At 38.1% G+C, this 141047-nt stretch overlaps 11 protein-coding genes, 1 non-coding gene and 1 pseudogene across 22 annotated transcripts in view; 8 read left to right on the forward strand and 5 right to left on the reverse strand.

Annotated features, from left to right (window-relative positions):
* Positions 1-374: 374 nt before the first annotated feature.
* LOC145466857 (U4 spliceosomal RNA) lies at positions 375-512 on the reverse strand. Its single transcript, XR_014041988.1, has one exon. It is a non-coding gene; the product is annotated as a U4 spliceosomal RNA (small nuclear RNA).
* Positions 513-2013: 1501 nt separating this feature from the next.
* On the reverse strand, positions 2014-10368 carry LOC145465813 (cyclin-D1-binding protein 1 homolog). Its single transcript, XM_081449572.1, has 12 exons — positions 10223-10368; positions 10001-10072; positions 9081-9160; positions 8370-8451; positions 7952-8048; positions 6807-6880; positions 6252-6328; positions 5392-5508; positions 4809-4930; positions 3905-3965; positions 3759-3805; positions 2014-3616 (listed from the first exon to the last, which is right to left on the reverse strand). Exons 1-12 carry the CDS (start codon positions 10296-10298, stop codon positions 3496-3498), a joined length of 1026 nt encoding a protein of 341 aa, XP_081305698.1. The 5' UTR covers positions 10299-10368; the 3' UTR covers positions 2014-3495.
* Positions 10369-10403: 35 nt separating this feature from the next.
* LOC145465815 (protein AKTIP homolog) lies at positions 10404-17085 on the forward strand. The gene is made up of 9 exons (XM_081449573.1): positions 10404-10613; positions 10962-11212; positions 12348-12412; positions 12952-13052; positions 13366-13454; positions 13747-13845; positions 14643-14747; positions 15531-15591; positions 16179-17085. The coding sequence occupies exons 1-9, from the start codon at positions 10581-10583 to the stop codon at positions 16275-16277; spliced, it is 903 nt and encodes a 300-aa protein (XP_081305699.1). The 5' UTR covers positions 10404-10580; the 3' UTR covers positions 16278-17085.
* A 30-nt stretch (positions 17086-17115) lies between these two features.
* Positions 17116-19474, reverse strand: LOC145465816 (UPF0598 protein CG30010-like). Of its 4 annotated transcripts, none has more exons than XR_014041709.1 (4): positions 19206-19474; positions 18786-18834; positions 17531-18210; positions 17116-17396 (listed from the first exon to the last, which is right to left on the reverse strand). XR_014041709.1 is itself a non-coding variant. In XM_081449574.1 (3 exons), exons 1-3 carry the CDS (start codon positions 19350-19352, stop codon positions 17726-17728), a joined length of 681 nt encoding a protein of 226 aa, XP_081305700.1. In that variant the 5' UTR covers positions 19353-19474; the 3' UTR covers positions 17116-17725. The 4 variants fall into 4 exon arrangements, 1 of the variants encoding a protein (XP_081305700.1); XR_014041708.1 differs by having other exon boundaries at positions 17116-17400; XR_014041707.1 differs by having other exon boundaries at positions 17116-17460.
* A 75-nt stretch (positions 19475-19549) lies between these two features.
* Positions 19550-36632, forward strand: LOC145465811 (katanin p80 WD40 repeat-containing subunit B1-like). 2 transcript variants are annotated; one of them, XM_081449567.1, is made up of 23 exons: positions 19550-19763; positions 21232-21362; positions 22691-22808; positions 23200-23300; positions 23632-23673; positions 24123-24206; positions 24845-24960; positions 25268-25339; positions 25465-25615; positions 26107-26160; positions 26521-26583; positions 26933-26985; positions 27524-27580; positions 28028-28143; positions 28936-29001; positions 29085-29152; positions 30824-30922; positions 31299-31407; positions 31800-31885; positions 32057-32133; positions 32547-32621; positions 33320-33439; positions 34628-36632. In XM_081449567.1, the coding sequence occupies exons 1-23, from the start codon at positions 19730-19732 to the stop codon at positions 34758-34760; spliced, it is 2025 nt and encodes a 674-aa protein (XP_081305693.1). In that variant the 5' UTR covers positions 19550-19729; the 3' UTR covers positions 34761-36632. The 2 variants fall into 2 exon arrangements, with proteins under 2 accessions (XP_081305693.1, XP_081305694.1); XM_081449568.1 differs by lacking the exon at positions 26521-26583.
* Positions 36633-37703: 1071 nt separating this feature from the next.
* Positions 37704-47398, reverse strand: LOC145465818 (core-binding factor subunit beta-like). 2 transcript variants are annotated; one of them, XM_081449576.1, is made up of 6 exons: positions 47181-47398; positions 47001-47087; positions 46764-46865; positions 44822-44938; positions 41732-41842; positions 37704-40683 (listed from the first exon to the last, which is right to left on the reverse strand). In XM_081449576.1, the coding sequence occupies exons 1-6, from the start codon at positions 47256-47258 to the stop codon at positions 40642-40644; spliced, it is 537 nt and encodes a 178-aa protein (XP_081305702.1). In that variant the 5' UTR covers positions 47259-47398; the 3' UTR covers positions 37704-40641. The 2 variants fall into 2 exon arrangements, with proteins under 2 accessions (XP_081305702.1, XP_081305703.1); XM_081449577.1 differs by having other exon boundaries at positions 37705-40683; positions 41703-41842; positions 47181-47395.
* A 364-nt stretch (positions 47399-47762) lies between these two features.
* On the forward strand, positions 47763-54007 carry LOC145465812 (divergent protein kinase domain 1C-like). Of its 3 annotated transcripts, none has more exons than XM_081449569.1 (4): positions 47763-48295; positions 49249-49447; positions 50594-51234; positions 52329-54007. In XM_081449569.1, the coding sequence occupies exons 1-4, from the start codon at positions 48125-48127 to the stop codon at positions 52527-52529; spliced, it is 1212 nt and encodes a 403-aa protein (XP_081305695.1). In that variant the 5' UTR covers positions 47763-48124; the 3' UTR covers positions 52530-54007. The 3 variants fall into 3 exon arrangements, with proteins under 3 accessions (XP_081305695.1, XP_081305696.1, XP_081305697.1); XM_081449570.1 differs by having other exon boundaries at positions 49249-49435; XM_081449571.1 differs by having other exon boundaries at positions 51810-52422.
* A 63-nt stretch (positions 54008-54070) lies between these two features.
* Positions 54071-62357, reverse strand: LOC145465810 (DNA replication factor Cdt1-like). The gene is made up of 10 exons (XM_081449566.1): positions 62112-62357; positions 60401-61832; positions 59711-59915; positions 58931-59140; positions 58272-58497; positions 56917-57105; positions 56296-56478; positions 55783-55895; positions 55481-55569; positions 54071-54868 (listed from the first exon to the last, which is right to left on the reverse strand). The coding sequence occupies exons 2-10, from the start codon at positions 61197-61199 to the stop codon at positions 54717-54719; spliced, it is 2166 nt and encodes a 721-aa protein (XP_081305692.1). The 5' UTR covers positions 61200-61832; positions 62112-62357; the 3' UTR covers positions 54071-54716.
* Positions 62358-62382: 25 nt separating this feature from the next.
* Positions 62383-69025, forward strand: LOC145465817 (cytochrome b-245 light chain-like). Its single transcript, XM_081449575.1, has 5 exons — positions 62383-62735; positions 63109-63178; positions 64223-64300; positions 65936-66019; positions 66983-69025. Exons 1-5 carry the CDS (start codon positions 62678-62680, stop codon positions 67233-67235), a joined length of 543 nt encoding a protein of 180 aa, XP_081305701.1. The 5' UTR covers positions 62383-62677; the 3' UTR covers positions 67236-69025.
* Positions 69026-73103: 4078 nt separating this feature from the next.
* On the forward strand, positions 73104-99725 carry LOC145466603 (uncharacterized). 3 transcript variants are annotated; one of them, XM_081450310.1, is made up of 33 exons: positions 73104-73328; positions 75073-75208; positions 76947-77107; positions 78660-78710; positions 79432-79599; positions 81110-81202; positions 81647-81721; positions 82838-82892; positions 83410-83506; positions 83970-84030; positions 84275-84372; positions 85031-85100; positions 85916-85985; positions 86105-86169; positions 86287-86349; positions 86815-86885; positions 87510-88465; positions 89409-89623; positions 90124-90232; positions 90846-90902; positions 91019-91130; positions 91634-91724; positions 92299-92385; positions 92824-92976; positions 93705-93834; positions 94168-94200; positions 94676-94779; positions 95269-95352; positions 95787-95929; positions 96406-96439; positions 96644-96742; positions 97208-97306; positions 98191-99725. In XM_081450310.1, the coding sequence occupies exons 2-33, from the start codon at positions 75157-75159 to the stop codon at positions 98536-98538; spliced, it is 4104 nt and encodes a 1367-aa protein (XP_081306436.1). In that variant the 5' UTR covers positions 73104-73328; positions 75073-75156; the 3' UTR covers positions 98539-99725. The 3 variants fall into 3 exon arrangements, with proteins under 3 accessions (XP_081306436.1, XP_081306435.1, XP_081306437.1); XM_081450309.1 differs by lacking the exons at positions 73104-73328; positions 75073-75208 and having other exon boundaries at positions 76317-77107; XM_081450311.1 differs by lacking the exons at positions 73104-73328; positions 75073-75208 and having other exon boundaries at positions 76317-77107; positions 87510-88402.
* A 1372-nt stretch (positions 99726-101097) lies between these two features.
* LOC145466604 (uncharacterized) lies at positions 101098-111345 on the forward strand. Its single transcript, XM_081450312.1, has 9 exons — positions 101098-101566; positions 103475-103783; positions 104930-105339; positions 105858-105944; positions 106822-107280; positions 107830-107922; positions 108046-108174; positions 108429-108570; positions 109124-111345. The coding sequence occupies exons 1-9, from the start codon at positions 101512-101514 to the stop codon at positions 109150-109152; spliced, it is 1713 nt and encodes a 570-aa protein (XP_081306438.1). The 5' UTR covers positions 101098-101511; the 3' UTR covers positions 109153-111345.
* Positions 111346-113341: 1996 nt separating this feature from the next.
* On the forward strand, positions 113342-116212 carry LOC145465568 (receptor-interacting serine/threonine-protein kinase 1-like). The gene is made up of 2 exons (XM_081449343.1): positions 113342-114737; positions 115456-116212. The coding sequence occupies exons 1-2, from the start codon at positions 114713-114715 to the stop codon at positions 115788-115790; spliced, it is 360 nt and encodes a 119-aa protein (XP_081305469.1). The 5' UTR covers positions 113342-114712; the 3' UTR covers positions 115791-116212.
* Positions 116193-141047, forward strand: part of LOC145466288 (uncharacterized) — a 31480-nt pseudogene continuing 6625 nt past the window's right edge. Inside the window, exons 1-17 of the transcript XR_014041864.1 lie at positions 116193-116358; positions 117415-117498; positions 118489-118986; positions 119593-119667; positions 120136-120204; positions 120536-120615; positions 127728-127767; positions 128948-129272; positions 129732-129802; positions 130437-130526; positions 131561-132058; positions 132847-132900; positions 133186-133239; positions 134041-134120; positions 136313-136416; positions 139310-139598; positions 140839-140915. The product of XR_014041864.1 is annotated as an uncharacterized LOC145466288 (transcript). The remainder of the gene's footprint in view (positions 116359-117414; positions 117499-118488; positions 118987-119592; positions 119668-120135; positions 120205-120535; positions 120616-127727; positions 127768-128947; positions 129273-129731; positions 129803-130436; positions 130527-131560; positions 132059-132846; positions 132901-133185; positions 133240-134040; positions 134121-136312; positions 136417-139309; positions 139599-140838; positions 140916-141047) is intronic.

Genomic DNA, 141047 nt, shown 5'->3' on the forward strand with positions numbered 1-141047 from the left:
AACAAATCGGACTCCCGCGCGGTCGTCCGATTTTGTTATCACTCTTATGATAACAGACCGATTTGGACTCCACTCAGTCCTGTTACCATTACTAAGTATGTCAAGCAGTGTCTCAACTAGAATTCTCTCTATAAAGCCCGGCCGAAAGGAAACTAAGACCTTTGGAGCTACTTCAAAGTTGAATACTGAACTGTAAATATTTCGGAAACGATAATAAAATTTCGGACAGTTTTATTTTCAGGAACTTTTTTGTCCGAATTTTAAAATCGTCCGAATTTTATTTCCAAGTAATGTAGTACACTTAAAGTTTAATAAAGCAAACAATAACTGGCTCTTATTTTGAGATTAAGCTCTTTTCTGAATTCTTGTGTGGGCCTTGTCTAGGCCATCAAAAATTGCAAAGCCGACTGTATTTCAAGTCGTCTTGCGGGGTATTGGGAAAAGTTTTCAATCAGCAATAACCGCGCCTCGGATGAACCTCACAGGCTACGGTAATGCCACTGCGCAAAGCTAACTAGTATTGACAAGGATACACTTCTATTCAAAGACCTCGTTTCCTTCCATGTGGGATGTGATAAACATTTCAATCCTACTCTTGGCCAGCGCGCATGTCTATCACCATTTTCCTTCTTCTTTATAGGGAAGATATTTGTTTACAAACATTTTATTTATGTTAAAGTCTCTGGTGGACAATCAAACATAGTTTAAGACTACGCTGGCTTAGGATTTAACGAAAGCAACTAAGAAAGTTATAATTCGCGACCCAACGTTTCAATCCTAGGTTAGTGCCTTCATCAGGGTTGAACTAAAGTTGTTACGCGAGTCCCTTTTACATGCTGACTGATAACGGCCTTTTGTTCTGACAAGGTGTAAATAGACGCCAGGTAAAAGACCGGCATCGTCACGGTAAGGAGCGAGAGCAGAGTCAATGTGCCAAGCTTCCAGACAAAGGCACTGATGATAACGCCGGTTAGTGGTACCGATTGTCAGTGGTTAGTTTGGCGAGCGTTTTCCGACATAGCGGAGTTTCTTTTTTGCAAAGGAAAACCGGTTTTTGGTGCTCTTTAGAGCGTCTACCAAATTAACTCCACCCAATTAACTCTGGCGATTGCAGCTTGCAATGTGTCTTAATGTAAAGAAAGATTTTACGGATTATGCGCCAGGAAGAGCTATCTGCTTTGTGTACTTGGATGAAGAACTTACAGACAAATGTGGCCGCGACAGATAATTTTTCTGAGTGTTTTAAGACGTAATTCAGACAAATTACGTCTCCGGATGGCTGTAAGTGTCAGTAGAAAGTCGGGCAAGGTAATTCGTGAAGACGAACTATCTGCTTTTGTACATCACGAGTAACGAACTGGGGCTTGGTGCGTCTGACTGTTCATTCCGCAGAAGCCGCGATAATCCGCCTGGACAGATCATGCTACTCTCATGATGACAATTAGTCGCAATTAGCCTTTCTCGAGGCTTTCTACATCAAGAACCTAGCTTTAATGAGGAGACCAAAGCCTCTAGAGAGTTACATCTTTTCTCTGATATGTTTGATTACATCATGTTATGTCATTGCTTGTGTATACGCCTAATTAGCCTTGATATATAAGCTTTCGAGGGGTCTTTCGACTTGTTTTAAACTATATGGCTATGACTCTGAAATAGAGCCGAAATAATGCAAAAACCTTTCTGCATTGTAATAAACCAAAACTTGGTTTTCAATGATGATAACAATCCTCGGACTAGTCTTGTTTTCGTTTATATTCAAAACTGTCTGATGGTGCTGGATCTCTCTATATGACCACCGTAGCCAGTTCTGGAAGCTGAAACATCGAGCGATAACCCGCTTTCGAATTCTGACGATGGACTAATGCTCGCACATCAGCATTTCCAATTTCGTTCAGGAGAAACTTTACTCTTGTCAAGCTCAAATTGATAGTCAGGTTAGTGTTTCACTTGCTAGGCTGATGCCAAGCATAACGAATAATTTGTTTAGAAACAAAGAACTGGTCACGTCAAAATACGAACGGTAGAGCGAATACGTTTTGGTGTTGAGCTATCTCTGTAAAATTGCTTCGTAGACCTGTTCAAAGATGAGAGCTTGGGGTGTATCTATGTCTTGGAAAAAACGTTCCATTGAAAATAGTGGTGATGTCCCTGATCAACCTACCACTGAGTTTGTATGAATTTAAAATTCAATCGAAAATGTCCCCATTTTTCCTTTGAGAAGATGGACTAAATAAAAAACCAAAATCGATCAGAAGGGCTTAAGCTTGTTCGCCAGAAGAAAGAGAAACGAGGTATTCGGCACGGGACCACGGCATTTGCCGGCAATTTTCAGTTGATGGTTCACATTGTCGGGAAACTTTCGCAAGAAATGTTTCATACCACATGCACTCTCAAAGTTCAGGAATTTTGGGTCGAATGGAAACCGCCCCATTTTTAAGCGCAACGCATTCAAGGTACACGCATGCGCGGTTTCTCTTTGTTAAGCCAATTTGCGACATTTTGCAAGACGGCACAAAGAAAAATCACAGTCTGAGGAAAATTCCCACCAAAGATACTTAAACCAAATGTGATTCAATTTGAGGTTACCACTTTAAAGATTTCGCGCTAAACGCCACTCACACACTTTTGAATCACGGGAGTTCCCACAAGGGAGCGGAGCGACCGCTCGTTCTTCATCTATGGCGGCACGATTAAAGGTAATTATTGGTCACGTTCTTTTAAATTTCTCCAGTCAGGCGAACATGCCCCAGTGGGGCAAGTTCGCCGCCAAATATTAAATCTGAATCTGAAACTCAGCTAGCCTCATTTCCAAGCGCTTGATCCTTCTAAACAGGTTCCTCTCAATATATGTCGACATATTTAATATGGCCACGACTACTGTGTTCCCTGCTCAAGTTATCCTTGCCTGAAAGCGGCAATGAATAAGGTAAAAGACAACTTCAACTTCTTTATTTTCTTTTCCATCATTTAAATTTATTACTATTTGTTACGATTCTTATTCGGCCTAAAAGATAGACACTGTAACAACTTCAGTGAGAAGATCCGGCATTCCGAACGCCAATGGGGAAATTTTTTGGGTGCTCGTAAACACTCGCACAACACTTGCATTGGACGGTACATTCCGGAGGCCGACGGGGAAATTTTTTGGGTGCTCGTAGACACTCGCACAACACTTGCATTGGACAGTAAATATCGGAAAAAATCGGTTCAGCCACATTCCATTACAAGGCACTTCTACACGCGTCGTTCGACGTTGATAAGAGTAATTTTGGCGGCGAAAATTGCTATTCTGCACCCTTTCAATCCTTGTGTTTGTATTTCTGTTTTGCGCACCTGGGTAATATTTAAGCCCTTTTTACGGCGCTTGGAGGTATATTTCGCCGAATCTTGTGGTGTCAGAATCTTGTGGTTAAAGATATAGCGAGCTTAAGAGGCACGATGCTTCTGCTACAGTCTAAAGATTGGATTCTTGAGTTAGTTGTAAATCCTTTAGCATCATGTATTCGTTTCTCCTTGTTCTTGTAGAATGGCCGTAAGTTTGGCCAAGTTATGATCTATTGCCTTGTCCAAAAAGTCGAGCCAGGTGGAGTCCGACACGAGCGTAAAATGGGAGTTCCTGCAAAACAAGGGCGGAGTATAATTATAAAAAAAACTGAAATGCTTTAATATAAAAGGTTTTTTGAAAACAAAAACAACAGCGAGCGTTGGCGCGTAAATAAATCCATTGAAATATCATTTTTTCGCGTCGATAAACATACCTTGCTTTATTCAGCATCTCTTTTAGCTGATGAGCTAGCTTGGACGCCTACAGTGCATTAAAAAGTGAACAGCGTAAGTAACTCGACAGAGATTTACAAACACCTCAATAATATTAGAAGCTACACAGGAAGCAAAATGGACTCACAGACTCAGAAACATTTTGATGGTTCATCGGACAGTAAAGACTCATAACTACATCGTCAACACTGCAAAGATGAGAGAAAATGCATTATCACTGAAAAACCGTACAGTTGAGCTTAATACCATTAATACACCAGGCATGAATGGCCGCCTTCCCAACGTAAAACGTTGAGGATCTCACTGCTAGTGTGTACGGCGAAAATGTTGTGTTACATTTCAAGAAGCCATCTAGACGGGTAGGCAACAGCTTCAGAATGTGTCAGAAATTTTAACAGTGTTTGAACTGATGGAAATCAGATGGCAAATAATTTTCTTAATATATGAATAGCAGAGTAAAGATGCAAGACAAAAGATTGCTTTGACAAAATTTGAGGAATGTGGCTGTGCTAGAAAGCGCCCAGTCGTGTTGTTAATTTTACAAACATTTGTCTTTAATTTTTTTCTCCGCGAACTTCTAAGCCGAGTTCGCACCACTAGCCCTCGCGGAAAAAAATCGAAGACAAATGTATGGAAAATTAAAAACGCGACAGGAAGCTACACCACTTCATCAATGTCAATGTAATTCTTTGTCTAGTATCTTAACTTTGCTATTCATAAATTTTACAGAATTCGACTATAAAGAAAATTATTTGCAATCGAACTCTGTAATTTCTGAGCGCGTTGCCTACCCATCAACAAGGCCTCCAGTTTCTTTGACAACCCATATCAAGCGCGCGAGATAAGTGTGTTTCGTTATTCTCGAAGACGACTTAGCTTGCATTTCAAACTGCAGGTAAGTAAAAGCCTCGATATCAGAATGCACACTTTCTTGTTTAGTTCATGAAAGCGTGATATCCATTTTACTTTTCTTTCAGCGCATCTCGTTTCTGACTAACAAATAATTCATTCTTGTCACATGGCATTCTCACCTTGGGCTCGTTCTGCAGACTTCGTCTGCCATTTGATCTAGTTGCTGGATATTTTCTACTGATGTCACTTGACCAGAAGTTCGGATTGCACCGGAAATTTTCTTCACACACGATCGACATGCCTGAAAATAAACGTCAGCAATTCTGAAGCAAGCAACATTTTACGGACAAGGACTAGAAGGATAGTAGAAAAGGCAAATGAGCAAAGGCAGGAGAGAATGAACAAGAGAACAAACGAAGGAACGGGAAATAAACGATCTGATCTAAATGAACGAAGGGACATAATAATTATTAATAAATGGGTCAATATATTACGAAAGTGGTTCTGAATATATATACCAGCAAAAATGCAGAATAAAACTGATCGACTGATCAATCAATCAATCAATCAAGCAAGCAAGCAAGCGAGCGATCGATCGATCGATCAATCAATCAGTCAGATCAATTAATTGATCAGACAGTCCATCCTTCTGTCTGTTCATCCGTCCATCTGTTTGTCCGTCTGTCCACCTGTCTGGTAAGTCTATCCTTGGGTTTGTTGGTTGGTTGGTTCATCAGAAGAATCTCAACCTTCAGCACTCACTTTTACCAGTCCTACACAGGGCGCGACTAACAGTTTGTCTTCACTTGACCAGCCCTGTTTACTTGACTCTCTATCATCATCATCATTATCACCTTGACATCCATTACATTTTTGTGCCTGCAATGACCAAGAAGACTAACTCTACCACTGGAAATTATTCAACAAAGTTCTTGTTCAATCCTTTAAATGTTACATTGATTTCCCTACCATTCAACCAAGCAAAATCTAAAGTAAGATTAAGATGGCATATGCCTTCTGTGAAATAATAAAATTCCATCATATGCAAAGAATCCAACTGTGACACTTCCTAGCCACATGCCATTCCATTCACCCTTCAAGCAGTGCTCTAAGAAAAACTAGAGAGCTCACATTCAACATGTACTGTGCTTAAACCAACTCTACCCAGAATCTGAATTAGCCAACCATGTTGTTATAGCAGTCCTGCAGTTAGCGATCAGATTAATTTTTAATATCTAACACTTTATTCTCCCCTGGTATCATTTTGAGATTTTTTACCCCTTAATGGTGTTTGCTTCTATGGTAAATCGTGGAAGATACAGGTGGTAAAAATGGGAGTGATTTTTACTATGTATTTATTGGAGCGGTCTGGGTTCAAGCCCTGGCTGGGCACATTGTGTTGTGTTCTTGGGCAAGACACTTTACTCTCACAGTGCCTCTCTCCACCTAGGTGTATAAATAGGTACCAGCGAGCTTAATACTGGGGGTAACCCTGTGATGGACCAGCGTCCCATGCGTGCTACCAAAACTGGGATAAGCTCTGGCCTGATTGGCCACTTAGCTCGTATGCAGCCTTTTTATTAAACTGAAGGCTTAAAGAACAAAGACCAAGGTGTGCTTACCTCATCAAGCTCAGTGAGTGCATCTTTGATCAGCTCTGAGCTAGACTGTAACACTGCTAACACTGCTTGTGTATTATCTAGAATTAATAATCATATGGTTAACCCATCTTCAACCAAAAGTCATCCCTGTTTTCCCTGATGCCATGTCTTGAAACAGGTTCATAACAGGTGGGGGGTGGGGGGAAGGACACTGAGAGAAATCTTTTGGCAAATTGTCACCAAGAAATTTGCAAGGTTATGGTTTTCTCAGTGAAAATGAATGAAAATTATTGTGACAAAATCTGTGAATGGAAGAAGGGAGGTTGGAGGTGTTATTGTGTTTGCTGTGTTCTAAACATTTTCAAACAAAGGAATTTCTCTGAAACGTCCCAAAACCAAAAGTTGTTCTCGGTTTCTGTTTCGGCAATTTTGGCTTGCCTTCATCAGGAATTGAGAAAAATATAAGGTCAAATGATGGAATGATGTTTTTTTTTTTGTTCTCTTTAACAAGTTCTCAGATTGTTTTGAAATATTTCATTTCTTTGTGGTAAGAGGACGCTAGCCATATACCCTTACCTTTTGGAAGATGCTGGAAACTGTCACAGTGTTCCCACAAAGTTCCTGTTGACTGCGTCTTCGCATTTGCAACACTACAACAAAATGAGATAATTTAAAATATTGAAAATAAATCGCAAAAATTTATCAATCAATATTCCTCCTGACAAAGGAGAAATATATTTCTTTCTTCAAATAGAGAGCTCAATATCCTGAATCTAACTCAAATCAATCCAAAAGTCAAAATACCAGTCAGACAAAGCAGAATGTAATGTGGAAAGTGAACTAATCAACATGACATGAGAATGGGACAAAGAAAAAATCTGAGTCCCCGACAGGAATCAAATCCATGACCTCCCAAACATGGGGTGGGCGCTCTATCCACTGAGCTACGAGAACTCATGGAGAGCAAGGTCATTTAACTGAGTTCATATGTGAGAGGCATCCTGCATACTGCTAGGATCAGCACTGTCGAAGTCATTGTGAGTGTGATAAATGAATAAGATGGTGAATTTTAAGCTCGGTAATGAAATGTGAAAAGTGAACTAAACAACATAACACGACCGTGGGACAAAGAAAAAATCTGAGTCCCCTACATAAGATAATAAGATACATAACACATAAGATAAAACCAATAATAAATTATTAGTCTCTTTATTGTTTCTACCCACTCACAAAAGCAAAAACATTGCAAGGCATGCTAGTCTTTTATACCTGCCAACCCTTGTTAAGTCATAGACCTGAGATCTCTATCCTGGGAGCCTCAGATTTTCCAAAGAAGAAACAACCATATCCAAATATGTCCAAAGATTTTCAAGAATGTTCCAATGATTTTTTCAGATGTTTTACACATTTCCTGGACTCAGAATCAGGATGTTTTTCTTCAAACATTATGCTGTGCCAGGGAAAGTGTATCATCATTTACATGGACTTTTCCTTGGTTTGGGTTTACATAATTTTTTTCAAACATGTGTCAGTAAGGCTTTTATTAATAGCTCAACTATTCCGCTAGGCTTGATAAATTGCAGGAGTGAGAGTTGGCAGGCACACCATTCTACAGTTAGTTCTTCATCACAGCCTTGAGCAAAATTTTCCTGGCACGTCCAGCCTTATCATTGAGTCAATAACATCCTCTATTATCCTAAATAGCAGAACACCTTCTTCACCTTGAACAGCCTTCCTTGATAAATGAAGAGGCAAGAACTTGGCAGTCATCAACCACAGTGAGAACTGATTCTTGAAGTTTCTTGTGAAGATTTTTACCTAAACACAACAATCACTACATTTCAAGCCATCATAACAGTTGCTGTCAGTTATCGTCCCTAAAATATCCATACCCTTGTCATGAAAGGTTCTCTGAGAACTTATAATCTTGCAAGGGAGGCCAATGCTTCAAAGGTCTGTTGCAAAATAGCCGAATCAAGCAAAATCTTCTGCAATTTTGTGTAACCTGAATATGTTATTAATAGGCCTGATTATTACTGCAGTAACATGCTTCTTCACATCGGATGTAATTTTGCTACAGTATATACATGTTGTTGCAACTTTTGAACTTCACGAGAGGACACCACATCTTCAACTTGCCTTGTGACAGAGGCAAAGAACGAAATATTGTCAACATGGCTATTACTGACGTCTCAAATCCGGTCAGCAGACACTGCAATTCCTGCAAAAAGAAAAAGAAGGAGAATGGTAAGTAGTCGCATGCAAAACAATGTCTCTCTTTGCTCAATCAAGTTCTATATTTCCCACTTTATAGACATCTGAGGCTGAACCTGAAAAATTTCATGCTTATGGACGTGTACATGTAGCTGACTGTTGAGATACAGGTTCCTTAAGGTTCTGGTAAGGAAATTAGGCATTGTCCATCATCGGAATTTCAAACCTTTTGATGTCATAATTTTGGAAGGTCCACATGTTGCTGTTGGAATTTCTGGATGATTCATGTCATTTGACATCATTTCATCTACCTTCCTGTCTGCCCTTTATTGCTGTGTTTTTGTTGGAATTTTACCCTAACAGGGCCACTATAATCAAAGAGACACTATAATTTGTGATCCCATCTCTCTAGAGCTATACATGTACATCAAAGGACCCTTAAGCAAGGGAATGAGAAGAGTTACTCCGGCACAAAAATGTCTTTCTCTCTCTCAGGCTTAAAACTTACCAAGTGTGATTTAAATGCATGAAGTTACCATGAAAACTCAATAATTCATTGTTTGAGTCAAGTTACATAGCAGGTAAGAAACATTCACCAGAATTCACTGTGCTCATCAAAAAAATAGTTTAACTTACATCCACAGATGGAGCTGGAGGCTTAGAAAAGGAGACTGTTAGTTTGGTGGCTTCTTTAGAAACTGCCCTGAATGTCATCCCTAAAGGAAATTGCAAGACTTATTCAATTACCAGTAACTTAAAGGCTATGAATTTACAACAAAAATTTATGCAAGAGTGTTTAAAATTACTTCAGATTCACTACGCAAAAAAGTTTTTTCGTAAACCCTGTTGAAAGAGAGGTCTCTTTGAGATATTCCAGCTAAATCTATTTATAATTCTCACACTTTCAGGCTTTGCGCCAATTGTTTTAACACTTACATGTAGCATTTTTCTACTTATTATAAATTCTACTTCCAACATTTTATACATTAATCGACTGAAGATGACATGAGAATCCATAAAAACATGTCTTTGAAGCTTAAAAGTTTTGTTGTTTTCTTTAAATTCCACCTAAATTATAATGAGTTAAGCCATAGAGAGGAAAGGGAAATAGTGGTCTCACTTGACAGGGCTGTCTTAAGGGCCATACCCCCCAACCTGACACTTCTAATGGCTGAGTATGCTTAATGACCTCTTGATTTTATTAGTAAAATTGCCTGTTGTTGATACAGTTTACTAATAAAGTAGCAAGTTTGTTATGGGTGTAAAGATCAAAGCAACAGCAGGTGACTCAAAACTTAATGACAGTCCTAGTTGACATGTGATGGCAGCAATAAATGACAACAAGAACAGTGATCATAATAACAATGATGATAACGATGATGATGATGATGATAATGATGATGATAATGATGATGATGATGATGATGATGATAATGATGATGACAAGGACAAAGATGATAATGATGAACCCCGCCACCACCATGAACAATATAATATTCAACAAAACTTAAGAATTTATGAGATCAAACATCCACAAATATGGTCAAATATACTACCTAATTTCATCCAAAAATCCTCCAAAGAAAAACTCAACTCCAAGTCCTCCATCACTTGTCCCAAGCTTCCCTCTGTGTTAGTGTACAAAAACAAAACTTAAGTTTCTTTGGAGGTCTGCCTCCGGACCTTTTCACAACTATTACATGCTAAGCTGATGTCAATCGATGATACTCCTGCAAGTATTGATAACGATGCGATTAGCTAAAAAAACATTAGCGAACCTTTGATTTTCTCTGCACACAGATCAAGAGTGTCTATGAGAGACTGCAAAACTTCCTCTGTACTGGTAGCCGCCATCTTGGAACTTCGATGACTGCCGGTCAAACGCGAACTTCAACGAAGACTTCCGACAATATGCCGAGAATGTTGCCACGTGACTTTACTTTTAAAACATGGCCGCCGCGTTCTCACGATAAATATTCATGATTTTACTCTGAAGGCTAAGGGTGACTGAGAAATTATCGAAGCATCTCTTGCACTTAATAGTAACTATTGATTACAGTTGAGATGTAGGAAAGTGTTGAAGTCGATGGCGATGACCAGTTGGCAATCATTTAGGTTTCAAGGTTTTGATCGACGATGTTGAACGTTACTCATCATCTTAGGAAGAAGGTAAAGCCGTAATTTAATTTAATCTCGATCGAAGAAATATAGCTTAAGAGTTTTTAAGATCTTGAGAAAGAGTTTTGTTTGCTATGTGAGCTTTTACGCATGCCTCACTTGTAACAGATACAGGTATACTGTTACGAATAGGTAAAGCGAAACCTCAAATTGTTGTCTGAGTAATTAAATGAAATAAGCTTATCCTCCTCAGCTAATAACCGGCCGGTAATGGTCGATCCACAATATTTTCAGATGCAGTTATGACTTCCTCGGTTGTACAAATGCTATTTACTTCAAAGCCATCTAAAAACATTCCTTCGTTGTTGATGATTTAATCTTATGTTCCTTCCATCTCAGCTCTTTTTAGGAGATCTAGATGAAACCCAAGCTGACAAGTCAAGCTCGAAAACTAACGGAATGCAGACTCAAGGGTTAGCCGATGAGAACTCGCCGAAAAACAAACGAAAATCGTTGCCAACTGTTCCTTCACCAGAGGAGGAGAAGTCAATGAATCTGTCAGTTGCAAGACAAAGATCGCCGGCCGCTAATCCTACACAGGTCAAAGCCTATGGACCTTATTTTCTCGAATACACGTTAATGGCGGAATAGTAAGTGTTTGTTGTCGCTATAGTACAGTGCGTGAGTTTACGGCGTTGTGATTGATAATTTGACTTCAATAGTTGTGAAATTGAAATCCCGAAGCTTGGCTCAATTGAGTCACACCTTTAATTTTGTTTAGATCAAACAGATCTCAACTTGCTGACATTTCATGGTTTTCATTTAATATCAATAATATTAAATTTACACGTACATGTACCTGACAGAACAAGAGGGTTAAAAGTATAGGTGTGCAATACACCAGCTGAGCAGGGTTCTCGTTTTAGTAAGAACAATACCTACTGAATGGCAGAGAATCAGGATCAGTATGATGCTGTAAACGGTCTCTCAGTTTTTTCTTTGTTGATATTTATCAAGCCAGCTGTACTGTAGCTGAATGTACAAAGCCTTGGTCGTCTCACACATTCCTGGGCATCTACAGTACTTAATTAATGATATCTTTTTGGGTCATGTCACTGAAACATTTCAGAACTATGCAAGGGAATCAGGGTTGTCAAAAGTAGCTGGTCAGCCTCATGATCAGACTCAGCTAACTGCTTGATTGGACTTTTTGTTTGATTCTAGCCTTGAGATAAAGATGGCAAAATCAACTACCAACTCCATCAATAACACTGCCTACTTCAAAACTGTGTGACAACCTTGGGATATTTTACATGGCCATAGTTAAACATGATGGCTTGGCAATCAAATAAGGAAGCCCGAGGATTTTGGAAATTTCATGTTGACAAAACTGCTAGCATTAGACTAAGATTGACATGCACACAGTTATGTATGAACTTGAAGTTGATACATAACTATATGAGTATGTGAAGCTAATGCTTTGAACATAAGCCCTTTGTTTGCCCTTTGCCAGCCTTTAACTGGGACAAATGACTCATGCTCAGAACATCAGTGATCACCTTCACTAACTTAATAGAACAGTTAAATTGCCTTAAGCAACTTAAAGTTGAAGGAGCCTGCTGACATAGCACAATAGAGTCTTTAGAAAATTATCACTTTACCCAGGTGGACCACCATCACACATTTCAGTAAAAGAACAATACTCCAGTTAAACCCTGACTTGATGAGATATTGTGACACATTGGTCACAGCTTTTTTCTTTTTCTTATCATCTTATCTCAACAGTAACCAGCTTAGAAGTCAAAGACTCCCCGGTGTCTATGTTTTACCAGCTGCCAAGTCTCCTCTAAGTAAGTATCCACTATGAAATTTTAAAAGAGAAACATTCACCAGTCACATCCTAGACAGCTGGAGAGATGTCTAAATTTATTGAATAACTATTTGACTAATGTCAAGCATGCATTGGGTATAAGATGGTAGAGGGGCCACACAGAGCTTTACATGTTATAATCGTCTCACATTGCATAAGGAGGAGTATGATAATGACTGTGAGGTATTATTAAAGACAGCAAGAAAATATCTGTAAATATTGCAAAGTTTATTTGGTCAAAAAAAGACTATAAGGCAATTTTTATTGGCCATATTTGTCAGGCACGGTAGTAGTGGGTGATATCTACTGGCTGCAGAACCAATCAAAACTCTGGAAACACATATTAAATTTTTATTATTATTATCTAATGCTCCAGCTTTTAATGAATTTAGCACAACCCAGTGGCGGACCATAATGGAAAATAAATCTTATTAACTATGTCTACACAGGTAATAACTATTGTCCGGCTCTCTGGCTGTATCTTTGTTAATTAAACTTGTTTTTCTAATAATTTTTCAGTCTGGTATGGAGTGATTTTTATCAGGATGGGCTCTTATCAAGATGGCATTTTCAAGTTTATCATGAAAATTCCAGAAAATTTTCCAGATGGAGATTGCCCTGTAAGTATTTGTTCTATGAACTTGGGAATGGAAAAGTTGGTACTACACGTAATAAAAGTAAACGTAATTACAAATATGACACAAGTTGAAGGGCATCAAGCACATCTGAAAGCTGTGTTGGTCAATGATCATCCCCTGGCTTCCAGTGAAACAAATAAGTCAAATGTTCCATTCATCCACTTTCTTTGGCTACCTTTAAATAAAAATTTACTCAGAAGAGTTAATTAAAAGTTCTGCCTAGTTGTGGGTGGTGATTAGTTATTCACCTGTGTTTTATGCCAACTAAAGCTAAATAAACATTGTTATTTTACAGAGTGTTATTTTTAAACCCCCTGTATTTCATCCCGTCGTAAATATGGAGACTGGAGAACTTGATGTGAAAAGAGCTTTTCCAAAGTGGAGGTAGAGTGGTATTTAATGGTTTTGATAATCATTGCTATCTATAATAATATTGATCATTTGTTTTCTTAAAATTTCAACATTCACATACCATCAGCAAAGAAATATTGAAATTTTTATATCTTTGTTAGCAAAAGAATACATGTACTCCTATGGCATTTGTTTGTTTTTTTCCAAAACAAATGCCATTTAATATTTGATTTATGTTTTCCAGCAGAAAATTGCCTGTGTAGCCAGAGCTTCAATTTGTAAAGTTTGTCTGTTTTGCTGCTTAAATATGTTTTTCCATTTTCAGGAGAAACATAAATCGCTTGTGTCAAGTGTTGCTGTATGCTAGGAGAATATTTTATAAAATTGATATGAAGAGTCCGCTCAACCCTGAAGCTGCCAACTTGTGAGTACTATCTGTAACCTTGTTGATAATAAAGATCTGTAGCAGCCATGTTGGTGGAACAAACAAGATAAGCTTAAGATCAACTATAATGAAAAAGCTTTTGCTTACATGTATGTCCGACCACCAACATTGCCATAATGACATCATATAGTGTGTGAAGCCTTGGAGCCAACTGGCTCATAGGTGCTGGAGCTTATCCCAGTTTCTGTAGCATGAAGCAACTAGGAGTATTTCTACTCCCCCTCGATGGGATGCTAGTCCATCGCAGGTCACTCCCCACAGTTTGTTAGGTTTCCTCAACAATTTCGCTGGTACCCATTTATACTCCTGGGTGGAGGGAGGCACTGGGAGAGTTAAGTGTCTTGCCCAAGAACATAACACTGTGTCCCCAGTGAGGGCTCGAACCCAGATGGCATGATCTACATGTACAGTGTAACAGTTGAACAGGTTTGTACGTATAATTGGAATGACTCCTCCTACTGGGGGCTGGTCCTGACCATCATACAAACAGCACTGCTCTTGAAAACCTCTTCTGACAGGGGTTATGTCACACCTTTCCAGCTGCAAAATAAGACATTGATGAATTCCTTATAGACAGCAGCAAGTACCTGAAATCATGTTTACTGTCACCTGGTCTGTTAACTGAACAGGTAATATTCGAATTCCCCGTCAGTAGTATTCAACAGATTTTGTTTGATACGTATTGCACTCTTCACTGAACTCAATCAACAAATAATAATAATAATAAAAAAAACTTTTGAAACTGTTAATGATGTTGTTGTTCTTTTCACCTAAAGGTATGAAAATGATAGAGATACTTTTAAACAAAAAGTGAACATGTCACTGAGAACCTGTCTGAATGAGTTACATCTACCTCTGGCAGATGATCCTCATGCAATTAGGTGAGAGACACAGATAGCATTTTTCACATTCTCAGATTTGGTGTTTTTACTGTACAAGAGGCAATGGCAGTGTGCAGTTAGTTTAATGAAAAAGAAAAGAAAACCAGCTAGATGTAGACTACTAGTAGTCCTTCTTTTGCTTAGTCCATCAAGCGAGACGATATTAAGTTAACAGCAAAGACAAAAATTATGGCTGTGCGAAATCCTGAGTGTAAGAAGCGCACAAAAGGAGTGACCACCGACAAAGCCAGAGAGTTTGACCTTTCACGGTTTCACGCGCTTCTTGCCCCAGGATTTTACACAATCGTTTTCTTCCTCACGGATTTCTTTTGCGTCACACATGATGGGCTAAGAGAAAGAGGGACTACTTGTAGTCTAGCTAGATGTCATTGCTTGAGTGAAGTTGAAGAACTGTTTGGTATGCAAGCCGTCCTTGGCACTTCACTCCATAAGCCTCAGTACAAGTTCTTCAAAGGTCACAACCCTGACATATCAGTCGTAATTCCTTCCAGGTATCTAGTCTACTGGATAATCTGAAATGCTTTGCAAACATATAAATTTCTAAATGAATTTAAATCAAGCTTTTTACTTCTCAAAAAGATGTCACCCCATTTTGAAGACTGTAAATATTGATTGTTTGATTAGTAACTCATTTAATCGTAATATTGAAAAGTATTTGTAGTGACTTTTATATACATAAGTCATTTGGCTAAATACTGTGGATGGATGAAAGGATGATTGAATGAACTAAATACTTTTTTCCTGTTTCACATTTACAAACAGATTTATTGAGCTTAGTCCAGATCAGCATGATGAAATAAAAAATCAAATTATTGACATTCAGGTAAAGTGACAAATTTAATCTTAATTTAAATTACCATAGTGTTTGGTTTTGTCCCCTAGCTCATCTACATTTGTGTAAGGAAGGATGGCCGGCTAAGAATACGCAAAATTGCATTGTATTTGATAAATATTACCAATATTATGGCCACAATCACTGTTCGCCTCCCTTGGTGGATAAATGGCTGTGCAATGCATGACTTACATTTAGTGATTAAACCCTGTTTATATAGTCACTTTTGTGACCACAGGAAGTTCCTTCTAGTCAAGAAGAAATTAAATTACTCAGCTTTTATGCCCACTAACATTCACGTTTAGGTTTGCTGAAAAAAAAATTGAGCTATAAATTACAGCTCTAACTGACACACTTTTGAAAAATGTGTAAGCCTCAATGAATGAAATAAATTGAACTTTGGATGTCTTTGTTAAGGTATTCTTTGACAATACTGGCACCAACATGATAAAAATCTCCTGCCTGATGGCTGCAAATAAAAATTATGTTTGTTTTTCATGAAGGCACAAGTGAAATAGGAGCTTCAATTCCCTGAAGTAGAGTTAAGTCATAATAGGTATTCTGCTTGGTCTCAACAGAGCAAACCCGAGAGCCTTCCAACAGCTAATGCACACAAGTCTGGTTTATCATGGATGAAGAAAGGTTCCAGTCAAATTTTCAGCAAGCAAGAAAGCTAGCATGGCAGTAGCAAAAAAATGACGCACATGTTCATACATCTACTGACAAAACCAGAGCGCTGCTTTGTTACAAATTTCATCTCTGGGCACTGCTCATGTCAATGGACCAGGGCTTGGGCACAAAGCAATAATATTGTGAAAATGGCCATCCTTCTGTTCTCATCAGAGATGACTAGAATCAAGACCTCGCGAGATATAAGTGATCATATTTTATGGATTAACAATACTGCTGATTAAGAACTAGTTATCAATGCACTTCTTTTAATGGCCAATTCCCTCTAAGAGACATGTCTACAGGGAATCATGGTAGTTGTATTTATCATCTTGGACTGGATGTTTGTTTTCATGAATACAACTACCATGATTCCTTGCAGTTGCATCTTACAGAGGGAATTCACCATTGTGAGCCAGGAGTCTCTCAAGCCAATGTGATCTTCAAATCTTTGCACACGTGTTCACAAACAAAATTGTATATTGCTCTAAATTAATCAACGTTGTACAAAATTACTTAATTATTACATTTTCTAGACTGAAACTGTGGTGTTGTTAAAATGAACATTATGGGCGAGACATGAAGTGAGTCTAAGTATTTGTTAGTAAAAGTTATTCTTATTTTTGAGACTTTTTAACAAAAATAATGGTACATGTAGAACTTACAAATCATAATTCCCAGGAGTCCTATGACTAGTATATCACTCATCATTGGTACACTGTACAGGTAGTTAAATATTAATCTATGTGACAATGTTGAACCTATCAATAAATACACTGCGACTGGCTTGTAGTAAGCCATAATTTCAAACAAGGATTGTGCTGTAAGTTAGACTTATTTCTAAGTTGCATTAAATCACTCACTCACTGACTCAACCCCTTCGTCCTCAGTGTGGCATAAGCGTAAAGGCCACAGTTAAATAGATCTTTGAAACCTCAAGGACTCTGCAAGACTTTTAAAATATCCAAAGATGTTTTGAGGTTTTGTATACCTTTCTCCTGTCAGACAAAGTCAAAAGCCCAATGCCTAAGTGTTCAGATAACTGCCTTTCTGGCATTCTCCCTCTTTATCAAACAAAGAATTTCCCTGAGTTCGATCTCTCTCTCTCTCTCTCTCTCTCTCTCTCTCTCTCTCTCTCTCTCTCTCTCTCTCTCTCTCTCTCTCTCTCTCTCTCTCTCTCTCTCTCTCTCTCTCTCTCTCTCTCTCTCTCTCTCTCTCTCTCTCTCTCTCTCTCTCTCTCTCTCTCTCTCTTTTGTTTTACTCAAGGTTACCTCTTCAGAAGAGAAATGGCATTGTCTGACCTTTCTTTGATTTGTTAATTTTTATATTTTATTAATGTTTATTTCACTTCATTGAGATTGAACTGTCACATCAAACATCCTGGCCACCTTAAAATGAATCATCATTAGAGATAAAGAAATTTACTGATTCATTTACAATAAAATACATTATAATATTAAGACTTTCTTTTCATCAGTTCTTCTACTTCAGATGACCTAAGACACTTCCACATTGAATTGTCCAGCTCGTAACAAACTCCTTTCCAATTGAAATGAGTTGGTGGATCATTCTCCTGGACTCCTTTTCTGTATTCAAAGTACGGACTCAATTCAATAGCTAGACTGGATTTAATCAGTGCAGCCCCACCCACTTTCTCTGGACCTGGGTGATAAATTCTTCCACTCTCTGGCAACATGCACACCTTTTCTGGTTGAAATGGAAAAGTTAAAGTGTCTCCGATTCCACTGAAAGTCAACAGTCCTGGTGACTTACTGGTGTTGTCAGAATCTTCAATAATTGTGGAGAAAACAACTGGCAAGTCATCACAGCGAATATAGTTCATTTCCCGACCACATGGGGAAATAAATGGGAAGTCCTCCTTGTACTTTGTGGTGTTATTTTGTTTCAATCTCTTGAAGAAGAACTTGAGAAACTGCTTGTCTGAAAATAACAATGAAAGTTAAAAACGTCCAGCACAGTATGAGGTTCTGATGGGGGATGGCATGGCAACTGCTGTTTTGGGACAATGTTCTGCAAATTTTTGCCAGGAATCAAAAACCTTCCCAGAATACAGGAGATGCAAAAAAAAAAAAAAAAAAAAAATTAAAGACATCTTTTCCTAGACAGAATGTTGTCACTCCTGCCAAGTGATGTCCAATATTTTGCATAACAGTACAGTCAGTCAACCATACAACAAAACTGACAACTGAGAAGATTAAATGCTGGCCTGAATTTGCTGCAATTTATTTGAAAAAACCAAGAGTGCTCACATTTTTGGGAGGACCATCCTTACTTAATTTTATTTAGGAAACAGGGTTCAGTAGCTAGAGCTCCTTGCCCCATTAACTGGTCACAAAGAATTCAATGTGAAATTCGGAATTTATTACAATATGCAATAACTTTGTTTGCAAGCTACACAATGAAAAATCACCGTCTCTCAATCTTAATGTACTTTTTCAGTTAGGAAGTTAAAAGGCTGGTCAAAGGATAAAGCAGGCTGGAACTGGAAGGCTTACCTTTGAAACATGTAATAAAGTTTTTCACTTTAGTATCATCGAGGAACAGCTAAAAAGAGGAAAGAAAGTAATCAAGGGACAAAAATGATTGAAAAATTTATTTGATGCCTTGCTGGTCATCAGAACAAACCTACATATGTATCTTATTCATGATCCACCCTACTGATCGTGATACACTACCACAAGCTTACACTGTCTGTAAGCTTATGAACACTGGGCCAGTGTGCAGGCCTGTGTGCAGGCCTGTGTGCAGGCCTGTGTGATCCCAGAAATTTAGGACATTTTTTTGTTTTGGAAGGAACGAAAGAAATTGCACAACAATTTTGTCAGTTGCGCAGCTTTGTCGATGAAGCTGAGAAAAAGGTTTACTTGATAAAATTAGGCAACCAGTAGAAAGAACTAGTGAAGTATATATAGTACCTGTCCTTGATGATCAATGTAATAAAAGTACTCTCGTACTTTGGGAGAAGGCGATTGACCCTGCACGTAAGACACAACATGGCGTGACAGATCTACATGTAAACGTGTACTTCCCACGTTACATGTACGTCTAAACAAAGCTAACATGTCGCCGAAGGTTCTTTACCGAGTAACCCTCCAGTTGCAGGAGGAATTTGGAAGATTATTACGTAATTCATGCAATTTTCTTCTGGTTTGTTTTGGTTCTCACTCGACCTCAAGGCGACCGCAAAGCAATGTGGGTTGTTTACACGCATGATTTTCATCGTGAAATTGCTGAGTCAAGAAGGCGGGCGCGGTTTTGTACAGTTCCGTTGAAATTGTCAAGGAAAGTTTTTGCTGTGTTTCGGAAATATTTCGACACTTTCCTGGGAAGAATTACCACCTAAACAAAGGCTTTGTTTAAATTAACATGTGAACGCATTGGTACGAAGCTATGGTTGCGGGAATTGTCGCTTGGAAGCTCTAAGCGAAGTTTTAAAATTATGGCGGCACAGCACAAACGATCATGGAAACTGCGTAAGTACATGACTTTACCGGTTTAATGTTTGAAATTGAGGTCAAGCCGTTGTTCAAACAGGAAAACACTGCGCATTATGCCAAACATTTTCTGTTTCCTATCTTCGTTCTAAAATCGTTGAATCCATATCGCCAGCGTCAAAATATTCGCTTTGCATCGCGACCATGTGTCATTCAGTACCTCCATCCGCTGGTTATAAGCTAATTTAGAACGTACACGAACGTTAGAAGGTAAAGACACATGGCTTGTTTTTAATTATTCTGTTTATTCCGGAGAAGTCCCGGTTTGTTCCATTTCGATAGTTACTACACTTTTGTCAGACATTAACGTTTAAACTTGTTTGGGGCGCGCCATGTTTTTGAGCAGCCATTTAGTCAAATAAAACTTGTCATCTGTCTAAATGGAGTATTTCGCTCTATTGTCACCTCCCGCATCTGTCTACTGAAAGCGTTGTCAGTGCGAGGGTTTGGCTGCCAAGAAAAACTGTGTCTGCTGGCAGCACTTACATGTACTACAATTAAATTTTGGGAGAAAGAATTTGATATTCTGATTTTCTTTAGGCTGAATGAATAGGAACTAATAAGCTTAAGCTTATAAGTTAAGCTATGCTGTCTGTATTTTGTTGTTTATGGGCTGTTCCTTATGAAAATACAATGTGACATTATCAAAACTTTAGTCAGAAACAGTATTTGGTTGGAAATCAGATCTGTTGCTGGTCAGGTCACGAAAGTATAATTCTATAATGACTATTTGGTAGCAAGGTGTTTTTATAAGGCTGTAATCTTCTTAAGGGATAAGAATTATTCACACAATGTGTACATTTCATAATTTTGTTTACTTTGAGTGAAGCAGTTTCATTAATAATTTAAATAACACTTGGCAGCTTTCAAAAACAGTTCAGGGATTACTCAAAAGTTTACCTGTTTGCCAGTATTTAAGTCCTTTTTGACCCAAATTACTCAAATACATGTAACTGGTGGGTTGAGTCCCACATAATACAAACTTTACTTTAAAAAAACCAGTGGTTAGTATTTGTGTTTTCTGACTACTTTCTCAAATCAAATACTTCAAAATTCTTGAGATTGTGTGGTGATTTCAATTCTACTGATCCCTTTTAATTTTCTTGATTGGCATTTAGACAGTTTGTGGTGCTTGACAGTCCTAATGAGTTAGATAATAATTCTGCTTAAACTGGTTTAATTGTAAGGTGACTATTATGAATATAAGGGGTGTGAGAAGTGTTATTTGAGTGCAGATAACCAAATTTTTTGTGAATAACTGTTACAATGTTTATACAAGTCATCAGCAAAATTAAATAGTGTTTTCTGTGGTACATGTTCAAGCTGCTGCATCTATGTCTGAAGTAGACTTTTTACAACACATGCAGCAGCAATAAATGTGGAGAATCTAAACTTTTACGCAAGGACTTTAAATGGTGAAATTCTTGTGTGTCTTTTCAAAATGCAGAGGAGTTTGTGGCACATGGCTCCAATGTTTCCTGTCTGTCACTTGGTCCATCTTCTGGACGAGTAATGGTGACGGGTGGAGAAGACAGGAAAGTCAACATGTGGGCTGTAGGAAAACCAAATGTTATCTTGGTAAGATTAATATTGTCCTCTTCAATGATGCCCTGCTTGCTTGTTAAATAGGAAATGGTGTGCTTATTGACTCAACTTGATGGGAACAAGAAAGTTTAGAAGAATGTGAGCATTTGTGTAACTCTGAGATACAGACCAGATTCTTGGTTAGGTGCATCTAGTTGCTGTTGCTTTTTTCTTTCATAAATTAAAGTTAGCAAAAGGCAATAGTGGGCTAATATATGGCATCTCCATACATGTAGCCCCATGAGAGAAAACGGCATGTGTTATATGATCAAAGTTTTGTTAAGACCAGTTGGTATATGATTCATCTGTTCTGCTTTATTTATAGTGTAGAGTTTTGAGTGTTAGAAAACAAGGAACAATATAAGTATTTTTTTCTGTGACCTTGTTTCCGTCCTTCTTATCTCTTCTGATCTCTTGAGCCATGTCCAGTACTTGCCATGAAATCCTGGGTCTCTATAGTTTGCTATATTCCAAACTTCTTAAAGTGTGGAGGTGTAGGATACCGTGACAAACTAGGGATTTTCATGACCTTTTCTGCCGCCTTTCCACTGTTGTCATTCTTAACTTAGTGGAAATGATGGGGAAAAGGTTGTGCAAATCCCTAGTTTGTCACAGGATTCTACACTTCCACACATAGAGCAGTGTTTTAGATAAGTGAGGGGTCTCAGGCCAAAAACCCTACAAGGTCAGCTAAATGACCTGACAAATTAATACAAAATTTATCATGATTTGGTTGGAGTAGTGGAAATTGACCCGTTGTACTTCCTTGTTGGCACCCTACCTTGAAAATGTATCTGGAACCCTGCAGAGAAGTGCAGAACTAAGTAAAGAATGACAACAGTGGAAAGGTTGGGGAAAAGGTAGTTAAAATTCCTAGTTTGACGTGGTATTCTACACTTCCAACATGTAGAGAAGTCCAGAACTAGGTAAAGCGTAGAGACCCAGATATAAGGGATGGAAACAAGGCAACAGAAGGAAAAAATACTAATATTGTTCCTTTCCTGGTTTGTCATCTGATGGCATTCCACACTTCCACTGATAGAGAAGTGTGTTATTGCATCAAAGCATGGAAACCAGGGATTTCATGGCCAGTACTGGACATTTATAGAGCTACTTGTAACTCTTGTCAGCTGTACACAGATGCATGCATCTGCTTGTGTTTGAATGGATCATTCAAATACAAGCAGATTATTATCCAGAATAGAATGAAACAAACTAAGACAACTCTGTCAGCCTACAGTTTTAATGTTTGGCCTGACTTGTTCAATTCCATGTAAGTACATGAAGGATTTTTAATGCGGAAACGTTTGTGCCATTTACAGACTTTGTCAGGCCATACAAGTCCAGTAGAATACGTCAAGTTTAATAGTGGAGAAGATCTAGTTATTGCAGGATCTCAGTCAGGAACACTCAAGATATGGGACCTAGAAGCGGCTAAAAGTAAGCTTAATTACAATTATGGTTATTATCAAGTAAACACTCATCTTAAACTGTGCTCTTCCAGGCACAGGCCAGGCTTAAGATTGTGTTAAATTCTAGAAAGAGAGGGCAGATTTTGAGTGTCGCATTTTACCTCTTTTCGGTAAGGACCAGATCTCCCATTATGAGTCATCATCTCCTTCCCCTTCTTGCTCATATGTGGCAAACTCCTTAGGAGCTTGCTAGTTGAAAATCCAGCTGACTTTTTGATCCTTTTTCTCATTCTTGTTAATAGTTCTGTTATCTCTGTTTGCATCATTGTTTTAGTTTTGGTCATTTCTATACTAGATTAACTTACTGTGCTCCTTTCCCTAAGGCTCATTTCATTAACATATTGAGTGTTCTGTTTCAGTTGTGAGAACCCTTACTGGACATAAGAGTAGTATACATGGTATAGATTTTCATCCTTATGGAGAATTTGTAGCTTCGGGCTCTTTAGACACTAATGTGAAGGTGAGTAACTTAGGGTAACTGTGATTAACACTTCTAAGCTGTAAATAATTTGAAAAAAAGCATTTAAAAATAAAACTACAATTACAATAATATTGCAATAGACCTTTCCCGCATTCCACTTCAGTGTGTACAAGCAATAGCACCAGAGCAAGGTTGGGGTGGACATTTTCATACATTTGGTGTATTTTTGTCCACCCTGACCTTGATTCGGCACCATTGTTTGTTGGAATGCGAGAAAGGTCTATTGCGGGTCTGACCATAGAAATTGTGCAGTCCCGCACCCTCACACCCTTTCAGAAGTCTTGATGAAAGTGATTTTGTTACCTTGCAGCTTTGGGATGTTAGAAGAAAAGGATGTATTGTCACATTAAAGGTACATATCAAGTAAAGCGTAATTTAAGTCATATAATGATGACAAGCAAGCATTCTGGGTAGCAAATAATTTTTAATCGTGAGTTTTTATATGTTTTCCAATGTACATAGTTTTGCCTTTTTAACTTCTTACCTTTTTTAAATTTTTAAATTTTTAAATCTTACAGGACCCCTTTGATAACAGTACTTTATAGTACTGATGGGTTAATCCTGTCTAAAGATTCGTTTATTATTATTATTATTATTATTAAAATCTTTGGACACTTTCCACGCAATCTAAAATTCTGGAACTTTTGAAATAAAGGGCAAATGGCATTGCTCATAATTAGCAGTCTTCAGTCCTCTGAGTCAATCGAAAAGTGTTCCAAGGAACCATGTCTTTGATAAAATGCTATCTAATAAATAGCTAAACATGGAAACCGAGTTAGCTGTTATGTAATTTTCTTTTAGGGCCACACAGATGGCATTAATTTTGTGAAATTTAGTCCTGATGGAAGGTGGATTGTGTCAGCTTCTGATGACAACACTGTTAAGGTGAGATGCTTGTCAAAATACCTTTAATTGCTTAGAGTTAACAATCTTATGTAAGTTTTTTCATGTATAAAAAAAGTCAGAGGGTAATGGCCAGGGCCGTCAGTAAGGTCCATAGCACCTCCTATGCCTGAGTTTGCTTGATGGGTCCTTGCTCTTACTAGTTATCTCTTCTCTTGTTGATTATAGCTCACCCACAAAGCAACACGTTAGTTACAGGATGGTGTGAAGAACACAGCAATGGGGGCGGGGCGGGGCGGTTTAAAACTTTATGACAGCTCTGGCAGCATGATTTTTCTTTTAAAAGAAATATACAGTCATGTAATACCTTATTTGATGCACAAATCTGTTTCATGTAATACATCAGAAACAGGAGACTGTGTTTTACCACATTTCCAAACACTGAGAAGATGTATACAGAAAACGTGATTAGCAGGGATGAACCTTTGAGGTGCTTGGAAATCTGGTCAAACATTGTCTTGTAAGTAATACAAGATCTGTGTTGTTTTTCAAATGCTCCCTATTGCTGCACAAATCTGTAACTTTATGTTCATTTACCAGATTTACATGTACATAGTTAATAAGATTGTTAACAATTAAATCTAGATGGAATTTAAATTTTATTTCATCTTGATTTCCAGTTATGGGACTTAACAAGTGGAAAGCTGCTTCATGATTTCAAACAACACACGGCTGCTGTTAACTGTGTGGAGTTTCATCCTAAAGAATTCCTTCTAGCAACTGCTAGCAATGACAGGTTTGTTGTTCATATTGTTTTGTTACCTGTAGAAGTACAGTGGACTGTGCAGTCATGTGTCATCACCTGACAGTCAGATAAAGATTGCTGATATCATGTGACATTGTCAGAGTGGTCCATTGATCACGCAATGATGGTGTGCTTCCTACACAAAGATGGGAACACTGAACTAAACATAAGCATACAAAGAACCCTGTGCTATAGTTCATCAAGAATACTTACCATGCTTAGATATATTTTCAGGTTAGGAGAGAAAATGATGAAGTATTGTTACATTACTGCAACCAATTTCTCTTTTATTTTTAAGGACAGTAAAATTTTGGGACTTAGAAACTTTTCAGCTTGTTTCAACTACAGATGCAGAAACTAGTGGTATTAGGTAAGTTAGTTGGCATTCTGAGAACTTGAAAACTTTGTTTGGATGTCTTTGTACTGTCTTTTGTTTTGTAAATTATGTACACTGTGGAAGAATTAACATAATACAATTATATTTTGTAATTACAGGTGTGTTGCATTCCATCCTGATGGGCATTCGCTGTTTAGTGGAGCACAAGATTCCATGCGAGTGTACGGCTGGGAGCCAGTTAGATGTTACGATAGTTTCTCCCTTGGGTGGGGAAAGGTTGCTGACATTGCAATTTCCTCAAGCCAATTAGTAAGTGATAAGTTGATAAACTTTTGGGAAAAAAAATTGATATTGTTGACGTGATTGATAACGGACTTGATCTTGATGTTGAGTTTCTACTTAGTCCATCGTAGGTCTAAATTACATCATCATCGTTTTCATCATCATTTTATTTGTTAATAAAATCTACATTTTACAGTTGGACTGGCCTGTGAAAAGCTATGGTAGTTTAGGTGGGCCAGTCTATCAGTACATTGGAACCCTGTTAATCTGGTCACCAATGGACTACAAAAATCTGACCGTATTAACAGAGTAGCCGTATTAAAGGGGTCTTTTAAATAAGAAAACAACCGACTGAGCCTTTTTTGGATCAGAATAAAGTCACCTTAATAATGAGGTGGCTGTAAGGCGGGGTACCGATGTATTTGCATCCAAGAAAACTTGTCCTTTAAAATTTCGGGTGAGTGTGTTTTCTCACTTTTGCACCAAGCTTATACATGTGCTGTGATGTATCCTTTCAGATTGGGGCTTCTTATCATCAGACAAATGTATCTGTATGGGTTGTTGATTTAGAGGTGAGTACATCAGTCTACTGTATTTTTTTCATGTCTGAATACATCACTTTGTTACTGACATAATGCCCAAAGGAATGTAAGGTACAGTAGCTTCACCACTGTCTCACTTTTACCAGCATCTCAGTGGTGTCCCAGCTGTGTTGAGATGTATATTTAAGGATGTTGATTGACTGAAATACTGAAAATTTCCTTTTCAAAATATTATTTTAGTGTGCCATTTACTTATGACTAGTCAGATGCAAAAAGAACTATAACACAGAAAAATTGTTTACACAATCTGATCAAAAACAAGACTGTTTGCAGTGAATATTGTTGCCTTCATTCATCATTTTTGATTGTGGATGATCCTGTTCTCTTCAGCATTTAGAAAACCTTATAACAAAGTACAATGATGAAACAGCTAATGTAGGAAATAACTTAGGGGTAGGTACTGGGTTTTTATATGTATGTTTTACACTGCTCAATTCTGAGGTCAGGATTAACATGGATATAAAATGTTTTTTTAAACTAATTTGTGCTTGGCTAACTCCACTTACTGATGTTTGTCTGCTGTATATCATGCTAGGGAGTCTGTCAATGGCTATTATGTGACTTGTGTCTACTTTCCCCAAGACTTTCCCTTTGAAGTACAAGTAGTTTTTCACCTGAACAAGAAGAAAAAAAATTGCCCAATTGAAAGCCCTCTGTCAGCAAGCTTCCTTTTGTTAATAAAATAGGTCACTAAAGGGCTGTACAAACTAACTTCTCGTTGCTGAATTTTTTTTCCACCCAGGGGGGAGTACCTGGTGAACAGAAGCCAGCCCAAGTTGTACCATCTACTAAAACGTAAGTGGCCCTCCACAGCCAGATATTTATTAGCCCGTGTATAGCATTTCTCCTTAGATAAAAGAGAACCATCGATAGAAAAATGGGAATGGAACACTAGGAGGATGCTCTCTCAATTTCTTATATTTCCTTGTTTTCCAAAGTAGTGAGCTTGTGCACAAGGTTGATATGAATTAATTTGATAAAATACATGTTAAACTCCAAGGGATGGAGTGGCAGAGATTTATTTTACATCACATAAAAGTCCAACATTCAACTTGAATTTAGTTTGGCCAAGGCTGTACAACAACAACAACCACCTTTATATTTGTATTCTTTATTGCCTATTACAAACAAACCAATGTACAAACCATTATTAAGTCCATTGACATGATGTACATAACTGAAGGCATAAGATCTAACACATACATACATACATACATACTTTACACATTGATTAAGTCTCAAGTGGTTGTTGTCATCTTGAGCAAAACTTGTGGCTTCTTTATCTCCTCCATAACTAGTAAAAAATAATATTTTCTGATTGTGATAATTACAGACCACCAAGGAAAGCCTTTAGTACAGAAAGACCCCAGACAACATCTTCAAAACCCAGGTTGGTAGCATTTAGTGTGCAAGACAGTTATTTGTTTTGTTTTTCCCCCTCTGATATTTGGTGAACATATATATCCTGCAGCTGGAAATCTTAAATTCAGTGCATCACTTTTTAGCTATTTGCTCGGTTAAGTGTGTGAGCTCAAGTCTTAATGGACAGGAGCATTTTGGGTTAATTTGAGAGAGGTCGGATAATTTATGAAAACTGTCATACATTTAACCAGCTGCCTCACCCTCTAATAATAGTTTAATAAAGTTATCATCTTTGATCTAAGATTCATATTATTTGACCAGTGTTAAGAATCCTTGCATGTCACCTAATTTAAATTATAAAGGAGACTGGCATCAGTCAAGACAGAGGACATAGGAACAGACATGGCTGTCATTTTTAATTCACTTAATTAATTAATGTTTGTAAATTTAACAGTCAGGGATTATATTCACACAGACCTAAAGCTGAACAGCCAGCTGAACCGGAAGAGTCGACCAACACAGAAGGAGAAGGTAATGGTGACAAACACTTAGCAGCCCCTGATGACATTTTTACAGCAAAGAAAAGATTAGGTAAGTGAATGATGCCTTGGAGCAGCGTCCAACAGAACATTGGGTGACATGTTAAAAAGACCACCTTTTTATAATGGCCATTCCAGTAGTACACCCAGTTTGATGCCAGATTGACTTCCACTGGATTCTAGAGATGCATCATAAGCCCTTTGATTCCAACCACACAGTCCAGGGTCAAATGTGAAAAGAATCCCAAATTTCATTCTGAAGATGTGGTTGTTGAAAACAAACAGCACCAAGTACTGTTCGATAACTTTCATTTGATGTTAGTTTGATGCCAGATTGACTTCCACTGGATTCTAGAGATGCATCATAAGCCCTTTGATTCCAACCACACAGTCCAGGGTCAAACGTGAAAAAAATCCCAAATTTCATTCTGAAGATGTGGTTGTTGAAAACAAACAGCACCAAGTACTGTTCGATAACTTTCATTTGAATAGTCCTGTACTTGGATTTCTTTATTCGTAGAAGAGCTGGATCTGTGGATGCACTCGAACCTCTGCTAACAGATACCTCTGTTGGTGGATGCCTCCCTTAATTAAGTGGGCCAACCCACATACGTACCAACACTATATTAAATTCTAACCTCCCATAAGTGCACATCTCTCTTAAACAGACACGTTATCTGGTCCCCCACCAAGGGTGTCTGCTTAAAAGAGATTCAACTGTGTGGCTGTAGAGGTCCGCCAGTGAGTCAGTCTTTCACTACATATTTCATGCAGCACTGACTGACTCTACAAAGGTTCTTGTAATTGTGCACTCTTAAATGGTACATTATGATGTCTTTTACAGATCGTACACCCCCAAGCCGGAAACATGAACCATTTCAACCTCCCTTAGAAGATCCTCTTTCAGCTGGTAAGAGGACTTTAAATGCCCTGTTTGATTGTTTCTGACAGTTTTTGTGGAATTTTCATTTGTTTATGGTTATTTGTTTGTAGGGCCTGTGAAGCAACCACCATTAGTCAAACCATCTCCTGTTGTTCCTGAACCTGTTAAGCCCACCAAGGTTTGACAAGTTATAATTTACTGGGCCTTTCAATAATTCTCAAACTCTGCTTTTGTGTTTTGTTGATGTCAATCGTCGTTATAGCAGACCTCGCAGGAAACATTGTTAACTTCATTGGGTTCAAAGGATCTCATGTCTGTGAGTTGTGAATGGTACATTTCAATCAATTTTTTTTATTTGTTTGTTTTTTCTAGGTTCATTAGTTGTCGTCATAAATTTGATTGACAGCAGCCAAAAATGCAATGGTTACCCAGTATTTATGATTTGAACTTCAGAGTACATGTGTTATTGAAAGGCACAGTAATTTCTAGCAAATAATTTATAATAAATAATATTATTATCTTGTGCATGTATCATTCCATAAATGTTTGCTGATTATGTTGTAGTGGCCAAGAGGACAGGTTTTCTATAGACTGCAAAACAGTTGTATTTTTTGCAAATGCAAGTGACGGTCAATATTCAAACAGAAGGTCTGAAGCGAGTGTAAAAACAGCAAAGGAGAATGGAGAGAGATGCTAAAAAATACGACTGTCCGCCACGCATATGTTAAATTCATTCAAAATTACCCGTTCTTCCAGCAACGGGAAATTCCCATTAGTTTAATTCTGACGCAACCTGTCATCAAATGTCACTCAGACCTCATCAAAAAGATATAGAGGCCGTATCAGTTTCACAGTAAAGACAGTAATTCTCACTGGAAAACGGATGATGTTGACTTGGATGCGCTTGCCAGTGATTTAGCAGTGGTCCACTCGTAAAAATTATCATTTTACTTTCAGTAAGAACGGCTAGCTCGCTAAATACATTGGCAATATTGCTTGAAATTTATAACTGAAGACGGGCAGGTCGGGTTTCTCAACGACCATTTGCATGCATGAATGACCCCAAGAGCAAGCAAATATACACGCAAACAAATTATTTCTGTATGTGTTTGTCTTGAGGCAATGGACTGAACAAGACTTAAACATCTTATAAACCTTATAATTTTGCAAGGTTATAAGTTTTATAGGATTAAGTACTGTTCAGTCTGTAGCCCCAAGAAAAACAGGAAAAATATGTGCAGAAATAATTTGTTTGTGTGTAGATTTGCTTACTCTCGGGGTCATTCATGCATGCGAATGGCCGTTGAAAACCCCAACAAAGGTCTTCATTTATAGATTTCAACATAGTTAAACAGTGATTTCAAGGAATATTTAATGCCAATGTATTTAGTGAGCTAGCCGTACGTACCGAAAGTAAAATGATAATTTTTACGAGTGGATTGCTAAGGTTTCACTTTTTCAGGTAAATTTTGCACACAGTCGGCAACGAGATGTCCACCAAAACTTAGGTTTTGTCTTGGTTATGTCTAGACGCTTTTGCGCTGAAGGTTGCGTGTGATTGATAACTGCTTAAAGATGCGGGTGGAGCTGCCATGGAATTTCTGTCACCTGAGTGACATTATACAACACCCGCTTAGAATGAATTCATAGTATGAAAAGCCGACAGTGGTTTTCTCGCCTCACACTCACACGCACTACGGGCGTATGAGGCTCATGCGCTTCACACGCAAGGATCGCGCTTACAGCACTTTGTGCCTTCCGAAAATGACTGTTTTGCAGTCTAGGTTTTCTAATGGCCTGCTCTTCCCCTGTAGTAAAGTACAATTGCATCTGTTTGTTTAAATTTCAGCCTTCTTCAGTAAGTGAAAACCAAGTCAATCAGCAAAACCAAATGATACCATCTGAGAGAGACAAACCAGCTGGACTGCAATTATCAGATTTTCTACCTGTGAGTGGGTTATGAGAAATGTTTTAAGTTTTCCAGTGTCTACCTGCATGCCTGCATGCTTGACTGACTGACGTTCTGATAGTCTTACTGACTGACTAATTGTCTTACTGCTTGACTGAGTGATTAACTGACTGCCTTACTGACTGCTAACTGACTAACTGACTGAGTGACTGATTCACTGACTGACTGTCCATCTGACTGTCTGTCTGTCTCTCTGACTGACTCATTTTGTCTGATTGACTGACCTACCAACTACAAATGCTGAAAACTATTTTCTCTGTTTCCATATTTAGAGTTACTGTAAATAGCTTTCAACCAATCAAAATGTATGATTGTATAATCATGTTTATTTTACATTATTTGTTTCATCTTCTAGGCCAGAACCCCTATGGCTAACAACCCGTCACAGCAAGATGCAAATAATGAATTTCAACCAAAAACCAAAGCCATGTCAGAAAGAGAAGCTGTCTCTACTCTCACAAAAAGTTTGTTTGATAATAAATGTTATACCAATAATCATAAAGTCCTCTGTTTTAGAATGTTAGCATAAGACCAATCTTTGTTGTAATAGCCAGTGCAAAGCATGTAGATTTTCCATTGCCAAATGTTTGACATAAATAGAAGAATTGGTTTATTATCAGCTCTTCCTTTTATCCCAGTGGGCCTGTAATTCCAGGAGTCCCGCTTTTACTTTGCCAGACACTGTCTTGTTCAACATGGGCTGCTTTGTCCAAGTAGTTAGCTCAGTCATCAGATTGAGAACTGCTCTTAGTACATTAATGGTTCCTAAACTGGAGGATATCAATACTTGAACATTTCCTTATTAAATGCTATTAATATTGCAAGTTGGTACATAACATAGATTTATGTTTTCTAGGTCACGAATCTTTAGCTGCAATTATGATGTCAAGACTTAAAAACCTCAGTGTTGTTGCACGATACTGGGGCGATGGGGACATTAAGGTAAAGTACAACATCCTTATACTAATATTATTTCATGAGGATGAATTGTGTATAAAATATGCCTTAACATTCACATCAGGATGTGAACATCAATGAGCACATATTTACTTGATCTCAGAAACTACAGAAATTATTGTTAACAATTTAATAATTACCCTTTGTTATTTAAAGACTGCAGTTCAAGTGTCAGTAGATATGAATGATCAAGCTGTATTGGTGGACCTGCTTAATGTTCTTTGCTTAAAACAGTGAGTAACGTAATAATACCCTTGCAATCAATATTTTATTTCACTGTTGAGCTTAGCAGGAAGGAAATCTCTTCATGTTGAGTATGTGCATAATGCTTTTGTACATGCTAATGAATCGTGTGGAGCAAGGATGGGCAATGCAATTAGTGGAATTACCTTAATCTGATGCCTGCACAACACAGTTAACCCTTTCAAGGTTCTTCCACAATTTTGTTTAAAAAAAACATAAAGTAGTTTGATACATGACAGAAAGAAGGATATTAGGGCTGTTGAAAGTCTTTTGAAATATAAACTTATATCAAAAGGATTGTAGATGGAAGGTCATTATGAGTTGCATTTTGATATGTGACACAAATAATGAATTTTGTGCCGTAAGTTTTACTAGATGTTGCTGTCTTTATTTCTGTTTGAAGGACGTTATGGAATCTGGATGTTTGTTCATTGTTGCTCCCTCACCTAAAAGATTTAATAAGTAGCAAATACGAAAGGTGAGTGTCTTGTGAGGGGAGCTGCAACACTGTCAACCTTGTGGCTTTCACCAGTAAGGAATAAATGTGCAAGCTTAATCACACCTGTCTGGTCAACACAAGCTTCCATGGTTAAAAATAATGAGGAGTCAAAATACAGGGTCAAAACAGGGTTTGTACGGGTCATGGAAATCCTGGAAAGTCATTTTCCAGGCCTGAAAAGTCCTGAAATTGAAGTGGAAAGTCATGGAAAAACAATAGACTTTCTGAGATTGAACAGGCAAAAAAAATTAAAAGTTGAAAAAACAGCAGACAAGTCAGAAAACCAGTTAATTCCAGTAAAAAAAAATAAACACTAGCACGCATTTTATGTGTCATAATGTGGGAAAATACCGTAAATAATAGATTGTTTTGACAGTACTTTAAGAGCAACTACTTAACATAGGTCATGGAAAACTCAGAGAGATCATGAAAAAGGTCATGGAAAGTCATGGAATTTCAAAAGCCTAAAAGTGTACGAACCTTGCAGAAGAGACAACTAGGCCTTAGTCTGTTGTTTGCACCAAGCAACCAAGTTTTTAAAATGCACTGTGCAGTACTACTTTTGTTGTCAATAGACATTGTATACACACTACTCCTTTGCATTAACCGCTATGGAAACTTCAAGTCTTGTTCTAGTTGGAGTAATTGATTCATAATCAAGGCTTTTATTTCTGCAGTTATGTTCAAGCTGGGGCTATGGCAATCAAACTGATTCTCAGAAACTTTGCTCCCGTCATAAAGAGCAACATGGCAGCACCTCCAGTATCTGTGGGAGTAGACCTAGTAAGAGAAGAGAGGTGAGATAAAAAATGTTCCTTAAGGAAATTTGTGAAACACAGTCAACCTTGCATTATTGTTACATTAGGGTTATAATGCTGTCTTGTTTTTAGTTTTTGTGTCTAGCATGATTGGATTATCATCATGTGCTGGGGCAGATACAGGATTTTAGAGAAGGCAGTTTGACATAAGGACCTGCAAGGGCAATCACCTGTAGAGCACCCTCCCCTGGAAAATTTTTCTGAAAATTGAGGTCCTCAAGAATAGGATTTCCGGCATTCTGAGGCCAAGTCAGCATATTATAATGTCTCATTTTTTTTAATTTATGGGGTTTGGTACCTGAACCCCCTAGAACTGCCCCAGATGTGATCACCTAAAGAAGTTTGAAAGCAGTAGAAAATTTCAGATCATGCCCAAAAGTGATCATGTTTGCATACATGAGATGTTCACTTAAGGTTCCATCTGTAGTGGTATGGCTGGGAAAGTTGGCTAATGGCTATTTTGCAAAGAGATTACTTATATATATGTGAGGGGGTTGCTTATAGAAGGTGGTTACACAGAGACATTTGACTGTACATCTAAGAGCAATGCACATCCCTCAGTCTTTGTCAAGAGCCACTGGATGCTAGAAATTTTGTAAAACCAGATATTCAAAAGTCTACAACTACCAAACTTACTACCATGGTAAACATAGACGAGGAACTGTTAAATTAGTCAGAGTAGAATAATATTGATATTACCACCCTGATATACAAAATCGGCAAAGTTTACAACACTCACCTGATATATATAATGCAAAGAAGTAATAATGACAATTTTTTATTTTAAAAGAAAAAGACTGATCAATTTTGGTAACTTATACCGAACAGCAAAATTGAGCACCGTGCTATCAGTATATGTAAGGGTATAACACAATCCAGTGATGCACGCTCATAGCATGATCAAAGTTATCTTCAATTTGTGAGAGATATTTATTTCCATTGGCAATTGTTATGAGACGATTGCTTCATGTTTTTAGCTGTACATCATTGAGTTATGATGCACTTACCGGTATGAAGTTTGAAAAACACTTAAGAAGCAAGAGTTGCTCACGGCTGCTCCTTGAGTGACTCTTGTGCTTCTTTCACGCTCTTTGAACTTTCCATGTGCATTTAACTCTATGATCCACACTAAAGTATGAGTCAATAAGTGAGTTATTTTCCTTGCAGGTATAACAAATGTCACAAGTGTTATTCCCACTTACAGTCCATACGTGAAGCTCTTTCCAGTAAAACCAGCATCTCTGGTAAAATGGGAAGTCTCTTCCGTGAGATGTCACTGGCATTTTCCAGCTTGGATTAGCAGTAAGGTATTATAGAAAAAGCAATTGGCAAATGTGAGAAACTTGTCTGCCAGTGGGATGTCTACTGTCATTCTTGTAATGTTTGTTTGCGAGGATAACAACAGCAATGGTGAACTTTGTGGCAGAATTTTGAACTGGATTTGACTTTGCTTGGGTAAGATAAAGAGACCTCATCAAAAAAGAGACAAGAGGAAGCAAGTTCCAAAGAACTTGTGATGTCTAAGTACTGTGAGGAAGGAACATCTGAATTGTACTTCAAAATAATGGAGCAGAACTGTTTTACCTGGAAGAGTAGCTTCTTTCTGCACTACTCTTGTAGGCGGGCAATGTTATGAAAAAAAAGTAGCATAACCTTCCGAGTCAGACCAGATGTTGATGACCGATCTTGGCACATTTTATCAGTTACAAAAATCAAGAATAATTTGTAGTACATCTTCTGAATTGCATACAGGTATATGATATGTGTACATTTTTGTAGTCACAATCCTCCAAGCAGTCAAGTTGCTACCTTATTGATAGGTAGCATGACATTTCATGTTTGTGCCAAGCTCAAGTGGCTGTCAGAATGCGTTTAAGGCTTAGTGCTTATACTGATTGGAAATCAAGAGGAAGAATTCAACTCTTCAGGTACTCTTGCCAGGTTTGCTACAAATGGTTCTTCTTACTTTGCTTGACCAGATGTTGGCAAAACTGCACATGAGTGAAGTTGTGAAGAACTGAAACATGGCTGGTTTTGTTGTATTTTGTATCTTTGGTGCTATTGGTTTAAATTGAGAATCAATTCATTTTTTTGATATATAACTTTGATAGAGTATAGAATCTAAATGTTTCTAACTTGAATTCAAGAATAGGAGCTACATGTACGTGTAGCATTTCAGATGATTAACTTTGATCCTCTGTTCTTCATTACAAAGTAACAACAAGACCAGTGAATTTGCACAATCACTCTTATCTGAATTACTAATACTTACAATTCAAACACGTGAACCATAAAATAACTAGCTTCTTTCAAAAAGGATGTTACAGAAACTTCAGGCTTCAATTACTGCCACTAGCTGTTAACGCTTTTCAAAACATGCTAAAGAGTTCAAAAGTTCCTGCAAACGAATATTCATTCTGAACAGACATCACTACAACCACATACTTCGCAAGAGCTTTGCTTCAAATTGTAATACTTTATTCCACAAATGTTAAGGTAGAACTTCTACGTGTACCTTGGTCTGATAGTGTTTTGGTTTGGGGAACAGTATTATCAAACAGTAAGACACATGTGAAGGTATTGCCCAACAGCACACAGAGGTGATGCACTATAGCTCACGCCAGTTTCTCATACTGACTTGAATCTTAGGATCATGTCAGCTGACTGGAGATTCACTTGGGAAGTGACAGGGTTAAAATTATTTACAGTAGGACACTCAAACCATGTACACTAGACTTTCAGTGACTGTAGAAAGAGGGCTCTTCATGTAATTCATTTTTACAGTGTAGTAAATTATGCTAAATAATTTTGTGAATATGAAGAACCCTCATTCTATAGTGACCACAAACATTAATAAAAACCGTCAAGAAGAAGAAAACTAGGTATCAGTGGGATCCAAATACCAAGTGAATTGCTTATTTAGTTTGAGTTTTGCTCAAGCAGCATTTTTAACAGATCACCTCCTAGCAGGAATCATATTAAACAAAGGTAGCATGATACTGCTGTGCCAGGAAGTTGTAAATAATGGTTCTTGATGATTAGTTAGTGTATTTATGATTGTCCAGCATGTGCAGCATGAATTGATCTTGATTGCCTTGTGAAACACGTACAAGATGTTTGTAACTTGTTTTAAAGTGATGGTACAGAAGTAAATAAAGTATGTTTATAGAGATGTTGTGTTGCCATTCTTCGTGAAGAATTTATAATTTTCACACATTAACTCATCCAGTAAAAGGCTTTAACAATAGATGTAACGATGTTATAATCATAGTGAAACTATGCAAAATTCCTGGCTATAAATTATATTGAATACTGTGAATGAGATCCTGGTTTCAGGTTAGTGTATTAACTATTGATTTATAATTTTTGAATTTTCCTTGATTCTCATTAAATTTCCCGAAGGGGAAAGTAATCTAATTTCCTGGAATTTGTTTTAATTTTCTTTTTTTTTTCTTCTTGTTAACCACACCAGCAAGTACCTCAACTGTGATACATACCTTGTTAAAACCATGCTCAATACTTTCCCCCTATATAGAAGATATTAATTATCACAGAACTATGACTGCAGGACAAACAAACAAAAAACTTAACATTCAAGGGAGGTTTGCTCACTGAACACCTGCAACTTTGCATCCACAACACTACAATTTTTAATCATTAGTTTGTAAGACAGTCAAAGTGGGTGGGAAAATATAGAGAAAATATTTGTACTGGGACTGAAAATCTACAGTCAGTTTTTACTCCAACAAGATTGTGGGAGATGATGGCCACAAATGCGCTATACTCAAAACGAGGGGAATTACAGGAATTCAGAGGTGGGAGTGGGGCGCACTTTTAGGAAGTTAAGTTACAGCAACAGTCTGTGAGTCTATTATTTTCAGTTTTTGTGTGCAGTCTATTGACAATATTGTGACTGTTTTATCTCTCTGTAATTGATAACAAAGGGTGAAAGTAAATCCAGGCGGACTGAAATCCACAGTCGTCAAAATGCTAGAACTAGAGACTAGGGAGAGTTGGTACTTGTTAAGCTGTGTTACTTCAATAAAGAGTGTGCTCAACTCGGAAGCAAGTGGTCGAGGTTCGAGCCCTGTCCAGGGACATTGTATTGTGTTCTTGGGCAAGGTACTTTACTCTCACAGTGCCTTTCTCCACCCAGGTGTATAAATGGGTACTGCAAATTAAATGCTGGGGGGGGGGGGGTAACCCTGTGATGGACTGGCATCCCATCCAAGGGGGGGGGGGGGAGTAGAAATACTCTTAGTCACTTCATGCTGCTGAAACTGGGATAAGCTTTGGCCTGATGAGCCACTTGGCTCGTATGCAGACTTTACCTTTTTTTACTTCAATAAAGGAAAAAAAACAAACAAACAAACAAATCCAGAGCTGTCAGCTAGAAAGGTAAGTGCCTAACATATTTTGCTACAGATTTGTTTTCTCAGACTATACAATTTTAGTTTCTGTCCAGTCGGTCTGGTGTCTGTCTGTATTTGTTCTGTGCCGAACACCAATAGCTGGAATGGACATAGAATTAAATAAGAAAACATCACTTAGAATTCTACACAAGTATGGGTAAAAAAAAAAATGATAAAAATAACTAAATAAACCCATGCACTACAACCTGTGTACGTTACTGAGAACTAATGTATGACACTCTTGTTACTCATAAATATATCCACAAGTACCACAAATTTGTTACATTGCTCTTTATTCACAGTAATGTACACTCAAAACAGGACATTAGCATTTACATTTTTATATAATTATTTACTTGATCACAAACTTGTTGGCAGCAAGCTTAGTGTTACAGAACCAGTTAATTACAATTCATTGGCCCTGTTGTTTTGTTAAAAACAAAATAACATCTGAAACTGCGCATGAAATGAGCAATGACACTGCATATTAAAAGCAGAGTAAATAATCACAGCCTTTACTCTTCACAACACTTTTTGCTCTTTAAAGGCTTTAAATAAATGTTAAATAAGCTAAATAAACTTTCCAATTCATATATTATTTGAAGGCTTTCTCCTTGGATTGGGTACCAAACACAAACAAGAGTAAAACCTCAACTTCATTTGGTACAGTGTTATTTTATCGCTTGAGTCCAGTACCCAGAGGAGAAGCCCATTTAAACCATAAATCCCATGGAAACTATACAGCATCACAGCAAAGCTGCAGAAACTTACTCTTGCACTTTCTTAGGCGATTTTACGCAGTTCCATTCTATCTGTAGTTTGGAGAGAGGCTGTAAAAATATTACATTAAAGACACAGAAAGTTTCAACTCAGTGTTAACATGTTCTCGTAGAGGTGTTTTATAGATCAAAACTGAATTGTAACTTAGAGGTGAACTGACCTAACAAATTGGTGGTTATCCAAGATTAACTGTGTGTGTCTCCAATTTGCCATTTAGGCGAGAAACCAAATAAAAACTCAAACTGATATTAGTTATGTGCACCAGTCACACTAACAAGATTGTTTTATACAGATTATGTTGAGTAATTGTGATAACACTTTGAAGAATATGGAAGGTTTTTTTAACACAAAAAAAGGTTTCTTCTGCCTTCCTCATTTCGACTTCAAAACTTTGTTCCAGTACTTGTCAGTATTCTTTTTCCCGGGTCCCATTTGTAACAGGATTCAACTAACACTCTCACCTACACTAAAGACACTCGGTTATTACAACAAACAGACACTTTGTGTGAGCAGACACCCAAAGCCCTCTTGAACACTTACAAACCTCTAACTCTCAACACGTTTGTACTTTCTTAAAAGTGACACTATCACAAGAATGACATCGAAAATTCAAAACCCCAAAACATATTTTCATTTATGGAAACCCAAAATAATTGTTGTTTTGTTTAAAATTACCATAAAAGTGAACTGATTCTATAATAGGGTGTTATCATGACTAATGCATGCTCAAACTTGGGGTGTCAAATTGAAACAGTCTGGCAGGTGTTTTCAAATTCTGTTGTCATGACTTGCAAACTCTTTGTTCAACAACTTGCTAAACATTTTCACCATCATGATGGTTTTCTAGGTGTACAAACAAAGGTACTTGGTCATAATAAATTTTGTACTGTTTTGACAAAAAATGTGGCATAATGGCTGTGTTAGTGTCCCTTTAAGGTCTGTCACTCATTTGTGGTCTTGTCCACATTAACACTCCAATTAACACACAAGGAAGGCTTGACTGTAATTGATATCACTGCGTGATTATAAAGGCAGCATTGAGTTACAGTAGGCAGAGCTTAAATGCAATGTATCTTAGTTCTTTTTGACGAGAAAGGACTTATGCATTAGTCCTTTCTTATCGAAAAGAACTAAAAAATTGTAGAAAAATATAAGAAATATGTCACCAAATAAACTGGTTCTTGGATTTCAATGTTTTTTTTCGAAAAGGGAGCTACTGGTATTGTTCTACTGTTTCATTTAGATGATAATTCCTTTGGCAATTACTAACCTCTGATTCTCTGATTTTTTTTCAGAGTATTTCAGCCCTGAAGTCAGTATGCAAACTATCCTTACCAATACACCATTACTGAGTTGTGTTATGCCTCTCTATCAAAGGAAGGCCTGGTCTACAACTATTCATATGAAAATGAGTTTAATTTGCATGTGAAAGCAATATTATTTCATATGAAAGGTGGGCACCGAGACAGGCTAAAGGTAATTCAGAAATGGCCCATTTCCACACATTGTTTTGAACTGCATATAGAAGTTGATCATTGTCAAGACAATTTTCCTTTGGTGATCAATTCCTCAATAGGCCACCTTCAATATATCAATATTCTAAGATGGATCTGAGGCTTTCGGGTCAAAATTGCAAATCTTTTAAGTTTCTTTTGTCTCACAATTCCCAAAAGAGACTTGCATACATAGAAAACAACACCAAATATAGAAGTTTGTGCTGAAAGCCTCGGAGCCATGTTAGAATATTGATATATTGAACATGGCCTGTTCTCATTGCCAGTGTGGTTGTGCTTGACTTTCTGTTGATAATCTTAGAAGTTAAAACTGATCACAGAGATAAAAGGGTTACCAGAATAAAATTTCAAGAAATTGCCCTATTTCTATCGAGAATCGCCACTTTTAACCTTTTTCCACAGGACTTGTCCTTTCATTATTAATAATATTTCTATATTTTAATGGTCAAGAGCCTTTCAGCCCTACTGTTTCTTGTTATTTCTGAGCCCCTGATGAGGAATGTGCTCTTAGTTTTGCCTGCAAAATAGTAAAAAAGGTAAAACTAAAAATGTAATGCTAATTTGGTACATGTACAATAAGTTTTCTAGTTTGTTCCAATGTCAATATACAAAGTTTTGTTATTATTATTACTATTACTATTACTATTACTATTATTAACAATTGGAAAATGACATCATCAATATTCTCACTAATTAAGGTCCTGGAGAGTATTGTATGAATTTTATAAGTGATGTATTTTCGACATAATAAGATGTCTTACTTCTTCTGGGTTTGTGATGTGATAAAAAGGTGAGTGTTCTAAGTTGAAAAGTTTAACAGTGGGCTCAAAATGGCTGAACATTCCAACAAAATTATTAATAATACAATGCAACTTTGATTTTGTAATTAATGGTTCAAAACTTCAACTTAAGAAAGCAATCATTCAACATCACTTCTGTTTCAATATTGATTAAATTCATTATTCATTCTTTCTACCCTCATGAGTCAGGTGATAGCAGATTTGGAGACAAAGTGGAAATTTGAGTCTTAATATAAAACAATATAAGGTTTGTTTCCAAAACTGATGTTTTACTAAAAGTTGCAAATTATTTTGACAGTTGTGGATCAGCCTTCTTTGTGCATGTTTCTCTAATTAGATGAACGCATGTAGGCTGTGACTTGATCGAAATGTCAAATATGCAAATTTGTGTCAATTCAAGAATTCATTAGTCTGTGAACACAGACAGATTTCTGGCTTTTGTTTCTCACCACCAATGTTTTTCGGCAGAAACAAAAGCTGGGAAATATCCATCTTTGTTCACAGGCTAAGAATTTGCCTGCTTTGAAATAAAATGGCAAAGCAGTTGAGCAACAACGCTGAATTTTTATTGCATTCATCAAATTTCCACTTTGTTCAGTTGAATTTTGCTGTCACTTCTTATGGCAATGGAGACAGGGTGACGGGAAAGTTAACAAAACCAAACCTAAAAATAGTTAAATTATACAACATCAAGTGAATAAACAAGAAGGTACAAACCATTCAAACAAGCATTTACCTATAGTTGATACGTTGATGGCTACTTGCCTCAGACTCTTTTCGTTGATGTTCTTCCCGCCATTGTCTTTGTCTTTCTTCAAATTCAGCTACTCTTCGCTTAGCTTGTTCTAATGTTTCTTTCATTACTTTGTCTTCAGACTAATGTTGCAGAAGAAAGTAACTTTATCAGGTCAAGTCTAAATTTACATTAAAAAAGCAATAAAGAACTGAAGAATTCTGAAAGTATAAAAAAACTAATTTACGAGAAAAAAAAGGACTGGATTCTGAATGATTTTTATCAAGAATTATTATATCTCTCAGTTACTAGCATGCTGTGATTGGTTAATTTAGCGGGCCTTATTCTACTGTATCCTATTAAAGTTGTTTTTGTTGCCAAAATGTTTTGTGATTTATAAAATAAAATTCAAAATTCAAAAAGTCTTTGTTTATCCTGATAACAAGCTGATCAGCTGAACCTAAGGGAGCAGCCAGTATAAACTGGTGATCAGCAACATAAAATATATTCATCTAAATATACATCCACATAATAACATCCACTAACCAGCAGTGCAATTACGTTCCTTGAGATTTACATCTAAGAAATACTATTGCCAAGTTCCTAAGTTTTATAACAAGTAAAAGTTCAAAACTTTCTTTTACTTTAATTGTGTATAATAAATATCTTACTACCTTCATCTTCTCAGTCCATACTGTAAGTTACGGATGTTTTTTTCCCCCCTTTGATTTATCGCCAATGGGCTTTGCACTTGGGCCACAAATCAAAGGAAAAAATTGAAGATCTGTAACTTACAGTAGGGACCTCAAACTCGGTTAGCAGGAGGTATGTATAGTCATGTAACACCACTCACATTGAGCCCTGTAAGAGTTCACCACTAACATAACAGAATGGAGAACCCCCCCCCTCCCCCTTTCTCCTATACCATCAAAAAAAGGTTATAGTTTCTTCTAATGGAACATTAGCACTTTGCTGGAAATTTTGAAATAAACCAATCTTTATTTGGCGCAAATAAACACAAGCTTTATTTGGCCCGTAATAGTAATTGATAATGTTAAAAATGTTTATAGTGTGACTTTCCATGAAAATTGATCAAGTGCACTTTACATCATAAAAATTAAAACAAATCCTTAAAGATGTAAATTTACATTAGAATGGCTGCCAAAAAAAATACAGAACCTGTTAAAATAGATAAATATTCAATAAAAAAGTTAATCTGATATCAATAAAAAGCTAACCTAAAGCTGCTTAAACTGCTGCTAACTGCTAACCTAAGCTGCTTAAACCGATTAAAAAGGTGAAAGCACCACTGTAAAAAGACTAAATTCACAAATACCAGCTATGATGACTTCATTAATGATCCAAAAATGTGTCACTGGATGTCTTCATTTATAACAAAATGTTAAAAGATTTTATGCCTTATCAGTCTAGACCAACAAATGAGCGTGACAGCAATTTTTAGTTCTTCTGCTTGCAACTCTAAAAGATTCCTTGATAGGTAAAACCACTGGCATCTCCTAGTAAACACCCTGAGCAAAACCAAATAATACCTTAAAAGAAATAATGAGCCCCTCGCACTCTTTGGACTAACTTTGAACCCATCATTCAGTTGGCATTTTATGCCACTTCTAGATCTTCAGTACCTTGCAACGGTTAAATTTCAAATTGCAGAATAGAATTATTGATCTTCTGTACCTTGCAACAGTTATATATATTTCAAATTGCAGAATAGAATTATTGAATGTTATCTTTAATCTTGTGTCAGATATTGAACTCTCAAATTTTAAGTGACTATACTCACTTTAAGGTAACTCTTTCTAGTGGTGTTAATGGCTTTCTCCTTTAGCAAGAGCTGAATATCACCAACTGAAAAATTCCCTGAGTACTTCATTATATATATTGTCAAGCAGGTCAGGCTACCCATTTTGAAATCATTGATACTTTCACAGATCTGTATAATTATCTGAAAGCAGCACCCTCCTATCGTTGCTTGTATTTTGTTTAATAGGACAAAAATATCTCTCTTCCTGCAGGGAGATCACTTGATATGTCAAAGTTCTATTATAGGACAAAGTCTTGGCAACTGTACATGGAATATATATTCAGTTGGTAAACAATGTAGCATAGTTAAACGTTTTGCTCCCTTTTGCAACCTCTCCTGATATTAATCATCCGAGCTTAAGTGACACGTCCACATGCAGTTAACAGATCATAATATGATCACTTCAAATGGCTTATAAGTGGGTCGGGGATTTTGATTTTTTATTATTTAATTAACACACCAGGAGTCAAACTCCTGGGACTCCAATTAATTATGTAACTCGCACAGTAGGTTGCAACAGTTAATTGTTTTTGAATAAGTACAGAAGCCAACAAAGCTATGATTTATGATTACTTTGAACAAAAAACTCTGACTGCTTTTCACCAATTGTTACCATCAAGAATAATAGCTAAACAAAACTTCAGGTCAACAAAAGCATTTTAAGTTTCTTATCTCTGTGTCATCTCTGTCAGGAAGTGAATAAATTTGTGGCCTTATTTTTGGTGACCTCTTTTCCTGTTTATCAACTCTTTTGATCTCTGCATGGGAGAACAGGAAGGCACGCAATGTGATAGTTATGAGAAAAAAGCTTGTGGAGTTAAAGAAATTTTAAGATTATTGCAAAAGAAAAATTTGATAACTAAATAAATTAACTGAGGTGTAAAAGTTTTGTAATTCAATAAATTTCCAATAATTTTAGGGCAAACAAACTGGCCTATTTTCTCTGGCCAATATTGTTGTGGGCATAAATAAAGAATTAAATGTGATTTGTGATATTTTACCCCAGGAGACCCTAAAGTCTAAATACATATATTGAATATATTTCAGCTAATAAGTTGAAAAAGTCAAGTGAATAGTGTGTATTAAAAGGAACCAAAGAAAAGCACCTGCTGCAATCCTTTCAAGTGATCAAAAATTCATTTCTCCTCAACATGTCAGTACAAACATGGACATTTTAGGTGGAGAATTGATACACTGGTCGCAGTGTGCCTAACATGTTACCTTCTCCTAACTTTAATTATTTGAAATTATGACAACTAGAAAGGAGAGTTTATTTGTTGATATGAGGGTAATTGCTTACTTTGGCTTTATCCTCATCAAATTCTAAATATCCAGTGCCATCAAGTCTTTGAAGGTCAATCCAGCCCTTCCATACCACGCAAACACCATTCATGATAAAACGACTTTTTATGAAGACCTGTTGTGATCAAGAAATTCAACAGAAAGCAGTCACGGTTTAGTGAACATAGTAATGTTTACTATGCTGTGACCGAATTATGCAATCTAAAATATTGCCCTTCCTAGTAATTAAAACACGTGAAATCAAGCCTGGTGCAAGAGCAGAAGGTTTAATAAGTGTTTCACACGATAAGGGGTCAAAATTGTATTTTATTTTAGCTTGTTAACCATATGGAATTTATTTATCTCCATAGGGCAATATGGAATTGTACTTTGCTGAGGGTGTCGATGCTTGATTGAAATGTTTGGCATAATTAAATAAGTGCTTGTACACGCAAGCTTTTATTTTCTCATTGTTTGTAATATCTGTACATTGGAAAACTCGACAGGGTCTTAATGTTATTTTACAACGAATCCAACAAACATCAAATATAATTGATACTCTTGTTTCCTGATCATTTGTTTCAGATATTCTCATTCTTGGACACAATTGCACTTGTGTCAAACAAAATAGGACAACAATCGGGCTATTACTGCTTCGAATTCAGGAAGAAATCAAATACCGGTGTGCCAATCCATACTGAGAGATACACCTGTTTTAAAATTAATCCATGTCGGAATTTCACACCGCGAGAACCCAAAAGCCGAAAGCAAGCTGAAAAGCAACAAGAAATAGTGCTATCGTGCGTGAATTTCGTGTGCCGCTTCTAAACCGAAAGAGATCGCGAGACGATCCGATCTTTGACAAAACGCTACGCATTCCAGAAGAATCATCAAAAATATTTTGAAACTTGATAACTGAGAGCTGACAAATTTCCCATTTAGTATGTGGAAACAAGTGCCTGCAATAGATTTGTACGATACTTACAAGATTATTTACTACCATAAGTTGTTATTTTTAGATCGAGTTACACAGACAGAAAAGGAAAAGCCTCAGGGATATCACGAATTACCAGTGTTTTCTACGGCACGGAAATTTTGAGCGTTTTGAAAATGAAAAAAAACAAAAACAAAAATAGAGATCGAACGCTTGAAAGATGGACATGGAATCCTGTTACAGAGCTGGGTTTTCTTTTCGTTTCTTTGGCTTGTGATGCTTGTTGTTTATCGTCTATTCACGCAATCATGCAATTAATTGCCTCGGATTGAGCTAATTCTTCCACGGCATAATAATGCGAGTGAATAGAGTTATTGCGCGGAAAAACCCGCGAGAACGGTCGATCAAAACAAGTCATTTCGAATGAGAAAGCCATTCCAATGCTGAAATGTTACAAGTTGTAAATAATTAATTTGTCAGCACGTGCAATTATCAGGGGTTGCGTCGACATCAGTTCCCACCGACAGCACTTCGGCAAACCTTTCACGCACATTCTGTTCGATTTTCTCAAGGAGTAGCTTCCTTTGTGGACGGAACTGCTCCATGCCGAAAACGCATTTGCCAAGATTGTAAGTGAAAGCGGAGCTTTTCCACATGCATAATTAAGCCGCAACCTGCTGCAAGTAGCTTTAATAGCCAGATGTTTATACACAAATAAACTTTCAAAAAGAAATCAAGTCAGTCGCCCACCGACACATACCACAATTTATTTTCGATAAAAGGCGTAATTTTCCGGCGCTCGTGTATCTGCCCACACGTGATTTCAAAAGAGAAACCTAAAATCTGGCTTATGTCCAGCTTTGCTATTAAATTGACGCAAAATCGAGCTACAAGGAAAATTAAAGAAAATACTCAGATTCCAAAACACCGCGGCAAATTAAGAACGATAAGTTTTAAATTTATTTGCGCGTCTTCACGTATTCCTCCCCCAAACTGAATTCAAAAATTATCGTAACCTTTCCTTTACCTTCCCTGGTTCCCGATCGAAGTCAAGATAGTCCTTCGGGACAGTTCCATCCTCTCCTTTTGGGAATTGTAGAGTGAAGTTCGTCCCAGATGACACGAAAGCCTGCATCGTTTAAACAGAATTATTCAGGGTAATGATTTAACAACACAAAAACAAGAACTCTCTCGAGCAATGCATGTGTGATAATCTGTGCAAACTTTTCTCTAACTTCATCAAGAGTAGTTTTGACCAACTCACCACTGTCGCTTGGCCATCGCGAGCTTCTGTCTGAAATCTGACTATGCGCTCTTCATGCGACCTGTCTCTGTAGCCTGTATACTTGATCTGAAAATAGATGGATCGAATCAATAGCATCGTGCTTTTAGTGGCCATGTGAGTTTACAACTTTGTCATGTAACGCTGAAATTGTCAAATTACCTCGGTTTCTCGTGACATCTTCCTAAATAAATCGTCATTTTCGAACTTTTGTCTTTGCTCCGGCACAACCCGCGGCATTGCGTCGAGTGTCGGCACAATAAGCGATGTTCTTCGAAACTTTCGAGTCTTGCCGCCTAAATTCAACGATCTCAGTCAATGCGTGTCCAATTTTCTCGAAATTTCATACCTTTCATGACCGAACTTCCGCTTCTCTGGGCTGAAAACAAACCTCTGCTCTACAAAGAAAGGAACATGACAAGCGATTGTCAACAGAATGCACGTAAAGTAACACAGCGCCAACTGTGATTGGCTCTAGGGCAGCCACAACAATCATGGCACGCGCACGCATCCGCGTGTGACTAATTGGTCCATATTTGGGGACAATGTCATTCCGAAACAACAGCTCTGAAACAGTGCCCTCAACGGGCGTCAACCTCCGCCAATTTCCTTTCATTTTGATTACGTACAACAAGAAATCAAAATTTCATTTGACTAATTAAGTCCTCGAAAAAAATAAAACCCGTGGAATTGACCATCATAAATTGATTTAAAATACACAAACGTGCTCGATTTAATTACATGGCCTCGAACTTTTGATATGATTCCACCGGAAGTAAGCATAGACTTACCATCATTTCCGGTTTTTAGAAAGCGCCGTGAATGTGAAGTTTGTATTTCAGTTATGTATTGTATTTCGACGAATTATCTGACTTCCAACTAGGATAAAATGATTAAACGACGTACCCACGACCAAAAAATGTCAGCTTTCAGAGATCGATCCTTCATACGTGAGCGTGACCCTCGTAGAAGTAACGTACATGTTGTGACGCATAAACTCGTTGATATAACACGATCTCAGTCGGACGCGATATCACGCAATCTTTCCTCCTCCGCTAAGAACGTCTGCGAACAGCGTAGGAGGCAACGAGAGAAATCTCGACGGGATGCGACTTCGGTGGAAACGAGGGCGACCAAGTTGTAGAAAATTACTGTGCTTCACTTGTATAGCTGTATTTATTACTATAGTTTACAAGTCTATTAACGAAGAAAGCTCTCGGTTCGAGAAAGAATGGAGCTGTGAAGAGCTTCGAGCTAAGGAACTCTTGATTGATCTTGTAAGTAATATTATTAGTGTTCGCCCGTTTGTCACAAGGGGAAGAAAATACTGTATACCAAACTCATTAGATTCATAAGCCCAATAGTACAATCATACAGTTTCCGATTTTCTACGATTTTTTAAAGGGCTACCTACAGTGCCTTAGCTAGCTTTAGCTAGTAACTGGGGCGAACTGAGACACCTGCCCCGGTATAAATTTCGAATTTATTTATTTCAAGTTTCCGTAAGAGGCTGTATCAAGGTGAAAGAAGCGTTTTTTCTGATATTGTCTCAGTATGAAGTTTAATCCGGCTACGGCCGCAAGTACTTGAGAAAGAAAGTAAGAACGATGTGACCGACAGCCTTGTAACAGGAATTTTCCAAGTGAATTCAAACGCGGAAGTAAACTGTACATGTTTACGTAAGCATAAGCACCTGCAAATGATGCGCCCAAGCTAATGAAAAGTGAACAAGAATGTTACTCGTTTTATAACAGCTTGTATGGCAACGGAACAGTTTTGTTTTCCGAGGTACAAATTCGAGTGCTCAATGAATATGATAAAAGGTCACAAATTGCCCTGTTCCTAGAGCTGCGAATTTCGGCGAGTTTTATTTTATGACGCGTTTACAGTAAAGGAATAAATATTCCTAAGGCTGGAAAGGAACTAGTTTCGAATGCTCTTCACTCAAAGCCCGATAAACTCGATAAAAATGGTCAAATCGGCCAAAAAAATTCACAAGATTTCAAAACCGTTCCTAACTTGGCTTGGCTCGAGCTTGATAACTCTTCCTGCTTCCAATTGTCTGAGTTGTTGTAAATTGCTACTTGACTTGTGGTCATCGAGATGGCTAAAAAAAATTATTTCATTTGTTAATTTATGACCACTTTTAAATATGTAGTTTAGCCTGGTTTACACTCGTTAATTAAAGCTGATTGTTACATCGATATTCTAACACTTCTTTCATCTGAAGTGCAATGATTTTATCCGCGGAGTCACTGGAGGAAATCTTTGTCATGACTTGTGTGTCAGCCGAGAACTTGTTGTCCAGGATTGTCTTGCGCACAAGAACACCACGATTGTGTTTTCGGGCACCTGGAAAGACAACAATATTGTATTCAAGACAAAGAGAGAGCCCCATCATTTTGAGGAGTTGAAAGGTCTGTTAGATGGTAGGTAGATATCTCTTTTATAGGTACGCAATACGTGCACACTGCTATGTTGCTGTACAATTCAAAGCCTTTTGATTTTATTTAAACATACCAGGCCAGGCATATGATACAATTAACGTAATGTCATTATTAACAACAGATTCACCAGTGCAAGGAGAAATTCTGAGAGCTATCATCGTAAGAAATGCTTAACACTTGGTATCAATAATCTTCTAAGACAGCCTCCATTACTCTGACCGCCAAACTAGATAGTTTTTTTTAGCGGAAACTGCAAATTAAAAGACACAGAAATAATATTGATTTCACATGGGAGAAACAAATACTGGAACTTGTCAAAACTGAGATGGGAGTTAGCAACTTAATGAAACAAGTTTGAAATGTGAGTTGTAAGTTCCTTTGAGCAAACCGTTAATTAGTATTGGAACATTGTACCTCAACATTGCAGAGTTCTCATCTGAAGATCAGCTGTTTGAGTGTCACTGTAGCTCATGATTTTCTTTTCTTTTTCTTTTTTGTGGGGGGGGGGGGGGGTGCAGAGGAGAGGGGTTGCATAATTTCTTTGTCATGTTCATACCCTATGTTAACATATTGAGAAAGCAAATCTATTGTTTATTCTGTCAAGAAACAATGTCCAGAAAAAAATAACACAAGAAACTGAGAAAGCTAAACATAAGCCACTACAGACAAGAAGTCTCTCTGAATTTCTCAAGTGTTCTCAAATAACAGTGTTTGTTAAAGTATATGATACATGGGGTTGGTTTCACAGGATGGTCTATAACAGATTTAACTCCCCCAATTATGGATTTTTCCTATCAAATTGGGCTGTGAGTGTTCAATATGTTGCCCTACTAGAAAATATCCATTACAGACAGACAAACAGACAGACAGACAGTCTTGAATTAAGCACAATTAAAATTAAAGCTCAGTAGCTTATGTAGTCATGCATAATAAAATTAAAATTAAATTAAATTAAAATACCCCCATGGAATTTGAGGGTCCCCCAATAATTATTTTCATCCTATACCTTTGAGGTGTGTGGCATTTTCTGGAACACCACAGTTTAAACTTCAAGGGCACGGTGAATTAAACTTATCCGAGTAATTTTGACATTTTTAATGCCTGACATTTTACACCTGATATTAACAGGTGATGGGTCAAAAATGGAGCAAGACCAAATTTACGAACTCTTCATTTCTCATGTGTCTGATCATGTGAAGAATGAACTCTCTTTTTCTGAACTAAACAATATAATGACAGAACAAAAGATTCTGGAACTTCTTTGGCAGCCACATTCATTGGAAAAACTTTCCTTTGCTGACATGTCAAGTTTGTGGCTCTTAATCCAGAGAGATGAATTCATCAAGTTACAACTACTGCAAGATATGGAACACATTCCAAGAGTGTACTGCTTCTGTGGAAAATTTTATGCTGTAGAGAGGGTGGAGACCCTAGAAGAATTTTCCTTTTCTCCATTTAAAAAGCCAATGCCTTGGAAAAAACGCTTAAAGACAGCTTTAGACTTTTTGGAGCTTTCACAAGAATTTTCTAACACGGCGTTAGGAAAACTTCACCACTGTGATATCCAGCCAGGAAATTTTGGTATCACCAAAGCTGCGAGAGTCGTAGCCATTGATATTGACTCTGTATTCTCCATGCAACAAATGGAGGATTTCCTTGAACAACCAACTTGTGAGAGTAACAAACAGTGTGATTTCTTTGACTGCATGTCTGCATGTAATGTAACAGAACATCAATGTTCAAGAAATATTCTCACCAACAACCTTCAGGTAAGACAAGTTGATTATGGAAAATAGATGTTATAATTACCCGTTAGCTGGGAGCTCCATACAGTGAAAAACTGTGACTAAGGTCTTGAAATGCTGCCTGAGGCTGCAGGCCGAGCTAGCTGGGCAGCATTTCAAGTCCAAGGTCACAGTTTTTCACTGCACACACCAACCCCAAGCTGGTAAATAAGTTTTTTTTTTTTTCTCTCAGATCACTTTTATTGTTGACCTTTTCCACCACTCTCTGCACATGCACATCTCCATGAATGTGGTTAGGGATAAGAAAATCTGGACTGAGCCAGGAACCAGTCAGATTGAAGGATTCGTTACAGTGCCCTATTAGAGAAAAATAGTTCATCATCTCAAACTACTAGGAACTTGTGTCATCTGACCAGTTTGAAGACTATTTCATAGCCAGTCACTGGCTTGACCATGGTCCTGATTTCTGCCACCCTTTTTAAGTGCAGAAATGTAACAGCTCTCTCAAGCTTGTAAATATTATATTTGTCTTGGTCTAACCCTGAACTGTTTTATTTGTTTTGGGGAATGCATAGCTTGTTTTTGTTGTTCTCTCGAAGGTTATCATGCTATTCATGTGAGACCTTGCAAGAACTGCTGCCCTACCCCTCCAGTCAAGTCTAGGAGCGCATGCCATGGGATATGTTAGGGGATGATCGTACTTTGATTCAGCAACAAACAGCAGATACTGTTACTCAAGAACTGTAACAGTAGACAGATTCGGCTAATGAGTTTACATTCTAAAGTTGCCATCCAATTCAGACATGTGTTGATTTATTTGGGAGGTTACAATAACTATTGTGAAATTTGTCGCACACAACTGATTGCATGGAAGTTTGTGCAAACAGGACAACATTGTAACCTCCCATATAAATCATCACATGATCTGAATTGGGCAGTGGAAACAAGGATGTAAATACATTAGCTGTATGTCTAGAGAGGTTCTCTTAGTCATAGTACCAATCTCTTGTTGGAAAGGTGTGTTAGATCAAATCCTCATGGTATGAACAATTGGCAGTGCATTTTGACCAATGAGAATGTTACTGATGTTTTAATGGTATAATGCTTTGTGATTGAAGGTCATTTGTCGAGATATTTTCTTGTCATACTGGGGACAGCCAGGATTGTTACAAAGAGCTCCAATCCATGCTAAAAACAAACTCTCATCCGTGTTATCAGAGTGCGCATCAGAAACAATGCTACCGTGGAAACCAGGAAAAATGGAGAGGATTCACAGAAAACTAAAGAAAATTCTCTCCGAAGAACAAGTGTCTAATTAGTTCTAATTGAAACAAGCAGATGCTTATAAATGGATTTTTAACTGTAAATTATGTATTTGCAAATTAAAGCATATTTGAAAAAATAAGAGCTTTTTGAGTGTCACCAGAACAAGTACACAGGGCTGCAAATAGCAGTCGGTCTTTGGCCGACCAAAATTTGCTTTTGTCCAATGAAATCCCGACTGTGGCTGGACATGAAGTCCAGGCAAATTTTTTATTGTAAATCATTTTAGGGTAAGGATAAATAAAAATCTACCTTGAGTAAATCTTACTTTGTGTTGAGATGATCTTAATCAATTCACAGCTCTCATAAGTCACAAAACAGTATTAACTTGGGTAATAAAGTATGTCCTGTTTTACCCGAAAGGTAGGATTTGATAATGCTTTTCAAAAAGTAGCGAGATGTTTACTTTTGTTCGTAGTTTTAGAAAGTCATTGCAGTAAACTCTCTCTACAAATTAGAAACAATTCACAAATTATACAGGTCCCAGTGTGGTATTATTTTTAAGGATATAAAGTTTTCAACTTTTTTGGTGATGTCCAACCACAATTTGTTTTGTCTGACCAAGATGGTTTCTTAGTATACATGTATGTTCTTTCAAGAGAAAAAAATTATTTGCAACCCTGAGTACATGATAATTTGTTATTTTATTATTCTCATTTTTGCCAACTGAAAAATAGGTTTGAAATAGCCCTTGAATTTGCCCAATAAAATAACACTGGCACACAGTTACCAGTTTTGTAAAGGTCTTTGTTCTCTGTCACAATATTGAGTAGTTCCATAAAATATCCATGCCTACCCCATGGAATATTATTGGAAATTCAAATTTTAATGGAAAGTATGATGCTAAACTAGAATTTCCAGAACAGGGAGGGTTTAAAGAAAAGAGAACTTCCATATGATGGATAAGGTAAAATAATAATATTATTATAATTGTTTATTTTCTGGAACAACACAATTCTTCATTCATTCATTCATTCATTCAGTTTTCGTGACATCATTCCATCCGAGAGATTTTGTCCAAAATGGCTTCCGACAAGCCTTTTAAGTACCACTCCAGGTTATGGCTGCTCTTGAGCCATATTATTTTGAGCCAAACATGCTCCAATGTCTGAAATGATAGCATTGAAGATAGTGAAGTGGATAATTGCTTGGAAGAAAATAGATTTTGCTGACCTTGTGAAAGATGCCGAGTCAGTTGCAGGTTTTTCCACAACGGCCAGTTAATCAACGACTGACAAATGGTGATTAACAAACCTTGTGATCTATTGTAAAAGGTCATGAAACTCCATACCGCATGTCATTGATTTCTGTTTCTGTTTGGTTTGTTTTATTGAGATAATTTGATTGTTTTTTTAAAATATTATGAATATGTCGTAACCCCCCCAAAAACAGGTGTCATATTACACCCTACATGTATCTCCCCATAACGGACACCTCTCTACACGGCGACCTTCACACAGTATGTCCCGAAGGTGGCCCTTGTAGAGAGGTTTGACTATAAACAATAAATTATTACAGACTCAGTAAATTCTGCCACATTACAACAAAATGTTGCTTTTAATGATGAAAATACAGTACTGAGTACTAAGTACTGTTGAAGGATAAATTCCTAATGATAAAAATATACAAACAGACACAGCTTGATCAGTACACAGTGTAAATGTAGAGACATGATAACTCAATACTGATTAGGTAAATGTAAAAATTCTATTAAAAAAATCATTTTCTGAATGCCCAGAACTAAATCTGCTGTGTACCTTGCCCAAAAAAGATAATTCTGTAATAAAAACAAGCCAACAATGAATGATATTGATAGGTCATTGAAAGTTTTCCCTTTGATATTGCATGTTACAATAACTTTTCTTGTTCACTTCTCTTAAAATTTCATGGAGATTTTTGGGTTAGATTGGACAGCTGTTGTCAGTCAAAACCCAATCAAGGTCTCACTAGTCACAAAATTTCTGGTATAGTTCAATGTACAAGCAAGTAGTTAATAACTGATCCTGTGGACCATGGGTATGAACACCATGCAAATGCAACAATGTTTTCGTGACTTCCAAAGGGTAGTAAAAATGTTCCATTGTAAGTCATTAACAGTGCAGGCTCAATGAACAATTCTCAGATTGTCAAAGTCACCAGACCGTCACCATGTTGTAACAACAATTATCCCAACTTTTACTTCGTCAGTGAAATTCTTTGGTCATGAGTTTGTTTATGACATTGTTTACATCAGCAGTCTTGTTGATCTTGATGTATGCACATTTCCTTACTGTTAGAACTGAGATCCACTCTGGAACAAGCTGTGACATGAATTGGATGTGTTCTTCCACTTGTACTACAGTGAAAAGAAGAACTTCAATGAATTACTGTTACAAGTGAGAGATGCATTGCCTTAATGCTTAACATGCTGGATTCTGGATTGAAAAGGCTTGGTCAACAATGACTCTGTGGAAACTAGCATAAATTCTGCCAGTATGCCCCAGTGGCCCGATAGCCCTTTTCAAAGTTCAAATTTTTTTTAAATTTTTCATTATAATGAAATTCACCTTGGACAGGAGACAATTTTGGGCAGAAACCACAAAAGTGTCCCAAATTGCCTCACATTCATGCTAGATCACACAGCACTGTTGCAGAGAATTATGTAGCTTGCAATTTCATCACTTGAAATAACATTTATACTGAAAGTGCCAGGTACTTGTGAAGTACTCACAAACAACTTAACATGCGTGTCTTCTTCTGATGGTATCATATTACACTGCTGTTACTGTTATAATAGAATCCTGATTTCTCAAACCTCCGAGGGGAAAAATTGGCTTATGATATTGGAAATTAGTCAGAAAGAATTATATCCAAAGGAAATGCCTTCTAGTTTGAGTTATCAGGAGGTTCGAAAAATCATTTCCCTGCATTTAAACAGAAAATAATATACTCTGAAGTAAAATTATACCTGAAGATAGGGAAGTCTTGTAACTTTCCGAGAGTTTTACTGTTGCATCATCCAGAGGAATAGCTGCTTTGCGCTCAGCAGAGAAGTAGCTACAGAAAGTTAAGGACTGATACACTATCACACACATTTGACTAGCTAGTAAGAGTGAACTTACACCCAATTACTACCCTTGTCTACCCTGCAAGTCAAGTTTTTGTAAAACATATACTTTATGACCAAACCAAGGGAAACAGTTCATTCTTGTTTTCGCAAATTCTTGACATTGAGTACAGAGTCTTGAATAACTATCAAATGTAGGATACGCTTTGAGTATTCTGCATAAGTCAGGGAGACGTTCCTTCATGGCAAGCTTCTTGTCAACTAGCGGATCTCTCGTCATGTTTTCCTCTATTTTCTTTGCTTCTTTCTGACGAATCTAAACAATCAACAAGGCTATGCATCAATGATATGAATGTATCTATTTAAGACTGAAATGTAAATGTAGATTAGTTGATAAAGATTTAATTTTCATGTTTCCATTGATATTGTGTTTAGAAACATCAAAAGCAGTGTCAAAATAAATACAAAGCAAATCTTTCCCAATACTTGCCTGATAGGCAAGACAAAGATGTTTAGATGGCAGAAGACAGAGTGTATAAAACTCCAAGTCTCCTAAAAGGGCAGCTAGGGAACATATAATAATAATAATATTAAATGTTCACAAGCTGCCTTTTTAGGAGACTGATCTTCTTTAGGTTATAAACATAATTATTTTGTTTATAACTTGAGAGAAGAACGGTCACAATGAAGACACTTAAGGTACTGTGTACATGTACCTTGTTCAGCAGATCTTGAGAGATTCCCTTCAAGGCTGATTTATGCTTCAGGCTGTTCTTATTTTCAGTATTTTCTTTCAATGCTGTGATGACTTTCTTTTCTTCAAGGTTGTTCTTGTTAGTTGTTCTTTGCTCTTTGTCTTCTTGCTCCTTTGAAGCAACTGTTCTTAGTGCTTTCTCAACCTGTCACAAATGAAAAAACAACTTTCATTTTAATCAAAAATGGAAATGACAAGTCTTGGAACTTAGATTTCTTTTACAACTCTTAACATTATTTTGTTATGACATGGAAGCTCTGTGAGCAGGCTCAAAAAACTAAATCATGCACTGTACTAAGCCCACCCAAGCAGGCAAGATGGAACTTAGTCTATCTTAGCCGCTAGGGATTAACTGCTGTTTCTTGCAAGAAAACGGTGTTCTCTATGTCATACAATGAATCCCTTATTGACCAAGCTTGTTTGGTCAGGATTGCTAGATATTGGCCTCAACATTGTTCTGCATGTTCAAAGACCTCAACTACGTCATGGTCCGATAAATTTACAAAATACATTGAATAGTGTGGCCAATAATCAACAATCTTGACCTCACTGTTGGTCAAAATAACTCATGATATCTACATACCCTTGGTGCTATCATATCTCGTGCTTTCTCTAGCACATCGTGAGCACTACTGTAGGTCTTCACCACAGGTGGCTGAGGCAGATCAGCCTCATCTACATCTGGGACATCATCAAGACGAAACTTGGGGTGCCAGCGCATGATCTTGTTATCATCAACTGACAAAGCTGGATTAAGGTTACAGAGGAAGTCCTGGCAAAAAGCAAGTCAGAGTACAATGATAGTTAGAAAATTTTCCAATGACAGAGTCATAAAACCAATAACAGAAGCCACACTTAGTCAGACCTTCAGTTGTGACCACCTCCCATAAACGCTTACAGGAGGTTTGACTGTATCCAGTTTTTATTTTACAGCAGATGTCACCAAAAAACACAAATTACTGCCTGGCCTCATAATGTTGAAATGAACGATAATTTTTTCAATATATTTGAAATATGCCTTGGGTTTTGTAACAGTGATAAAGTCTGCATACAAGCCAAGTTGACCATCAGGCCAGTGCTTATCTCTGGTTTCAGTAGCATGAAATCACTAGGAGTATTTCTACTCTCCCAGCTGGATGGGATGCTAGTCCATCGCATGGTTACCCCCCAGCACTCCAGCATTAAGTTTACTCTCCACCTGGGTGGAGAGAGGTACAGTGAGAGTAAAGTGTCTTGCCCAAGAACACAACACGATGTCCCTGTGGGCTAAGGCTCAAACCTGGACCTCTTGATCTGGAGGCAAGTGCACTAACCGTGAGGCCACAGCGCCTCTCCAGGTTTTGTTATAGTCAAACATAAATGGGTAAAACCCCATTGCCAAATGCAGGGTAGTCACAACAGTTTGAATTGGGTTACTTTATTGTTGGAGTAAGAAGTTGATTTTGCTATGTTTTTCTGTAAAAGCAGGCGATTAGCCCAGCAGAATAGCTAGCCAAGATCATGAAGTAGATGATGATTTTTGTTAGCCACCAGCTATTTTTGACAACCCTCCCAAATGTATAATCTTTTAAAGCCAATCAGAACTTGAGGCAAAAACTTGAAAAGTTGCCATGTTGTCATACATTCGGAGTCACGTGTCGCCTTGATTGTAATAAACTTGTTGCTCTGCAGGTGAATTACATCTCAACAAGAAAATTCACCTGTAACATCAAGGCTCTAGTAAGCATTAGAGCTGTTTTCAATTGAGCGTCGTAAAACCAAATTTGAAAACCAAACCAGTTACTTACAAGTTAGACCACTCAGGCAATCTCAAACCAAAGTCAAAACCAAATTAATTGTCTGATCACATTTGACACTCAGTTGAAAACTGCTCTATCAGCTGTAACATGTGTTACAGGTTTCAGCCCTTGACGACAGCCCTGAGTTCTACAACTGTACCTGATGGTGTCTCTTGGTTATTTTCAACATATTTGATTGAAAGGTATCTTTCCTGGCCAACATCTCACTTGCAGTCAGTGTCAGCTTACTGAGTGACTCTTCTGTTTTTCCAAACTCAACAGTCAGCTCAAATGATGATGACTTTCCAGGACATTTATCTTGACGGAATTCCAGAGCCAATGGATACACAGTTTTCATTTGAGCCAGATGTTTTTTCTCAAATCGCCTACAAAAAAATGTACCAGTGAATAATTTATTATTGAGGAATTAAAAACACCAAGATAACGAAGGCTAATAAAAAGCAAAGTCAAAGAGATGTTGCTGGAAATAAAATGCTTATACTCTACAACAAAATGGTTTGTGGTACTTCTAGATTAAGTAACAAAAATGTAATAAGAGAAATGTGAAACGGAAAAATGCAAAATATGTAGAGAATGATATAGTAAGAATACAGCTAGCACAAAGCTGATTTCCATAAATGCCATTGAAACAGGAAACAAATACTTCAAATATGCATAGGAAGGTCGAAAATAAGTAAAACCTCTCTCACAATAGGACAAAAAACAAATTCATTTACTCCCACCATAAATGATATTGCTTTCAAAGATTTAATAGGTAATAAGGTTTTCACCACACAATTATTATAGAAGGGTCCTTACTTTCTCGACATCTGCTGTACAGCATCTCTGAGTTTTGGGTAGGTACATTTCTCTTTCCGCTGGCCCAACAAATTCAGCACTGTGTCAGTGCAGTGGAACATCTCTGCCAAAGTCTTGTACTTATAGGGAAGGGGTAGAGTTGCAGAGGATGTATCTGATGGGCTGGACTGAGCTAGGGCATGGAAGCGTTCGTAGGCTGGAACCTTCAAACTACAAATATTGAAAAAATATACAATTAAGTTATAAATTATTACAATATCATTAAATGGTGACTGTCATTCTTGCCAGAGCTTCAGCGAGAACTCTGTTCAGAATCGCCACCTATAATGTTAGTAGTTTTTAAAAATTGGCCCACTAGATGAAGTTGTTAATTTAGGCATTCCTCTTATTGCTCTTAAAGGTGCTGTACCAGGGCACCTACCTGCCCTGAGAGGACCGAGTATTATTATTAAACCATCATTGTAATGGTCCACAGGTTCAGTGTGTCACCACATCCTGAAGCATTTTTGTAAGTAAAATTCTTACACAGCTTAAGTTTGCAGCTTTTGAAAAGCAATTTCTAGGTGACACATATTTCTTAAATATTTGTTGAATGTTTTTTTTTTAAATTTTGATACAAGACAATGTTCTCATGTTGATAATTTTCTATTTACTCCTAGACTTTACACTTGACAAATATGCATAAATTTTTAAAGCAAAAATTAGATTTTGATCACAGTCTGAAATGTAATAGATGAGAAAAATTTCAATTTCGACATTCCTATTTTAAAATACATGTACCTCTGTGATCCTTCTTTATCCACACTTCTTTTGGATGATGCCACTTGATGAAGCCTTGGTCCGTCATCCCCTGTAGAAGACTGGGAGGGTTTAGAAGCACTTTTCTCAAGTGATCTCATGCTCTTGATAAGTTTTCTGGCCTTTGCTAGATCCTCTTGAGCTTTGTTCACATTTGCACCAAGTGTAGCAGCTTTAGAGTTTTTGACTGATGGAAGAAACAAGGAAAAAAATAAATACAAAATGACAAAAAAATGGTGGAAATGAAAACAACATGAAACATGGCAGTAGTAGCAAACAACATCAGTGGATCACAAGTGGCATTGCCTCTAGTCATTTCAGTTCACACTGTGGTGCCTGGACTTAATACACTGCAGCACTGATGAGCTGCCAGCAATATAGTTTAATGTACCTAATATAAATGTTAAGTTGTAGTGAAAGAGAGCAGGCATGAGTGGGGCATTTGAGCCTGACTGAGATTTTATTGTCCAAATGCTAAACTCCTGGGCATTTTTGGATAGTCAAAGAGACTGAAAAATTGTTAAAAATCCAGTAAGATTATCCACTTATACCCAGCTACCCCTTGCAGCCTCACATTAGTTTGCGCATCATTTTTACCATGGGCAAAATAATTACAATTGTCAGTCAGTGGAGAACCTAAAGAGCTTATATTTAATTTTTATTTAATTTCACCTGAAGCACTATCCTTTGACGCAGTCATCTGCTTCTCTTCTTTATTTCTACTTTTCTGGCTCAAATTTACAGCTTCTCTCCCTCGGCTCAGAACTATTTTGGCCTGTTCTGCTATCCACGGGTTCGCTTTGACACCTCCACCGATTCTTCGTACGACCGGAGGTGTTTTGGAGGGGGACGCTGTTGTTCCTTTCTCCACTGGGATATCAGCTTCCTGAGGTGTTTGATCGACCAGTGAAATAACTTGCTCGGTAGACTCGGGAATCTTCGAATTCTCACTTTTATCCGCTTGCTTTGCTGATTTTGAAGATCTCGCTGCTCGTCGCCGACTTTTTGGCTTGGATTCCATCTCGTCCTTGTTTCGTTGAGCTTTTGAAATCTCAACTTCGCTTTTGTCCCTGGGGACTGCCTCTTCCATTTGTGTCGAGGACGCCATTTTGCGCTTTCTTTGCGCGTCGGTCAATTTCCCGATCAAAGCTTCTGCAAAAGCGTGGTCATCAAACAGAGATGTGGTTTCGCTGACAACTTTAGAACCTTTGCATGAAGTCTGGACGCTTTCTTCGTTCAAGGATCCCTTCGCGTTTATACTTTTAGCACCTTTACGAGATCGTGAAATCTTTATCTGAGAAGACGCTACTTGCCTCTTCGATCGTTGACTGCGCCGGACGGTAACTTCGTTTTCAGTCTCAGTCACATCTACTTTTCTTCGCTTTGCCGGATGGACACCTTCAAGACCTTTTCTTCTTGTTGTAAAATATTGACCTAAAGTTGACTGTTCCATCGCCGCCATTGATGCCATCTCGCCAGTTCGTTGTTACTTGTTTCGTGTGAACCGATTTTGGCGCGAAAATGCACATGTGGTGTTTACAATATACTGCGCATGACTCTGGGAACGAGATTGCTTCATTGCTGGCTCACAATCACGTGAAAATCAAATGCGTGACGGCTGTCATGCGTGACCTGTGAAACGAAGACCGGATGGCGCCAAATGGAGGATGGGTCGGAGGATGGCGGATGCAGACGGCAGATGGAAAAATGCGGATGATAAAATGCAGATGACAAAATAAGGTTGGAAAAATGCAAATGCAAAAATGAGGATGGAAAATTGCGAATGTCAATGTGCGGATGATAAATTCCTGATAAGAGGAAATTTACGATGTTGTCTTGGCGACAGTCGATTTTCAATGTTTTAGGTATATTTGTCAACAGAATTCAATCATAGCAAGATGTCGTTGTTGCCTCTAATGGTTGGCGGTGAAAATAGCGCTAGAGTCACCGCGGCCTTTGAAGACGTGTTGCACATCAGTATGTTGTAGGTATGCAAACGCTCCATGTTCCTTGCAAGCTCCTCAAATAGGGTACGGTGGAAGTGGAGCACGATCGGTTACAGTACATGTAGTGGTGTTTCATTTAATTTGACAATGCCTTTTTTCTGCAAAGGAAATTTGCTTCGATATAGGACATGAAGTGAAGAAGAACGGAGTCTGATGATAAAAAGGAAAGTCTAGCTGTTGTTATGCGATCAAGACTTTTCCGGGTTTTTTTTTCCCGGCCGGCGTACTATGTTTTGATCTGTTTTGTGCTTGAATAAAAAAGTTGGACTTTTCCCGGCCTAAATTCATGCCGGGTTTATTTACAACTAGGACTCAGAAAATTTTCCCTCATGCCACTCCCTACGTTTACGACTCTAAATAAATTTACCTTACCTTACCTTATCCTCATTTTTCCATCCGCATTTTTATCATCCGCGTTTTTCCATCCGTCATCCGCCATCCGCCATCTGCCATCCGGTCCTCGTTTTAAAGAGACCCGTGGCATTGGGAGTATTTTTATTTTATGTTAAAACTGAACTGGGCTTTTATTTCTTGACCTGTTAGATAGAATCAGTCAAAGTTTTATTTGTGTTGTTTTCGTTTCGCCGTTTCGCCGAGGAAGAGCGGGGCCATTATCCTGACCTTATTAGGACAATGGAACAATGACGCCCATGGGGAGGGGGCTGGACTTTCTGAAAGGGCTCAGGTGATTGATGCCTTTGCAGTTTGTGTGACGTCCGGGTGACGTCCATAGTTCCTTGAAGCCGGAAAAGTCACAACACAGTACAGTATTTCGAACTAAGAAGAGTCGCCAGATTTGAGGTTGCCACAGAACTGATTGAAGTGGAGTGTTCTTACGTTTTAAATCCAGCGTCTCGAACTCACAAGTGCTAGGTGTGTTAAGGAATTCGTAAGCATTGTCAGGATAATCGCAAGTTAATTTGAATCAAGGAACACTTGCAACATGGGCCACACAGAATGGGCAATGTGGGCAAACGAGCAAGGTGTCATCACCAGTGTTGGTGAGTATGTAACGATCTTACTTAAGCTTAGGAATTTTACATCTTTTAGTCAAAGCCCTCCATCAGGTAATGAACATTCATTACATGACGAAACAAATTTGAGTTGACAGACTTTATCACAGACTTCATTGCTTATCAAAGTGATTTCATTTTGAAATTGTTTTCGATTTGTAGTCGGGTCATTATGGAATCTAGCAAAATAGCTCTATTTTATGATTCAATATCAACAAGTCTCTTGAAACAACTATGTTGTTGAGTGCGTGCAAGTTTCTCGCTTGACTGAACTTCCACTTCTTAGCTGTGTGTGCATATTTGATCGGAAAACCGGAGGCTAATATACTGAATTGTAAGATTACTTTATTTTGCTTTTCAGTGTTATTGTTGGGAGGAATTCTTGGAACCGCTGCACAGTTCAAAAAATGGCATTTTGCTCTCTACACATTGTATCCTTTTTAAGCCTGTCTGTATAATTTAGAGACTTGGGCAATATTTTTGACGGAATGCTTATTTGCATGCTGACGTAAATCCGGTAACTATTTTGTGCAATTTACGTATTTAATGTTTATTCTCGAGGTAGTTTTATGTCACATAAATTCAAGTTTGGTTTTGGCTTATTTCATTGGCATTTTATCAGCCTGGGATTAAGCTAATAGATTATATATCTCTTATTAGCCAAGCGTCAGGGCTGTACTGAGAGAATATCGCCGCGAGGTCTTGACAGTGTGGGCCGAATACAGCGAAGTCTGTACAAAAAAGACTGAGGGTTAATATTTTCCCAGTACAGTCCTAAGCAACAAGCTTGGTTAATAAGAGATTTATTACAGGACTGAAAATGTTTTTAAAAAACGCCACAATCACAGACTGGAAAACAGTGTGCAGTTCTGATTGGCATCCAGCTAGGCATGTACTCACATCTGATGTTAAATAAACCAGAAGGGAAAGAGAGTTGGAAGAAAAAGAAAAGGAATCTTTTTAAGGTGAAGGCAAGTTCTTTCAGAGACATCGTGTGGGGTCATTCAGGACAATTCATGGTCCAATACTGAGAAAATATTGCTTTGGCAGTGGAGCAATCTGATTGGTTGAATTTAGTTATTGGCCTTCTGAACTAACTTAGTTATATAATAATGATAATAATTATTTATATCATTAGCTGTTTTAATGAGGTATGTTTGAACAGAGGTTTATTGTCTACTCAATAAACCTAGCCGAAAATGAAAAACTGAGAGAAGTAATCTATGAAATCAAAAGAGAAAGGTAAATGTTACTCACAATAAGTTTGAAGTAAAAAATAATGCAGTGTGACATTGATGATGTTTTTATTTGCAAACATTTTATATCATTTGCATTGTTTGCATTGTATTGCACTGTGTGTTTAGTTAAGAAATAAACTATATTGGCTTCAGTTGTTTTTAATTTTTAACTTCATAGCGATTTTTATGTAAAGTAAGCTCCCTAGAAGATGTTATACTTCTTTGACTGGCATTCAGAGTTTTAGGACTGCTTGTTTTGCTAATTGAATATCCAAGAGGAAAGAGAGAGAAAGGCAAAAAGACATTAGAGAGATGGTAAGACCTACAATTAAGATACATGTAGCAAATTATGTGATCATGAATCAGCACTAATGTTAATGATTAAATAATACAATCACCTGGATGAATTGTAATTACATAGCCATGCAGGTTTTCACGTCTTTGTTGTCGTTGTTGCGGTCATGTTGTAGACAGAAGTTCAACATTCTAAGATTGGTTTGGATTGATAATAGTTGTCAACTTGAGCCCAGAATTAGACCCATTTTATACAATCTCATCTTTATCAAGTTTAATTGCTTAAGAAGCATGGTCTCCTATTTTTCCAAAATGGAAATAGGGAATAAGTCTGAAATAATCAAAAAAACCTGAAAATCATTGTTCAACTGTATTGGCTTTTAAATGTGCAATACATAATTAAGTGCCAGGAAATACCCACATATACGGGCCACATTCACCCCAAGTAAGGTTATTGAACGTTCTAAGGGGATGGGTTTTAAAAGGTAGATTTAAATAAAAGTATGAAGCTCAGCTAGAATTTCAAGCCAAAAAGAAACTATCATGGGATGCTGGTATGTATATTTTCTGGTTCTGGTTTGGTTTTTGCCCAGGAAGTTACTCACTCAGGTATAATAAAGGTATGGAAGTATGAAGACCTTTTTGGGGTTTGGAATTTGGATTTGAGGACTTTTATTGGGTTGGAAATTTGTGGTGACTTTTTTAAGAGTTCACGAAAGAAAATGGTAAGGACTTTTTGGAGGATTTATCATTTTGTCACAAACAAGGATTGCATCAGTGTAAATTATAATTGTAAATTATATGCAAATGACAAACTAAGACTTCCCATTTCAGCGGTTTTTGATTTCCTGTTTCAGTGGTTTCTGACTTCCTGTTTCAGCGGTTTTTGACTTCCTGTTTCAGCAGTTTTTGACTTCCTGTTTCAGTGGTTTATTCAAAAGAAATCACGTTCTGACAGACAGATGGCAAACTGACACTTCCTGTTTCAGTGACTTATTCGTAAAAGATCATGTTCTGACAGACAGATGACTCCGTGAATTAAAAAAACAGCAGATACAAAACCTGTCTGGAACTCTCGTGATCATTGATTTGTTTTTTAATGGGCCATATTGGTATTCTTATTGGACTGGAACTAGCTTGCAATGGAGGCTCATGGGATAGAATATCATGGAATGGAATATCATTAGAAAGAGATAAAGGTGATTTACATTTGAAAAGACTCCCTGCATTAGCCTCAGTTGCAAGCTAGTTCCAGTCCAATTCTGGGCATATGAATATGGCTCATTGAATTGAACATGTATTCTGGGAACAAAATGACTTTTTCAGTTTTGTTCTGGCTTATTAGACTTGTTTGGTCTGGATTTAGCCAGATATGTCCTTTTTAGGGTCTGATGATTTTGTTGCATTAGCTCCTGCCTGTCAATATTATGCCTCAGTGCTCGCACCCCCCCCCCCCCCCCCCCAGATCTGTTGAAATAAATTTGTTCTGAGATAATTTTTACTGGTGATTTGGTGGGTGTTTTGTTTACTCTAAGTAAGGAAACTGAGATAAGGTGATATTCTGTAATGGTAGTGCACTAAGTACTAAACGTTAGTTGGCACTTCTTAGCATTCATAACTAAACATCGATTAACAGGTAATTGTATATTTTTTTAGGAATCAGAAACCTTTTACACAGTTTGTCAAGCTCTTTGGAGTCCTTGGAAGGAACTACTGGTTTCGATTTGTCTTTTACATTCTGTAAGTTACAAAATACACAAGTATTGAATTGAGATACCAATGCACTAAGCTCATATCTACTGCATGTGTGCACGGAGGCCATTTCAAAGTCAACCGAAGTTTGGTCAAGTACAGGACGTACATGCAAGCTCATACCCCCACCATGGTACATGGGGATGAGAGGAGTGGATGGAGCTCCTTCCATGGGTTTTGTTTTTAATCGATAGCCCTTGACTTGCTTTACAAAATGAAATTATGTTTTGTTGGTCATGACATCATGTGACATCATATTTAAGCTTGCCATCAGATCTTAGATCTACCATCTTGACTTTCACCTTTTTCCTCAGTAAGTCAGAAAATAGGGTAAATCGATGGTGAGGAAAATGAATCCAAAATGATTAATGCAGCATTAAACTAATTCTGCAATTCTGCTACAGAAAAGTGGACAGACAAACTCTCACAAAAATACATGCTTTGGCTTGACAGGCATGTCAAAACATGGTTGCCATGGTAATAAATGTCAATTGATGCAGAAAAACAGTTGACAGATCAAATGTTTGGCAAGGGATAGATGCACAGCTACTGCAATTCAGGGTGTGTTTCTTTTGGATTCTTAAATGTGAAAACGGATTTTACGTTTCTTTCCTAAACAGATCAATCAGAGATCTCTTGGATCATGGTGGATCAAAGGAACCAAAGAATCCACTCTGAGCAAGGATTCTTAGGTTCCTCTGATGCACCATGATCCGTGTGATCTTGGATTGATCTGTTTAGTAAAGAAACGCAAAATCCATTTTCGGGTTAAGAATCCAATCTTGGATTTTCTTAAAGAAATGCACACCCTAAGTTTCAGTATCCTCTTTTCAAATTCTTAAGACACCTCTTGGGGGCCCTTTTGTATGCACAAGGGTTAAGTACAACCATATCCAGTGAGATCTTCCCATGCAATATCTTGACAATGCAATGCTATCTTGAATCTTGCAGTGCCGCTGTTCCCTCTTTCTTCTTTTTGTCAACAATACTTGGAGGAGCGAGTCTGGTGTTCACAAGTTTGATTTATCTGCGAGCTGCCATTTCAGGAGAGACATGGAAACCGTGTCTAGCTGATGAGAAGCCTGATATTTCAGCCAACAAGCAGAGTGATCCACCCAAGCAGCCACCTCCTCGAGGGCCACGCTCTAAGAGCATTGACAATTTGGCTGTTGAACCTGATGAACAAAATCCCAGTAGGGTGTAATTAAATAAACTAATAACATCTGAATGCATATAACTACATGCACATAAACAGCATTACCATAAATTTATAGCTGCTGCAAATGCCCAGTGTTTTTATTCTTAACTCAATAATAAACATAAAATGAGATTTGCAGATGTCAAATCAGCACCAAACGTAAACTTTCTTTTCAATAATAACAGTTTATGCTCTCTATTTGCAAGTAAAGAATACTGGAAATGCTAAGAACAGGACAAAATCAGCTATAATTTGCAGAATTGTTATGGTAAAAGTTACTCGCTGCAGATATCAGTGAGTCTTATGAACAAGTTCCAGCTTAGAAGATAGCGGCAGTCTGGTATAGGTATGAGGGAGTCAAATCTGCTGCCTCATCTGAAAGGTATGCAGTATCCAGAAACAAGTAAATTTTTTCTCAATCTAGAATTGAAAATCCAGGAAGATGAGAATAAGAGAACTTCGCAGTTTTAATAGTCAAAATATGTTGCTTTTCTACACTTTTGACTGTTTTTTAAATGATATGGGGGGAATCTGATGTCTTTGTTTATATTTTGTCTCATTAGCATACAACAATGCATAGGGAAGCTGGCATCGTGCTAAATATGAATACCCCCCATCACACACAGTAGAGAGGGTTTGATGTCTGGCTGCAATGCAGGCTAGATACAAATTGGCTTTAACAACTCAGTAATTTGTGAAAAGTTTTCATGCTTTGAGTACAGTATTGAAGGAAAAAATACAACGCAAAAACAAACTGCAAACTTTCTGGGCGGCAAAAGTGCCCATACTTAAATCTTAATGGCAACTCAAGTTCTGTGTCACACCAAAACTGTTTAATACACTAGCTGAGCTCAAATTTCTTGGGGTAGTTAATCATGTAATGTTCTTTCAATATTCTGAGTTGATAAATTGTAGCAATCTAGCAAGAACTAATCTGAAAATAAGGCAAGTATTGTCAGCAAAGTTTCTTATATTTTTTATTCCAGAAGGAATTTTTTTAATTACAGACTGGGTTAATGTTATCTCTGCACCACTCACTGCACATACATTATTTAATAGTACATAAAATTAATGCAGTTGTGCACTCATGTATGGCTATGTATATTACATGGTGTATCATGTTTGTGGCAATGAAATTGTTGTAAAAATTATCTAGAACTTGAAAGTTCATAACTATTTCAGTAAACAATTTAGATTTGCAATAAAATAGAAAGCAAAAATGCGTTAATTGTTAGTGGTACTAAATGTGCACTTTGCCCATAGACCACCAACCACACCACAGAGGGTGACGTGATGAGTATGCAAATGAGGGGTCGCGTTAGAAACAATCACCTGATCACGAGCGCTTTCCAATCGATGAAGATTTGGTTTGAATTACCAGAAATTTCCGCTGACGAATGGAACAACGTTTTCTGAATTACAAGAAAAGAGGACAACCTCGCGAGGTGTACCCAAATTTTCGGGAATTTCTGTTTTATTTCATTTTCCGATTTTGGGTTGAATGGTTCGCTTTTCGGAAATTCAACAATTTCGGATTTTCTGGGAATTTTCCCGGGAAATTTCTGTACAATTTGTCTCCATTTCAAATTTTTGGAAGTTTTTGGTTAAATGGAAAGCCCCACGCTAGTACAATCTCGAACGGCAACAAAATGATATTTTAAAAAACCACTTTAATATTTACAGCAGCGCCCGACTTACAAAGAATCAGAGTATTACATGTAACAACAACAAGTTGTTTCAAAAAGGGTAAAATTCGTCGATCATCTGTAGAACGCTTTGTATATGAAACGGTAAAAGTTGCCCGTAATCATCACGATACAAGTGCGGGTGGAACAATTGTTTTATTTACTGAAACGCCGCCCAACTCCCCCCCCCCCCCCCCCCCGCAAAAAAAAAAAATAAAACTAAAATAAAATAAAAACATTATGCGTACGCAAATTAAATCATGTTTTGTAGAGCATGAAATAATTGCTCATATACCATGATGGCTAAGCCAATGAGAACTCTTGAATTGAATTGTCCAAAGATCTAGTTTGCTGCTAGTAACCACTCAAGAGTGTCCTATTGGAAATCCTCGAATCGGATTGGTTCTCTAATAATCACTGTTGGAATAAATCTACTGGTAGCGTTCTATCACGAATGCCGTTCTCTAATTGACTATACTACACTCACTTTTTATTCTGTTAAGGGAGGTGCATAGTAGTGTGCGCTTGTTATTAAAATAGAGGCCGTTTCTTTGCGTCTTCAAAGTGTCTGTTAAGAGGATTTAGATAAAGCGGTTTTAAAACGGAGTTTCATTCTGAGAACGCATCAAATGTTTTCCGTCCACACTACGCCGCAGGATTCTAAAAACGCAACAATCACCGGTCATTTTGGATTTGTGTTTGAGGAAAATCACATGATATCGTGACCTCGTCCTTTTCGGAAAGCTACCTTTTTAAAAATGTTTTTTGTCCACACTAAAACTGAAAGCCAACTGATTGTAATCTTCCAAAGCAAAAGTTTCCAGTGACATTGGACACAACCAGAACCACATAAAATTGGAGATAGGTAAGTAGAATTAGGTATCTGTTTTTACAGCAAGATTTCCTATACTCTTTTTTTAAAATTAATACTCATTTATCGGCCCAGTCTGAATATTCGTAATTTTTATATTGATGTGTTGCGATCGTTTGGCCGTGGCTTTAAATAAAAACCCAGCATGAGTTCATGATCGGAAATCGTTGATTTCCAAGAATAACAAATTTGTAGTGCTCGCTTTCCAAGATAGAAACACGAGATATTACTGTAAAGTTTGAGGTAACAATCTGTTCCGCATGGAAAGCGCGAAACAGAGGTTATACTGGCAAATCTCCAAGATGGCCGGACAAGCCTTGGAATGAGAATTTTGTCCTCATTTTGCAGCTTGTTCCCAGAGCCTTGGTTACCCTTGTCCAGCGGAACGGTCTTCGTTTTCCCGTTCCGCTGGATAACATCCCGGACAAGGGTAACGAAGGCTCTAGGAACGAAATTCTTCCAGACTCTAATCCTACCTTGCGCGCTCAGGAATACTATGGAGTGTCCGCTATCAGTAACGTACATTGAAACCTGTATTAAGCGGACCCCATATTAAGCGGACAACCTCTATTAAGTGGACACCAGCTTGAGTCCCTAAATTTTCTCTCCACATTTATTGTAAAATAAAACTACATTCAGCGGACACCTCTATTAAGCGGACGCGGACACCAATATTAAGCCATTTTGTTGCACAAAACCCGCAATAAGCGGACACTTCAAAGGCTGTTACTTTTAAAAGCTCAGCTCAGACTCCTTTAACATTATTCAGCGATGTCTTTTTAAAGCTAAGTGATTATTCCAGATTGATGCATTGAGATGACTGGACATTGTGCCATGAGCAGGGTACTGAACCCAAACAGGATGGTTTGATTCATTTTCCCAAAATAACTTTACACTGGTAGTCTGGAATCACCGATATTCCACGATATCATTAATTACTGGAAGTCAGGCTGACTTAGCATCATCTTGTTATTTAATAAGACCACGTTTGTATTACGAACTTAAGGTCACATTTTCCGCCTGACCAAGAAAGATCAGTTCGGTGGAACGCCGTTAATACGGTCACCAAAGGGCCCGGCATGAAAATTTGGCGGGGTAGGATCAAACCTCGTGACTGGTCTAACTTGATTGACATCCGCAATACAGATATAATTTTTTTTATATATATATAAATTGTAACTTGAATCAGTGTGCAAAAAATTAATAATATGGAAAGATGAACATAATCGTATAGCTGGTTTAAGTGGCCGTATAAACGGGGTAAAATAATAAAGGATTATACAAGTTGGGATTTCAGAACCTTATTAACGGGGTGGCCGCATTAACGGGGTTTTCTTATGAGAAAATGTATGGGTGATTAACTGGGACAAAAAAACGTGGCCACAATAACAAGGTGACCGTTTAACGAGGTGACGGTAAGGCGGGCTTCCAATGTAATGGTTATGATTAATTAGTAACAAGACATCGTCTCGTCCAGTTCTCTCTGTAATCATACTCGTGATTAACAAATGAGATTTCCGCTTCGTGGTCGTCCGATTTTGTTAATCACTCGTATGATTACAGACCGATTTGGACTCCACTCAGTTCTATTACCATTATTTATCGTTGTATGTAACTTCGGACTAAACCGCTGGCCTTTCATCAGAGCCCTGGCCTCGAATGATTAAGACTTACGTTGTTAAGCCTCATCTGCACGAGCAGTTTTTATGTGACAATTTTTATTTCCTGGGGTAGATGAGGAAAGTTGGCCAATTTTTCTGTGACAAATATAGTTGCTGAAAAGCTGGCGTGTTCACTTTTGTGTGACAAATAAAATTTGTCACATACGAAAAATTGCTCGTGTACACGACTCGTCACATGACATGTGGAAAATATGTTCGTAAGTACCAAGTTTTTCGGGAGCGACTAAGCAGCCTCGCCTTGTTTCTGCGTATCTCTGCTGTCCAAAGTCATCACTGGCGCACTAAACTTTGAACTGCTGAGAAATATTTGCTGTGCCATCTATACGATCAAGAATATTTGTCACATAAAAATTGTTACATAAAAATTGCTCGTGTTAAGCCTCGTCTACACGAGCAATTTTTATGAGACAAATATGTTTGATCGTGTAGATGGCACAGCAAATAATATTTGTCAGCAGTTCAAAGTTTTGTGCGCCAGTAATGACTTTGGACGAGGAGGCGCGGTGGCCTCAAGGTTAATGCGCTCGTCTCCGGATCGAGCGGTCCGGGTTCGAGCGCTGACGGGGGACATTGTGTTATGTTCTTGGGCAAAACACTTTACTCTCACATTGCCTCTCTCTGCCCAGGTGTATAAATGGGTACCGGCGAAGTTAATGCTGGGGGTAACCATGAAAGTAGAAATATTCCTAGTCGCTTCATGCTACGGAAACCGGGATAAGCTCCGGCCTGATGGGCCACTTGGCTCGTATACAGACTTAACCTTCACTCTTAATGACTCTGGACAGCAGAGATACGCAGAAACAAGGCGAGGCTGCGTAGTCACCCCCCCCCCCTCCCCCCGCCAATATTTCGCTTTCGAACATATTTTCCACATTTTATGTGACGAGTTGTTTATACGAGCAATTTTCCGTATGCGAAAACTTTTATTTGTCACATAAAAGCTAACACGCCAGCTTTTCAGCAAATATATTTGTCGCATAAAAATTAGCCAATTTTCGTCATCTACATGAGCAAATAAAAATTGTCACATGAAAATTGCTCGTGTAGACGAGGCTTCAACCAGGCTTTAGTCAAAATATTGGCCTCAATAAACCAGCGCGTTCACCCGGCTTGCATTCAACTGTGTTTACATGGGCCAATTAATTACATGAGTGTCTGTAACTCCAGAAAAGCTGTGAAACTTGTGACTCCAGAAAAGATGGTGCCCTGTGAACTCGCTCATCGTTGTCAGCTTCTTGTATAACCTGGGACGAGACAATTCCTTTTCTTTTTTTTCTTTTGGCAGTAAACTGTAAACTGCGAGGAAAGATTTCTCAGTTACTTGTCAATGTGATTTTCAATTTCTGGCAGCTTGTCCTCTGTACTTCCGGGTTATATTGACGAACAAAAAATCGAAATAAACAAGTGTGGAAATCTCTCAAGGTTTATTTATACCAATATTAACAGGTTACCAACCACGAAATCAGTGTTTATGAGCCGAAGTCGGTTTAACTGAAAGAAAACATTCTAACTGACATACTGTGACCTTTAACTGATATCAGCAAGTCATCTGTGTATTATTAAATGCTTCAATATTTGACATTTATACGGTAACGTCAGCAAAGGAAAGTTTCAGTTTCCATGCATGGCTTTTGAAAGCAGTGCAAAGCCATGGCAGAGATAATCAATACCAAAATATTGTAAAGGAAGTTAATTAATGTTTGGACATATGTTGACTTTTAATGGTAAAAATCTGGCAGATTGATGTAAACACAGATAACTGACGGAGGAGGCTTGTGCTGAATCAACACTGAACTGTGATTCAAGAGAATACACTGCTATATATCGGCGGCTTTTTAGAGCTCTTTGCAGCTGTGAACAGGTATCGTCGAATATTATACCTAGTTTGTTTTTCTTCTTCGCTATAGTCCGGGGCTGAAGCCTGAAAAGATTTAATTTCCTTACTGACCATGTCATAGCTGGCCGAGTTCCACTGAAAGCTCAGTCATCGCTGATTTGACTTCGCATTATGGAAATTACGATTTGAAGTCGCCGTAGTGATGCTTTTCTTTGTGAGCTCCTGATTTCGACATCTAAATTCTCCATAGTGGTCCCCAAAATTCTTTGAAGTACTCAGGAGTAACATAAACTGGGGGAATTGTTTGTTAAGTGATATAAAACTTCACCTCGGCCCGCTCTGTTCAGATCAGTTTCGAAAATAAATTAAATGCTGAAAATAAGTTAGGAGTCGTTTTAGCTGTCACTACATAGTACTTGTAGGCTGCCGTCTACATAAAATATTTCTAGTGTGCCTGCTATCGGCTTTAATTATTTAATAACTGTCAAATAACTTTCATGTTTTATTTGCCTCAGTTAACTAAATTATGATCTATCTATACTCTATACACCATTCACATATTGTAAGACCAGGGCTCGTTCACAAGGGAATTCCAAGCTTAATTTTAGCATCTCTAGACAGTAGTCGGTCGCAATCAAGAAGTCGTCATGATAACGATGTAAAGGATATTCACAGGTTTAACTGTAGCTGAGCAGCGAGGCGTCATTCAACGAACTGAAACAGCGGAAATGAGGAGATCGGCTCAGTTAGAGGAAGCAGCCTTGTTTTTTTTTTTTTTCTAGGAAATCCGATTTTGTAACAAAAACTGCTATTTTATGCTGATCGACCTTGGTCACACGACACTCGTAAATGGGTACATCCAAATTTATACTCAAAGTTACTGCGTTTGAGAAAACATAAATCTCGGAAGGGGATATACACAGGGTAAAGCGGTATGGAATGCTTTTCATAAACTGCAGGAGAGACAAAGAAGAGGTACATCGACGTTTTTTCATGTGATCAGAAGAGAAGGGTTCCCTACAAGAAACAGGAAGAAAGCGAGATCTTTTCTCAGTATCGATCAGTAAGTAAGCGAATGCATATGACCGAACGTAACAGTACAATGTTATTTCTTTCTTGCCGTTTGACTTTCTCTTTCGTATGCGCATGCATGCGTGTTAAGTGTTCCATCACGAACAATGATTTAGAAGCGGGAATGAAATGGAACTGGAAGAAAGGCCATCGCATATTTGTACTTGCAATTTAGCGTTGACATATTATCTCATTACAATCCCCGCTGTTCATATATAATTTCATTTACGTAGTTAACTCGTCAGAATAGAATAAAATATACTAAAATAGAATAGAAGAGAAGAGAATTGAATAGAAGAGAAACGCACTGAACAGCATAGCATTGGGCAATCATTCCACCTACTGAAGAAGGGCTAAGTCCGAAACGTTTAGACTAGCAGAGAAAATTTGACACTTTTGGAGCCTTTTGAGCATTATTTCTAATTGAACAGAATAGGCGGATAAAATCAAAGACAAAGGAGAAAAAGGGCAACGGATGATTTAGGAGAGAAAAGAAAGTGGTGATGGATAAGAGAGGGAACAAAAAAGTTTCATCATGCACAACGACAACACCTAAAACTACACGCATTCATGGACAACACAAGCACTTACACTAAAACAAGACGCTTTCCAAAGGGTGTGTCAGTCCCCATACTAATCGCTCATAGTATTATAAAATTTACTTCATCTCGCCTTAATTATGATGTCTTTTTTTCAGGAAGATGCTTTCCGGATTTCATATATAACATTGGATTTTGACGGTTGGTTTTCAACACAACTGGAGTAATTTGAAAGAGAGAGGATGGGAAATGCGCAGGCTCAGGTGCTGTATCCGGGTGGCGACTGTGCAAATGGTGAGCAACATCCGACGCCCAAGTAACCGTAATCGTACAAAAAGGTAGTCATCGAAAAATTGTCTGGTATATCCACATTAAAATAAGCAAAGAACAATCCACTTTTATAATTCGATCCCGAAGTAGCATAAGAATGGAAGCCAATTCTGCCCGATACAGTTCTTAGGATCCGGGGTTGGGGACTGATTATGATTGGAGAGGAAGTCATTTCCTTGTCTCGGCTATCGTTCACTCCATGACAGTAGATCAAGAAAGAACACGGGAAGAGTTTTCAAATCGCCACGCTAAGGCGATTTGTGTTATTCGCTTTTCAATGTTCCCTTTCAAATCGACCAATGATAAAACTAGCTTGCTAGTTAGCCTCCCACGCGGACGTTCTTAGGGCTCGTCACGCGTTACTTCCCCACGAACGCGTGACGAACCCTAAGAGCGTCTGCCTGGGAGTCTAACGCGAGCGGCGTGACGTGACCGCTCGCCCCAACTCGCGCTCTGTTTACTTGAGCGCCAAATACGCAGGCTACGATATATCCAACAACAACAACAACAACAACAACAACAACAACAACAACAACAACAACAACAATTTATTCACGTATTTCCATATTTTTCGATATCTCTTAAAATGAATCTAAATAGGAAAATAGGAATAATCGGACTACAAAAAAATATCAAAGCCTCCGCGATACAAATTATAACACCTGCAGCACTCCATCCACGAAGCAAAAGGTCTTTTTTCCTCAGAGGGTGGGTACGGCAACACGAAGGCTGCATTTCAGTTCATACAGGTGAATAGAAACGCTGTGCAAAGCAAAGAAAGAATGAATAAAGCAAATGCAGGCAGGAATAACAACTTATGTCCAGTGGGGTCTGTTACATTCCAGTCTCTTCGCGGCTCTGAGCATAGTTAGCGGTCCCCTCTACTAACTATGCTCTGAGAGAGTCAGACTATGATCTGTAGATTGACGGCTGCTGTTTTAGTTGTCACGCTGTGTTTCGTGGATTCTTTTTTTTTCCGGGTCTTATTATGTTATAGCCGGTCATGAGATAGGGTGACATCCCACCCCAATTTCCGGGCAAACCCGGAGTCACAGGTTGGATATTTGCAGAAATTTACCACCATAAAATACGGTTGCGTAATTATCTTCTTCATCAATATAGGGGTACACGGGCGGTTCTTCTAGTATTTTTGTAAGGCGATTTGATTGCTTAATATCTCTCTTCTGGCCGAACCTGTTAGATAACCCTTCAGAATATACCTATTTCTTTATCTGAAAATTGCAAAATACTGTAAGGAGATGACGTCACAAACAAAACGTCCCCGTCAAAAACTGAATTTCAGAGGTTTCCTGAATTAATGCTATCAGTAAAGCGTTATAAACTGCCCAGATGTATCCAGATACAACCATACCAGGAAATTTTATTGTTTTCGTTACTTCATACTTGTAGCGCGGTTTTCATGGCGTGATTGACATGGAACGAGGTTGGTGAACGAGCTTGGTAACCGCGTGTTCTAAGAGAAACTATAAGTATCTTCAGGAAGATCAACAGATCAGAGGTTGCAATATTGAGTATGTTTTGCCTCGGTTTCATTTAAATTTAACAACAGTTTCATTGGTAATTTGTGGTCGAAAAAAACACTTGAACATGTCTCATAAATGGCAAGATGAAACGACGCGACATAACGCGCAGGAAAGTTCTGATTATGCGGAAATCACGAATGTGCAGCCATCTTTCTCAGGTTTGAGTGTGAGCGGAGCTGTTCCACAACATGCCATAGCCAGTCCTCGTACATCCAAGAGGCGAAATTTTCTGGCTTCTCTGAGCAAGGGAACACAGAGAAAAGGAACGATAATAACCCGGCCGATGAACCAGGAATCCATGCCGGAGGAACCTTTCGAAGTAAGTTCAATTAACATAGCTAAATTTAAACTTGGGGGTGGAAGCTCAAAATGCAATAAAAAATTGCCTGGCTGTTTATTCAATAAATAAGAAAACTGTAAATCTAAACTGACTTTCTGTAAATTTTCTTGGTGAATATTGATTTTACATCTGTAGCGTAAGCTCTAGTCTTTCACACGAACGTGAGTGCAGTAAGACGAAACGCGAAACCTGGTGTAGGTTACGTGCGTGTGATGAGGTAAGCCAAGGCTATCTCACCTGAATACCATTTGAAGCCAAATTCATGACTTGCTGGTAAAACAAAATGGCTTTATATATAGTAGTTCAGTTTGATTTGGTAAAAATTCCCAGTATTGCAATCTTTCTCAAACTTCTTCGTAACATAGGTTAATTGCTACTATTAAATTTAACTTGAACAGTGCTAAAAAAGTGAACCGGATACAGTGCCATTCTATTTTACATTCAACTCCTCTCCTTTTGACGAGGTTTTCGGAAAGGGCTATGAAAACCATTTCTGAGATTGTTGATCCATCAGCATGGTTTGATCTTTTAAATTTTTCTGAGGGAGCTTGGGTTTTTCTTGAAGGTAAAGAAAAAATCAGCTGGTTATTTCCGAAGGGAACAACCTGCCGGCAGTACTGTCTCACTGATCAGTTCTCGGGGGTAACTTTTGACCTCTCTTTGTCAATAGCTATGGGGAAGGGTGGATGTAAAATGGAATTGCTCACAATATTTTTTTAACACCACTGTCTTATTCTAGGTTGACAAAATCTGCTTGTAGAACCCTTTCTCCAAATATTTACATGATTTCAAATTTGTTTTGGTTTATGATTTACAAATAATAAATCAGATTATATGACAATCTCAAATTTTTCCTGTTAACATGTAACTCAAAATCTGCGACCCAGATGTCTTCTTACATTTTGGCCATGAAATGATTTAAAACTTTTCTCATGTGATGTGTGAAATCTGGGATGAAAAAAAAAATTCTATAATGATTATTTTATGGCTATGTGCCATTTTTGTCTCTTTCTGTTACTGCATGATAGGGCACATGTAGTTAGGACAGTTCTAGAACTGCTTGTGACTAGTTTTGGTTAGTGGTTATGCTGGAAAGATACTCACAGTGAGTCTTGAAAGTATGTAGGAAAACTTCCAAGTGATGAATATGCATTTTAGTAGTGAATGAAGAGTGGCCCCTTTTTTTGTTCCAACAAGGAAGGTTTAGTATTTCGATCACTGCGTATTTCATTCTTGCTTAATTCTTATACAGACTTGGCTTCTTTCAGTTTCCCGGGACTGGGTTAGAAAGGAGCGTGCAGCTCAAAGGAATATTTCAGCCAATGAATTACATCATAACCGTGTTATCCTAATTTTTCAACAGGAAAAATTGAAATTGGTTGAAAAAATCAGATGGTAGGAAAAATTGAGGGTAAGCTTCTCCTTGGCTAACTTTTTCGTCCAAGGGAGCAAAACATTGCTTTCCAAAAAGAAACAACTCAGGATTATACTGTATTATTAGATATTAATTAAATGATAATTATTTATGTAGGAGGTCAAGGAAGGTGATGCAGAAAGAATAAGGATCATGAAAATGGTGAAGGTATGTTATTGGTGTCACCCACAGTAAAATTATTATTATTTTGTACATACATGTACAACCAAGCACAATGATGGCACACTGGGATAAAATTGGCTCTAGGTCTTAACCGTATGGATCAAGTGCAGTTTCGTCCATACAGGAAAGATTGAGTTTTGATCACCCATTACAGTGATTCCTGACCAAGCTTGATTAATAAAAGATTTCTTACTTTATGATTGTAGAAAGAACTTTTAGTAATACTTATAAAATCTTAAAATTTTGATTAGACATTGAATCATTTTGATTAGCTAAATTCAGTTAGTGTCTCTCTCAGCTGTCTTACTCTGATGAATATTTATTAACAATGCAGCAATAAATTAGATTACAAGCTTGAGATTTATAAGACACATTATACGTAGAAAATTGTTTTCTTCCAATCTTTTTCATTTACATCTAATTGTCAGTGTCAATCGACTAGTTGTTCAAAAGTTTATCTTACTAGTAAATCCTCTTTACAGACACACTGAAAATGCAGAGAGGTGGGCCCATTTTGTTAACAGCGGTGCACTAGCTACTAGGCCCAAGTCTCTATCTCCTTAACAATATCATTGGACTAGGAGTCCGAGTTTTCTATAAGTGAATAACCAACAAAGTGTAGCTGAGTTGACTATTGCTCATCTCATATTGAAACTAAATTTATATGTATTTCATTATTTCATCAAATGACTACTCCTATCAATAGGAAGGAAAATTATCTGTTGAAGAAGCTATGGAGCAAGCAAAAAATCTAGGGATAATGACTGCTGCTGGTGAACCAGCCAATGATGAAAATGGTGAAGAAAAAATCTTCAACTTTGGAGTTTACAAGTATGGCAGAGATAGAACAAGTCTTTCTAGAAGAATTTTACAGGTTTGTCAAGTTTGTGATGTCTTCTCTGACCAGTGGAATCCTGCCTCCTCAAAATCTTAAAATCAAAATCTAGCTAGATTCCACCAACCTTGCAAAAGGTCAATTTTTTAAACTCTACATGTACATCATCAACGTACTTCAAATGTTTTTTTTTTTAAGTTTTGGTGAAGGGGTGAGAGCATACCTTTTGTGAAAAAATGTTGTCAAAAATAACTTACCCCCTCTGAAAATGAATTGAAAATCTGCTGAATGATGTACAGTGCTGATGGTTGACTCTTAAAAGGATCCCTCAATTAATAGATTCTTTATGTAATCATACCTTTTTAGTATGCTTTGGCAGCATATCAGGCAGTTTTGGTCCAGCCATGGTTCTTGTTTTGACAAGATGTACACACAGTCAAACCAAAATACCCATGTTATGATAAAATAACAATAATAATAACAATAATAACAATAATAATAATAATAATAATAATAATGATAATAATGTTAAAAGCCGACGTTTCGGCATCATCGTGAAACCATTCTCAAGGCAAAGTGAACAAATAATGCGATATCGATGATTTGATTTCTATAGTCTCTACAAATTAACATAATAACAAAGGATCACAAATTCTTCAAGTAAATACCTTTGCGCGAATCGAATCTGTTTGCATGTTTAGAGATGGTTTAAGTTTTCTTATAAAAAGCATCTCCTTAATTAGGCAATCAAATTTGTTAGTACATTTGGCAAGCACGTGAAATTGTTCTGAAAGACAAGGTGGTACGTTCGAATTATGTTCGCTAAAGTAATGTTTACAAATTGACAACGATTTTTGTTTGTGTCCATCAACGCGTTCGTTGAGGTGACCGCGATTGTAACCAACATATCCTGCATCACACAGGTTACATTGAAATTTATAAACTACACATTGTTGGTTAACAGTGGCTGGCTTGACTTCTCAAACTTTAAGGTCGCCAATTTGTAAACATCACTTTAGCAAACATAATTCGAACGTACCACCTTGTCTTTCAGAACAATTTCACGTGCTTGCCAAATGTACTAACAAATTTGATTGCCTAATTAAGGAGATGCTTTTTATAAGAAAACTTAAACCATCCCTAAATGTGCAAACAGATTCGATTCGCGCAAAGGTATTTACTTGAAGAATTTGTGATCCTTTGTTATTATGTTAATTTGTAGAGACTATAGAAATCAAATCATCGATATCGCATTATCTGTTCACTTTGCCTTGAGAATGGTGTCACGATGACGCCGAAACGTCAACTTTTAACATTAATATTCGCTTGTTTATGCTTTAAGAAATCGTTATTAATAATGATAATGATAATAATAATAGTAATAGCAAATTTTGGGTATAATAATAATAATAATAATGATAATGATAATAATAATAAGGGTTGTTAGAAATGATAACCCTTAGCTATTAATTTACTCTTGAAGTGTAAGAATTCATGCGTTTAGGATATATTGTCGGTCTTGAAGTATGTTTCTCCTTGTCTCTTTTAGTTTGACTTTCAAGAAAAAGTACTGTGTATTATCCAGAAGGGAAACAGAAACAAGAAGTTTGCATTCACTGACGTCAGAGGTTTTGATAGTGAGGTATGTCCTGAGTCTTTTCTCCCGACAATGAATCCTTTTCATTCAATATATTTAAATATGATCTCCTAAGGGCTCGGGAGAAATGAGTGGTAATCAACTTTAACAAGTATTTTTAAAGTCTTGCTGTTTTCTGTCTTGCTATGCACCCATTTGGAGATGGAAAGTCAGATGATGTCAGCTGTAAGAACAACAAAGTACTAAAACCTAGATTGTAAATGTGAATTAACCTAGATTAAGTGGTCACAGATGGTGTGGCTTATTTTAAACGAAGTTTGTTCTGTTACTACCCATTTACATGTTTGGTCTTCTTCAGGAGCCCATTAATTATTGTTCATACAGTTTGTCCTTCCTTTTGGTTGTTTTCATTTGGCCAAAAAAAGCCAATTTGTTCTATTTCTGAGCTCTTACATTCTTAAAAGACTTATCAGTGAATTTGTATTTCAGGATGGTGTGAGGTTTTACATCTATTTTGATAGTGATTATGAGCTGGATGCTGACAGTGTTGAAGAGAAGAATAAGGTGGGAATTAATTTGGTATTCGATTGGAAAGCTCTTACCTTGCAGCCCTGCAGTAATATTGTAACTACCAGATCTGGTACACTGGATGGCCTACATGTAATATCAATTTGTGAACTAACTATTAACAGGTTTAAGTGCATGGACTGAGGTGTGGTGGGTCAGGATGGGAGATTGAATTGGTGGTGTGAAAGGATGATCAATTGCTTCGCTGACTTCCTGTATAAATATTTAGATTAAGCTGAAAATCAATTTTAGCTGGGGGCAGATCTTGTAGGGGAGGGGGTGGATTGGGTGGCTAGTCACCCCCTCCTTTCTGGAGAAGTAACAAATTGTAATTGAAAAAATTTTCTGGTCAATTCTTGCAGTGAGAGCCTCAGAAAGTCAGTAAGCACCATTTTTGGTGTAGTGATAGTATGTTTTTGGAAATGACATTAATAAACAATGAAAGTGAAGAATGATCATCGCAGTAAATTTTCCAATTTAAGCAATTGGAAAGAAGAAGCCTGAAAAAAATCAGGGCTTCAACGGGGTTCGAACCTGTGACCTATGCGAATACCGGTGCGATACTCTACCAACTGAGCTATGAAGCGACACATTGGGAGGGAGGTCAATTAATTGAGTTCATATCTTCCCCTGAGGAGTGAAATGATGTGAAGTATATATGAAATAATTCATATATACTCTGAATCCCATTGAAGCCCTGATTTTTTTCAGGCTTCTTCTTTCCAATTGCTTAAATTGGACAAATTACTGTGATGATCATTCTTCACTTTCATCTACAATGACAGTTCAAATATGAATTATTTCATATATACTTCACATCATTTCACTCCTCAGGGGAAGATATGAACTCAATTAATTGACCTCGCTCCCAATGTGCGGCTTCATAGCTCAGTTGGTAGAGCATCGCACCGGTATTCATGGAGGTCTCAGGTTCAAATCCTGTTGAAGCCCTGATTTTTTTCAGGCTTCTTCTTTCCAATTGCTTTCATGTAAATTGGAAAATTTACTGTGATGATCTTTCTTCACTTTCATCTACAACCGCAGTTCAAATATTAATTATTTCATATATATTTCACATCATTAATAAACAATGTTGTTTGGTTTTTTAAACAGATTTGCCATTTGCTAGATTCCATTGTGCAGCAGAACAGGGGTGATCAACCCGATGGTAAACATTTTATTTATTTTGAAAGCATTGCCAGTGATGAGCATGAGATTGGGTGCTGCTTAGTTAGCTGGGGATATCTGACAGGTGCTCGGAGATGATCATGGCAATTCAGTCAGAGCCCTACCCCAACCATGCACCCATTCCACTGAGAGGCTTAGTGGAAAACTTATCATAATTACATTCACTCATAATAATCCCAGAAGCTGGGCCTGTTGGGTGCAAACTCGGCAAAAAAGGCAAGAAGAAAATGTTGCAAAAGGCAAGCAGCAAGCTAGCAATGGCAGGAAAAGCCGCACTCCCTCACTCTGGGATATCTACCAGATGTCACCACACTACTGAACTATAACATTGTTGGACATATTTTTATGTCACTTAGTGGGAGAATATTTCTTGAAACAGTTTTAATGTATATTTTCTTATTTAATTTGAAGTGCAGTTTTCTCAGTTGCACATGTATAAGTCTAAATATGGGCACTTACAATGAAATTGTCCTTTTGCTGTGATTTCACGTGAACAGGGAATTTTGAAACATCATCTCTTGATGGAGCAAAAATTATCAAAGAAGGTCCAATTGAGAAGAAAGGTCACAGTGCTGCCTTCATGATGTGGCCGAGGTAAGAAAAACCTGGTGCATTATGCACGCAGAACATGTTTGGTCTGGGACATAGTCTAATTAAACTTCCTTTTGATCCACAAAATAAGATTTAATTGATGTCTAACTTAAACTGGTTTAAAATTGTTCATGCAAAGTCTATAATACAACATTTTTAAAAATGAGAGCATTGAGACAAATAGCTGATGCAGACTGGAAATCTTTTGTTTCCTGTAAATGACAGATGATTAAGTATTTCTCAAAGGATTTACATGTAGCAAATGCAAACCAACTACAGAGCAACATGTCTACGTTTCCAGTTATATACTTGACAATGTTGTCTTTGATTACTTATCTTACTAGGCTTAGCCTCCATATGGTTACTGGTGCTTTGCCTTTTTTCCACTCCTAAGGTCACAATTGTGTATGTCCTGTCTATGATCAGATTAGATTGCTGATAAAATTCATATTGTTTCCTTCCTCAGGCGATGGCTGAGAATCCAGCAAGGAGAATTGTCATATTTCAAGATGGGAGAAGAAAACGAGGTTATTAAATTAAATCAGTTTTTGTACTGAGTCTACCAGTACGTTGATTTGTTTCCTTAATGAATTGGAACTAGTTTTTAACCAGCCTGAGTTCACGAGGGCTGGTGTTAAGTCAAAGACAAAAACAAGTTTAAATTTATTATCTGAGTGGTATTTTTACAGTGTGTTTTTCTTGTTAACCAAACATCTCATACCTGTGTTTAAAATGAGTGTCATCTCAATTTTTTATCTGTTGTGGCTACAGCCAGCTTTGAACATTGTTAAACTGGGCCCAGGATTAGCTGAAGTGAAGAGTGTGGATCACAATACTTTTATTATCATCACAAGCAAGAAGGAATACAGGTATGGTGAAAAATGAAACTCTTTCGATCCAACAAAAATGTAAAAGAACCTATAGCTGACTCAACATGGTCAACTGAGAGGCCAGTGAAATAATATCAGGAATCGATGATTTGTCCACTGTTTGTTTTGTTGCTAAAACTATGTGTTAATTGTTTGGCAGTAAACAGAACTAAGGTTGTTAGGTGCACCCTGAAATAAAATAGGGATGACAGCAACACACTCTGCAAAGTGACAACAGTAAGGAAGTGGCAGCAATGCACTCTGCAAAGTGGCTGCAGTAAGTGGGTAGCAGTAATGCATCCTTCAAGTAAAGGATGAGCTAACATGCACTAAGCAGTTCAGTGAAACGTAGTGATTACATGCCACACCTGGCTAGTGACTAATGCTATCTTAATGATGAGGTCAGGGTCCTACTCAGCTTGCTCCATGTACATGCACTGCTATATAGCAGGTGTTTAATGGTCAAGTTTGGGGTTTATTTTCTAGTAAATTTCCATGGATATAAGGTTCTCCTTAGCAACACCTCCATTTATCAATGGTGATCTAAATTTCCTGGCCATCAAAGTTGCTTCAAGTGTCATCAAAGTACAGTGTAGCTTATTACTGTTGAGTTGTCATGGAGCCTTAGTGACGCTTCACTTGGTGGATTTCTTTTCAGTTTCCGTGTCATAAATCTGAACAGTGCTGGAGATAATGCAGTAGAAAGAGAACGAGATGCATGGATTGAGGTTCCTTTTAATGCAGTTTATTTTGCTTTAAACAGTGTAGCTCAGGGACATATCTATAGATATCCACCTGAAGGAAGGTCATTAACCAGCTGGTAAAACTGGCTAATGCATATTAATGTGGGCATTTGAAATTGTTCCTTTAAATAGGTTTCCTCACTAATAGATAATAATTAAATGCCATTTGTGCTAAGTAATATAGCTCTTAAGTGGGTATGGTTTACCTTAGATAGGCCCAGTAAAAAAGACCCTTAGGTTTGGATAGCTCCCCTGTAGATGATCCCATATTTAGACAACCTCTCTCTGTAGATATTCCTGGAATTGAAAAGTTCTTGGTAAATCTTTCCCTTGTTTCAATATTTCTAAATCAAGTCCCTCAGAAGATCATCCCTTGTAGTCTCCCATAGGCAGTTCCCCTAAACAAAACTCTGTTAGATACCACCTGTAGATTGTCCTCCCCATAGATAAACCCCCACTGATATTACACCCCATAGATTATCCCCCACAATTATGGTGTAATCTATGAGTGTAACAATAGTTGTTACACTCATAGATTATCCCCCATGATTGTTACGCCACATAAATATTCTTCCATACTTGTTACACCCCATAGATTTTCCCCCATAGATATTCCCTCATAATTGTCACACCCCATAGATATTCCCCCATAATTGTTACTCACCATAGATAGTCCCCCATAATTTATTGTTACATCCATAGATAGCCCCCCAAAATAGGGAATTCTGCAAACTTGGAACGAACGTGTTATGTTAAACATCACACTCTCTTTTGGTTTTAACCCTTAAAACTTTTTCCAGGCTATAGCTGCAGCTTCCCAAGTTAATTTTCGTCATTCAAGAGCATCATCAATTATTCCTGATGAAACAGGTACTACTTATTTTAGACTGAAATTATTCTTTGTGTTATTTAAATTTAAAGTGATGTAATGAAATGACTCTTCAGTTTGAATGGCTATCATGAATAATCTTAATTTGATTATGTTGCAGCCATCAAATCCACAGTGGCAGAGCAAGAAAAATTTCTTAAGGAAGTTGTTAGAACTCTTCAAAGGGTACGTTGTATATATGTAATGAGTATTGATGGATCACAAATTTCTCTGATTTTCCAATACAATAAGAATGTGAGAACACTTAGTAAAAGTGGTTGCATATTTTTGTTTTCTGTTTAGGAGTTGGAGCAACTTGCGTCTGTTCTGTCAGTGGTTAATGCACCTATTCAAGTTACTGTTCAGGTGAATTAGAATTGTATTGATTTTAGAGAGTGGAGTGATTGACAAGTTAATGTCAAGTTTTATTATTTCATCACATGTGAAAGCAAGTCAATGATTCACATCTTAAGATAGCTTTTGGCTATAGTATGAGAAGAAGAAGTTCATCATCAGATACTAAGTTTGTAATAATGTTCATTTTAACTAGAGGTCACCCGGTACATACAGGCTGTAAGAAAACCAGAACGTCCTGGTCCTGGTTTAATGGTGCACATGCATTCAAGTGCCATGATGATTTCTGAGCATGTGTGGAGAGAGTAACCACTGTCACAGATGAATACTGGCTTACCTTCCAATTTCTACCAGAGGTCATGATTCCTGGTGCTAACAGAAAGGATTATGGCCTCTGGGAATGAGAATGACATAGTCCTTGTCTACTTAACCTGTACCCTAAAAAACAAATTTGATTTGTTCTTCTGTTCATTTTAGGTCAAAAAGGTTAAGGATGTGGTGCGAAATCTGGATTCACAAGTCAAAACTGGAGTGCTCTCTTGGACAATGTGAGTACCTTTTTGAAACAACAACAACAACAAAAGCAACAACAACATCAACAACTTTATTTGTACTCAACATAGAAATCAGAGTTGGATGAACAAAAATAAGTTTAAGTAAAAAGAGTACATGGCTGCCCAAAATAACCCTAATGGGCTAATAAGACTGGGCAGCCATCCTTAGTGAAAATTGTTATTGATAGTGTATTTCAAAGGAAATGTGATTGTGCTATTTGTGTATGACTAGGTTCAAACTATATATTAAAGTATTGAAATTTATTGATAGTATTTATTTCTTAATATTTTATTGCCAATCTAAGGGTCTGATAAGTCTTATAACAGAGCGTTAGGATTCATGAGAAGTGATCAGTTTCTATTTTCTCTGTTCTGTGTGATAACAGCTTTAAGGTTACAGGTTATTGGAATCAAAATTGTAATAATTATTGTAGAAAATTTATGAACTTAAGCTAAATTCTCCCAATGATGGTTAAAGAAATTATCTGTAAAACTGTAATGAGACCTTTGATGTTGATCTCTTTAATTAGGGGAAACCACTGAATAAACAAGTTCTTTTATTCCAGATCACCTGATGACAACAAGGTTAATGTATTTATTATTTATTTATTTGATTAGGAGGCAAGTGCTTCAGTCCAGAAAGGACTCTCTAAAAGAAGGGAATACCAGCGTACCTCAATCCAGAAAAGAGTCACTCAAAGACAGTAGTGCACCTTCACCTCCGTCAACCAAAACATCACCACCAAGGAGAAAAGATAGTGATAGGCTTCCCAGTCTGCCTCCTCAAAGGGACGATGGTTATGAGGCAGTGCAAATCCCACAGTGGTCATCTAAGCCTAAACCTGTACAAACAACACCCAATGAACAGTCTTCCCCTGAGTATATGCCACCCCCACGCCCTCATAAACCCTCTGAGTTATCAAGCACAGCAGATAGCACACCCCAACAAACTGTGCCTCCAGTGAGGCCTACGGGTAGAAGTGGTTCTGCGGTAAATGCTTATGAAACAGTGGAAATAATTCCTCGAAAACCTCAAGCACAGCAGTCTTCTGAAGGATTGGATGGAGCTGTTGGTGAGCCTTGGTCGCCGCACAAGCCACCAAGACCACCAAAACCTGGCAGTTTTATCAGTTCAGAGGCTGATGATAGCTCAAGTATTTATCAAGCGCCACCAGCGCCAGTTAGTATAACAGCCTTTAGCGACGATGTGTATGATAATATTCACATCAAGAACACGCCTTTGTCATTGACAGACGGTCAAGGCGAATCTGGATCACTCTCAAGTCTTGGTACATTTACTGGGGGTACTAGTGATTCTGGTATCATCAAAAACGACATTAAAACCTCTCAGGAGGTCAAAGTGGAAACATCAAGTACGGCTGATACTGAAGCTACAGATGGTAAGCTTAGCGATGTAAATGAAATTGATTCCGGTGGGATGGGATGCAAAGATATTCAGACGGCAATGGAAGAGAGGCGGCAGATACTGAAGGAGAAACAAACAAAAGAAGGTGTGGTGTTACTTTCTGTTCAGAAGCTGAACGAGAAAAGTTCTGATCTGATAGCGACCCATGGTATGTGTGTCTGCTGTTTAGAGACATGCGCAACTCGTCATCCACATCGTCTGTTCATCTCCATGCGATTGGACCTTTGGAGCTGTCCAGGGACCTTGTCAATCAAAGGCGTTAGTGCTAGCACTTATATGGTTTCCAGAAGTCACATGAGCTGGTTAACAAAATAATGTAACCTTGTGCTCAAAAATGTAAAGTGCATGCTTACCACTCTTAATTACATTTGTAATATTGTCTACCAATCCTTCTGAAGGTTTAGAAAAAAAAAACCTCCAGGTTTTTTTCATATGAGGCTTTCACTGATTTTGTCCAATTCTTTAAACTTCTGGCAACCATTTACAAGTGTTAGTTGAGCAACTGTACTTTTGATTGACAGTGTCCTGAGTGTCATAATGATCAGTGTCACCTTAAAAGAAATGATCAGTCTCATCATCACCACCACTATAATCAGTCTTTTTCACTCCACCATTTTCCTAAAGCTGCTGTATTCTTCTTTCACTTGGTTAAGTCATTTTACTCATTCCATACTGTCTGCTTTCTTTTGTGATTCTACTAATACCGGGTCTCTGTAATATATTTTAATATCTTATCAGTATCGACTGTCCGTTGTTCATCATCTGTTAACCTTTCCCTTGATTCGTACGTGTAACACTACAGCTTGAGTGTCCAGACAGAGCATCATACTCAAAACAAAAAAAAAAGAAAAGATTTTTGTAAAACCGAAATACAGCAAACTATATTGAGAACAACAGCAGCACTGCTGTTAATATTTGTACAATCCAGGATGAACCTAATTATTTTGACAATTGGAAGACTTCAATTTTTGTTTTCAAGAAGTCTATAAGCCTTCAAGGTCTCTCGGTATTTTCCCATCTAATAAGTTAATCAAGATTCTTTTTGAAAAAGTTATATTTATAATGTTACTTTGTCTTGCTTGTTTCAAAAGCTGCTGAGGAAGTTGAAGATATCGTGCTTTTAGAAGAGACAAAACCTACATCAGGAAGCAATCCACCGCCTCCCCCACCCCTCCCTCCCAGTGGAGTGCCCCCACCTCCTCCCCTGATGGCACCAAGCGTTGGCAGTGCTCTTGGAAGACCCTGCGCTGTTCAGTCCAAGGTCAAACTGCGGCCTTTCTTTTGGAACAAAGTACCAGCACAATTGGTAATTCAGGGTTTGGAAATGTTTTCTTTAAATTCTAGATTTGTAGTTAATTGTAGAGAGAGACGTTTTGATGCAGTTGATTATTTTATTACAAGTTTTTCTCAGTTTTTAATAGAACAACCTCGCAAGGAAACATGAATGAATGAACGATGAATGAACGCTGTCATGAGGGCAAGCCATTTTTTGGTGCATTACAAAATTATCTTCAAATATACTTGAAGAAAATATGAAAGATTTCCAAGATAGGTTTTGTAAGGTAGGTTAACTCTAAAAAGATAAAAAAAGACAAGGGTGATTAGGATTGGAGGAGACTGAGAAGAATTTCGAAAAATATACGCTTAATTTTAAGCTGGATGTACTATCAACGACATAACTCATCGATGAAGATTAAATCAACAGATCAGATCGAAACCATATTAACTAACTACTACAAAATCTATTTTCTGTGATAAACCAAGATTAAATCTAAATTGACGATTACTTAAAATATTTTCAATCAGGTTTCCAATTCAGTATGGATGAATATTGCTGATCGCACAAAGAGCATAAACTTGGAATTACTGGAGGAGATGTTTCAGATAGAAGAAAAGGAAAAAGTCTTGAATCCAGGTAAATTAAGGTCCCGTCCATACTAGGCTGGAGACGTTTGTAAACGCAGCTTTATTTCTACGGTTAGGCCTACCGACCGCACTAATCCGTCACGAAAACGGAGCTTTTCGAAAACGCTCTTCAAACCGGAGGAATTTGGAAATGCGGGCGTTGCGTTCTAGCGTGGACCAGTGTGGACGGAAAACATTTTGAAAACGGAACTTTTTGAAAACGATGACATCACGATGATCACGTGATTTCCCTGCCTGAGGTTTTCTCAAACACCGGTGATTGTTGCGTTTTCAAATTTCTTTGGCGTAGTGTGGACATAAAACATTTGATGTGTTTCAGAGTGGAAACGCCGTTTTCAAATTTCACCGGCGTAGGGTGAACGGGGCCTAAATGTACAAGAAGGTGGATAAGTGAGCAAAAAATTTTTAAAACATTTCTAATGCCGCATTTAATTCTAACTTTGAAATGAAAAGAAAATTCAAATTTCTATTAGTCAACCCGTTATTTCTGTCGCTGGAAATAACGCTGCATCAGTTTTACTTGTAATATCTATATTGATCTTAAAACAAAGCGTCTTGATGCGTAAATCTAACACTAATTGTAATTATTTTTGTTCAAACAGCACCAACAAAGCCAGCTGCAAAGACACTCTTGGATCCCAAACGAGCGCAAAATCTGGGTAAGCTCGCATGCTCAAGGCGGACTTAGCCAAACCTTAGTCTCGTTTGTGCTCGTTTTGTGTTTGCATACGTAAGGGAGCAGACGAGCTCATTGGGATGTTATCATTACCTACAGGTATTTTCCTGAGCGGATTCAAACTCAGTACAAAAGAAATTGATGAGAAATTAAGTGTCTTTAGAGAAGAAGATGGTGCCCTACCCATGGATCAGGTGATCGCTTTGAAAAGGTCAGTGTGCAAATGAAGGTCAAATGAGCCTGGTCTAGCCTAGTCTAATTTACTTGAGTCTAGGCTAGCCTAGTCTAATTTAGTCTAGGCTAGTCTGATCTGATCTAATCTAGTCTAGGCTAATGTAGACAATAGGATAGTCTACTTGAGTCTAGTCTAGTCCACTCTAGTCTGGTAGTTTATTGTTGTGGTCTTGTAGCGTAGTCCATTCTAGTCCAATAACTAGTCTAATTTAGTCTAGGCTAGTCTTGTCTAATCTAGTCTAGCCTAGTTAGGCTAATGCAGACAATAGTCTACTCTAGTCTAATCTAGTTTAGTCCACTCTAGTCTGGTATTCTAGTGTTGTGTTTGGTTTTGTAGCGTAGTACATTCTAGTCCAATTACTAGTCTAATTTTGTCTCTATTTAAGTGTTGTGTAGTTTAGTTTTGTCTTGTCTTGGCTAGTCTAGCTTTGTTTTTTAAAATGTCTTGAGATTCAAGAGGCTACTTCTTTTTATAAACAGGTTTCTGCCATCAACTGAAGAAGCTGAGATGTACAAGAACTACAAGGAGGATCCCAGCACTTTAGTACCAGAGGATCAGTTTATGATGAAGGTAATAACACATCAGTAACACGCGAGCTACAGTGTTGCAGAACAGTAGAAGAGTACCAAAAAAATAGTCTCTGACGCTTTACAGCCATTCTATTTGTCTCGATTATTTTAGAGAGTCCGGACTGATTAGACTTTGAAAAACGAGAGTTTGAGTTATTGAGGGTAAATTTATAAAGAAAATATCCTGAAGAGGGAAAAAAAGCCTGTTCGAGTTAGCGAAAATTTCCAGCTATCGAAGTTAAAATTACTGGATACCGTGTAAGGATATCCAGAGGAAATAAATTTTGGTTCGAGTTAGCGCGAGGTTCGAGTTACTAGGTCAACTGTATTTCTAAGAACAAAGGTTTCTTCCAGCGATATCGATGGAAACTAAGATGGCAAAATTATTTAAGAAATTCTCCATGGTAAATCGTTTGAATGAAATATGGTGTCATGAAGTTTCCATGATCTGACGGTCGCTGATAAACGGTGACCATTGCCGTAACAAAAGGTTATCGAGACTGCAGTTAGTCTTTAGTGATTGCACCTTTGATTTTGTTCTCTGTTTGTTCTTATTTTTGTTCTCTTTGAATTAGCTTTGCGAGATTAATGACCTGGAGAAACGCTTGGATTTACTTCTGGTTATTATGGAATTCCCAACACAGTTTGAAGATCTTGCTCCAGTAAGTTAAAACTGCAGTTGATTACTAAACGGCGGGGGGATTCGGACGGGGGCGGGAAATTTCTCAAACTCCTCGCTGCAAGCTTCTCACCGGCTTATAAAACAGGGTAGAATCTTGGCGTTACTTACAACTTACAAGCCTTTCATTCAGGTTTTGAACCCACTTTGCTTTTATTTGTGTAGTTAGGTGTCCCCAATTAGTATACACTGTATGCTAGCGACTTTGACACGTTAATAAAGTTCTTATCTTATCTTATCTTATCTTATCTTTCATCCAATATACCTCAGAGTTTTTCGATGCTGTTTTCTCGCAGAAGTTAAAGCAAACTTCTAAAACCATTGCATACGCTACTGAACTATCTGCGATGTGGCAACTGAAGGGTCGGAGTACGATGTTTCCAATTTAATTCTTCTTTTTTGTTTTTTTTTTTGTTTTCAGAATGTGAATAATTTATTGCAAGCCTGCAAAGAACTGTACAACAGCAAGAATTTCTTGCTTGTGCTGGAGTACGTGTTGTCAGTTGGAAACATCCTCAACGCTGGTAGCAACAGAGGCGGGGCCTATGGCTTTAAACTTCAATCGTTACCAAAGGTAACAACTGATGTGCACTGAAACTCCACGAAAATCAGAAAATGGCTTACACTCCGCGAAGTTGCTATAACACCACCCCCCCCCCCCCGGCAGAATTTAAGCCTCCTGAAAATGAGACCCAAGATCTCGGACCTAAAATGCTTCCGATTGTACTCCCCTCCCCCCAATATTAGCATGGCTAAAATTTGGGCTTATTTTGGGCCAGATTGAACTCTTATTAGAAGGATAGAACGTATTGACTTGCGATTATAAGCTTTCTACTTGGAGAGCTTGTTCATACCAGGTCTGTCGCGCGTTGGAGAATGCAGGGATGTTCGTTTACGAGAATTTCAAACGTTAACTGTTCACGTTTGTTAAAAGCAAAATTTCTCCAGGTATAATCGTGCCATAATCGCCTTTGGAACAAATAGAAGCCTAGGGAATTATTATCGTGGAAATTTTACGATGTGATCGACCTGTTAAGACGTCTTGCACACTTAAGGTGTGTTCCTTTGGGGTGATCTGGATCAGGATCAGTGACCCAAGATCTGTCTGGATCATAGTGCATCCAAGGAACCGATGAATCCACTCTGGTCACGGATTCATCGGTTCCTTTGATGGACTATGATCCCAGTGATCTCGGATCACCGAACCTGATCCAGATCACCCTTAAACGTACAAATCAACTCTCTCTTCACCCCGGCCTTTCCGATTAATTATTCTTATATTTTGTTATTATATATTTCCAGTTGGCAGATATCCGTGGGAACAACAAGAAATACACACTTCTGAAGTTCCTTATACTTCAACTGCAGCAGTCAAACCCTGAAACACTGAATTTTACTGACGAACTCAAAAGCGTACCCAAAGCTGCAGCATGTAAGTAGTAAACAGACTGACCTCAAATTTCTCCTTACAATATCCTTACATTGCCTAGTAGACTGGTGATGAGAACTTAATTATTCATCAGATATCAAAAAATACCATCTCATGTCAATCACATTTTAAGATTTGAAACCCTCACATTTTGACCGCTGAAAGACATCGCCAAAAGGAAATTTGAATTCAATGCAATATGCTTGAAAAAACTCAACGCAGATTTGTCGCCTCGTGCAGCATTTTTTTTTTTTCAGAACAGCACCACCAACATTGTTTAGTGCGTAGGATGCGGGTGTTTATTTATAAATTTGTGTTTATTTTATCCCTCTACAGGTTCATCCAAGGCTCTATTCGCTGAAGTAGAAGGTTTGTAAAATCACTTTCTTTTGTGCGGCGTTGTCTTGTGTTCTAGAGCGCTTTTGAACACCTTTGAACTTTAAAGTTGTGTCTGCTTTGGATTGTATTTAAATTCTTGACTTTCTAATTTAGATTTCAGAACATTAATCGCAAGAGAATTCTTTGTCCTCAAAACCAAACCAGTCGTGATTTGAATTACGTGACTTTTCCCGCGCTTGCAAGCGTTTACATTCATTTTTCCACTTTTTGCCACAAGATGGATCGATGCAGTTTAACGCCAGTGCATATGTGCAGAAATCTTGACTTTTTATTCATTTTGGAGTGCCGGATTCACGTTTGAGGCGTGTGTTCGCCCTGATCACAAATCTCAAAATTTAAATTAAACAGAATTAAAACTAATCTCTCGCTATGTTGAACGCTGTTATGTTACTGTCGAGTCATATGCCATGTTCTTTATACGGAATGCATCCTCATTTTCTCGCAGTGATGAAGAAGGACCTCCTGAAAATAAAGAAACATTCCAGTGATTTATTCTTGAAGAGGAACCAGACAAATCCCAAGGATGTGAAACTGCACAACGATGTGGAAGTATCCTTGTCATATAATATGTATTTGATAGCGCCATCCACCAAGGAAGATGTGTTTTAATGGGTTTGATTATAATACTGTCTGGGTAATTTGGTTTTAGGGGAGCAATGTGGGCTGAGTTTGTTGTTGGTTCTCGCATTGCTCCAAGGGTTTTTCTCCGGGTTCTGCGGTTTTCCACCCTCCACGAAAACCAACACTTCTAGATTCGAATTCGATCTGAAACAGTGGACGAAGAGCCTCTCCGAGGGATGTGCCACTGCAAATTCTTATTTATTTATTTTTTGGTGTCCAACATTACGGTTATGTATAAGAAGAAAATGTCTTTCCAGAGGAAACAACGTAAAGATACCAGCTAGGCTTGGACTAGACTTCTCAATCCTTTATGCTATCGTTTCCGTCTAGTGTTCTCGTATTTATTCTCCCATCCCTTTGAATTTGTTTGTCAATTTTTTTGCTATGTTGTCCTTCAACAATTTGCCAACAATGCAGGCGTTTGTCAGTGAATACGAAGAGAAACTAAATGAGCTGTGTGATAAGTGTAAACAGATGAAGCAGATCTACAACAAGGTCTTGGTAAGTAAACTGGTAAAAGTAACGTGAGCGATACGCACGCCTGCGCGTACAGTGCGAGAGTGCGAGAGTGCGAGAGTGCGAGGGAACAGGTCGTGTGAGTTAAAAAAAAGAAAGGGGTGAATGAGACATTATCAAATAGGCCTAGGGAATAAAATTTGATCAGATGCCGCTCATAAACTCTGGCTTTTACGGTATGAAGCAACTAAAGTAATTTTTTTCCAGGTGGGAGGCTAATCTGTTACAGATTATCTTCCAGCATTTTGAAGACGTCGCAATTTTTGGAGAGACCTTTCTTTCTAAATAAGTGCCTGAGCTATCCCACTGTACCACAAGAATCGACTACTCTGTTTTAAACTTCCTTTATTGTGGTGACTTTATGAAACAGAGTTGTTACTTTAACCGAATTTAATGAATTTTGCTCCTGTGCTCAACAGGCTTCTTTCGGTGAATCACAGAGCAGTGATTCAGAGGAACTCTTCGGTGCAATAAGCACTTTCATGGCTCAGTTCAAAAAGGCCTTGAAAGAACATCAGCACGGAAGTAGACACAATAAGAGCGTCAAGCTAGAGGGGCTCAGGTGAGCATTAAACTATAGGGACTCAGATGAGCATTTAACTATAGGGGCTCAGGTGAGCTATAAAGTAATGTTCACACAGAGCTAAAACTGAAAAAATGTTTAAGTTTAAGTGTTAGTTGTCGAAATATGGACCTAAATACACTTGTAGGTACCTGAAAGTGCAGTCGTTTCGAAGTTACTGCCTTCCCCTCAGTGGCAAAATGCAACGAAATAACGAACGCTCGTTATAGATTTCAGAACAAAACATGTGAAGTTATGCGCGCGATGACTGAGGGTTTTAATGAATGAAATATGAGTGCTGGAGTCCTTTCAGAGAGACTCAATACTTCATTTAGTGGGCAAAAGTCAGTAAGTCGCCCTTATAAGTCAGCATCATTTCTGCAACCTGGCAATTTTTAGTTCTAATGATTAAGCCGGTCAAATGGCTAGCTGTGAATAGGAACAGTTTTTAATATTTTATTGTTATTGTTTTTCAGAGAGGCCATCGCGCAGAGGCAAAAGTCCACAGATGTAAGTCCTGCGTATTTAACTTTCAGTTTCATGGAGAAAATTTGACCACAATGTTATTCAGTGAACTCTTTTTTCCTTGTATTGTTTAGCTGTGTATAAACAACTGGAGGCGTCAGGCCTGTGAGACCTTACAAGTGCTGCCACCCAAATTGTATCAAACTCAACAAGGACGCTGTTTCCTTCTAATGCTGTTTTCTGTTTCAGGACACGATCTCAGTAGCTTCCATGAGTTCTTTATCTTCCACATCCACTACCTTTGATCAAGACAATGTTGATGCAGGCAAAACCAATCGGAATGAGCAGGTAAGAACCAGACGCCAAGATTTTAGGCGCATTTGATCATATTCACATGTTAATTTGCGCCTTAGAAATATTAAATATTATTATTATTATTATTATTTTATTCATATACAGAACTTCTCACGAAGTCGTAATCTTTGAAACGTTCCGACGGATTCTGGGTTGGCGCTGCCCTTTGTATCGCGCCAGTACCCACAGTGGCCTGGGCTCATTCCCTTGAAGATCGGACATTTTTTGGGGTCATAAACGTGGATGTTCTCGTGCAAAAACTGAAGCCAACACATTCATTGCAAATTGAAGTTCAAATCCCGCTCTCTTTCCGAATGTTTCTTGAGTTCGACAATGCCGAGCACGCTTCGTGGTAAAGTTACCATCATGACTGCTAACAGATTGTGAATACTCCTATAGTCTCTAACTTGGTCATGCTTTGTTCTGTTATGCATGAGGGTTGCCTGTGTTATTTTGCAGCCGTCAGTCGCGAATAAAGATGTTATCCTGGAAAGAAAGCCGTCGAATAAAGATCAAAACAGCCTGTCTAGTGGACCGCCCCCTGTTATTCACAAGCAGGTAGGTTTTCAAGTGAATATCAGGGATGATATATTTGAACTGCGGAGAAAAATTTTAAGGTCAGTAGACACAAGGGGATATGTTGCGGGTACGTGAAGCCCGGAAAGCGGCATGTTACACGAGGAAAACTGTCGCTGCAACATATCCTCGGTCATCGCAGTTATGCCCACAAGCCTAGAAAAAGAATGAAATAAATCAAGCTCGAGAACGGGATTCGAACCCATGACCTCTACGATACCGGTGCGGTTCTCTATTAACTGAGCTGGTCACGTTGTGAATTCCTAATATACCCTACAATCTCTCGAGAATTCACTTGCACTCTTCCAAACTGTGATTTAAAGTTAGTTATGTTTTGTTATTCAATATTAATGTGTTAGACAAGGAGCTGTGTCCATTCATAGGCTTAGTAGGTCTAAACTTCTCACAAAAACGTAGAGGATCTCAAACAATTGTCTAAAGAAATGCTACTATGAAAAAACACGAAAACATTAATTGTGCCAAAATTGTAGAAAACGTTCATGCAAAATGCGCACACAGGATAACTATTGTCATTTGGGCTCATTCAAATCAGGGTCGCATCAAGATTTGTTTCCACTGCCATGCACTATACGTTCTAATTTTAAAGTCAAAGCCGTGTGAAAGCAGTTGCGCTGGCTAAGAACGCGATTTGAATTTCTTCGGTTCTCAGTAGGCCCACTTCAGAAGTGTGGGTTTTTAGACGTTGTATGAATACAGGACGCCACTTTTGAGGGTTAAGAGATATATTTGTCACCTTAGTCTGCTGTTGATCTTCTTTCTTCTGAAAACCAGTCTGTTAGTTCCTAAGGAGAAATTGGCTGTTGATCACCCTAAAGACGAAAGCGCTAATTATTTTGCCCTTTCAGTTGAGCACCAAATCACCACCGAAGCCGCCAGCGAGGGCGGGCCCCAAACCAACAAAGCAAGGCTTTCTAGAAAAGCTCAGCGGAGGAAAACATCAAACACGAAAGTGGGACAACAGATACTTCGAGCTCACAGACACGGGTTATCTGTACTACTACAAGAAACCTGACGGAGGAAAACCAATCAATTCCATCTATTTGAGAGGCTGCCCCGTAAAAATCGACCCCAGCGACCCGTGTGTGGTTCTAGTAAAAACCGACGAGAGGGACTGGAGCTTAAAGGCGGTGAACGCCGAGGAGGCCTGGGCGTGGAAAGACGTGCTGTCGTTTTACACTGACAAGCAGAACTGAAGGCTCATGAAAGGAGGAGAGGGCGATTTTGCACGAGGTTCCAACGAGGGTGCGATGTAGTCGAGTAAACTCGCCATAGTTTACTCGAATTCATCTAAGATTTATTTTGAAATGAAAACGAAACTGACTGGAACTCGAAGCTTATGATATCCTTGATTTGTTGAACTCTGCTTCAAACACCCAGGCTTGAAAACGATTCTCAAATTATGGAGTTGAAAAAAAATGTTTAATTCGTAATCCTAACGTTCAACACTATGAAGGTGAACTTAAAGTAAATTAGTTGAATGTAGCCTGCGTAGCAAGCGTTTCCGTGGGGTTTGGAAGCAAAGAAAGACCGAGGAACGGGATTTTCGGTGTTTTGTCTGCGCGGAATATGGGGCGAGAACCAAAAAAAAGAAAGAGGGGAGTGGGAGAGCCGATGACAGCATGAAATCTCAATGTGCGCACTCAGGCATGAAAGGCCAAGTGGGCGGTTTTCAAAATCCAGGGGTTTGTCTGCAAGCGTTTCCTTCCTTCCTTCCCCTCCCCCTCCCCCCTCTTTTACTCATTCCATTTTTCGCGCTGTAATTCTTTGCTCCCGAAACGCTTGCTACGCAGGCTAAGTTGAATGCTTTTAAGTCGATATCCCAGGAACGCAGAACGGATAACTGTCTTCGTTCGCAGGTCATTGAGTTGACAAAGTATTCGGGTTATGGGCACAACGAGGACAAATATTAAATGTTAACTCCGATGCTATGAATTTCTTTTAGAAAGAAACTGATGCCAGCAATAAAATAATAATGTGGTGGCGTGTTATTGCATGCGAGCAATTCAATGAGAATAAACGTTATTTCAATTTTTATATATTAAAGTATAGCCCAGGAAAATGATATAATGCAGCCTTAATTATTTCGAAAGGTCTTGCGTATTGTGTGAATAATTTAATCAAAGTAATTATTATACATATTTTATGTGACGTAAAGTTACCTTTGAAGCGTTACGAATCGACTAGACGCTTGAAGATATAAAGTAGGAAAGGAAATATTACACTCATCTATCTCTCCCAGTAGGAAGGAAAATCACTGAATTAATTTAATTGATTATTTAATTGACCTTTAATCTATCAGGTTAGCCAAGGTTTGTACCAACCCTTCTATTTTCTATAGATCTCTTCCAGTAATTATTGTCGTAGGGATTTCTAGATCTTTTTGTATCGAAAGAATAAAAAAGTTTTCAGGATGTATAAGATCTCTGTACGATTTTAAATTAAGTGACTGTATTTTTCTATCCGTACGCAGCTCAAAGTTTGACACAAACTTTTTGAACTGGCCGTTTGTAATACTGTTCCAGGAAGCGTTGTTCGCCTGATAAAATAAACATTGTGGACCTGAAGTAAATATTACTGAATTGTTTAGAACGAATCATTTGGCGTATAATGCTGACCAGTCTCATTCGCAGTCCTTATCTGTGCCGTCACGCAACGGGTCTCGCCGCTGGAAAGAAGCATTGCGTGATGCGTAACGACTCAAGGAGACTAAATGGTGACCGGCTGTAGCCAGTGGCTGTAAGATGTGTAGGATATGAACGAAAACGATAAAATAAAGGAATTTTATCCAGAAATCGTTACTGATCATTTCTGAAGGGCCGATTTGATGAGCCGTGGTGGCCTGGTTTGCGAGATTTCGCCACGTTTTTTAACGTAACAAAAAAAAATGTGACTACCTGGCCATCTGAGTAGCCAAGTTTGCCGGGCCCTTTCTCGGGATTTATTTCGCTTCTGAGCAACATGATCCAGTATCAATATTAATCGAAGATTCAGGAGACCATGAAGCTACCTACCTGTGCCTTACCTTTTTTTTTTTAAAAAAAACAAAACAAAACAAAACAAAAACAAAGAAATACTGAATTGTTCAAACAACTGACTTTGTGCCCAAGTTATTCGTGCAAGATTGACCGAACGGTAGTTTGCGTGACTAATGTGCGTGACTAGTGTGCGTGATTAGGGTGCGCTTGCATTGGCACACTTTTAAAGTAACGTCTCCGAAAACTCCAACTGTGTAGCATGGAATTTTAGGATGTAATAACATTAGCTAACATTGAGTTCGGTTATCAAGCACGATTAAAATAATCCAAGATTAGCGTGTGTTTCGATTACAGTTTCACAACTTTTCAGTGCGGTATATAGTTTCAGTGAGATTACAGGGAAATTTAAGTCTGCCAAGTATAGTGTCTATAGTTTTTTTTCCCGCAGACTCCACAAACATTAGGGATGAAAAACAATTTCTTTGTACAAGTTTAAAAGCAAAAAAAAAAAAAAAATGATAACAAGGTTCGCACCTTGACTGATTTTTGACTTCTCCGAGACGCGCGGGAGCTGGGAGTTTTGCGCCTTCAAAGATTTAATTTTTCTTTTACGTGGCGTGCGTTGCCAGGAAGTCGAACACACAAAGTTGGACAAAATTTCCCGTGCCCCTTTGACCCCAGTTACGTACGTAGGTTGCGCGATATCTAACCACGTGACGACCTTTTCGGCAATTCAAAATTTACAAAGTGACTAACTGTCTAGGGTGGGGAGGGGGGGACTCGGGAGAAAAGTAAGATGTGGTTGTATCCTATTGCAGGGAGAAAACATGGGACAGCTTTTTTTCTCAAAGAATTTGTTGTTCTTTAGTTACTGTGTTGGACGTTGTTTCAAACAGCGGGCAGTATCTCAAGTTAATTTTGAAACTCCGTCCTCAGACTCTCACCCATTGGCAGGATATTTATACCACATGACGTAATCCTTTGCGCTGAGGACCAAAGAGTTTGATTTTCCGGACCTGGTCCAAACTTTTATACGCGGAAAATTAGTTTACCTCCTTTTTCGATGTCGAAAATTAATTTAGAAAGATAGCATCTAGTATCCTCACGACTACTGTTTAGTAGTTAAGTGATAATCAAACAGTGGTTGAAAAAGAAACTAGAAGAACTTGAAGATCATAGAAAGGCCCCAAGATGGCGTCTCTTGCAGTTGGTATCAAAAGCACCCCAAACTTGTCTTGCGCCACAGGTGAGAAAATTTGACTAGAATAACTCGAGTCCTTCATTTGCTTATCCATGTTGAGAGCTTGTTAAGTCACCAAAGTGGTAGTCGTTATAGTATCGCTGAGTATCTAGATGCGAACACCTGGATGCAAAATCTAGAACGTTGTTTACGAACTTCTGTCGAGTTCGCGGGAACAACAACCGCGAAGGAGGCCCGCTTGCGCCCACTTAACCGCAGTTAGTTAAGCTCTGTCGGAAGAAAATTACATCCAGTATGACCTGGGATGCTATTTGATCTTGCAGTTTGAGAGCTGCAGCTCGTAATTGTGTTCTTCTAGAGTTAAGAACGTTTAAAAGCTGTTTCAAAATTTCGTTCATATTGGTTCTTTAGTAAGTCGGAACTGGTTACACCCATGGCGGATTGACCTTGCCGTTTGCAAATTAACCTTATATAGGCTTGCATGTAGTCTTAGTTTGCACACCATGTTTGAAATTGAGAACCAAGATTGTTCTTGCTGAAAATCTAACCAATCTAATTGTTTAGTAGCCGCCGTTATTCTAAAGTAAACTTATACTTCCAAATGAGTGATAATTTGGTGCAATCAGCGCGTTGAATTTACTTTGTAAAGCTTATTGATTTGTTTGGCTTTCCTTGTTTTATACAGCTGATCCAGAAAGTGAACTCCTTAATCTTTTTTCTTCTCATTAAATGGCTCACTGGCTTTCTTCTCCGTTCAAGTTTAGTTTCGTTTTAATTTTTATCTCGACGTGCGAACGGTGGAAGCGATCTAGGAGAGAGTTGCTGATTAAGCAGGTTTCGTTTGGGAAATATTTTGTTTAGCGTTGACATGGATCATTCTAGCATTTTAACTGTTACAGTTCTAAACTGATTGGAAAAAAAAAACGGTAAAGGAAGAGATTTAGGAAGTTCGAGGGGATTCTTGCAGGAAATGTGATGTTTGACTCATGGAAGGTAAAATGATCTTTTTGCGACCAAGCCCTGTGAGATGAGGTCCCATGATTTGTTCTGTTAAATATAAGCTTAACTGTGCATTTTGACCAAGATTTCTTAGAAAACTAGTAGCAAAATCTGGGAGGAGGAAAAAATAGTAGGCATTGTTTTAGATTGATGTGATCATAAAACGGAAACACATGATTTCTCAGAAATTTCTCTGGAGGCAACTGGGGTTTTCCCTTTGTTACAGTGGCATCGTGCATCTCTATTTCAAGTTGGGAAATATTATAATAAATTTTAGTATAAATCTACCGGCATTTTATCACGAATGCCGTTCTCTGATTGGTTACGCTACTCACTATCAATTCTGTGATAGATAGTGAGTAATGTACATGTAGCAGTATGCCCTTGTTTACAAAATGACAGCTCAAAAGCATTGGGAATAAAAAGCAAGCCATTGGCATATAACTTGAAAATTTTAGATGGAATTTATACTTTTAATGAACTTGTTTTAAGGTCAAATCAATCCTGGTTAATTTGCAGATGTTAGCACATGTAAGTTTTAAAGAAACATCAGCATGAAAATTAAATATTGATTTCTGCGAGTCTTTGATCAACTGCCTCAGTCTCAAATTTGCCTTCCGAGTCTGAGATTACAGGTATATTTGCTTTCCATTAGTAAATATTTCATTTGGTAAATTATATATTTTCAGAGTATCATTTGCACTGATTCAACTTATTCACGGTCACTCAATTTCTAACCTGGAAAAAGATAATCCATCTCCATTTGGTAAAAGTATAATTAATTGATTAATTAATTATATTACGAATTCATATAATTAGTTTTTAATTCAATGGACATTTTGTAGATTCCAATGGAACATGTCCATGAGAAGATAAGAAGATCTTTTCCCTTCCTAACCCAGAACAAAAATATGTGTTTCTCGTAGATCCTTCAAAATCTCTTTTTCTTTTCAGATGCTGTTACAGAAGATGCCATTAATTTTTACTGGATGATGCAACAGTCACCATTACAGCATGCCAGATCACGACGTCCCCTCTCTGTGGATGACGTTCAAGTAGCCGAAGCCTTTTTATTCAGGACTTCACTTGATGATGTGTCTGAATCGTGTGGTGATGATTCTGGAGTTTTCCTGCCTTCGCCTCTGTCATCCTCTAGTTCATTTTCCTGTAGTGAAAGAACTGGAAAGTTATCTCCTGACATACCAGTGTCTTCAAAAACATCAACGCCAAACACTCACAGATGGCTGCATTCCTACGCTGAAGGTATACTGAGCACATTTACACTATGTATCATATGTGAGCGTATGTATGTCAGATCAGTTTCAGTGTGAATCTGCCAAAGGGGATCCTGAAAATAAAGCTGTCTTTTTCTGTTTATGAGATGTGTCAGATACTGGGAACAAGCTGCCTGTTATTATATATATGTTGTTGTTTGATTTTTCTCTCTGTTTGAATTTTTCAAACCAGGTTTTTCCCTCACTTTTGGGAGGTTCTTAAAAAGAAAAACATGCGCACTTCCCACCTCTTCCTCAGTTCTAACTTTACCCTACCCCCTGCCAGGATCCTATATCACCCCCCCCCCTGCCAGCATTTAACTTTCTACTCCTTTACTATAACAAGATTTCTTTTTATTTGGTACTCACCTAAATTTACGATCATGGTGGACAACAAATTATCTGTGTTTTACAACTGAAGTTTGGAAAGGCACTGATATCCTTTTAAAAACATGTTGCTGTTTCTCACTCCCCTTCCCACCCAGTATAATTTTGAAACTCAGGAGAAATTACAGGTACTAGTTTTCAACATTGTATGTGGGGTGGGGGGAGAGGTTAGGTAGGTGAAGAGTTATTTGTGTCTGGCGTGTGTGCAATAGCACCAAAAGTGAAAATTTGTCATAAGACTTTTGTCCAGGATTGTAGATTTGAACACTTGATCTGTGACTTTGAAGTACACCTTGATCACCACTTTCCCCATATTTGTTGGTGCAATACGTTACCAGTACTCAGGGCTCAAAGTTAACTGGTGAGATTTTTTTCCACTAGCACTGGTCAGACCACTAGCAAATTCTTTCCAAATGTTTGGGAGACGTTTCCAAGGAGATATTTTTCTCACTTGTTACTGGTTCCAGTCTCCCCCTTCCCCTCTGATGAAAATGAAACTGGTTTGAAAAAAAGTAGAGGTAAAAATTGAGCCATAATATACCGGTATCCAGCATTCACAAGAATTTTGTCTCTGCATGGTTAATATATTTAAATTATTTAAAATCATTTTTTAGGTATTATATGTGTTATGACGGGTCTGTCCTTACTGGGAAAGAGATTATATTTTGTTGAGTGTATTTTAATTAACTACTGGGTATTTAAGATTTAAGCTCACACATTTGCACCAACAAAGTGTTTTGTTATTCAGATACAAACCCGCACATACCATCTGAACCCCACTTAGAAGAAATTTTCAGTGACATAAATGAAGATATTGGTGCCTCTTGGAGAAAGCTTGGGCGGCACATGTTAAAAAGAGAGTGTTTTCTCAATAATATCGATGAGGACTTCAGAGGTGTCAGTGAAAAGGCTTATCAATTGCTGTTAAAGTGGAAAGAGGAAGGAGGGGCAAGTGCCACATCTCAAACACTATTTCTGGCTTTGTTGCGTATCAGGCGCACAGATGTGGCCAAGAAGTTGATTAGGTTACTTCCCTCATTGTCACCCCTGTCACATTTGCTTGATGATGTCATTTCCAGTGGCTCTATCCTCTACAACAGCAAGGAAGACCCACAGAATTTGAAAGTTGAAAAGGTGTTATTTAAAGAAGATAAAAAGGTAATGAGTCCCTGAAAATAGAAAACTTCATTTGGAAATAGCTTGTTTACTCAAGTAGTCACTGACCCAGATTAAGCATCATCCTTGAATGGGGGTCACTCCCTTAATGACAAAATAATTCTTTTTCACAACACTGTCTCAGAATACATTTTTCACAAATATCATCTGAGGGTAATTAACACTGCATGTACAGTACTTATGATTTAGAATGCTACCTTTGAATACATTTTGAGTACATTATGCAAGAAAAAGTCCCAAAAAATTAAGCAGCCACAGCAACAGCAGCACTCAAACCAGTTGCTAATGGGTGTATACGGTTTTTCTCGTTCAATTTCAAATTAATTTGCATTTGTGAGTTTTTCAAAAAGCTGATTTCAAGCGAAGCAGCCAGTGCAATTTCAGCTTTTTGAAAAACTCACTCGTGCAAATTAATTCCAAGTTGAACTTGAAACGGTATGATTACCTATACATTTTATAAAATAATTGATGCCCCAAAATTTTGTTTTGCTTTTGTAAAGGTGATGGTGTGTTCAAGTATGGAGACTTCACAAAGGTTTGTTCTGAAGCAAGTTGATGGAGAGGACAATGCTTTTGCTGTCAGAAAGGTAGGACTTTGTCAAGTAGACATTAGTTTGTATCTTTTTATGGTGAAATGTCCTAGGCATTCCAGACATTGATTTATCAAAAAAAAACCTAGTCACCAGTTAATTATTTTCCTTGGTTGTGTGCCGACAGAAATGTCACAGATGACTTCATGATAATAAATCTTGATATTTATGAATTCAGTTTTGTAACAGTTACCACCTTCTTCAATTACAACTCCCTCCCCTAGCTATAAGGTTCTTTTAAACCTGTCCAGTAGCAATTACATGTGGTTGTGCAAGCTCATCCTGAAGTCTACATCCAGTGGTTCACTCACATAATCTATGAAATTCAAAATACAACCTTTTCAATCCTGGACCAATTACAGAAGCAGGCAAAAGTAGTTTTCAATATCACAGTTCTGTTCTCTGGAAGATACAGCTCACTCTTAGCTCATTTAAATCATTTATATATTAATCAAGATTAAATTCAACAATAGCTAATAGTATAATTCTGTACCTGTAGATAATTAATTTAGTTGCTTTACATAATTTAATTTGTTGAGTACATTATATATGTATGGCCCGATGGAAGAGCATATGTTACATGTATGTGAATTGATACCATGGATAATTATAGAATCCTACCTAGTGTTGCTTGTACATGTAGGTGGTTCAACTAGCATTTAACTCTGCCTTTGGTCACCTGAAGCTAGAGTTCAGTATTTCTAATGTTGTCACATGTATTGACCCAGGACTTCTGACAGACATATTTAACAAAAGTACATTTGCCATTATTTGCACTTCATCGTCATCATCGTTTGTATCTTTGGGCAATCTGCATGTACTGTAATAATTACTCATCGTCATTAACTTTTGTTAATCTGGTTTTTTAACACAGTGCATAGATTGTAAGGCACTGAGGCAAAAGCGGCAACATCTACGGAAAACAGCAGAATTCCTCAAAGACTTGGAAATGAAACAAAAGATGATTAAAGACCTGCTTGATGTTATAAGAGAACTTCAGAATCATCTGCTGAAACAACACCAAGACATCTCAGAGCAGTTGTTCACTTGTCAAAACTGTGGGCAGTACAAGATAAAGCAAGATCTTGTTAAAAAAGAGTTGACTCTCCTCCATCATGAACTAGAAAGGATGAGCCAAAATCGCAGTAAACGAATCTCAATGAGTGGAATTCCCTCAGAGCGGATCTACAACTTGGCAACAAGGACATACTCTGTGTGTGAAGAACATAGAGAAATGCACTTGCGCAGTAGGAATAGGCAAAGTGTGTGTCAACATCCTGAGGAGAAAGCAGACTCTGATGACAGTGTTGACCACATTGAAGGGCCATTGATGGTAAGTTCTGTTATTTCATAATGTGGTTGTGGAGTCATGGCAGCCTTACACTAATGGGTAGTACACTGGGCTCCAGATCAAATGGTCAGCTTTGAGCTCTTGTCAGGATCATTGTTTTGTGTTCCTCTCCCCACCCAGGTGTATAGATCATGAGTATCTGCAAAATTAATGCAGGAGTGTAACCCTGCAATGGACTAGCATCCCATCCAGGAGTGGCAGGGCTGGGGGGGGGGGGGGGGAGTATAAATACCCCTAGTCACGTAATGTTATAGAAAGTGAGATAAGTTTCAGTGGCATTGACCATGCAGCCTAATACAGTCTAACTTGACTTACTGCATTCTGGAATTCAGATTGTAACAGCTGTGTGATTCATGATTATAATTAAAATAATATTTTGTCCCGATCTGAATGGATATTGATTATGCTTGTCTCAAGTAATGCTACATGTGTTATGATGTTTGCTCTTTATAATTACCAGTATTGTACTTTTAGATTATTATAATTTGAATTTTTTTACTAACCACAATATTCTTTTCTTTTTCTATCCAGTGTGCATTGAATGTAATAATTGGTATTGGCAGAAGAAGAAAAGTCACACAGTCTTTGAAATCCAAGAAACCCTCTGCCCAAAGTAAAAGAAAGGTATGTTCTTCACTAAATGATTTGAATGATAACTAGCCTTATGTGTCACTAGGCTGGAACGAGATCTTATATCTTTTATTAATAATAACTAGGTATTAATAATATTTTTTAATCAATTTTCAGCTTAGCAAGTCCAATAGTAATCCATTGACATCAAGCTCAAGGCAAAGCTACATATTAGCACAGGAAAACCCAGTTATGATGCCCAGTTTTCTGCGTTCTCCTGACTGGTCTGGGGTTCCAGCATTTAAGGTGAATATTAAGCCATATTTTACTCAGGTTTACATGTAGTGCTGAGGGTTTTAATGACAAAATAGAATTCCTTATTTAATAGTATAGAAAATGGTTGCATTTATCTCACTTATTTTAGGATATTATGCATCAAAATAAAGGTTGTTAACATATTACCCAATCACTTTCCTGCACCCTCTGATGTCACTGACCTATTGTTAAATCAACCATTAATCAAAATAAATATTTATTTAACCATCCTTGACTGGTTTCAGATGTCTTCTGATTTCAAAAGACCCTTGTCAGAAGAAAAGTCCAGGCACAAGAGTCAGGATTTGCTTCCTAAAGGCTACAGGAGTCCAGCTACATCCCCAGCTAATCAGCAAGAACAGTTGTCTCCCCTTCAGTGGCTGAAAGGTAACCAATCTTGAATTTTCAAATTTACATCTTTTTTTTTTAAGTGCTTCGTAAAAGGAAAGGAACTAATGGCCATCCCAAGGATTTGATTGCCACCTCTTTTGAGTTCAGCTCCATTGTGCTTGTGTGAGTTGAAGCTCATCAGTGAACCAAAGAGTAACTGATTATCAAAAAAATCTTTTGGCATGAAAAGTGATGACTTCAAAGTACCAGGGTCTCTCTGATTTATAAAAGAGGTTGGGGGGGGGGGGGGGGTGTTTCTGGGATAAAAGCTATGTGAAATGTTAGTTTTAGATCTCCTGCTCCTCCTTCCAACTCTTCCCACCCCCTTCCCCCCCCCCCCCCCCCCCCAGCACCCATGCATAAACTCCCTTTGATTTCTTTATTTCCTGGACAAACTCTCCTGGAATGGAAATGACCATTATTTGCTCAAAATTGCATTACACAGTCACTTCAAACATGCAGATAAATAATGAATTTTCTTCTTTCTCCCTGACAAAACCTCCGTGTTTAGAGTCCTTCAACTGATTGTCATGTTTGATTCCTGTTTCAGATTTGGAACCAGATGAGCTGATCATTTAATGAACATGAAACAAAACTGAATTAATAAAGACTTGGTATGGTCTTATGTTCACGCCACATGTTCACTGTAAGAAACATGTAAACTGTGTTCTTAGATGGCTGTAGTTGTTAAAAATGTAGAAGAATCTCTTTGGAATAGAAGCCAATGCTGTTATTTGCTCCCATCATAGGTCTGCAATGTGTACAAGTAACTTTGTGGCTATAGTCCTGTGCATGCATTGCAGACCTATCATACATCATATAGTCTGATATTTAACAGGAAAAAGTCTTTTCAGCTGTTAATGATGTGTTTTTGCACCACTTTTTACATCATTAGTCCTCAGATGATGTAAGTAAGAGCAGCCATAACTTACATCTAGTTGCAAGTAAATAGTATTAGAAAATAGCCCAAAGAAAAACTGCTTGCTGATTTCTATAACTTGAAAGAACGCAGGAAATGTTTTCTATTTCTTAAGTAAATAATGGCTGAGCACTTGCGACAAATTCTCCATCCTGATTGGATTTGGTCTGGTGAGAGAATGCAGTTGTACCAGTACGGTACCTACACTGTATATTTGCTTGGCTGATATCTGTCTGAGTGGGAACCTACACTGTTATGTCTTCAAGACATAACTTCCTTTTAGTTCACTACATCTAGATTAATAGTTTCTGAGAGTTATCTCTGGAATGTGTATATGATAAAATAGTAGATTGTACTGTATTAGTAGTAATATTCAGGACTTTCTGTATATGGTGTTCTAGTAGTTGTAACATTTATTACTCTAAGAATGCGGCAGTTTTGTTTAGATGTAAGGTGTATTTCCGTGAGTAGGTACAGTTTTTTGGATTCACTTGTAGTATGTTTAACTTATATTGTTGTGACAGTGATGTGCATTTTAGTGATGTTACGCAAGAGCCGACAGTAATTGCCTCTTGTGTCACACAGTAGATAGAGCGTGACATCTCTGGCAACTTATTTCAGAGTTGTCATGCCATGGCCCATGAAATGCCAAAGGAAAAGTGTGACAGGGAGATCTAAATGGAGCCACAATTAAATGCTTTCTCTTTACCCCCAGTTCTGCCACTACGAAATACTCATCTTGCATGACTAAACCTCAAAATATATTTATAACAAATAATTCTTACAAGAGAAAATTTAAGGAACCAAACAGAGACTTATTCAAGGACTATTAATTATGTATTTCCAACATCTTGATTTTTATTTAAAACCCACTCTCTTAGAGCTGCTGTTTCATATATCAGAGGGCAAGAAAATACCAAAACTATATTTATAGACCCAAAATTATTCCTACAGGTCTCCGTGTCACTTTTTACCTGGTTATGTGCGTACTTTCAACAAGCGCCTCGCAGAACTATTTTAATGTTACTTTCCCTGTGATTTTAATGGGAATGAATGGGCAATTCTTGAGCTATAAAATAGAGTAATTAGTTTATCGTCTATTTGGGGTCAGCAATCAAAAATATAGAAAATATATTTTTGCACTAGTATTTAAAAGTGCAAAAGTGTAAAAAGTTGTACTTCTCTTTATTTGATTCATTGTACTTGCAGTTTTTAAGAAGATTTTGCAGGGTAGAGCCCCGCAATACCGCAGGCGGACATTGTTGATTGTGATCTGCAGTACGCGTGGTTTCAGACAATACGTTGCTCCCTGAACGTCCCTTTGAAGGCTCTCTTTTTATATTCTTTGCTTTTTGTACAACAATTCCTGCTGTTGAAGTAATGCTTCCACTTAACGTAAATACATGTTAGTAGTTAGTATTACCTTGTCAAAACAAGAACTTTATTTATCGTCGTTTGTATTTTAAGAAGGATCACAATATTGTTGAGACAATCCTTCACTTAATTTTAGTCTAGAAATTTAAATCGTTCGCATATGTAGAATTTGATGCAAGAGGCTGGTCCTCTGTGGCACGGTTGTTTTGTGAACCTTTCTTTTTTCTTAATAAAACAAGTGTGAAATGGCTACGCGTGTTACTTCTGTGGGGTGTGATCATGCAATGGGTGAAAGTAGATGGATAGAAACTTAGATAGATAGAAACTTTATTTATGCGTCAACGCCTTGTGGCCTGGGAAATTCCCGTACTAATTTGGAGACACATAAATAGAGGAGAAAAAAAGAAACGATTTGAAAAAATATTTACAGTAAAACTATTTAAAATATCTAATAATAATAATAATAATAATAATAATAATAATAATATAAAATCTAATACTAATGATGCTAATCAGAAGCTTTGTGCTAATTTAATAACCAATCTTATTAGATAGACACGAGTGTTTTACTGGAAAATACACCACTCGTAAAATTCATGCGAAACCACATCCGGGATTCGGGTGGCGTGTTTTCCGTATCCTCACTAGTGATAGGCTCGATTTCCAGCCGTTTTGGATGTGCGGTTGTTTATAACCTCCCAACGAACACGGCCAGGGAATGCAGGTTCACAAAACGGCTAGAACGTGAACATATTGATGATTTCACTGATATGAAGTCTGGTAAATTGTACCTCAAATCGTTGGTGTATGATCGAAACATCTTCGGATCTTCCTCGAGAGTCTTCGGAAATCTTCGTTAATCTTCGGAAAGTTTCGAAAAGTGTTCGGAAACGTTCCTGTGGCCTCCGGACTAGTTTTGGAGAATCTTAAGATATCTTCGGAAAGTGGTCGGAAATCTTCCGAAAATCGGCAAAAACGTCGTTATCAGTATGTCTACATAATAAACAAAATAATACATGGTTGCTTGTAGTTATGGAATATCTCTTCTCGTGAGATATCGAGTTGAACACTCGAAGAGATATTCCATATCTACGCGCGCCCATGTATTATTCTCTATATAGCTGATCTGGTAAGCTGATGATTCAGCAATAACCGCTAAAAAAATTGATATATAATTATGTCATTATTATATACAGTGATAAAGAATATAACCAATAGTAATCAGAGATTATGAGAGTGCGTTCGACGCTCTCACCTTAATATATAATTATATATCGTAAATAAATGATTTCACTAGCTGACTTTCAACCTTTGTCTATTGCTAAAATCAACATTTTTCAGCAGCAACCGAGGTTTTGCAGTCAGATATGCATAGTGTCAAAGTCCATGCTAGTGAAGAGGTCACGATTTGTTGATACGTTGCGTGACGCTGCCAGTTTCTGTAGTCTCTCAAGTTTCATAGAATATTTAAATTACGTACATTATTCTAAGCTAGCATTTGCAGTCGCGTGCTCGTTTCGCGACTAATTCGAGTATTTCCCCTGATGAATAAAGTAGTCTTATGGATCTTGCCTTCAGAGTACTTTTCCACCGATTCCAAACAATAAAATTTCGACCGGATAAAGACTGAGCTATCTGTCGCGACTGGATTTAATCAACAAATGCAATCACAATGTAGCTGTTCCCACGGTTATCATCCCAAAGCCAAGTCGTGTTAATAAACAGGGACAATTCTCTCAGATTGCGGTAAATGCTGCTGTCGAAGCGTTTAAATTCGCCAAAATCTAACGCTGAGAGCATATAATAGCGAGGCGTACGGCGACTGAATGGAAAGAAGTCAAAAAAAGATCCATCGGAAAGACGAGCTCACATGGCCTGCTCACATACTCACATGTTCGCCACATGTCTTATCACATGTCTTAGCATTAAACGGTACCAGTTTACTGGCCGTGACATGCCCCTGCAAAAATCAAGCGGGGTGGCCATTTTGGTGTCCTTACAGGAATGTGATTTTTTTCGGCCTAGAACCGTGCACAGGGATACCAACTCTGAAAATTAGGTTTGCGTTCCACTTCGTGGAACGCAATTATGATGAGCGGAGCTAACAGCCCTTGCAGCTATCATCAACCAGTGAAAATATATCGCACTTACGAATCTTTTAAGGACTTGAGTCTCACGCCTTTTTAATAACGTCCCACGAAAGCGCACGACATCAAATTTAACATTTCCACTATTTGCTTTCGTTCTCTATGAACGAATAACCAACGAGGCACAGCCGAGTTGACTATTCTCTAAACAAGAGTGGGTAGCCTAATTCTTTTAGTAAGCACTGTAAAGGATTACAGTGGAAAACCTACTAACAACTTTTTAATGAGACAAAAATCAAGAACTAATACAGAAAGAAACTCGCGCCCTAAGCATGTTTTATCATCCGATGGACAACGATTGGAAAACCAATCAGATTCGTGGATTTCTAACAAAACACCGAGAGTCTACTAATATATTTAATTATAATTAATTATAATTATCAGTAGTCAGTTGTCAGTAATCTTTGTCTAAAGTCAAGCCGCGGTTGTTTTGAGACGAAATCTTTTTTAAGGGAAACCAAATCCAAAAAGTAGAGGCTAGAAAGTAAATTCAACACAGCCTGCAATGATTATAGGTAGGAGTTCTTTTGGTATTTTATTCAGTCAGTAAATATTTAGTATGAGCTTTTGTTTACAAGGATAGCACAAATCTAGAATGATTTTCTTATGACTGTAGTTATACACTATCTAGCGACACCACAACTCGCGTGGCTCTTGCCCGGGGGTGGTACTGTGTAAATCTTTGGGTGGGGTGGGCCGCTGGGACACTGAAACCATTACCCTTTACTAGACCATGATCCGCTTGTTTTTGCAACCCTTTTCTAGACTATACACCAAAAAGCCTTCCCTATCCCAGACTGGCTATTTTCAAAGCAGAAACTTTATCACTATCGCTACGCAAACTACTAAGTTAGGCTTACTAAACCAATATCATTACGAACTCACTTTAGAACTTCGGGTACTAAGAACCCTGTTCTAAACTAAATTATTTATACACTGGCCACTTTTCCGGTAAATTATACCGGGGGAGCTGTTGTCGGCAAGAGCTCTCGCAGCCTAACTAGCCAGCTGCGAAAAAACTCTTCTCCGACCCTCTTCAGCAAGCAGCCTCGAGTTTTACACTCCTAGTAGGCAAATCCGCCGATAAATGAGTATAAATTAGGCCAATAACCCACCTCTCCTAGCCTTAATTTGTATACTGTACTGTTCGTGACTCTTTGGGGAGTCATGATACGGGTCATTGACGTATAGAACTTAAAATGCATGTTTGGGCAGGGGGTAAATTTCCCGTTCGAGGAAAGAAGTCTGTCATTGTTTTGACAAGGAAATTACTTCTTTTGACTAAAGTAAGCGAACGGATTTTTCCTCCGTCGCTCAATGTCTGGCGACTTGACCTTCCTGTCGTGATACAGCCCTAGCCATGGTCGCGGAAGAAAAGTAAGAGTTTTGTTTAGAAGATAATCGACGATAAATCGTGAAGTCAGCTATCAAAAGTATATCACAGGGAGAAAACTGCTACATTTTGCAACACTGAGAAGGATCAATTGCCCACATTAACATCTAGAACAAGGTAGCGGGCAAAATACTGCAAACGACTAAATTTCGTTTAGTTTGCTTTTAGCTTTTAAAACTTTTCTTTGTAGCGGTATAAACAATGAATTTGCATTTTCCCCTAGCCCTCAGCTGAGTTTCATACGTTTGCTACTGATCTCCAGAGTTTTGCAAGCAAAGTCAAGTCAAGTCGTATGAGTGATAAAGAATGGCCGGTGCTTCTGAAAATGAAGGTAAGATTTTTTTTAAACAATCTTTCAGCAAATGCGTAATTGGCGACGGATCCGCCATTATATTTCCGCCAGGAAATAAAATTTTATTTCCTCGGGGATATTCGCACCAACCCCCTCGCAGCTTCGCCCCTCGAGTTCAAGGCTTCTCCGTATTCGCGGTGCCTACAGGCCGGGTAACCTTGCATCTAATAAGAGATGAATAAAGTTGTATCTAATTTTGTTTGCTCCAGGCGTTCTGTTAGAAGGGGAGCAGTGCAAAAAAACTGTGTTAGAGAGAAGAACGGCGAGTAGAAAAATGTGAGGAGCTTGGGGCGAGGACGTTTTTACTCGCCTTCTCCTTCCTTCCTTTCTTTTTTGTCCTTGTTTATTGGTCTTCTTTTCATTCGCACTCTTAGCACTACAATCCAACCAAGTGAACGCCAGGACAAGGCTAATCTAATCTATGTCTGTCCTTTGATCGAGCGGAGCCATTGTGACGTCGAAACCGTTCGTTGCGTTCGTAAGCTTTCAGCGCGTCATCGGTTTCCAAATCCTTTTTTTCTCGTTCAATTTTGTTACTGAAAAAATATTCCATTGTTGGTTTTATGTTTAGGCTAGAGTTAGAAGTATAAAAATAACTCATCCCTGTTGTCTTTAGTGAAACTGTGATGACCCGCCTTCTCTTTGCGCGAAAAAAACCTTAAATTCCTTAACAACAGAGCTGTTATTTTTTTTTCAGGATATTCCAGTTTTTTGTATGGACTGACTGAGAGTGAAATTCACACTCGTAATCTTCCCGATGATATTGGAACGAGATGGAAAGATTTGGCTCGAAAGCTGGGTTTCAACGAGGCATTTATTGATGCCATTGAGAGTGAAAAAGACTCCAACAAGGAATGTTGCATCGCCCTTTTGGTGAAGTGGATGGAGAAAGAGGGAGAACAAGGAGCCACTCGTGAAAAGTTAGCAACAGCACTGACAAACATAGGGCTTCAAAATTTGGCTGACAGATTGATTGGTATGTTGTTTAGACTTTGTTTCAAATCAAGAGAAAACGCTGAAAATAGAATATAGTATAACTGCCATCCACTCACAGTGCCAGCTCACATTCAACGCATTCCACCTAATTTGTAATAAATTGAACATAGAATAGATTTTTTTATCGAATAGAGAGATGAAAACTTGAACTAAACACTCCCCAATAAAAACTTCCCAAGTAAACCCACAATAAATAAATAAATAAATAAATAAAAAAGAAATTAGTAAAACTAAAACTTAACCAGCTGCTCCACAATCAGTTTATAATCACCATTTAACAAAATTGATATGTTACGCTTGCATCACATACTGAAGTCTGTTTTATGAGGGATTTTGATTACGCAAAAGAACCTGCCCTAGCTAGTGTCTGTAGTTTATTGCAAAATGACCACTTGTTCTTCCGTGTCACTGCGGTTTGTTCAAAACTTTGTGGCCCTGTTATTGCTATGAGGTGAAAGTTTCTCTTATATTTAGCCTTATTATAAAGTCAAAATTTCTGAGTAATGTTTCAAGCTCCTCCGTTGCAGGCCCATTAAACATGTGCAGGAATGGGACAATGCCTACCCAGGTGGAAAAAGCAATTAAATTAGATGACGGAAGCCAGGTGAGTTGACTCATTGAAACTTTGGGGCAAGTACACAGTATAACACCAGTGTGGGAGTATTACCTAAGACGTTTAAGTGCAACTAATAGTTTTAAATCCTGGTTCATTTTTTGCACTTGAACGGTATTGAATTGAGTGTCGTTAAAATTAAAACCAAAGTATTCCTTCTGCTCATTCACAAATAACAGAGACAATCCAGTGAACCAATCAAAACTCGCAGTAAATACATGCTGTCGATGCGAAGCGAGGCAAAACGTGTGCGACCTAGCGGGTCACGATTGGTTTCGGTTTTGAACAATTCAATTATTGGATGAGGTTTTTGTGATATCCAGAATAATCAAGGTAGAGGTAGGGGTTATCAGCCGAAGCTGATAACCCTTACCAAGACCTTGATTATCCTGGGTATCACAAAAACCGAATCTAATAATTGTTTTATTATACATTGAACGAATAAACAAGGGAAGTCATGTTTTTGCTTCTTCACTGACGGCAAGCAACACAAAGCGCGGGAATTTGACATGATTACCCTTAGAAATAATCATGTCATACATGACATGATTACCCTTGACCTTGAGTGTCCTTGACATGATTATTGTATAATCTGTAGCTAGATGACGTCACAGGTTCTGATTTCGAAAATTCACTGTACGCGTTTGGCCAATCAGAAAAGAGATAGTGAGCTCAATGTATATTAATAGTTCTGATTGGATGCAAAAGTGGCGCGAGTTTCTAGCCGATCGTTTAGCGTGGTAATCCAAAACCAAAGCAAACGCGAATTAATTTCGACACTCAGGTAAAATCACTGTAACAGAACAATGCGAAATACGAATTGAAAACGTAGTGTCAGTAGCTTTTAGAAATGCCGAATAATAACAAAAGTAATCAAGAAACTGGTTAAAATAACTGTCTCACAGGTATTGACAATAGACCGGTCAACAGGTCAGCTACTCGGGGTGGGATGGGGAGGGAGGTGGGGAACACTGTCTGGTCCTGTCCTGGGCGGTCCTGGGCATTTTCAGTGACTCATTTACTGCAGTATATTGATTTTTTACGCAGATCATGCTGGCTACAGACAGCACTGGAAAGAAAAAGTTCCTTGTATGGGAGAGTGAAGAAAACGAATTTGAGACTCTTTTTGAGGTATTACACGGAATGTCTTGATGGAATTGATAACAAATTAGGCAAACAGGCAACTGACGTAATCCACAGGATATTACAGCATTTAAACATAACTGTTTTCAAATGAAAAAAGGAGATATATATTGCATACTATTAAACCTGGTTATCTCGAGCTTCAATCATTTTCTAGCAGCTATATTTTGAATCCCCGACATCTCAAACATTTTTGGTTTCTAGATAGCGCAATTCAACTATATATGACCAAAAAAAGAAAATAGAAGGTGAATAGATAGGTAGAGGGGTTCTTATTTCAAGTTTTGTCCGTTCCGTGGGCACTTATCCGTGACCAAGTGACTGCTTCTCTCCTCTCCGTTTTCAGAGCAGAAAAAAAATTATTGAAAACAAGGAAAAACTTTTCCATGGATCGTAAAAGGACTGGCTTCACTTTTGGCTTTTAAAGAGAACCCCGGGGGCGAGGAGTAATGGGCCGGGAAGCCGTAAGTAAAAGGAGTTGGAAGTAGGGGAAACCCATTTGGAAACGCCCAATTGGAAATGGCTGACATATGTATCAAAATATATTTCAAGAAAATTTTTTACAGTTTACGGAGCATTCTAATAAGTCTACAGAAATAGCGTACAATAGTGGCGGTTGTCGTTTTACCGGGAAGCTCTTTTAAAGTATCCTGCAGTTACATTATAAGTACAAAATAGTGTGTTGTATTTTTTTGAAGTAACAGGTGGGATATTTCATGGTATACCATGAGAGAGTGTTACATAACTATTTCATACTATGCTATTGAAAATACAGTGGCAGGCACAAACAAAGTGACATACGAGCAGTGCATGATGGGAAGGTTGGATATAATACCGTCGAATATACAACGGCTTTCCTGTATTCTGATTGGCTGTATTTTCTATGGCAGAGTATAAATAGAAATAGTATTAGCACAGAGTACTAAGGAGAAAAACAGGGTGTCTTATTTCTTTGTTTATTTTTAATTGCCTCGCAAGGATTTGAAGAACTCTGTTAATGCCACCATCCAGATTTCCGTAAACACACCCGAGGAAACAAAAATCATCAAAACATCAGAAGTGAAAGATCTCGACATTTCCGCGGAACTCAAAAGTTTGCAAGAAAAGCTTTCAAACATAATACGTAATCTCGAAATGGGCGAGCTGAAAGAAGAATCTTTCCCAATTCAAAACAAGGTAGATTTACTGAACAGGCAGAGTAGAACCCTGCAAGAACTTTACACTAAAGTCACTGGCATGACAGGTGAAGCTTGTAAGTGCGATGAATTAGTGAGAAGAAACTTCTACGACTTCACGTACCACAGTTTAAGAGCCGTACATAATGATCTGCGTGCACGAGCTGCGGACCTACAATCAGCAGAACCGACCTTGAAAGAGGAGGAGAAAGAAACACTACGAAAAATATTGTCATACCAAAAAGGTAGAGAAAAGCAAGTCGAGCATTTGGAGAAGTTATGGATTGGGCTTTTCACTCCGGTATGTAATTACGAAAAATAATGGTAAATCAATTAACTAAATGACACTATTCGTATTGCACATGTATACTTAGAAGGCTTCGAATTCCTTGATCCGTTATCCTTACAACGGCTCTACTTTATAATCTCCATTTTCCTAGCCTCCTCGTTGCTTTTCTTTCCGAAAACTGAAAGGAGACAGGATCCTAGGTGGTAAAGGCCTGGTAATGAGCTTAACCCTTCCGGGGTACTCCCTACAATGGCCTATATGGGGAGGCTCCGACCGAAAGGGGCACCTTTTTCGAGTTCAGGCTTCAGGTATATAAAAGGGTAGGATTTTACAAGTTGAGGTATATGAAAGGGCAGAGAACTCATTTACATATAACTAAGAGACCTCATTTTCTCTTGATGTAACGTGAACGGGAACTGAATAAATGAAACCTGTTTTTTGGTTAACATTTCTTCAGGTATATGCATGATGTTCTTCCACAGTATTGTTCATTAACTCCATTAAAATTAACTTAATTAAAATTAAAACCATTTCTACTTAAAATTACAATATCATCATTCGAATTAAAAAATAATAAAAAAAAGTTTTAATAAAACGAAAATGTTTTTTAAATTACAGATGAAACCACCTTTGAAGAAATCTCAGTCGTCACCACCCGTGAGGGAACTCGGTAAACCACCTAGTGATGCGAAGGTAATTAACGAGAATTAAAATCATTTTTGATTTCTTCCTGAGAAGACGAGAAATATACTTTTAAAACAGATAGTTAATATAACTTCGAATTCATTCTTGGACTTAACTGCGCAGTGGTTTTAGCAAGAGGTTGACAGAGGCTAGAGGCAAACATAGCTAGGCGCTGAACAAGCCTAATATCTGAGAGTTCATGGAAAAAGTAAAGGTCGATCTGCTGTCAAACTTAAGTAAAATCAAACTTGGCTCATATGAAAAAATAATTATTTTCTTTGATAACAATTCGTACGTGTGGTTGTTTTTTTTTTTTCCTGAACGACGGACATTGTTTCGTTGGCGTCGTTTCAAAAGAGAAGGTGGGAAAATTGGAACCGAACAAACCTGCTCAGGCCATTAGCGAAGTGAAATTGTCAGGAATATTTAATACGAATATTTGTTACTAAAATATTTTGTCACATGTTTGTCATGTAGAACGTGAGAGCATATTCAGATACGGCCACTTCGAAAGGCGATTCAACTAAATGGACCAGAAGCCGAAAGGTGAGCTGAAGCAACCTCTGCGTCGGTGTCAGAGCACCTAAAATATCGATTTCTCCTGCCCCATCTCGCCTTTCCAATGAGGAGAAATGAAACATTTTATGTCAGTGATAACTCAATGCAAAACGTCCATGAAAAATACCAACAATTTGGAAAAAAAAAAAAAAAAGCGTAACCCCGGCATCTCATAATTAAAATATTTCACCCTTTGGACGTGAATCTTAATCCTATGGTGTGGTGTTAAAACTGACCTGCTTTAGTAGTACTTTAAACCAGTTTTCTAGTTTGGCCCACAGAACTACATTGTAATTTTCTTGTATTATTCTTTTTACAGTACTCATTCACCTCGACAAGAGAGAAATCGGAAGATAATTGTCCTATCCTTCTCTCATTCTCGGAGGCTGGAAAGGAAAAGTGAATCAGAGAATCAAACGTCAAGAGATGTCCTCATCAAGAGAAGAGTTTAAGGCTTGAGTGGAATTTGGTTTTACCAGGGCTGGTTTCATTCAAGAAAGCGCTTTCATAGAAAACCAATTAAAACAATTTTGACATTCGCAGCATTACATGGTGATGACGTCATTCTAACTTAGCCATCGAACAAGCTTTCCACTGACCATCTTCTCTGGGAGGACGTTAAAACTCCCAAGGTTTTTTTTTCGCTGTGTGCCTAAGTGGTAACTGGAGCAAAAATATTTAATCTCTTTTTTTTCCCAAAGGAAGAAACATCGCTATAAACTTGGCATATTACTTCATTTCTGTAAACAGGTGTTTTTATGATTTCTTTCGTTAATTAGGATAATTAAAAACACTATCAGTTTGCATCTCCTGGTGCTCTTTTATTGTGAAAGTATAAACGGCGTCTATTTATCTAATGTTCGAAAGAAACAAATTTCCCCAAGAAAGTGGCAAAGAATATTGATTTGAGTAATTTGGTCAATTCAGTGTCCATTCTTTCACCGCTGATTAACTACTTTAATCAATCATTATAAGTATTTCATATTTCTGAACTTTTATGGTAACCCCCATCCAACGTAACTGCTCATTTTTTTTTTTTTTACAGTTCTTTTTTTTGGTCCCCGAAGAAGGATTGTTTTCCAACCCGAAATATCGTGCAAATATATTTTACAGTTCGCTTTTTTGTTTGATTTCTGTCTTCATCTCCTCTCCCTGACGTAAGGATCAGTCGGGGTGAGGTACTCTACAAAGTTTTATACGGGAGGATCCGCCCCGAGGTCCAACCCCTTACCCTTTTGTAAACCGTTTTGACAGAAAAGGTGCCTCTTTCCTATACCCGGCTTTAATTGAAAAAAGTATCTCTTTCACGTTCTTTATAACCTGCCCGTATTATGATTATATTATAAGTAAATCGTCAAAAAGGGAAATCTTCTTGTCATTTATCTGTCAGTAGTGCTTGATAAATTGAATGATACAGCCATAAAGTGCATTAGGCGCCAGAATTTGTGAGATTTGTTCATGCCTTTAGCTTCGCGTTTGGTGTTAAGTTTCGCGTAATTAGTTTCCTTTGTTTTGTGCCCTTTTGCATATGTTATGTTCATTTGCATACTCTATAAGATCGGTTCGCGTGTAATTTATTTCAGTTGGTAGCGTCATTGGGTTCTGCGAGCATCTCTGGTTTTCGGTTCGTCTTTGGTTCTTCACATTCGTCTTGTAAGTTTCTTCGTTTATTTCGCTTTGCCGCTTTTCTGCGTTCTTCATGTTCGGCCGTTGTTAGTTATTTTATGTTCATTCCCGTGCTTTTAATTTTGTTATTTTCAGTTACCGTGTTTCGATCTACAATTGGATGGAATAAATTTCTATGTGAAGGGAAGATCTCAAAACGAGTTAAAAGCGTGTGCGACATTAGTGCGTCTGTGCGAAATATTTTAAGGCCCTTTTAAATGACTAAATGACCGATTTCCCTACCCTTCAATGTGTACCTAAACTTGTGAAATGCCTACTCTTCTACAGTGTACCTCAAGCCTGAAAAAGGTACCTCTTTCGGGCGTAGCCTCTCCGTATATATATTAAAGGGAGTAACCCCCTCGGATCAGTTGCCCGATTTTATTTATTATTCCCCCATTTGTAGTTACCACTGGTTTTGTTATTGTGGAGTGTTAATATAAGTTGGAAAAAAAAGAGGCCACTGGTAGTCTACATATATAGACCATGATATTAAAAAAAAAAAATGATATAAAAAATCGATAGACTCAAGGTTTATATTTTATTTATTTATTTTATTTATTTATTTATTTATTTTATTTGCTCTTATATTTCATTTAAACTTTTTATTAAATTATCGGGTCTTTACTCCGCGCAGTCAAGCTTTTTCTTAGTTTCGTGCAAGCCAACAATCCTCTCGACTCACCTGACAGGCTTGATCACGTGCTCCTCCCGTGCCGTTATGTGCATGTCGTGGTTATGGCCGGGGAGGGTGAGTCAGGGGCGTGCCACAGGCTTAGAACAGCGTTGATACTGTGATGGTGACACTGTGATAAGCATTTCTTTATTTAACAACCCTACCTGAGCGACATTTCAATGATTGTTGCAGTTTTGAACCTGCCCTGGGCAAATTCGTGGCTAAATAACTTACATTAACTCCCCCTTAATTGGTATTCTGTTTATTTTGGTAGTCTGTTGAGAGGTGGTTGTACGGGTCATTGGAAAGCACGTTCAGTATCCGGAGCTCTCAATATATATTCAGGGCCGGCTAAAATGGAGTAAGGCATAAATCCTGATCGGGACTAAAATCTGATGACAAGGGAATCACTTTTAACTCTTTTCATGATCCCTGAGGTAAGTGAACGGGTTTGCCTCATGTCTGGCGTCGTTTGATTATTTCAAAACTACCCGACGGGTCGAGAATTCTAAGTATTTCTAGTTTATTTCAGAACTATTTAATATCGCTCGTGTATCGCTATTATTCAGGAAGTTGTGTAGTTATTTCCCGGTTAGGTGTGTATTCCTCGGTCATCACGGCGCGGTGTTACTTGGTCAATTCTTTACTACTCCTATAGCTTGCGTACGTCTCTATCAGTGTCAAAGTGAACAGACAACAACCACAATTGTAGCTCTATTTGCATGACCATAAATACATACAGTGTTGCAAACGCTTTTGTAAATTAAAACTAAAACGGTAACGATTATCGTGATCGTATAATAATGTTGTGATATAGCAATCAAGTTACACTGGTTTGATTTGGAAGTAGAATATTGCGTAGATCAAAGCAAGATGAAATAAATTTTTGAGGTGAGTTTTGTACTGTATAATTTGCCGGGTGTAATTGCTTGGTCATGTAGTTGGTATTTAATACTCGGTTTATTAAGTTATGTACTGTATTATCTGATCAGTTATTACTCGGTCAGTTATGTAACTTATGTACTGTAGTACTTGGTCAGTTATGTGTTACTCGGTCAGTTAATTTGTACTATGGTACTTGGTCAGTGATGTATTACTTGATTGGTTGTGTACTGTATTACTTGGTCAGTTATGTATTACAAAATTAGTTATGTACTGTATTAATACTTGTTCACTTATATATTTATAGTCTTGTATTACTCGGTTAGTTGTGTACTGTATTACTTGGTCAGTTTTCTATTACTCTGTCTCAGTTAGTTATGTACTAGGGGTAGGGGTGGGTGGTGGTACCGAGATACCTTGGCTATGTAGGTATGCACCCAAAAGGTAGGGTTTTTCAGCTCTTTTGGTCATAAATAGGATATCAGTTTTGGCCACTTATGGATATGGTTTTGCACTCTTAAGCCTTGAATTGGGTATGTTTTTAAGGGGAAGCTACTTTTTAATCATTATCGATTACCATCAACAAAAGCCCTTCATAAATTATGTTAATGACAATTTAACATTGGTCTGAACTAGGGAACTAATTATAAGGCAGGTCTGAAACAGGTTATTGATAGGGCCAGGTCATAGAGAGGGTATCAAATTTTTGGTGAGGTCACAAATTGGGTAAGAGTTTTGGGAAGCATACCACACCCAATTTTTCTGGGAGTACCCACCCCAGGATTATGTATTACTTGGTCAGTTATGTATTACTCAGTTATGTAATTTACTATATGGCTTGTGTTTGAAGCTGATTTAATGCACACTCTAATTGGCTAATTCTAGGGCATTATTTCCCGGTAATACCCAACAGGCGATTACAGACCTACAAAAACAAAGCAGAAAGTCCATTTAACAAGCAACTTATTTTAAAAAACCTTGAACATTCAGTCTCAACGGGAAAATCTCACACCTCAACCTTGCTGTATTGACCAGGCTATTGCTCGGCCAACATGGCGAGGGCTTGGCTTGAGATTTTCCTGTAAAGACCCCACTCTCAGTTAAAAAGTATTTAGTATTACTTAGTCAGTCTTACTTTACTCAGCTAGTTATGTACCGTGTTACTTAGTCAGTAATGGGTTATGTGTTACTTGGTTATTTATGTGCTGTATTTTATACTGTAGCATAGAAAATACAGCCAATCAGAATACAGGAAAGCCATTGTATATTCGATGGCATTTCATCCAACCTTCCCATCATGCCACTGTATTTTCTATGGCATGGTATAAAATAGTTATTCAACGCTCTCTCGTGGCATACTAACCTTTTACTAACCAAGCGTGAGGGCAGCACTGGGGAATATTGGTCCTAGGTTGTGACAGTATGGACCGAGCATATAGCTACTGGTCTTTATAAAAATGACCAAGGGCCAATATTTCCCAGTACGGATCACCCTCAAGCAAGCTAGTAAGTAGTTTGTTATATGAACTAGGGCTATGCTTGTTTATTGAATTTGCCGGCTGTTGAAAACAAACAATACACAGCTTTAGACCATTTCCATGGAAACGGTCTGTACGCAAAATCCAAACCAAGAAAGAATCAATCAGTACGCTCGAATTTACCTCAAGACTACCCTGGTGTATAAAAGCGAGTGTGTACACCAAGAAAATACAAGTGACTTGAGGGGTATATTTCCATGTTATCCTACCAAACAATGTTGCATAACTAGTATATATTACTTGGTCTGTTTTGTATACTAATCTTGTATTGGTCATTTAAGTATTTTCTAAGGCAGTTATGTACTACTCATAGAGGATATTACATGGTGGCGAGAAGATATGAATTTTATGTTCGAGTGACACTCACGGGTGAGTGCAGCAAACGAGTGAGATATTGTTTTTGCCACGAGAACATAAAATTCATATCTTCGAGCTAACATGTATTGTTCTTTTTATTATATAGACATGCTGATGACGCCGTTTTTGTAGATTTTGTGAAGATCTCTGACCACTTTCAGAAGATTTCTGAAGATTTTCCAAAATTGTTCTGAAGGCCAGACGAACATTTCCAGGCATTTTCCGAACATTTCTAAACATTTTTTGAAGATTGCCGAAGACGACCGAAGAAGATCTGAAAATGTTTTGATCATACACCAACAAATTTAAGCTGGCTTAACACAGTTTTTGATACCTGTGTTTCACTCACCTTTTTCTCTAAAACCCTTGATCTCTCGGTCGCCCAAAATGGCAGCAAGCAAGTTAACAACACAAACTTTGGTTTTTTGATAGTTAAGCTGATGTATGTGCCATTGCCATGGCAACACGAATAAAAATAAACAGGCCTTTAAAATTGGTTTTGCTTATTTGTAGAAAATCTAGTCTTTAGATTTTCTTTATAATTTGCATGCACCAAGCTTGTAACGATTCTCACACGTTAACACCATTTTGCTAATAATTTAACAGAGAGATCTTTAATTATCCCTTGTTGAAGGTTTACTGGAATAGAGTTTCCTTTGTTAAAGTTCAATTATTTTCAATACTCCAGTTACTTATTTCCTAAAGTGTTTTCGTGCCAAATTTCGTGAAATTCTAATGGGTGTTTCTCGAGAAATAGGCGTATTTCCGAGAGTGCAAATTTTCATTCATTGTTTTTTGACTTACTATGCATGTGCTGCATTTAACTGGGTTCTTTCGGTAACAAAGAAAAAGCTGAGAATTGCTAAATTATTTGCATCTTTACCTTTTCTAACATACATTTGTGATAAAAGACTAAAGCCATCAATACACTGCGTTCAATTATAGAGAAAAATAGCACAGATACTGCGGGTGTTGAGTAAATAAAATGATCGCTCTGTTGACGGCATGTTTGTTTTTTGAAATCCTTGTGTGTGCGCTGAATTGCATCAGCAAAAGCACGCGCGAAAACTGTGTTCGACCACCGTAAGTGTAGTTAAAGGGACAAAAGAGAGATGTTATCAAACGTGATGTCTTCACATGTGAGGATATCGTATCTTCACATGTGAGGATATCATATCATTTTTATCAATTTTTTACCACTCGGTATGCCACTGACTTTTATGTAATAAATACAGATATGTATTACTTGGTCAGTTATGTATTTCTCAGTCAGCTCTATATAATCTTGGTCAGATATAGTGTATGTCTGATTAAAGCCTCATTACTTGGTTGGTTATGTATTACTCGGGCAGTTGTGTATTACTTGGTCATGAGTTATGCATTTTTGGGCCAGATCTGTATCACTCAGTTTTATCATATGACAAAGTAGTCTTGAGGTAAATCCGAGCATGTGTCTGATGGTTCTTTCTTGGTCAGGATTTAACCATACGGACCAAATTCGTGTAGTTTTTGTTTTTGAAAGCTGTGTAGTGCCATATAATGAACTTAAACAATATTTGGCCAGTGGTATATTTCTAATGTCATCACTGACTAAGAAACACACAACTGACCGAGAAATAAACAAATGTCAGTGTCAGTAAATTATCCAAAGCCGATGGGGTACATAACTGATCAAGTAAATGCACTGTGAACATGCTCAGATGAGTCGACATAGTGAATTATTATTTGTGAAATAAACTAGAAATATTTAACATAATTGACCTAGGTAATTTAATTTGAAACAAACTGTGCACCATACACATCAACATTTACTGACTTTGTGTTGCAACTGCTGCGAGGTTTATTAGAATCTGTTGCCCACAATGACATTTAGAGCAAGGTCATTGTGCAAAAGACTGTAAAAGAGTTTTTTATGTCATAATTTATAATTTACAAAATAGGTATATAAAAGTACAAATGTAATATGCAGTCCCAGAAAACATTCATATTCCCCCGACAGAACAGATAATAATTATCAATGGACTGTACCACTTACAGACTTTGACTTTGATGGATCATTTTAACCACTCTTCGAAAAGTTAAGGTGGCTCTGAACCCCACGTACAGATTTTTTGGAAAATTTGTCAAAAGTAGTGTCTTATTCGGCTTATCAAAATTTGATAATAACATATGGGGGTCGCAAAGCTCGTTTTTGTTTATAGTAAGTCATTCTGTTGCTATGGTAACCTATTGTGGTGGGAAAATGATAACGACGTGGGCACCAATAATTGGGCATTTTTAAAATATAATTAATGGTATATTTTGTATAATTTGGTAGGACTTCCGACCAGTTATTGTATTAAAAATCCTCTTTATTGACATTTAAACAATTTTCAATCTCGCTCTGTATAAAGATTTGCTGTCACCAATAAGCCATCTCCAGAGTTGTTGCCAGTAAAGTAAAGCTATATAAGTGAAAAAGAATGGCTGGTGCTTCTGAGAATGAGGGTAAGAATATTGAGCTTATTTCTGCATGTGAGCCATAGGGCTGTGGGTTGTGTGCTTGGGGGGAGGGAGGTGAGGGAGGGGGGGAGGGGATTGGGGGAGTGCCTGAAGGAGGGGTTGCTGTCACCTTATTCATCAGCTCGATGCATCACTTCTAAGATGTATAGGTGTTGTTGAAAACAGGCCACGTTTGCTATGATTTAACTGATAGGACTGACTTACTACAATATTACCCTGCCAATTAGAAAATACACTCTCGGGAAAACCGTGGTATACTGGATGGTACAATTATTCCACGACCGTGCGTTGGATAACAGATGATAGGCCCGGGGGAGGTACTCCCTTATATGGGATATATAGGTACGTGCGGCCCCAAGGGGTAGGGATTTTCAGCCGTTTTGGTCATAAATAAGGTGTCGATTTTGGCTATTTTGATCTTGAATAGGGTATGGTTTTAGCAGTCTAGTCTTGAATTGGGTATGTTCCTTCGAGGAAGCTACTTTTTCATATTATCAATAAGACCGTCAACAAAAGCCCTTCGTAACTTATGTTTATGGCAACTGTGCCAGCTGCAACGTTCGTAAATAGGGTATCACATTTTTGACCAGGTCATGAATAGGGTAGCAAAAATCGCAGATTTTGTCCCTGAAGGATCCGAATTTTGCAATACATGTACGGACCGCTGAGATGGAACGCTAGAAAGAGTTTCGGCAAATTGCTCTTCCAAAACATTGCGCAGTTTCTTCGGTTTTTTTGCAAGTTTATGGATGGAGCCGCAGGCGAGCTTCATAAACGAGCACAAAAACAAAATAATAATAATAACTCGACAAATATTATGGACAGTACAGAGAACAGTTCTTCGTCCCGTAGATGTGCCCTCTCTCGTCGAGCGATTTTTGCAAGGTCTGAAATAGAGAAATCTTCGGAAGCGGTTAATTTCGTCCGTGAGCTCTCGGTGCGCGATCTGATTTCCAAATGTTCTTTTTCCTCGTTCAATTTTGTCGCTGAAAAAATATTTCATCTTTGAATTAATTTTTAGGGCAGAGATAGAAGTAAAAAAAATCCCAACCCTGTTGCCTTTAATGGAATTGTGATGACCCGCTCGCCTTCCCTATAATTTCGCATAAAGAACTTAAATTCCTTAATAAGAGTGATGTGTGTTTTTTTATTTTCAGGAAATTCCAGTTTTTTGCATCGACTGACTGAGTATGAAATTCACGGTCGTCGTCTTCCCGATGATATTGGAACAAGATGGAAAGGTTTGGCACGAGAGCTGGGGTTCAAAGAGGCCTTTATTACCGCTACTGAGAGTGAGAAAGATTGCAACAAGGAATGCTGCATCGCTCTTTTGGTGAAGTGGATGGAGCAAGAGGGAGAACAAGGAGCCACTCGTGAAAAGTTAGCTACAGCACTGGCAAACATAGGACTTCAAACCTTGGCTGACAGATTGATTGGTATGTGGTCTAGGCTCGTTTGTCTCAAGCCAGACCAAAACAGTGAAAAAATAACACTAAGGATAGATTATGGTATAACCCCCATCCGTTGAAGTACCAGCCCACTTAACGCACTCACTATCAACGTAATTTCTAAGGTACTAAGGAACATAGATTTTTTAAATCAGACAGAGGGATGAAATCTTGAAAAAACCCTCTCAAATGAAGGGAAAAGGTGAAAAAAAAAAAAAAAATAAAATGAAATAAAACTAGGAAAACTAAATGTAAACCAGTCGCTTCGTAGCCAGTTTATGACTACTATTCAACAAAATTAACATGTTATGCTTGTAGTATAATAAACCGAAATCAGTCTAACTTGTGAGGGGCGCTGATTACGCCCTGAGACAAAGCTTATTTAATCCTGCCCCGGTGTCTGTAGTTTACTGGAGAATGACAACTTATTCCCCTCTTCTGTTACAGCTCCGTTAAACAGGAGGTTTACAATCCCTATCGAGGTTGAAAAGACGATTAAGCTAGATGACGCACACCAGGTAAGTTGACTTCACTCACAGATCGGTCACCACAGTGTAAAACTAAAATGTTGCCAAGAGGTTGAATGCTAAATTATTGAAACCAAGTACAACTAGGGAAATCATTCACTTTGGCCAGTGTCAAAAAACACAGACAGTGAATCAAGTGAACCAATCATTCACAGCCCAAAGTAAACGCATGTACTAGCGCGAAGCGCGCAAAAACGTGTGAGTGAGTTACAATTAGTTTTGGTTTTATTTGTGATTGGATCAGAAAATAGTGCCAGTTTTATTTTTAATTTTCGTTTGACGTGGTAATGCAAAACCAAAGGAAAAATGCAAATCGCTTTCGACACTCAGGTGAAAACAGCTCTGACATAACAATATGAAATACATTATTGGAAAACATCGTGGTAGTGGTGGTGAGAAAACCCAAGAAGAAACCAAGCCTTTAGAAATCCCGGCAATGATTACTGAAGTAATCTACAAGCTGGTTAAAAAGTTCCTGCGGGTACTGATGATATGTTTGTCAAGAGATTGCAAACTCTCGGATAGGGGGACGTAGAGGAGGGAGGGGTGGGGGAAAATACTTGTGTTCGGTCTTGTCCTGAGTGTTGTGACATGGCTCATTTACTGTGCATTGTTTTTGACTTAGACTCAGATCATGCTGGCCAGAGACAGCACTGGAAGAAAGAAGTTCCTTGTATGGGAGAGTGAAGAAAACGAATTTGAGACTCTTTTTGAGGTATTACTAAAATGCATATGGAATTGACTGCAAACTAGGCGAATGGGCAACTGACGAAATTCTCCTGTTATTATATAGTCAAACGTGACTACTTTCGTTTGAATCGAAAAAGAAAAAACAACAACTTGAAATTGTATACCTCGCTATCTCGAACTTTTCACTGTCTCGAGCTCAAGTCATTTTACCTTAATTTTGGGCATATTTTTCAATCATTTATTATTGCCTGTCTCAAACCTTCGCCATTCAAACATTTTTTCGTTTCCTTTGAAAGTTTGAGAGAGCAGGATTCAACTGTGTTTACGAAAACAAAAAACCGAACAGATAGGTCAAGGGGTTTATAATTCAATTTTTGTCCGTTACGTGAAGACTTCAGGTCCGTACCTAACTGACTGCTAGTCTACCGTCCCTTGTTACAACAACAGAAGTTTTATTGAAATCAAAGGAAAACAATTTCCGTGGTTCGTGAAAAGACTGGGCAGCTGGGACACCCATCTGACGTCATCACATCCAACATGGTGGGCCGGGAGACTGGAAACTGAATAGACCAATTTCGATATATTAAAATTCAGCCTGAAACAATAGACCTCAGTACGAGGCTCTGGGGAATAACTACAGAGTTTGTGGGGTTTATTCCCCAGAGCCTCGTACTGAGGTCTATTGTCTTAGGCGGAATTTTAATGTATCGAAATTGGTCTATTGAAAACCCCAAAATGCCTTAAATTTCTGTCAGCAAAACTGTCAGTTTAGAGAGCATTTCTAACAATTGGAGAAAAATTGTGTGCAGCAGTAGAGGCTGGGGTTTTACTGAGGCTTTTTGAAAGTAACTGGCAGCTACATTGTAGGCACAAAAATGCTCGCTGCTTTTTTTTGGCGTAAGATATTTTAAAAGAGGTCAAGGTACCTCAAAATTCCAACTAGTTATCTCGCTATATAGATATAAAAATGCTGGCACGGAGTAACTACATGCAAACGAATTACAAAGATAAAACCTCGGCGCGTCTTACTTGTTTGTTAATTTTTAATTTCCTTGTAAGGAACTGGATAACTCTGCTAATGCCACCATCCAGATTACAGTAAACACACCTGAAGAAACGAAAATCATGAAATCATCAGAAGTCAAAGATCTTGACATTTCTGAGGAGTTCAAAAGTTTACAAGAAAAGCTCTCAGACATAACGTCAAGTCTCGAGAAAGGCGAGCTGAAGGAAGAATCTTTCCCCATCACTAACAAGTTAGAGTTAATCAACAGACATAGTAGAACCCTTCAAGAACTCTACACTAAAGTCACTGGCATGACGGGCGAAGCTTGCAAGTGCGATGAATTAGTGAGAAGAAACTTCTACGACTTCACGTACCACAGTTTAAGAGCCGTACATAATGATCTGTGTGCACGAGCTGCGGACCTACAATCAGCAGAACCAACCATGAGAGAGAAGGAGAAAGAAACACTAAAAAGCCTATTATCATACCAAAGAGGCAGAGAAAAGCAAGTCGAGCATTTGGAGAAGTTATGGATAGGGCTTTTCTCACCGGTATGTAGATGCGAAAAGATGTAACAATAAGAGTAAATGATGCTATTCAACGGGCGTAAGACGTAATCTTAGACTAGCAGACGGCTCCTAATTTCTGGTTCCTGATCTTCTTACTGAAGGGTTCTTTATTTGTACTCGCAATCATTTTCCATTTTCATTTCCTGGTAGGATATAGATTTTGACCATTTTGGTCTGAAATAGGAGATGCTTTTGCACGCTGGCCTAGACTGATTTTTCGCCCAATGAAAAGCAGGGAATTTAAAGCCCTTCTCGACTGGTTTCGTACTTGAAATGGACTCCATTCCTGGTTAACTGATCTGAGGCCTGCCGAGCGTGAGGTACGGACGCCATGAAGAGAAAGAAGGACATTGTAACTGTCAGAGAACCGCACAATACTACCTGGTCTCCAGCCTATTAAAGAGTTGAAGCTGTCGGGAAGCGGTCAATACGAATATTTCTTATATTACTCGTGTTTGTAGGCGATATAACGCGTGCTGTGATTGGCTAATTCTAAGGCATTCTTTCTCACCCCCCCCCCCCCCGCCAAAAAAGTAAAAAGCTATTGCTTTGTTGCTTGCTTAAACATTTTATATAATAAACAACTTACTAATCACGAACATTCGGTCTTTACAGGAAAATTTCAAACTTTGGCATTGCCGTATTGACCTCGCTATCGCTCGCTCAACACGATAAGGTCTCGGTTTGAGATTTTCCCCTAAAGACCTCACTCTCGGTTAATAAGTAGTTATTAAATACTGAACTATTTTATCCTATGTTTATTCATGCAGATTACGAGAGCACATTCGGAATACGCTCTAGCCAAAGGGAACACACCCCCAAAGGTGAGACTGAAACCAAGAGCTGAGTGGTGTTAAAGGTTCTTACTTATAGTTGCATCCATTTTTCTAAGCCTCCTAGTAAGATAAAAAAGAGTCGGGGAGGTGGAGGGTGGGGTGAGGTATCCAGAGTGTGAGACAAGGGCGAAAAGGAAGGACAAGTTTAGCTGTCAGAGAGCCTTGCAACACTTCCAGGTCTCTAGTTTAAGTCTATCAGTGACGTGAACTTGTCGGAAATCTTCAATTTGAATATTTAAAGCTAAACTATTCTGTCACACTTTTGTCATGCAGATGATGAGGGCAAATTCGGAAGGCGCTCTAACCAAAGTGAAAGCAAGAGGAAAGGTGAGATTGGAATCAAACAAAAGCTGAATCGTATAATACTTTGAAGTAAGGTTTTTTTTTTCCCCCACCCCAGCTTTCCTTTCCAGAGATGCCCGGGAATTGTATGTGATCACCCAATGAAAGACTCCTGTGAACCCCCCCCCCCCCCCTTACTCAAGCATTCAGATTGTAAATTGAAATGAAAAGGTGTAACTCTATACTTAAACGATTTCACTTCTCACTTCCTTGGAAGTAAATCTCTACCCCATGACTCAGTGTCCCCAGTCGTGTGCGGCCACCCTCGGGGAAATTGCAGGTGGCCGGGTAATAGGGGTCTGACGCTTGATAAGGGTTCATCGGGAACTAGCTCGAAGCTTACCAGAAACGTAAATTGATTCAAATACGGACGATTTGACGCACTATACACTGAAGTTAGTGTAGTTTGAATATTTTTACCATCGGGTTAATTGCTAAGTGAACACGAATATTAAATTTGTGTTTGACTGTTTTTATCAGCGTTCACTTTCTATTTTGGACTCTTATCTGTCATCGCCTTTTCGAGAACAAAGTGAAACTTCGTGCATTAAATATTGGGTGGCATAAGGGTTAGGACTTAAAACATCTTTCAACGGGACGGTGGCCGGTTATAAGGATTTTTTTTATAGTATTTTACTGACAATAATTTTGAAACTTTGATAACTGACCGCTTACTAAAGGATGGCCGCTTAATAGAGGTTCAACTGTAACCGGGTTGTATACTGTTAGTTTGGTAGCTTTGGCCCACAGAACTACATTGTAAGCTCCTTGTGTTTCTGCTTTCAGTACCAATTTACCTGGATTAAACGGAAAAGGGAAGACAATTGTCCTGTTCTTGTCTCATTCTCGGAGGCTGGAGGGGAAAATTAAATCAGAGAGTCAAACGTCAAGAGATATCGTCATCAAGAGAAGAGTTTAAAGGTTCAAGGGAATTTGGTTTTGCCAGGGCATTCAAGAAAGCACTTTCATAGGAAACCAATTAAAAGCAATTTTGACGTTCGCAGCGTTACATGGTGACGACGTCATTCTAACAGAGCCGCTGTACAAACTTTCCTAGGGCCGTCTCCTCTGGGAGGATGTAAAAACGCCCAAGGTGTGCCAAAGTGGTTATTGGAGCAAAAATATTTCATATCTTTTTAGTGGAATAAACATCGCTACAACCTTGGTCAATACCTTCATTTCTCTAAATAGCTGCTCTTATGCTTTCTTTAGCTGTTTTAATTAGAATAATAGAAAAAATTACAATTCAAATTTGGTACAACACATCTTCTGATGCTCTTTTTATTGTGAAAGTTGTGAATTCTTTTTTCTAATGTTCGAAAGAGACATATTCCCCCACGGAAGGCGGCGATTAACAGACATTTGGTCAATAAATTGTCCATTCTTTCACCGCTGACTAATTACTAACATTGTTCTAGCCCTCTGGTTTTGTTTCTAACTCAAATCGTTGCCCGTTGTGGGTAACAAATCATGTTTGAAATTTAAGACAGAATTGATGTTAAATAAACTTATCAGAATTATTTTTGATATGTTTATATTTGTGAATTTTACACAATTTTCTTCCCATCGTGTTACAGTCCCAGTGTTATGACCGAATAGTTCGAGCACGCCTTCCGTGCCTATCTTGGCAAACACCCGACATTTTCAGTTTACAAGCCTTGACGCCGTAAAAGGCCAACACAACTGAAAATAAGACACGTGCATTTAAAACACGACGATAAATTTCAAGCTCCCGAAGACACTTGCAGTTTTTCCTTGGCGTTTTTAGTGATATCATAAGGACTTTCTGGAGTCAACTTCTTGAAAACTAATTTCATTTGAAAGACCTGTATCATTTTTGGCAGAAAATAATTGCACGAGACAATTAGAACTGGCGAACTGATTGAATTGATCACGCTGCGACGTGACAGGGCCGGAAACACGGAACGAATTAAAGATTATTCAACGCAAACTGACCTCAAAATAATTCTACTTTGCCTTACCTTAAAAGAACACAGCACCGTTAAATATTTCTTGTAAAAAAGAATTTTAAGCCCATATGGACAAAGCAATCTTGCACATGTGCAGCTCGTTACACTGTCTCTTTAAAATGCAAGAGAAACCTTTCTGGATTGCAGGTTGTGGTTCTTGGGCTCTAGCGCAACCTGGAAGTTGACTACAGGAAATGTTTGGTGGGTTTTTGGCAGGTTTCTAGGTTAAGAAGGTTTTTTTTTGGAAGATTTCCGGGAGTTTTCCTTGTTCAGTCTTGCATTTATGCAAGCCAACAATCTTCTCGACGTACCTGACAGGAATAACACGGTCCTGGCTACGTTGTTTCAGCACAGAAATGTAAATGATTTGGTTGTGGGGGGAGGATGGGGGATGGGTGAAGGTTGATGAGTCAAAGACTTGTCAGAGGTAGAAATGCTTCAGAATGGTAAGTTCGCTACCCTGGGCCAGTTAGATCTGGTAGTTCTTTATACCCAAGCGACATTGTTTTAAGATTATTCTGTTGCAGTTTGGACTTGTTGTTTATGACTTGACAGCTTAATCGTTATCTGCATGCATGATAGGGGTCATTACGGGTCACTGATAAGCATGTCCACTATGTCATGTTCTGGCATTTTGAAAAAGGGATAATTCCCGACTAGAGGTTAAATTTAAAACGTGTTACGTTGACGTGATATCATAAGAACAAGGAAATCTCTTTTACTTCTCTTCGTTGAGATATGAAAACGAACCTCGCTCAATGTCTGTAGAGTTGACGTTCCTGTCATGATACAGTGATTCTTGTTCGCCGAAGAAAAGTAAGAGTTTTGTTTAGAAGATAAATGCTTTGTGACCTGAGAACCAAGGAAAAACCGACGCATTTGCTGATAGATTTCCTGTTGCAACCGTTGCAAGGAATCAGTTTCCGCTTTGACATCTAGAGCAAGGTAGCGCTAGAGATTGTTGTTAGACATTTACTAAGGATCGAATTCCGTTTAAGTTGCTGCCTTTTATTACTCTTAAAACTTCTCTTCATTGCCGCGTAAAAAAGTAACATCCTGCTCTCTTTACAGATCTTAAACAGTTAAAGAGACTTTCATCAGTCAGTTACTGATGAAGCCGTCTCCAATGTTGTTGCAAGCAAAGTAAAGTCATACCAGAGACAAAGAATGGCCGGTGCTCCTGAAAATCGGGGTAAGAAGAATGAGTAAGAATCTTTCAGCTTATTTCCGCATGTACCTAGCGGTTTATCTTGCGGTACCGGTAGTGGGGAGGGGGGCGGGAGGGAGGGGAGGGAGATGGGAGGAGAGGAAAGAGGAGCAGAGGGCTGCTCCTCTTCACTTTCTTGGGGTCGGGAACTTGATTAGGTAGCGGAACGTTCTCATCACAATATGACGGAGCTCGTAATGGACGAAAGCGAATGTTCAGCTGTGCCTCAGTGGACTGATTACGTTGTTGGCAGGTTGTTCGTTGGGAAGGGAAGGTAACGGAAGAGAATTACATTGAGTTGGGGGTTTGGGAAAGACTTTGAATACATAACGCATAAAACATATCAACAAAGTTTGTAATTGCGCGGGAAATTATCGTGGTAAATTTTTAATTGCTCGCTTTGTTCCTTTGTTTTTGCGTTTCTCGATTTATTTCTCCAGTGCTTAGTTATCATTCGAATAGATTATGGATCCAAAAGGTATTAGCTGATATTATAAATCTATAAGAAACACTTGCTACTTGAATGGCGTTCTGCAGGCTCTGCTCTCGATGAACAATTTCTCGGAGGGCCTCTCTGGATTACAACACAATCCCAAAAGATGCAACTCGTCAAGATCTTCAGGTTTTAAACTGAAATAACTCGTTACTTTTTCAACATGTAAGTCAGTTAGTCTTCTGTTGAAATGAATCAAGCCTATACTTGGCTTTTTAGTAGAATATGAATGCAAAAATACTTAACAGGAGAATGTGACAGACAGAGAGGCAGTCATTACGTCACAATTAAATGAAGCTCAGTAGATTGTACTAGGTTCCAAAACATTAACCCCTCTCTTTATTATAAACATCACAAAAAAAAACCCACCTGATCCAAAACGCAATCACAAAAAGTAATTTTATTTCGTTAGATGCCTTTAATAGTTGAACATTTCAATATATTTAATATATAACATACATATATTTTAATGGTATACTTGTTCACTAAAAATCCTATTCTGAGATTGTTCGATGAGATTTCTATTCTATTGTATTTTAACATCCATTTGTCACTTAATCGTGAAAAATGTGAGTTGATAGACAGGCAACAGTTAAAGCTAAAAGCCAAAAGTGCTCTTTTATGATTTACATCATTCTAATCCACCACCATACCATTTTCAAAATTGCTTTTGGGTGGTATGTGCGTAGTGTATAGCACTCTGAATTTCCCTAAAATGTATGAGACTGAAGCAGGATTGGTTCGCCCAGCAGCAGCCCTTGTAACTGGCCTGCTTGCCACAGATTAACAGCCAGTTCCAGCAAGGACGGCAGCAGTTTAAAGGTTTAATAAGCGGAGTTTGAAACGATCGTATAAAACACGTGACTAGACCTTTCCATTGCGTGACCAATCTGAGATTACATGACAAAACAATTCAAGACTCGAGACATTCAAGATCTAGAACTTCAGGCAAGGCTTGAAAACAAAACAGTCTGTATTAATTGATGCGAGGCGACCAAAAATTACACTTACCTTTTCTGTTTTGAAATATTAATGTCGGTTTTGCTTTGCTTTATGCTGAGAAGGCTCGGCTACCTAATCGTGCCTGGTTTCTAAGCCCCACAAGAAAGTGATCCCCCAAATTTTTTGCCGACGCAGCACTTGTAAGCTAGTGGTGTTGAAAACAGGCATAACGGCATTCTTTTCGAGTCTTTTGCATGGAAATACGTATTCCAGTTCTCGCGTCCTCGAGCAAGGCAAAAAAAAAAAAAAAAGCTAAGGTAAAGTGACTCCTTAACGATAAGAACACGATCAACAGAAGCGTCAATAGCTTTACAACTTAAGACGGGATCGTGAGGTTATTTTATAAATTCACGTAACTTGAAACTTGAATGCCAAATGTATCCAATGTTGTTTTGATCTGTACGCACGCATCAGCGGACACAGACTTTTAGCCAAAATTTGAAAGGTGGCCGACCAAAATGTGCTATAGGGCCTGCTCAAATGAGCAATTAACAAGGCAACATATGAAAAATAAAACAATTTTCTTTAGGAAGTGACCGTCCATAGGACGCCTGGACACCCATCTGGCTAAAAGCTGAGAAGACATAATTACTTGCATGACCGGCGTTTTTGAATACTTAATTAGTTCACAAAAAAACATCCGTCTACTTTGCTGCGAAATCGACAGTAGAAAACAGCTAAATTAATCTTTCAAAGGAAAAGTTGCTCAATTTACTGACCGCTAAAAACGGCTTCATCTTTTGCCAAATCACGCTTCAAGCCAAACCATCTGCATAACACCAATGTTGTATTGCTTGCCGATAAAGAAACGTTAAGGGTAACCTCGCATCAAATAAGAGATAAACAAACGTCAATCTAATCTAGTTTGTTAATAAGGCGTCCGCTAACTTCGGATAGCTGGATCGCGTCGCGGAAAACGGTTTTAGGCAGAAGGATGGTTAAGCTCGGGGCTCGGGGCTCGGAAGCCGTCTCTCGGACTTACCTTCTTCTTTTTCTTCCTTCCCTCCGTTTCCTTTTTTGGTCTTTGTTTGTTGCTCTTTTTGATTTGTTTTCTGTTTCTTCACTTCTTTTCGCACTACCACCCAAAGAACCGAACGCCTGGGGCAGGCTAATCTTATGTAGGTATGTCCTTTTTGGCCATGGTCGAGCGGCGCTATATTGCCTGAACTAAAGAAATCTTCGTAAACTTTACGTTCGTAAACTTCCGGCGCGGCATCGGGTAATTTCCAAATACTGTTTTTTCTCGCTCAATTTTGTCGCTGATTTTATGTTTAGGCTAGAGTTTAAAGTATAAAAATAACTCAACCCTGTTACTTCTAGCTGAATTCTGATGACCCACCTTCAAAGTCTACAATTCCTTTTCAAGAGTGTGCTTTTTTTCAGGATATCCCAGTTTTGTAGCTTTGCAACCTCTTTATCGACTCACTGAAACTGACATTCATAGTCGCTATCTCCCCGATGATATTGGAACAAGGTGGAAAGATTTGGCTCGAAAGCTGGATTTCAAAGAGGCATTTATTGATGCCATTAAGAGTGAAAGACTCCAACAAGGAATGTTGCATCGCCCTTTTGGTGAAGTGGATGGAGACAGAGGGAGAACAAGGAACTTGTGAAAAGTTAGCAACGGCATTGGCAAATATAGGACTTCAAAACTTGACTGAAAGATTGACTGGTATGTGGTTAGGACTTTGAATCGGATCAAAAGAATATACGGATTAGGATAGAGCCGTGGCATAGGTACGATTAACCCGCGTAGCAAACGTTTCCGTACGAAGATCGTTTCCTGCATACTTGCCGCGCGCAAATTTGAGCGAGAGCAAAAAGTCGACGAATCAGGGGGTGGTGGCGCTACCACCCCCTGCTTTGTCAATGTTTTTGCTCTCGCTCCAATGTGCGCGCGGCCAGAATGCGGAAAAAGCCCACGCCTAACGCATTCAACGTAATTTTTAACGAGCTGAACATAGAGTTGAATAAAACACTTCCAAATGAAAACGTCTCAATTAAAAAAAAACTACAAACGAAATCCCGATTTCTCGAACACTCGATTTTCGAACTTTCCTAATACTCGAACGAAAAGCCGTTTCCCTCACATTAGTCGAAGACAGGAACACCATGATTTTATCCCCGATTTTTGACCTAGCCACCCCCTTCCCCCAAACCAACGGTCGTTTCCCTTGGACCTGTTGGAGGTTCGAAAAATTCGGATTCTGTTGTAGTTAAAATAAAACTTGATGCTTGGAATCAGGTTAAATGAGTTACCATTCAACAAAATTGATATGCTGCTTGTACTATAAAACCGAAAGCGCTGCCTACGCTAAAGATGAAGCCTTATTTAATCCTACTCCAGTGTCTGCTAGTTTTATCGCGGAATAACAACTTGTTCCTCTGTCTGTAAAATTTGCTGATCACTTTGTGGCCCTGTTATTTTTAGGAGGGGTTCTGTCATACTTAGCTTATTGATTTAAAATTTCTGAGCACAGTGCAACGGCCACTTCTCTACAAAATCCTTCAACAGCCACCTCTCCAAAGCGGACACGTTATCTTGTTCCACTGGACAGTCCGTACAGTTACGTACTCTTATTCTAACCTCTCTACAACGGCAACAGCCAGAACAGCCAGTAAACCGTGTCCCAAGTGCCATAATAACCTCTGAACAATGGCCAGTCAATCAATGACTAAAGAACGGTGTATAAAAACCCCATCTTTTTGTTGTAAAAGATCATGAAACATGATTTGTATCCGGCGTCTTTACTCACTGTTTCTGTTTGGTTTCTGTTTCATTGATAAGTAGGAGTGTCACATTACATCCCTACTTACACATAACGGTCACCTCGCTACAACGGGCACTGCCGATCCCGAGGTGGCCGTTTTGGAGGGTTCGTCTGCGTTATGTTGATTCTTCTCCATTGCAGGCCCATTAAACAAGTTCAGCGAGGGAAGAATGTGTATCGAGATTGAAAAGACAATTAAATTAGATGACGTAAGCCAGGTGAGTTGACTCATTGAAACTGTGGCGCAAGTACAACGCTATTCAGTCACATAGCAATAAGTATAAAACCAGGAGTATTAACTAGACTAGACGTTTAATGCAAAATTATCGTCACAATAAAGTGCAACTGGG

The sequence above is a fragment of the Orbicella franksi genome, chromosome 13, assembly GCF_964199315.1.
Source record: "Orbicella franksi chromosome 13, jaOrbFran1.1, whole genome shotgun sequence".
Classification (NCBI taxonomy): domain Eukaryota; kingdom Metazoa; phylum Cnidaria; class Anthozoa; order Scleractinia; family Merulinidae; genus Orbicella; species Orbicella franksi.

Coding starts and splice junctions, on each gene's coding strand:
- LOC145465813 (XM_081449572.1), bottom strand. CDS start 10,298: ATGGCGGCTACCAGTACAGAGGAAGTTTTGCAGTCTCTCATAGACACT. Junction 6,329..6,806: donor TTTCCAGCATCTTCCAAAAG/GTAAGGGTATAT, acceptor TATTAATTCTAG/ATAATACACAAGCAGTGTTA. Junction 3,806..3,904: donor ATCAAAATGTTTCTGAGTCT/GTGAGTCCATTT, acceptor AATGCACTGTAG/GCGTCCAAGCTAGCTCATCA.
- LOC145465815 (XM_081449573.1), top strand. CDS start 10,581: ATGTTGAACGTTACTCATCATCTTAGGAAGAAG. Junction 10,614..10,961: donor CTCATCATCTTAGGAAGAAG/GTAAAGCCGTAA, acceptor CTTCCATCTCAG/CTCTTTTTAGGAGATCTAGA. Junction 14,748..15,530: donor GATGATCCTCATGCAATTAG/GTGAGAGACACA, acceptor ATTTACAAACAG/ATTTATTGAGCTTAGTCCAG.
- LOC145465816 (XM_081449574.1), bottom strand. CDS start 19,352: ATGTTAGCTTTGTTTAGACGTACATGTAACGTGGGAAGTACACGTTTA. Junction 18,835..19,205: donor ACATTGATCATCAAGGACAG/GTACTATATATA, acceptor TCCTCTTTTTAG/CTGTTCCTCGATGATACTAA. Junction 18,211..18,785: donor CTTTATTACATGTTTCAAAG/GTAAGCCTTCCA, acceptor TGTTATTTTCAG/ACAAGCAGTTTCTCAAGTTC.
- LOC145465811 (XM_081449567.1), top strand. CDS start 19,730: ATGGCGGCACAGCACAAACGATCATGGAAACTGC. Junction 26,986..27,523: donor GTTGTACCATCTACTAAAAC/GTAAGTGGCCCT, acceptor TGATAATTACAG/ACCACCAAGGAAAGCCTTTA. Junction 28,144..28,935: donor TACAGCAAAGAAAAGATTAG/GTAAGTGAATGA, acceptor TGTCTTTTACAG/ATCGTACACCCCCAAGCCGG.
- LOC145465818 (XM_081449576.1), bottom strand. CDS start 47,258: ATGCCGCGGGTTGTGCCGGAGCAAAGACAAAAGTTCGAAAATGACGAT. Junction 41,843..44,821: donor TTGATGAGGATAAAGCCAAA/GTAAGCAATTAC, acceptor CTGCAACATTAG/TCTGAAGACAAAGTAATGAA. Junction 40,684..41,731: donor ATCAACGAAAAGAGTCTGAG/GCAAGTAGCCAT, acceptor ACTATTTTGCAG/GCAAAACTAAGAGCACATTC.
- LOC145465812 (XM_081449569.1), top strand. CDS start 48,125: ATGCGACTTCGGTGGAAACGAGGGCGACCAAGTTGTAGAAAATTACTG. Junction 48,296..49,248: donor AGGAACTCTTGATTGATCTT/GTAAGTAATATT, acceptor TTTCATCTGAAG/TGCAATGATTTTATCCGCGG. Junction 51,235..52,328: donor TTCTCACCAACAACCTTCAG/GTAAGACAAGTT, acceptor TTGTGATTGAAG/GTCATTTGTCGAGATATTTT.
- LOC145465810 (XM_081449566.1), bottom strand. CDS start 61,199: ATGGCATCAATGGCGGCGATGGAACAGTCAACTTTAGGTCAATATTTT. Junction 59,916..60,400: donor GTCAAAGGATAGTGCTTCAG/GTGAAATTAAAT, acceptor TTCTTCCATCAG/TCAAAAACTCTAAAGCTGCT. Junction 54,869..55,480: donor CAAGACTTCCCTATCTTCAG/GTATAATTTTAC, acceptor TTTTCACTGTAG/TACAAGTGGAAGAACACATC.
- LOC145465817 (XM_081449575.1), top strand. CDS start 62,678: ATGGGCCACACAGAATGGGCAATGTGGGCAAACGAGCAAGGTGTCATC. Junction 63,179..64,222: donor CATTTTGCTCTCTACACATT/GTATCCTTTTTA, acceptor ACTGGCATTCAG/AGTTTTAGGACTGCTTGTTT. Junction 64,301..65,935: donor AAAAAGACATTAGAGAGATG/GTAAGACCTACA, acceptor ATATTTTTTTAG/GAATCAGAAACCTTTTACAC.
- LOC145466603 (XM_081450309.1), top strand. CDS start 76,853: ATGTCTCATAAATGGCAAGATGAAACGACGCGACATAACGCGCAGGAA. Junction 84,031..84,274: donor AGATGGGAGAAGAAAACGAG/GTTATTAAATTA, acceptor TTGTGGCTACAG/CCAGCTTTGAACATTGTTAA. Junction 90,903..91,018: donor CAAACGAGCGCAAAATCTGG/GTAAGCTCGCAT, acceptor CATTACCTACAG/GTATTTTCCTGAGCGGATTC.
- LOC145466604 (XM_081450312.1), top strand. CDS start 101,512: ATGGCGTCTCTTGCAGTTGGTATCAAAAGCACCCCAAACTTGTCTTGC. Junction 105,340..105,857: donor TATTTAAAGAAGATAAAAAG/GTAATGAGTCCC, acceptor GCTTTTGTAAAG/GTGATGGTGTGTTCAAGTAT. Junction 108,571..109,123: donor TCCCCTTCAGTGGCTGAAAG/GTAACCAATCTT, acceptor TTCCTGTTTCAG/ATTTGGAACCAGATGAGCTG.
- LOC145465568 (XM_081449343.1), top strand. CDS start 114,713: ATGGCCGGTGCTTCTGAAAATGAAG. Junction 114,738..115,455: donor CGGTGCTTCTGAAAATGAAG/GTAAGATTTTTT, acceptor TTTTTTTTTCAG/GATATTCCAGTTTTTTGTAT.